General features: G+C 37.5%; 4 protein-coding genes across 7 annotated transcripts; 2 read left to right on the top strand and 2 right to left on the bottom strand.

The window, feature by feature from the left end:
* Positions 1-45582: 45582 nt before the first annotated feature.
* On the top strand, positions 45583-64531 carry cep126 (centrosomal protein 126). Of its 2 annotated transcripts, XM_048169384.1 has the most exons (12): positions 45592-46071; positions 46364-46483; positions 51178-51323; positions 51658-51772; positions 52622-52811; positions 56595-58578; positions 61555-61725; positions 62039-62160; positions 62446-62503; positions 63579-63755; positions 63938-64002; positions 64112-64531. In XM_048169384.1, exons 1-12 carry the CDS (start codon positions 46040-46042, stop codon positions 64196-64198), a joined length of 3267 nt encoding a protein of 1088 aa, XP_048025341.1. In that variant the 5' UTR covers positions 45592-46039; the 3' UTR covers positions 64199-64531. The 2 variants fall into 2 exon arrangements, with proteins under 2 accessions (XP_048025342.1, XP_048025341.1); XM_048169385.1 differs by lacking the exon at positions 61555-61725 and having other exon boundaries at positions 45583-46071.
* Positions 64532-75467: 10936 nt separating this feature from the next.
* On the top strand, positions 75468-117460 carry yap1 (Yes1 associated transcriptional regulator). Its single transcript, XM_048169404.1, is given in 9 exon segments — positions 75468-76001; positions 76003-76083; positions 78257-78492; positions 98646-98764; positions 101481-101594; positions 109436-109608; positions 111608-111741; positions 114530-114642; positions 114722-117460. Coding segments are annotated over 9 exon segments (1329 nt in total). The 5' UTR covers positions 75468-75881; the 3' UTR covers positions 114961-117460.
* Positions 117461-117564: 104 nt separating this feature from the next.
* tmem123 (transmembrane protein 123) lies at positions 117565-122121 on the bottom strand. 2 transcript variants are annotated; one of them, XM_048169408.1, is made up of 4 exons: positions 121603-122121; positions 120326-120520; positions 120069-120216; positions 117565-118020 (listed from the first exon to the last, which is right to left on the bottom strand). In XM_048169408.1, exons 1-4 carry the CDS (start codon positions 121661-121663, stop codon positions 117996-117998), a joined length of 429 nt encoding a protein of 142 aa, XP_048025365.1. In that variant the 5' UTR covers positions 121664-122121; the 3' UTR covers positions 117565-117995. The 2 variants fall into 2 exon arrangements, with proteins under 2 accessions (XP_048025365.1, XP_048025366.1); XM_048169409.1 differs by having other exon boundaries at positions 120326-120496.
* A 370-nt stretch (positions 122122-122491) lies between these two features.
* Positions 122492-129409, bottom strand: tbcb (tubulin folding cofactor B). Of its 2 annotated transcripts, none has more exons than XM_048169406.1 (7): positions 129209-129409; positions 128936-129089; positions 126187-126330; positions 125715-125811; positions 124987-125178; positions 123528-123600; positions 122492-123404 (listed from the first exon to the last, which is right to left on the bottom strand). In XM_048169406.1, exons 2-7 carry the CDS (start codon positions 129053-129055, stop codon positions 123290-123292), a joined length of 741 nt encoding a protein of 246 aa, XP_048025363.1. In that variant the 5' UTR covers positions 129056-129089; positions 129209-129409; the 3' UTR covers positions 122492-123289. The 2 variants fall into 2 exon arrangements, with proteins under 2 accessions (XP_048025363.1, XP_048025362.1); XM_048169405.1 differs by having other exon boundaries at positions 129219-129408.
* Between the last annotated feature and the right edge of the window lie 4792 nt (positions 129410-134201).

Here is a 134201-nt window from a genome sequence, read left to right as displayed (position 1 = left end):
GGTTATGCATAGTAAAACTAGGCGTCGTAAGCTCCATATATGGTGATTTCGGGGAGGAGACAGGGTGGAGATGCACGTACGCACAATCTTCCGCTGACTGGGATTTATAAAGGGATTTGTGCGCAGGATCTGGCGTACGCATGGTTTTATAAATCAGATTTTTTTTTTGTGCGTACGCAGAATCTAGCTTTTGTGCGTACGTACACTTTTAGGATGAAATCTACGCAAAGTTTTATAAATGAGGCCCCAGGTCTTTTCATGATCGGATAGTTGTCCAATCAGAGAAAATGCATGATCTGACCAGGTGTTAACAGGCCCTTAAAAAATGTGCATGTACATCTTCTGGGTCAAAACAGACCTAGATGCATTAGGAGGGTTAATGTATGAAGAATCAAGTTTTGAGAAACATAATAGATGGGGGGGGTTATGCACTGTAGGTCACAGCCTTACAGGTGCTCTCAACTTAATAATTAGGGCCTGAGCACTGATGGTGTGAGGACCCTATTGTAATTGCTCAGTCAATTATTCTTCTTCTCCGAAATGAATCGCATTTTTGAAGGCCTAAACATGCTCGAAAACTCAGGAAACTTTGCACACGTGTCAGAAGTGGTGAAAATTTACATCTGATATGGTTTCAGAATTAGGTGTGGCAAAATGACTCGATAGCGGCACTTAGAAAATTTAAATTAAGCGCCCTTCACGCTACGTTTCACGTACAAGCATGAAATTCGGTAGACAGATGTAACAGCCCAATACCTACAAAAAAGTCCCTGGATGCAAAATCTGAAAACCCAACAAGATGTGAGATCCTCCTAGAGCTTTTATCAGATCAACATCATATTTCGTCAGTCTAATCTAAAGGCCTTTGCAACGTTACATTGTGAAGATCTAGAGTTGTCGTTGAAGGGCGTGTCTGTGGCGGCCTGACAAAGTTTGATGTTTCGCCACATGAAAGACGAAGCTGTTGTAACTCAGGCATACAATGTCCGATCTGCCCCAAACTTCACATGTGTGATGAGTCCTGGCCTGAAGACATCTACATACCAATATTCAGTCATAGCGCCACCTGCTGGCAACAGGAAATGGCATGCTTTACACTGTAATTCACTCCCGGAAACACATTTAAATATGCCACGAAGTACCAAACATGTTAGAAACACGTTAAATCGTGCAACACTTGGCTAATTGCTAATGTAGGTGATTTACGCCACGAAACAGGAAGTTGGTGTAACTTAGGCATACAATGTTCGATCTGCTCCAAACTTCACATGTTTGATAATAGTCCTGACCTGAAGACATCTACATGCCAGTATTCAATTATAGTCAAAGTGCCGCCTGCTGGCGGCAAGAAGTGTGGTGTATCAAAATGACTTTGCCATATTTCTACTCTATTTATCTGCTTACGTGAATATCGCCCACTGTTCACAGTTTTCCAAAGGCCACCGGGTGGCGGTGAGCCCGAGTGCAAGGGCCCTTTTATCACTGCTTGCAGCTTTAATTCACTTTTGCATTTGAGTACAATTTGATTGTTGTTGTGGATGCATTTAGTGCAGTGTATCTTTCCTTTTTGTCTATATCTTTTACTTTTCATCTATGGCTACATTCAGATTGCAGGCAATCCAATTATTTTGCTCATATTCAGTCTTTTAGATTAGATAAGTTTTTTTCATAGTGTGAACAGCACAAATTTGGGCCACTTTTATATGTGGTCCTAAACAAGATACATTTCTGATGCTTTGCAATGTGACATCAGTCTGAACAGTCAAATCGGAATTCGTGCAACTTTTACGCCACTCTAGATCGACATTTGAGATTTCACATATTGGTAATTCTTTGGTCACTCAGTGAATATGGAAGACGGCTGCAAAGTTATTCTGAGGAGGAACAGTGAGCGGGTATACTATTGCTATATTATTAATAGTATTACGGTGACAGCTCTATACAAAACTTGAGGGAAAGTGTTCCTTCTCCACATGCTCGTCTGCACCCTCCTTATCACATGCGCATGGATTTGCTGGCTTCCACGACACATCACTTTATAAATGAACATGCAAATGCAGACTTCAGTGGCCTCCATGTTATTTCCTGGTGGCTGTGGCCTCTTTCAGAAGGATAATGCGCCCTGCTACAAAGTAAAAATGGTTCAGGAATGGTTTGAGGAGCACAACAACGAGTTTGAGGTGTTGACTTGGCCTCCAAATTCCCCAGATCTCAATCCAATCGAGCATCTGTGGGATGTGCTGAACAAACAAGTCCGATCCATGGAGGCTCCACCTCACAACTTACAGGACTTAAAGGATCTGCTGCTTGATCTTGGTGTCAGATACCACAGCACACCTTCAGGGGTCTAGAGGAGTCCATGCCTCAACGGGTCAGGGCTGTTTTGGCAGCAAAAACCAACACAATTTTAGGAAGGTGCTCATAATGTTATGATCGGTGTATAGCCTGTTTTAGTTTTTTCCACCTCATACTACAAACAAGGATTTTTAGGAATTTGAGGCTTTTTTGATTTGTTTAATGGCTTGAGCAGGGACTGATTGTTTGGATATTTTATTAATCATTGTGTCTAGTGGATCACTCGACCTATAGCGTAACTCTAAACTCGGTTCCATCGTTATGTTGTGTCTGTAATATGTATAAAATATATAAAGTGACTTCTAATTCAGTGAGGTAGTGTACATTTTATGTATAGTATACAAAAAAGTTGTACTTTCAAAGGTTTGTGTTTTTGTTTTTAGAATTATGAGAATCTATTGCTCATTTATGACTTTTATGCTCCTTTATAACTATTAGAGACAATGAAAAATATGTCAATAATTTGCATTAGTAAATGTGTAAACAGTAGTGATTAGCAGTCCTGCAGCTGACTCATAAAGGTTGCACAGTGACATTGCCTGTGGTTTAGTCAATATCAGAACAGATATTCTCACCCCAAAACAAACAAAAATATATTACACATTATTTATTCATCAGTGACTGTGTTTTTGTGATTGCTACTCATTTATGAACTTGAAAATAATTAATGTAAACTTATGCTAGCTAAAGTATTTGAACAAAATTATGTTTTGTTTTTATTAGTATTTTTGTAATATTCCTTCTCAGATATTTATAGGGTTTTTTTCCCTGTTAACTGTTTGGTAATTAAGTTCATTGACAAATGAACTCAATGAAATGAAATTTTATCTTGGAATTGATGTGGTCTGGCTTAACTGGACTGGTTCTTCTGTCAACGATAAGAAAGACAGATTACTGAGAGATTAAAGAGCTCTGAATCGAAGATCTGCAAAACCTAATTACTCGCTTAACAAATTAAATTACACATACAACTGGCAAACAAGATCACTAACAGATTTAAACACATGCTGATCGTATCATGGATGAATGTGAGAATTCACAGTTTGTTTGATATGCAGCACAGATTGTTTTATCAGCCTGTTTCAATGTTAAAAAACTGCAGCTAAGATCCCCACAGACTGTTCACTCACCATCTGAATTGTGTATGCATGCTTTTTTTTAGTTATGTCTGTGAAATTATTGCTAAGTACTTTTGGAAAGACAGAAATTCTCATTCTGCATTCATTTCCACCGATTCTACTTTATTGACTTTTCTGTATGATGATGACACTATGCAGTTATTTGAATTAGTATCTCATTGTGATATTATTGTGGTCAGTGTTGGGGAAAGTTACTTTTAAAAGTTATGCATTACAATATTGTGTTACTCCCTAAAAAAAGGTAACTAATTGTGTTAGTTACTTTTTATGGAAAGTATTGTGTTATATTACCTTTGCTTTACTTTTTCTCACCTGGGCTGGGATTGCTTATTTATTTTTTAATAACAAACAAAAAAGTTAAATTTTTTGGCAAATGTAAATGAATAAGTTTCAGATGGAAGGAAATGCAAATTCACGCCTGTATAGTAGAGAGCGCAGCTTAAACCTTTCAGCTGTGCATCCATTCTGGATTGAAAGTTCAACAGTAATAAAAACACAAATTTGATGTTTATCTAAAGACAATTTTGCTTATTGGTGTGATTGAACTGGATCATTGAAGGTCAGCAGCAAAGACATTGGTTAATAAAGTGAGATTAAATACATAAAGTACATTTGTGTAATTTAACTTATTTCATTATTGCAGGTTTGCATTTCACTGTTTTTATTCATTTTGAGGAATACTGAATGTTTTTGTGCAAGTGAGATGAGTAAATGCCTGCTCACCTTTAGTCTAGAACTACAATAACCATCATGTTCACACAGCTCACCTCTGCACTGACTCCAGATTTCTCTCAACATGGGGACAGGAGAGCTGTCAGTCAATAAACCATGTAACCTGTGTTACTTAATTGAAAAAGTAACTCAGATATTTTGTTGTAAATTTAAAAGTAATCAGAGTACTTTGATAGTTACTTGAAAATGTAGTCTAATTATGTAACTCACGTTACTTGTAATGCGCTACCCCAACTATTTTATATAAACCCGCCCCTGGATGACAGACAGAAAATGTGTCGTTCGGACTGTGTGTCAGCTATATTAAACAAGGTAAATCAAAATTAGCTTTGAGTATACTGGAAAGTGAGCTTTGCTTATAGAATTGGGCAAAACATAAATATTTTGCTTCCTCAGAGGTAATTTTTCAGGCCTGATGGTGCTAAGTAGAGCAACCACTGAACTAGAACTGAATGTTTTATTACAGTGATTGGAGCAGAAACGGGAAGATGCCGAACAACCTTGCAGAATTTTGAGCAGGTAAACTTTGGTAGCAACACAGCAGGCCAGACTTCTACAGCAATTCATGTTTTTATAGGCTGTAGCCCTAAAAAACTCTTGAGGAGAAAGAATCGTTATTTCAGACAGAAATTCTGAAAAATAAAGATTCCAAAGGGGGCTTTTTGAAGCGATGCCAAATAACCATTTTTGGTTGCCCAGTTCTTAAAAGAACCATATTTGTGAGGAACATTTTTTAAAATCTCAAGAACCTTTTTGTAGAATAAAAATTTTCATGGATGAAGGTTCTTCATGGAAGCATAGATGCCAGGAGTGGTGCAGTGATGTATTTTTGTAGGCCAAAACCCAGAAGTGAGTTAGAATTTTAGCACATCCAGAATGAAATGGGTTTTTGGTGAGCACAAGCTCAAGATATTTTAACGTTTTATTCTATGATATTAAATACATCAGTAACACCCTCTTGTGATTTTTTTTCCCCCCAAAACTTTTACTGTAAAAGGCGACTGATAACAAGTAACTAACTGGGACTACAAAGGTTGTTGGGGACATCTTGTAACTACACCATCTGGCTAAAATGTAATACGTTGTAAAACATTTTAACATTATAACATTAATATTACGATTGATTGATTTTAATGGATACTATATTTGCATAATTATTTGAATTCATTTTTACTTTTATTCAGCAAGGATGCATTAAATTGTTTAAAATTGACCGTAAAGTCATTTATTATGTTCTATATTTCTAATAGGCTATTTCTATTTCAATGCTGTTGCTGTTCTTGTGAAATGTCTATTCACCAAAGAATACTGAAAAAATAGTAATTCACAATATTGCTGATTTTACTGTATTTTTGTTCAAATAAATGCTGCCGACTTCAATCAGACATTAAAAAATTGTTAACACTTTACAAAAAGTTCTTGTCACATTAAATAAGAATGAGCAATACATTTGTTACGGTATTTATTCATCTTCGGTAATTTTTATATAACATTATATATATATATATATATATACAGCACAGTCCAAAAGTTTGGAACCACTAAGATTTTTAATGTTTTTAAAAGAAGTTTCGTCTGCTCACCAAGGCTACATTTATTTAATTAAAAATAAAGTAAAAAACAGTAATATTGTGAAATATTATTACAATTTAAAATAACTGTTTTCTATTTGAATATATTTCACAAAGTAATTTATTCCTGTGATGGCAAAGCTGAATTTTCAGCATCATTACTCCAGTCTTCAGTGTCACATGATCCTTCAGAAATCATTCTAATATGCTGATCTGCTGCTCAAGAAACATTTAATGTGTACAATTGTACAAAATATTTGTGTACAATATTTTTTTTCAGGATTATTTGATGAATAGAAAGTTCAAAAGAACAGTGTTTATCTGAAATCTAATCTTTTGTAACATTATAAATGTCTTTACTGCCACTTTTGATTGATTTAATGCATCCTTGCTGAATAAAAGTATTCATTTCTTTAAATTCTTTTCAAAAAAATAAAAATAAAAATTCTTACTGACCCCAAACTTTTGAACGGTAGTGTATAATGCTACAGAAGCTTTGTATTTCAGATAAATGCTGTTCTTTTGAACTTTCTATTCATCAAGGAATCCTGAAAAAAAAGTACACAACTGTTTTCAACATTGAAAATAATCATAAATGTTTATTGAGCAGCAAATCAGCATATTAGAATGATTTCTGAAGGATCATGTGACACTGAAGACTGGAGTAACGATGCTGAAAATTCAGCTTTGCATCACAGGAATAAATTACTTTGTCAAATATATTTAAATAGTACACAGTTATTTTAAATTGTAATAATATTTCACAATATTACTGTTTTTTACTGTATTTTTAATTAAATAAATGTAGCCTTGGTGAGCAGACGAAACTTCTTTTAAAAACATTAAAAATCTTAGTGGTTCCAAACTTTTGGACTGTACTGTATGTATATATATATATATATATATATATATATATATATATATATATATATATATAGTTTATATATTATATAAAAATATGAACATGCTGTAAATTCATACTACTGTTTATACAATTAAAATTAAACAATGATTATTATATGTAGATAAGTGCCCTTACTGTACGTCACAACATCCCATGCTGTGAAATGTGGCTTTGATTGTCTTGTTTCTCACCACACATCTGTGTGATGACTCTGCTGGAGTCTGTTTACATCAGTAAAATGATTTATAGAACGTCTCTTTCAGGATTCGTGGAATTCAAAAGGCTTGCGGAAAAACAATCTCTGTGTCTTGTACCTCTTTCTGTTTGTCAGGGTGGATTACTGAGCGGCAAGCAGTGAGCTGTGGTATGGAGAATGGAAAGTATGAGCTCCTAAAGTGAATACGACAGATCTATGAGAGAAAAATCTCATTTTTCACATCTGAGGAATATTGGCCCATTTAGGCCTTCAGTAGTGTGATGAACAAAACAGCAGCGGGTCTTTTCTTATCTTTTCTGTTATAGCCGTTCCCACTAGTAAAGGCTCAATCTGTTGCCACCTGTGAGCCTTTGTGATTAACACATCTTCTGCTAATACTAAGGTTCAAATGACGGCAGGCAACATCAGGTGTTGCTTTCCCATGAGACTGCGGTAATTATTATCTCATGTTGATGGGGATACAGTTGCGTAGCACAAAAAGTCATAACAACCTACTGCAGTACTTCCAATTCAATCAGTCGTTTTTGAATGGAAATATGTGGAACGGGTAATTCTTTTAACTGGAGTGTAGGGTATCACCATAATTTCAACTGAATGCACTGAATGCTTTTATTCAGATGAAACATGCTCTTGAATATTTATTTGGTAAAATCAGCATGGCTTGAAAAGTTGCCTGTCTTTTTATTATGCATTTCTGCAGCCCATAACTTCGACTCTCGAAAGGCCTGTTTTTAACAAGCTGAAGAATTGAGATTCATACGCCGTCACCACGGCACAGTGCAATGAAAGAGATTTCTCATTCTCTGTGCAAATGAAGTCACAATAAATGATCCGGCTTCCCGACAGGAACTTTCTTCAAACTTCGCAGAGATTCTCTGACACGCTCTCCAAACTCACTCCATTCCTCTCAGCCCACTCCCTCCTTGAAATTCAAACCTTTCTCAAACTGAATCGTATGAATTATTTACCTCAGATGACAGGACTGTGGGCTTCAAGCTCGGCTGATGACTTCTCGGCTCCGTCCGTTTCTAAACTGTATTTATTGTCATTACTGCTCTCATATTTCATTCTTCCTTAAATTAAACTGTCATCTGGGCCTCATATTTAACAGTTAACAAGAACAATTGCTGAATAAATTCTGGGGATTCTCAGAAATACATAACATATATATCTTTTGGTGTCATCTCTGTGTGGGATTAAAGGTGGCGTAGTATAGTAGAAGTTCAAGAGTGAGTCAAAAACAGCTCAAAGAGAAAGGCTTTCAGGAGTCAGATCTGAAGTCGCAGCTCAATTACAAAGAGCACCAGGAGTCAGAGTACTGATACCACAGCTTTTCAACTTTCAGCCAAGCCACGTTTGACTTTTGACATTGTATAACATCATGATAATAAACCTTATCCAGATCCGTTTATATACAAGTACTCCTTAACCCAGTTATTGTATGCGCACGTACACTCTGCTTGTTACACACACAGGGACGCGCAGCAGCACACAAACAGGCCAAATATTAAAAATAAAAGGATTATAATGTAAAAGATTATTATTGTGTGCATAAAGATAAAAATGCTTTGGTGGAATTCGGCTTGTCCCGTAGATCTTTTCCTTGCTAGAGAAGCGTTCAGTTTTTCTGCTTGCAAATTCCGCCATATAAATAGCGAATCCGCCATGGCCCGAGCACAACTGGCTTTTAAAGGGAATGGGAGATGAGACTTTGATTGGTTTCATTAAAACTAGCAAAAGTGGATTCGGACACAGCCTAAGTTCACTTGCCCCATGCGCTTTAGACCATGCGCTTAGATCATTAAAATAGGGCCCACAGACTGCAGCAGGTTATTAGGCTGCTGTCACTTTAAGAGAGGCACATGACTAGGATCAAAGTGTGAGTTACACAGTGGCCTTCAGGAGGATGGGGCAGGGGTGCACATATATCTACCATGTAAGAAATGAACGCAACTTTCATAGTAATTGATTGACAGATAAACTGTGCACTCTTATTTCAGTGTTGTTCAGGACATTTTCAGCAAACATTTTACTTCATACATTCAGATTATCAGCATTAAAGGTGCCCTAGAATTAAAAATTGAATTTATCTTGGCATAGTTAAATAACAAGAGTTCAGTACATGGAAATGACATACAGTGAGTCTCAAACTCCATTGTTTCCTCCTTCTTATATAAATCTCATTTGTTTAAAAGACCTCCGAAGAACAGGCGAATCTCAACATAACACCGACTGTTACGTAACAGTCGGGATCATTAATACGTACGCCCCCAATATTTGCATATGCCAGCCCATGTTCAAGGCATTAGACAAGGGCAGCCAGTATTAACGTCTGGATCTGTGCACAGCTGAATCATCAGACTAGGTAAGCAAGCAAGAACAATAGCAAAAAATGGCAGATGGAGCAATAATAACTGACATGATCCATGAAAACATGATATTTTTAGTGATATTGGATAGTCTTTCCAAATGTTTCGTTAGCATGTTGCTAATGTACTGTTAAATGTGGTTAAAGTTACCATTGTTTCTTATTGTATTCACGGAGACAAGAGCCGTCGTTATTTTCATTTTTAAACACTTGCAGTCTGTATAATGCACAAACACAACTTCATTCTTTATAAATCTCTCCAACAGTGTAGCATTAGCCGTTAGCCACGGATCACAGCCTCAAATTCATTCAGAATCAAATGTAAACATCCAAATAAATACAATACTCACATAATCCGACGCATGCATGCAGCATGCATGATGAACACTTTGGAAAGATCCATTTTGAGGGTTATATTAGCTGTGTGAACTTTGTTTATTCACTGTTTAAGGCAAGCGCGAGCTCCGTGGGCGGGGAGCGTGAGCATTTAAAGGGGCCGCAACCTGAATCGGCACATTTCTAATTATGCCCCAAAATAGGCAGTTAAAAAAATTAATTTAAAAAAATCTATGGGGTATTTTGAGCTGAAACTTCACAGACACATTCAGGGGACACCTTAGACTTATATTACATCTTGTAAAAAAACGTTCGATGGCACCTTTAAAGAAGGCAAATGTTATCATTCAACTGAACTTGTATATCGTTAGCCACATAGCATAATTGCCTAAGTCATTTTTTGGCCAAATTGTGATATCTGCCTTTGAAATACGATCTGGCCCATTATGCTATGAGGCTAACGATATGCATTTTAAACACATCATGTTTTTCGTCAATTAAATAAATTGGTACTGGTGCGCTGTCTGAGAATCAGCTTTCTGTGTGTAACTGAGGCCAGCTAATAAGAGTTGTGCGAGTAAATCTCACACCCCTGGAGGTTCGAATCCCGCTCGGAGCGGTGCGAGTAGTACTAAAGTAACTTTGCAACTTTTCATTTTAATTTTATGATCATTTATTTATTATCTTAAGAGCTTACTTAATGTAACATTAATAAAGTATTAAACACTGCTGTGGTGATGTTGTCTGCGCTCGAACAATGAACAAATTATATTTATTTATTTTTGCTATTACACTTTCATATAGGTTAACAGTCAGGATCACTTCAAAGGATTTCAGACAGACCATTACTGTAATAATGATGACTAAGAGCAGAGCAATACTTTATTCTCTAGTCTCCATTGTTCATGAAAGTTGTATGATATGCTTGATGGGGCATGAAATTCATGCAAGAGAGTCAAGAGAAATCAATGTCCTCCTCTCAACTTTCCCATGTGAGTCACAGAGGACTTTTATGCATTTTTAATTGACGACAGGGTTGGTCTGCCATCTAGACGGCATCTCCCAGTCCTCGGCATTTTGCGTGTCTGCATTGAGGACAGATGAGAAATATTAGCCAATAAAAAGTGAAATTTTGAAATCTCCATTAATCTTGTGACAGCTCTGTGATTTCTTTTCAAGAGTGAAATATGTGTGTTTAATGAAACATCATTTGGCATGCACAGTTTTCGGTGTGTTTTTGTGTTCACACACTGTCAGACTTTTTCCAGCACTCTCTTTTTGGATCTGTCAATGCTGGAGATTTGAAATATTGTGTGGCTTTGCTGAATCCTTGCAGGACTTTGACAGTTATTTTTTAAGTGAAGAGCTGAATTTTTTCCTCTGCAGATTCCAATGCTGGAAGCAACAGTTATTTTTGCCTTTTTCACTTTATCACTACAGCATCGCACCACTAATGACTGTTATTCTCAGAAGAACCTTAAAGGCATTTTCAAAGTAAACTTTCTCTATATCATCAACTGTTTTTATCTCTGGATTTCTCTCCACAGGGAAACATTTTTCCTCTTGAACATTAATTTAACCAAAGAGGAAAAGTGCTTTTAATGGAGTAATGTCTGCTGAAAATATATATATAAGCGCAATATATATATATATATATATATATATATATATATATATATATATATATATATATATATATATATATATATATATATATATATATACACCACCTTCCTAATATTGTGTTGGTCCCCCTTTTGCTGCCAAAACAGCCCTGACCCGTCAAGGCATGGACTCCTCTAGACCCCTGAAGGTGTGCTGTGGTATCTGACACCAAGATGTTAGCAGCAGATCCTTGAAGTCCTGTAAGTTGCGAGGTGGAGCCTCCATGGATCGGACTTGTTTGTTCAGCACATCCCACAGATGCTCGATTGGATTGAGATCTGGGGAATTTGGAGGTCAAGTCAACACCTCAAACTCTTTGTTGTGCTCCTCAAACCATTCCTGAACCACTTTTGCTTTGTGGCAGGAGCATTATCCTGCTGAAAGAGGACACAGCCACCAGGGAATACCGTTTCCATGAAAGAGTGTACATGGTCTGCAACAATGCTTAGGTAGGTGGTACGTGTCAAAGTAATATCCACATGGATGGCAGGACCTGAGGTTTCCCAGCAGAGCAGAATTGCCCAAAGCATCACACTGCCTCCGCTGCCTCCCACGTGCATCAATGAGCCTTGGCCGCCCATGACCCTGTCGCCAGTTCCCTTTTGACAGATACTGACCACTGCAGACTGGGAACACCCCACAAGAGCTGCAGTTTTGGAGATGCTCTGAGCATCTATATATATGTATGTGTGTGTGTGTGTGTGTGTGTGTGTGTATATATATATATATATATATATATATATATATATATATATATATATATATATATATATATATATATATATATATAGTTTATTAGTTCATCTAAATGAACCTCCTGAATGAACTGACATCAAACTGAATCAGACATCCCAGTGATTTATATGAGAGGGAAGACATTTTACATTTTAGAAGAGCTTATTACCTCAGCTCACTTAGCTGTAAAGCTGTTTGTGCAATAGAGTGTAACAAAACTAGCAATGTAGCAATCGTGTGAAAAAAAAAAAAAAAAGTAGCTCATTACTGGAAAAGCTACACAGTTTTGAAAACTGCAAAGCTACTGTCATGGTACTTTAAAATATAATTAAGTTAGTGACACCCCTACTTTTAGCGAGTTACTTCCTAACACTGAGTTGTTGTTGTTGTCTGAATAACTATATCTTTTGGATTTTTTCTCTTCACATAATATTTCCTTTTAATACAGTAGCTAGTAAAATATATGAGACAGTGTTATAATATATTTGATAATATATCTCTGAAAGTCATTGAAGTTTTAATGCACAAGGGAAGATATGCCTCTCCACAGAGCAGATGGCAGGTGAACATAATCTCCCACATACACCTGCTAAAGCTGAAGATTTTCAGCATGGGGTCATGGATCATGTTCAAGTTTACCATGCAGGGATAGTTGTGAAATTGAGTTAGCAGATGGACGTTTGGGAGTTTTCACAGCAAAAATCTGCATTATATACATTTATGACATGCAGTCAGACATTTATTGTGATAAATGTCAAACATTTAAACCCATCATTCAAAGGGACTAAATAAAAACTACAAAAATGACATAATCAATCAATCACAGTAACAGTTGTGCACCTGCAATCTAGTTTAACCAGGTGCTAAATGTGCTGAAATAGTCATTCTACATAATGTGAATCACTGTAATTGTCATTCTTTGTGGCATTAAACACTTAGGTTCATCATGTGTTTTAATTACAAAAGTATAAAAGCTTGTTTCTGCCCCTGCGACTTTTTATCTCACTTTTTTTCTTGGAATTGTGTGATATAAACTCGCAATTGTGTGCTATAAAGTCAGAATTGTGAGAGATAAACTCTGAGAAATAAGTTCTTTTTTTCCCCCCTCATTATTGGACTTTATAACTCGCAATTGCAAGTTTATTTCTCACAATTCTGAGAAAAGAAAAAAGAATTGCAAGAAAAAAAGTCAGAATTGCGAGTTTATATCCCACAATTCTGACTTTATAACTCACAATTCTAAAAAAAAAAAAAAAAAAAGTCAGAATTGTGAGAAAAAGTCACACTTATCTTTTTTTTATTCTGTGGCAGAAACGATCTTTCATATAAAGTCAGTGGTAAACTCTTTAAAAAAGAGATATTTATGTAAATTTTTATTAATTATGGCAACATTCAAATATTGTTATATCCATCAAATAATTCCAAAGAGATATAAGGTCTAGACCTGCACACTTTCAGCATTCTAAAGAAATAAACATTGAGACTGGCTCTATGGGTGATTCTGTAAGTAATTGCCTTTTTTTTTTACCACTATGAGCTTTCAGATAACAATGATGTTGAATATAAGATGAGGAGAAAAGAAGGAGAGGAAGACATCAAGGTTTAGAATCGCATTTCAGTCTCCAAGGTCGACACATCAACCCTTATCTAAAGCAACGGCTTGTACACAGAATGATCAGCAATTCAAAAAAGAGCTTCATTGAGTTTCCGAGAAAGCTGTCAGTGTGAGTCATTCAGCTCTATTAAGAGTTTAAAGAGATGTGAAGCAGAGACAGACACTTAAGAATCTGAAAATTACCACAACATTAAAGGGGTTGCTCACCAAAAAATTGAAAATGTCATTCCAACCTGTTCTTTGTCCACATAATGACAGTCAATATAGAGGGCAAAAAAAACAAACAAACATTGGAAACCATTGATTTCTATTGTGGACAGACAAATATCTTCTTTGGTGTGTCACAGAAGTTACACAGGTTTGGAACAACATGAGGGTGAATAAATGAATATTAGAATTTTCATTTTTGGGTGAACTATCATATTGTCATATTGCAAAGCTCCAAAGTCATATTGCAAAATTCCAAAAACCAATATAAAAGTGGTCTTTATTATATTACACATCTTTTGAAGTAGGGCTGCACAATATTGGAAAATAATGTGATATGTGATAACTTGTTAAATAATGTGATATTTGATATGTGATATGTTAATGTTTTAACTGTGTAAATTATATTTAAATATATTTTAAAAAACTGAAAATGATATAATCATGATTATTTTTGTTATTGTACTATATCTTTGTTATTAAAAATAAGAACTATATATATATATATATATATATATATATATATATATATATATATATATACTGTGTATTTATATTTATATATATATATATATATATATATATATATATACTGTGTATTTATATTTATATATATATATATATATATATATATATATATATATATATAGTTCTTATTTTAAATCACAGTAACAGTTGTGCACCTGCAATCTAGTTTAACCAGGTGCTAAATGTGCTGAAATAGTCATTCTACATAATGAGAATCACTGTAATTGTCATTCTTTGTGGCATTAAGCACTTAGGTTCATCATGTGTTTTAATTACAAAAGTATAAAAGCTTGTTTCTGCCCCTGCGACTTTTTATCTCACTTTTTTTCTTGGAATTGTGTGATATAAACTCGCAATTGTGTGCTATAAAGTCAGAATTGTGAGAGATAAACTCTGAGAAATAAGTTCTTTTTTTTTCCCCTCAGTATTGGACTTTATAACTCGCAATTGTGAGTTTATTTCTCACAATTCTGACTTTATAAGTCACAATTCTAAAAAAAAAAAAAAAAAAAAAAGAATTGTGAGAAAAAGTCACAATTATCTTTTTTTTTTATTCTGTGGCAGAAACGAAATATCTTTGTTATTAAAAAAAAGAACTATATATATATATATATATAGCTAAAACAAAGAAACAAATGAAATAAACAGTACTTTAAGTTTTTCAGGTAGGCCTACATTATTTCTGACTTGAATGCTGTTAAATAAACAAAACAGAAACTCTGCGCTTCCATGTTCGTCATGTGTCGTGTCTCTTCTGCCGCAAATCAGTGTGTACGGCCATCTGCCGAAAGCTAGTTATTATAGTTAATGAAGATATTTTTCTCACAAAAACTAATTGCTTTGTTTCAGTTCACTTTCATTTTGTTAATTGCTTAGCTTCAGAAGGCCTTTATTAACCCCCTTTCATTTTAACCAGAAAGCCTTTATTAACCCCCTAGATTATTTTTATGATGGATGGATGCATTTTTCAAAATCTCGCCCCCTATTTAGTACCATTATAAAGCTAGGAAGAGCCAGGGTATTTTTAAATATATCTCCGATTGTGTTTGTCTGAAAGAAGACCGTCATATACACCAAGAATGGCTTGAGGGTGAGTAAAGCTTGGGGTCATTTTCATTTTTGGGTGAACTATCCCTTTAAAGCTACAAAAATGATTCAGTCAAAAGCAGTGAGTGATTTTATCTTTGTCTTTTGTTGTTTGATTAACATTAATGACAAATAGCAGCAGGTATAATAGGCTGCTGTCACTTTAAGAGCTGCACAGATCCAATCTACCGTTTTCTTTTCAATTGTTTACGTTCACTTAAGACATGAGTGACTGTGTTTACTAGAATATTCGACAAGACGGCGATGTTGACATAATTTTGTGTGTATTTGGCCATATAACCTGCATAAGAGAACTGAATTCTGGATCACGCACTGTCTGAGAGATGGCTTTCTGTGCGTGCGAGTACCACATTGAGTTCTTTTCCACGGCTTATTGCGCTTAATAAAATTAAGGATATCACACATATGTAACGGTCACAGTGTCCAGTCTGTTCTCTGCTACCTGCGTTAACCCAAAAGGTTGACTTTTCTTAACTTTAAAATCATTCAGTTATAACAAGCCATTGCAACATATATATTTTCAATATTTCAATAGGCTAACTTTCATATATCATGCATCCCTATTCTGAAGTCATAGCTTTGTGTGACAAACAGACTGTTGTCTATCTGTGACCGAATATCCATTGTAAGGGGGGAATTGACTGTAATGTCAAGTCAGAAAATTGCAAAGCATCGGCCACAGCAGGTGCACACAGACAGGTCAAACAGTCAGTTGGTCACATTGAACAAATGCACTGTGTGAGCTTTTTACACATCAGCATGCAGTTTGAACCGGCCTTAAGCATCTTTTCTCTGAATTCCTCTTCTAAGCAAGTGGAAAGGAAAATATTTATGAAGCCAGCTCGCAGAATCAAGCATAGTCCGTAGAGGACTATATTTAAAGAGATGAAGCTGTTTCTCTCCGACTTCGCACTACTGTCTGTGGGTTAGATAGGCCGTGACATGTGTGTGCTTATGTTTTAAGAGGTTAAGGCTTGCACTGCCATTGGGTCCACAGGTAAAACATTATTATCAAGTGGATTAGAGAAGAACATGCTGTGGGTCAAAACACTGTGTCGGCCCCCAGGGATGTGAAACTTTACCTCAGGCAAAGCTGAAAGAAGATCTCAGACTCTGTTGGACCATACTGTTCCCCTACCCTAGGGTGATGGAAAATGTGCGGTTTCTTATCACAGAATGCAGAAATGTAATAACTAATGAGCTGGATTGGAAGCAGATTTAATTAATTATACAAAACACGTGAACGTATTAACATACAAATTAGAGCTAGAAGGCAGAATCCTTAATTCTAACATGGAGGCCTGTTTTAATAAGAAAAATCATTCTCATGTTTAAAGTGGCGAGCACATGCATTGGAACAGCACTTCAGAATATAGATTTTGTTATTTAGAGTTCAAAACTCATGAAGTTCATGGTCCTTAAAGGGTTAGTTCACTCAAAAATTAAAATTATCTCATTAATTACTCGCCCTCATGTCGTTCCACACCCGTAAGACCTTCATCATCTTCAGAACACAAATTAAGATATTTTTGATAAAACCAATGGCTCAATGAGACCTCCATTGACAGCAAGATTGTTTCCTTTTTCAATGCCCAGAAAGCTAATAAAATTTTTTTTAAAACAGTTCATGTAACTACAGTGGTTCAACCTTAAAGGAGATAGAGAGGATTTTTTCGTCGACTGAGAATCCAAAGACTGTTAGTGAGTTTTTGAAATGAGCACATGCGTAAGAACAGCCCCCCTCCTTCACAGCTCATTTCAAAGGAACGCCTCCCAAAACTCGTGCACGAGTATTGTGTTTACCACCGGCATTCGCTGTGTCGTGTTAGTGGATTCATTATGTAGGACTCACCGCAGGTAACTCATAATCTGCAGTTGTTACTCCTGTCTCCTGACAAAAACATTGCATGCGGTGCCTGTGGAGTGTGGAAAGTTACTGGAGAGCGCAGCTGCGCTCGTCTCTCACAAGGAACGTCACGGTGATTGACAAGCCAGAGGGCCAATCGTTTACGTGATGATCGCGTAAACGATTGGCTGATGTTTTTAAGGCCCTACCTCGTGAACGGATGATGTATATTAATATTATTCCTTTCAGTGCACCTAATAAATAGTCTCTTATCAGTTAGTAAAGACAGTTTCAAGTAATATTGCAAAAATGTATAAAACAAAACATCCTCTTTAGCACCTTTAATGTAAATGCAGCCCGCTGTGAACACCCTTGTAATTCGCTTTAACCTTTTCGAACTTTATGAATGATTATTTTAGGTTTAATAGGTGTGTGTAAACGAACTGGAAGCAAGCAGAGTAAAGTTCCGTTTCTTTCTAAAGCATGTAGCGCCATCTGCTGTTAAAAATTAAGCTCAGAATCGATTCGAGAGAGAATAACAATACATTCGGAAAATATCAGAATCATTCGAGATTCATTGTATCGCGAATCGATAATCAGTGTATCCTATCAGGAAGTGTGTATATGGCGATCTGTATAAAAATTGGCTATAATTTAATAAAATATTTGCATTTTATTATTATGTATAATTATAAAAAAATATTTAAAAAAAAAATTAATCATGTCCTAGAGTCATTTGTTTTGGGAATAGGACTACACTAATCATGTAGTTGAGTCACTAAAAAGAAGTGGTTCATATGAGTAATTTGTTGTGAATCAGACTACACTAGTCTGTTTTGAGTGCAGCCCGCAAGTAAAACTCAATAGAAAGATGTTTTCATTGATTAACATCCCTAATTTATTCTAAATAAGGCATTATGGTACAAGTAGTAAACAACACAATAGTAAGGTTAAAGTAAAAGTCACTTTCTTCACAAAGTGAACAGCATTTACATGGGCGTTTAACTATAGATTTACCGATACCCAAGTTTAAGGGTAACTCTGGTTCATCAATCAATAGCTCAGCTCCAGTCAGATCAGTGGGATTACTGGCAAGGGCAGTAATGATAACATAAAGTCTGAAAGGACTTTACACCGGTTGTGGTTCCCATGGTGACCATGAATGTACTTTGAGAGGTGAAATGGTGGGGTTTATTCGGTCTCCTGATTAGAGCATTTGTTTGAAAACGCAACAGGGGAAATTGTATGTTTTGATATACTTGTTATGCCTTACAGTATTTTTTTCTGGTAATGCTCTTTGGCTCTCACTTTCAGAGCATTCTGGGCCTGATTGATTGCACTCTGTAAACTATCTGAGAGAAGGAACAATTCACTCAATCAACGGATCTTAGAGATTGACAGTAGAATTTTAATAAGAGCACACAAAAGCTGTTTCTCTCATTCTTTTAAATTGGTATTCAGTGTACAGTTGCTACTTTATAAGCCTTAAAGTCATCCTTGTGATTATTTTACTCAATATCACCAAAACCTGTATGACTTTCTCTGTCATTGAATACAAAAAAAATAGGATTTTAAAGAATTGAACTTAAGAATTTAAGATTAAAAAATGATGCAATGCCAAGCATTATTAACTCTTTCCCCGCCAGAGTTTTTTTTTTTTTTTTAAGTTGCCAGCCACCGCCAGCATTTTTGTCATTTTCACAAAACTATCATGGCAATATTTTGTTTTATGAATATCTGAACATGCAATGTAACAAAAGAAAGAACAATCACATTTTTTTCAAAGACTACAATATGCAGAAGTAATGCTTTTATCACTTGTTTCTGTTTCTTTTTTTCATGTGTTTTGATCAGGAAATTCTGTACTCTTTCAGACGATGTGTAATAGCGCCCCCTACCGTATAACAGTGAAAACATGGAAAGCTAGAAAATTCCATCAATGGCGGGAAAAGAGTTAAAGTGGACTCTCCTAAAACTGTGAGGAACAGACCAAATTTATGTAATCATTCATAAGAAACTTTGAAATATAACCTAGCTTTACCTGTTACATTCATGAGAGTTCATTAGAGATGTAGTGATTCTTTTAGTCTTATCTTTTTAATGAATGATTCATTCACAACTTGGATATAGTGAAGTCATTTATAGCTAGGATGGCCATATCTATAACTCCAAAAAGAAGGACATTCAGCGAATCAATGATAAAAACTGAAAAATAATCCAAAACCAAAACTGTCAGAAATTTATATTTGCCTCCTTAAATTGATTTACAATGGCATTTTTTTTTGTTAATTTATTTATTATTATTTTCATTGCTTTAATAAGGGCAGCTTTTCTAACTTTTTAAAATGTATGCATCCACTTTTATGTAAATTCCTACATTTATTCAATAAATGTAATTATAATAACACTATAGAAAAATTGGGGGAATTATATAGAAGACACTATAGGGCTGTTACCAATCAAATGAAGTCAGTAGGCTATCAACAAAATCCATCTTTGCACTGCAGAAGTGGCACGGAAGCTGCATCTGAAGTGGCGTTTAGATGCATAGATGTTTACTCAGAGATGCCATGAATTCATTTACACTGCGGTTACAATTGCATAGATACTGTTAGTGTTATGAGATTGTTTTATATAAAATTAAATATGGAAACATGAAATGTTGGGAAAAATGAAAGTGTACTTTAAATATGAAAATAAAACTGCCAGTAGGTGTTTATTATTATTATTATTATTAATTATATACCATTGGACTGTCTGACCTTATACCAAACAGATGGCCATCCTATATGAACTTTTTTTTATGATACTTTTATGGTGTTTTTAAATTTTGAAAGCCCCATTCATAGTTGCATGGAAAAGAACAACAGTTCTTTTTTTCTTTTTTCTTTTTTTCTTTTTGGGCCTCTTGGGAGAGTCACAGGTGTTTGGAATGGCATCATGAAAATAAATGAAATTTTTTGGTTTTGGGTGAACTGTCCCTTTCTTCACTTCCCAAACTCTGAAGCAAGATATTACACCATTCGCAGTTTAAACTCAGCTTGTTATTGGAATAACAATTTTCCAACAAACAGCGTGAGCCAAACACGCTTTACTGATGCCCATCCACCCCCTTCCACATGGAACAGAACTTTCACAACACTGTCAAGGGAATTGCTTAGGAAAGGAAGGTTGCCGCAATTCTTTGATGCCGCAGCAGGATTCCATTAAAGATGTGCCGTATGAGACAATGACAGGCTTTCAGAACTGCACTTCACATTGGGGTAGTGTTGGCAAAAAACAAAGAGACAGAAGGAAAGAAGAGCGATAGAGTGAGGACTGCTAAAAAAGGGCATGTTTAATGAAGTCCCAAAACAAAAAGAGGTATACACACTCTCACACTCCAAAAGAGCATGTGTGATAAGTGCAGGCCTTTGTTTTTACAATTTTTCAGGGAAATGTCCAGCACAATCTGCACATACACGTTAATGATAATAATTCCTTTCATTTATATACCGCTTTTTTCACACTCAAAGCATTTTTGTTTAGCATCTACCTAGATGGTGCAATGCCAGACAAAGAGCATAAGAACGCCCTCCACACACCAACCAACAGTGAGAGGAGATGGAGACTGATTTAGGCAAACAGTGAATGTGTTGAATGTAAGGAGGTCATGATATTTTTAGTAGCCTGGACCCAAGTTCTGATCTGATAGACAATGGCTTTTTACATATAGTGTCTGCATCTTTATACTGGGGCACTGGACCCTATACTGTACAATAAGAAAATATTTTGTAGCAAAGTTAATTCAGCAGAAAAGATTTAGCACTTTCTAGTTAGTTTACCTAGTTAGTTTACCTTGTAAACCCTAACTCTCTAAATAATTCATTGGTTTGAGTAGGACAAACTTAAATTAAACTAATTAGTTCAATCAGATGAACTTTTATGAGTATTTAGCACTTTCTTTTTCTTTCAAATTCACAGAACTGACATAATTTAAATAAACTGAACTGTTTCATTGTTTTGAGTTTTATGAACTCATTTCTTTTCATTTAGATGAACTTAAGTTTAACTGAAACTGGGCTGGGATTTCAATTTCCCAGCATGCTTTGCCCATGGCACTCAAAAGGAAGAGTAAATGCTAAAATTAAGTGTTATATAATGTTTTTTGTGCAAGATTAATGTTAAATGGGAGATTTAGTAGTGATTAATGTTTTGCTATGCTAATTTAGAAGAGTTAATGTGGGTTTTTAGTAGGGCTGGGCGATATATCGCATGCGATTGTCACGCGCATTTCGTCAGTAAAGCCGGTTCCCTGATTACCGCGAAATCGCCGTCACCTGCTTTCAAATGGAGCGGCATTTAATAGACAGAACTGTAGATCACTGACAAGCCACGCAATATCACGTTCATTATCGCAGATGAATCGCCTTCAATAATGAACTCGCTGTGAACTCGCTCAGGGCGATTCTATGTTAAAACAGCAGTGTCTGTCAGCATTCATGGGCAGGGCCTGTAGCTAATGTGACATCACACTGCCAGGAACCTGCTAACGGCTTGTTCTGAGACTCATGGGGATTAAAAAAAAGGAGTGGGTGGATTTTTATCACTAGGGTGGTTGTGTACACCCACTGCCAACACACATGCAAAAGTGAATTTTGCATAATAGGTCCCCTTTAAAGGAAAGTCTACTTTGTACAACAGTTCAGTATGTTTCTTGTTTAAATGTTATTATAAGATTATTTTAGGTGCCATTGCATCAGATTTTCAGGTAAATGTTAATCTATAAAGTTCAGTCACTTTTGTTAATTTTCTTAGTTTTTTTTTTTTTTTTAAATGCATGCATTTGTATTGCAGCATATTGAATATTCAACTATGCTGAAACAATATGATGCTCTGATGAAAATTGTCATAAAGGTAAAAGTTACTGCATGTGGAATCCCTTCAGAGCACATTAAAAATGTAGCAAAGACTGTCAAAATAGCCTGGGAATGTTGAAGTACCTAGTCGAGCAAAAAATCTGGAGTATTAGCATGGACTACCTTGAAAACGCATCTTTTCCAAGGATGGATTGCTGATATATGTCGACATCTGTTACTATTTGTGGGAGACAGACATGCCTGCTCTGTCATTCAGTGTCAGTCAGCAGCATACTGAGATGAAAGTCTGTTGAGGCGTACAGTGGTTTAATCAGAGATTTGGGGTTTGATGTTGAAAGCAGAGGCCACTAATGGATTCAATAGATGTAGAGTCTCCAGAGAGAGAACTTTGAGCAGCAGGGATTACATGAAAAACCACCATCTTAGTTCAGTATAGCCATTAAAACCCACTCGTGATTGGGGCAACGCATGCATAGCAAGAAGTCAGAATCTCTTTGAGACTATTTTAGACCATAAAAGAAGAGAAATGTCTTTATCTTGATTGAAATACAGTATGTGTGCATTCAAATATAAAAATATGTTTCTGATCAATCCTTCTCTTGACTAAATATGAATGCATTTGTTGTGCATTCCAAAACAAACAATTGTGACTGCAGCTTGGGCATATAGCAAAAGAATAAAAATAAGAAAACACAAAAGGGAGTGTGTACTTTAAGACTTTAAATCTTGTTTGAACACTGAAAATCAATCCTATATTACCCAGAAGGATGCTGAAGGTAGACCAAACCAAAAAGTAAATAATACCAATTATTGCCAAAAAAAAAAATAGAAACCAAAAGAGATGTAAGGATTGGAAACCACTTCTCCAAAATAACCAGCCTCTATATGTGCTGCTTTATATTTGCCCCAAACTTTGATTCAAACATTATACAACGCAATGATAATTGCATTACTGTTTATCTTTGCTTGTAACATGGACATGTTTTGATATTGAATGTTTGTTGATATCAAGTATCTGTAGATAACAGTCTGTTTACTTATTGAGTTCAATAAGTCTTTTTTAATGCTTGTCCATATTTAATAACTTACACTTTAGGAACAATATTGGCAGTCTGTTTTTGTTCCACCAACAAGAATAGTTCCAAACAAACCACAGAACAATGAACCATTGTGCATTTCTGAGCTACACACAGTTGCCAACTACTTTCAACGGACAAGTCGAAAAGTCACTACATGTCACTAGATGGGGCTATGTGCTAATCAGCATATTCATGACATCACTGTGCCGTATTTGCATGAACAGGGCGGACGCAGAGAAAGGTGTGCCTGCGCCAGGAAAGCAAGACCTTAGGGTAGGGACACACCAAACGGACGCCAAACAACTAGCACTGATAAAAGCCGACTGTGTTGTCTCCTTGCGTCGCCTACGTTGGGGCAAAAAACCTGCACATGAACACACCGAGAGAACTACAGTCAACTGTCAGCCAGCATGCTGATCACTTTCTGTATTCCACTCGGCTCAAGTTAATATTAAACATTCGCCTCAGGTACATGACATAAAATTATAACAGCCTTCTTTCTGTTCCACCTTGACTTGTTTGCTCATTGTTTTGCTATTATTCTCGTGCTTCAACTAGTTTACTAAAAAACCCAATGGTATCCGATTAGAGCCAACGGTGCAGAACACAATAGGAAAACTTAGTCAGCCAACTATTAAAAGTGGTGTGTCAACGTGTGTCACAGGCTTTACTATCATTGGGTAGTGCTGGTAAGTCTCAGAAATTAAAAAAATCTTTAAATTTGTCACTTTTAAAAAAATTGCTAAAGGGTTCTGAAAAGTACAGCAACAAAATATCTAGCTACAAATTGATAAGTTGGCTACACGTGCTACATAGTTCCCAAATAAACCATGGTTTTATAGCAAATTGGTTGAGTGAATGATTCAGTGACTCACTCACAAAGTTTTATGTTTCGTTCTTGAATGAATTCGGAACCGCATACTTGTACACTACTCTTACTGTATTTTTCTGTGTTTTTTTCTTGGAAATACATCTAAAAAATGGGGTCGTCTTATAGACTTATTATATTGTCTATTACATTGGGTTGTCAATAATACACCCACAACAATAGGGAGCACTAAATATGCTGAAATACGGTGTGTCAGAGTGTAATGATAGAAGATGGCGAGCCCAAAAAGAAAGTCAAAGAAAAGCTTACCGCAGTCCTAAAAGCAGACACTTCGAAAAAACTGACAAGAAAGTGTGTCAGTACCTCTGCTTCCATAGGAATAAATTGAAAACGCTCATGCACCGTAAGAATGATTCGACGTAATGGATTAGCATTATGCCACAGAACAAGTCTTGCCCAGTGCTCGCCTTCCGACTTCAGGGAGAAACTGCTGTCTTTTCAGCGCTATGTGATTGGCCTAAGGAAAAAACATTCATATTCCCTAGATCAGATAATGTGGTAATGCAGATCAAACACCTGTGTTTTTTTTACATGCCAGCATCTGTCACTGTAAGCCTACATAAAAAAAGGTGAGAAATCAGTCAATGTGAAATCTAATGGAAATGAGAAGTACAGGTCATTTTTATGGCATGCCATAAAGTCTTAGTGTTTATTTCTGAATGTGATTGTTGGTACATTTTACCATAAAAATACTGTTATTTAAACCAACGGTTGGGTTTGATCATATTTGACCCAACCATGGGTTGAAACAACCCAGCATTTTTTTTAAATGTGCAGTATGCTGTTCCAAATTCAGCAAGTCTTTTCGAACGAATCAGTTGACTGAATATTTCTCTCTTTTCTCTGCACCCAGGGTGATTGGTTTAATGGTGAGTGCCAATACAGGGAGTGATGACATGAAACTGACACCTGCTCTGCTAGATTCGTGATTGTAAAGGGCATTTTCTCTTTCATGTCATACAGTATTGCAGGGAGATCTCCCTCCTACGTTGGGTACGTACAGAATGATGACACCATATTTGAAAAGCTCTTTGAATAAGGAACAATATGAAAAGGAATAAGAGATGAAGACTTAGCAAGGGTCCTGAAGAAACCTCTTAATAATTAGATCAAGGTAGATGCGGTTCAGCATCCCAGCTCCACTGGGGCAATGTGACCCCCACAATCAGTTATGAAAGTGATATGATGTGTACTGTTGATGTTAACATGACTTTGGAGGAGAAGAAGAGTGTGGCGAATGCAGCTCAGATACAGGAGACAGAGGTCAAAGGATAATGGATTTTGCAGATAATGACAGGTAAGGTGGGGGGGGGGGGATAAGCCTCTAGGTTTTAAAATCAGTATATAATGAAAACACTGAATTTAGCCATGTTTCATTCATTTAAAATACCATTTACATTTAACCTAGAGTTATTATATGAGCAGTCAGTGATTATACTGATTTTAAGTCTTACAAACCTCATTTTATATTGTAGTCCATAGATGCTTAAGTGCACATAACACTGTAACAATTTTTGACTGATCAGTGAATGATTTATTAAAATGATTAAAATCAGTAACTCAGACTTTTGGCTGATTTAAAAAAGGAATCAACTTATAAGAGTTCATATTATCGAATTATAATGGCAAGCTTAGAGTGATTTCTTTTGCCATATGGTAGAATGTTCTCAAAGATTTTTTTAAATAGGATCTATAATGCCCCTTTTACAAAATGTAATATAAGTCTCTGGTGTCCCCAGAATGTGTCTGTGAAGTTTCAGCTCAAAATACCCCACAGATCATTTATTATAGCTTGTCAAATTTGCCCCTATTTGGGTGTGAGCAAAAACACAACGTTTTTGTGTGTCTCTTTAAATGCAAATGAGCTGCTGCTCCCGCCTCTTTCCAGAAGAGGGCGGAGCTTTAACAGCTCACACTTCAGTTGCTCAACAACAACAAAGCTGGAGAATCTCACGCAGCCAAAATGAGGATTGTCAGTAACGGTGTTCAGCCTTACATTGTTCAAACCGGAGTCGACACTGATGGAGAGACTCAGGAAGAAGTTACAACTTTTAAAATGAAACGTTAACAGCTTTATTTCAATTCACAAAAACTATTTTTAATAGTTTTAGTTAACAATAGCAACACTGATCTGCGCTGAGCGTAGACTAGTAATAACAAACCCCAGTGGAGTCAGTATTTCATCCCTAGAAATCACTAATATTTTAGAACCCTCAGTGCCACCAATGTAAAAAAAAAATAAATAATAATAATAATCATTTTTCCAAATATTCCACAGTTCCAGCTGTTATTGGTGCAGGCTAAAGAAAAGCATAAGTGGTAGACCTCTAATGGGAAACACTTTGAAATGATCAAAGCTGTCTTGTAACATGTGATGTAATAAAGCAATAGACTTTTAAAAAATTAACTGGATGTGTTTTGCATCTTTAGAAATCAGCTTGAGATGCTAGTGTTGTGTTCGCGCCGGGTGTCATCTACTGAAAGACTGTTTTAATATTTGAGTCGAGAGCCTTAATGCTGAATGCATTCGTGATTATTTGCTCTTAGGAAGAACGGCATAAATATTGTTTCTTTCCCTATTAAAATTTCATCTTGGCATGTGGCTGATTAACAACTGTTGTTTCACCAAATGGTCCCCCGTTTACAATAGCTAAGTATTAATTTACCACAACAGCAGAGAATGTTTTATTCATTCAATAGAGAAACTGAACTGAACATAATGTGATCCTTGAGGTATAGATAATTAGTATTAAAATAAAATATCTGAAGTTACATACCCAGCATTTCAAACAACAGAAAGTGTTGTCCTTGTATGGTTCACTGCACAACAGTTGCACACAATAGTGAACTTGTCAGCTCCTGTTGCCATGGAAACAAACAAACACTGCAACAACTAAATCTGACTTGAGGAGGTTAACTCAGGATATAGAAAGCAGGAAAAACATAAGCATGTAGATCTTACACAACAGATGATATTTTACAGTACACATTTCTTTACAAATATTACCTGTTTACTGTGGTCCCCCGCTATTAGTCACTGTCCGCGCGGCTCTTTTATAAATGGTCAGGGATTGCTATAATCAGTGAAGTGGTCTAGTCCTTCCCAGAGTTATAATTTGTTTTCAGTCATACGTTGTTAAACTCATGCACATGCTCGTTCCCACCCAGATATGGGCCATTAGTCACCGCCACACGTTTCCCCTCATTGAGCGCAATAAGGTCACCTCTTATGTCAGAGTGTTACAGACAGAAGATGCTGAGAAGAGCAGCAAGGCTGAACATGAGCACAGACGAGAATCAGCACGGGCAGCTTCACACCACTCAGCCTCAAACACACCTCAGACACAGCATGCTGATTACACAGGACGAGTGATATATCACAGATATCACCCAGACTTCCACTTTCATAAAACACACGGGAACAGCTAACGCTAGCACAGGGGTCGGAAAACTTAGAAACGAGTGGCAGCTTTGGCACACACAAAAGGGATAAACATTGACACAAGAGGGGAAAAGTCAGATGTAATTGAATATATACAATAATGTTCTAAAAGTTTAGGGTCAAACCAGTAGTAATGCCTTTTAAATTGTGGAGTGAAATCAGGAGGGATGTGACATGGGTTCTCTTTGGCTGGTTGAAGACTGCGTTCTGGATCATCTGCATGGACTTAAAGGGTTAGTTCACCCAAAAATGAAAATTCTGTCAATAATTACTCACCCTCATGTTGTTCTACACCCGTAAGACTTTGTTCGTCTTCAGAACACAAATTAAGATATTTTTGATCAAATCCGATGGCTCAGTGAGGCCTCCATTGCCAGCAAGACAATTAAAGGTGCCATCGAACGTTTTTTTACAAGATGTAATATAAGTCTAAGGTGTCCCCTGAATGTGTCTGTGAAGTTTTAGCTCAAAATACCATAGATTTTTTTTAAATAATTTTTTTAACTGTCTATTTTGGGGCATAATTAGAAATGCGCCGATTCAGGTTGCGGCCCCTTTAAATGCTCACGCTCCCTGCCCACGGAGCTCGCGCTTGCCTTAAACAGTGCATAAACAAAGTTTACACAGCTAATGTAACCCTCAAAATGGATCTTTCCAAAGTGTTCATCATGCATGCTGCATGCATACATCGGATTATGTGAGTATTGTATTTATTTGGATGTTTACATTTGATTCTGAATAAGTTTGAGGCTGTGCTCCATGGCTAAAGCTAACATTACACACTGTTGGAGAGATTTATAAAGAATGAAGTTGTGTTTATGAATTATACAGACTGCAAATGTTTAATAATGAAAATAGTGACGGCTCTTGTCTCCGTGAATACAGTAAGAAACGATGGTAACTTTAACCACATTTAACAGTACATTAGCAACATGCTAACGAAACATTTAGAAAGACAATTCACAAATATCACTAAAAATATAATGTTATCATGGATCATGTCAGTTATTATTGCTCCATCTGCCATTTTTCGCTATTGTTCTTGCTTGCTTACCTAGTCTGATGATTCAGCTGTGCACAGATCCAGACGTTAATACTGCCTGCCCTTGTGTAATGCCTTGAACTTGGGCTGGTATATGCAAATATTGGGGGCGTGCATATTAATGATCCCGACTGTTACGTAACAGGTGTTATGTTGAGATTCGCCTGTTCTTCAGAGGTCTTTTAAACAAATGAGATTTATATAAGAAGAAGGAAACAATGGAGTTTGAGACTCACTGTATGTCATTTCCATGTACTGAACTCTTGTTATTTAACTATGCCACGGTAAATTCAATTTTTAATTCTAGGGCACCTTTAACACTTTCAATACCCAGAAAGCTACAAAAGACATATTTAAAACAGTTCATGTGACTACAATGTTATGAAGTGACGAGAATACTTCTTGTGCACCAAAAAGAAAGAGAATAATGACTTTATTCAACAATATCTAGTGATGGGCGATTTCAAAACACTGCTTCATGAAGCTTCGAAGCTTTACAAATTTTTTGTTTCGAATCAGTGGTTCGGGGTGTGTATCAAACTGCCAAAGTCACATGTTTTAAGTAAATGAAGCTTCATTATGTCATAAGTGTTTTGAAGTTTCAATGGTTCACCACTGGGGGCGTGACTTATAATGGGAGACTATAGTGACTTCACACTGGGGGCGTGACTTAGTGTGACATGTTGTACACACTTTGAAACCGCAGCGCATGAGCTTAGAATACTTTCAAAGTGTGCACAACATGTTTTTGCTGTTCTTGTTGCATTTACACAGCTTTAACCAGCAGATGTCCTCAGCATGCTATGTTTCGAGTGAATAGCTAGTGTAATCGATCTAATCTAACAGTGAATTAGCTGACGAGGTCAATATAGTAGTGGATAAAAACAACGCCTCACTGTAACTTCAAAGGAAGCGTCAAAACTAGCACTGGATACCTGATACCTGGCATATTATGATCTCATCTCTGTTAGTTATAATTCTCTCACCGTTTATTCCAAGGATATGACCGATTGTTTTCCATATATCCATTTTCTTTAAAGTATTCTTGAAAAAGGGGTTTGACTTCAGCGATTAACTTCTCCGCAATGTCAACTGCCAGGGCCGTTGTTGAAATATGGGTTGAAAAGCTCAGTCGGTCATCAAATACTACCCCACTTTCTTTGCTGTCTTGGTTGGCATAAGTATTGTGGACCCCAATTGCACAATGATATTGTGGTCAACTCACGGGTCTGCAGGAATTACAAGAAGCTCTGTCTTTGCATAAAATACATGGTTAGATCGAATTTTAAGAATGATAATCTGAGCCTTGATGATATATATATCACAATATTTATTCAAATCAAAGCCTAAATCCACTAATGAAGATGTTGAAAAATGTATCTGATGCTTTTTCTCCATGTAGCAACAAATATGTGGAATATTCCTCACTTTAAGCCACCAAAACCATAAATCTGACAAAAACTGATCTGTGCTGCAATGGGTTGTGCAAGTTAATGGATCTGGTGACCTGTGGGTCATGCTGTTTGGTTCAGTTGGGTAGCACCGCAGCACTCAGGGAAGCGCTAAAGCACTTCGGTCTCTTTTTTGTTGCTTTTTGTTTTCCAAACAACACTGTGTAAACGAAGGGATGGCACTTCATGTCAAAAAGGTTGCTGGCACTTGCACTGGTACAAAGAGAGCGTCTTTTCTTTTGGAATTAGCTATGATATGAACAATTATGGAGTCACAGTTTGTGTTGGGGTATATGAGTGTAAATAATCCAATTGCACAACATCACTGAGTTCAGTGCTGCAGTGGCAACAACAACAACAGAAAATGCCACTGAAAGAACAAATGGCCTGCAAAGATAAACATGGTGGCAATTAGCTCTGTAAACCAGTGTCATTCATTGTATGTAATAAAAATTAAGGGTCTTTGTTATGGATCATGTGTTATAATGTTACTATGGCAGTATTATTTCCATAAGATCCATCGAGTCCCATCGAAACAGAAAGAAAATGTTTAAAAGGACAAATATTTCATTTTTAACTCTCTCAGGATTGATTCAGTCTGAATAACCCACACAGCAGATTCCAGTTATTGCAATTAGTCTGCTGGGAGAATGTCTGCCTAGTGAACAGTAAAAGCTCCATGCAATATTTCTTCAAAAAGGCCAGTTGTTGTCAGGGAGAAATGTGTTTTATGCTTATACATCCAGCCTCAGTCAAAAAACTGATGCTCTTTTTAGTGTTAACCATAGTAACCAATCAGTATAAATACTGCAGTCTTTTAAAAACAGAGTATCCACACAGACCCTCTTTGGCCATCGAAATGATATTCATCCATGAGATCTTAGAGATGTAAGGATAGAAGGAAACACATCTAAAGACAAGCAGTTAATGACATACTTACAAAATGTGATCGTACAAGAATGGAGTTTATATATATTAAATATCTGCAGTATAGCTTATATCACAGTTGTGAAGTGCCTTATAATAGATAGGGGATGATTTTCGACAACTGAATTGGTGACACATATTGTACAGGCTATTGCTTTTTTTCTTATAATGTTGTCTATTTCCAGCATCATTGCGGAGGATGATCATCATCAGCTACACAGCCGGAGTTATCAAGGTATGAAAGTTATTTATAACATGGTCTGTCTGAATACTCAATTGATTGGCTGGAAGCTGGAAAATGTGCAATCAAACACAGGTAGTTTAAGTACTTTAAGAGAAGTCATTTCTCTAGGCAGCCATCTTTGAAACGCCTCTCGGGCATGCAAGTGCAGCTCCTATCTCTTTGAATGGGGAAACATCAAATTCTCCAAAGCTGTTCACCAAACTTTCGATTAAATTTCATATTTGAAATCACCATTGAAATCTGACAACAATTTTGTTTCTAAACGCTCGAATCATGACAAAAAAACAGCATTTTTAGGCTGGATCAAGCGTCTATAGGAAGCACGCATCTGACTGTTTCTATAGGAACCAGAGCTATAATTCAATCAAATAAATGTAACCTTACTGCACTACTTGATCTGTGTCTGATATAAAGCTGTCAGAATGCTAGATCTAACTAGCAGTGTTGGGGGTAACGCATTACAAGTAACTTGAGTTACGTAATCAGATTACTTTTTCAAGTAACTAGTAAAGTAACGCATTACTTTTTCAATTTACAACAAATATCTAAGTTACTTTTTCAAATAAGTAACGCAAGTTACTTTTTCACATTTATTGACTGACATGTTGTCCCCATGTTGAGAGAAATAAAGTGCAGAGATATTGTGTGCGCTGTGTAAGCATGATGGTTATTGTAGTTCTAGACTAAATGTGAACATGCATTTACTCATCTCACTTGCACGAAATCATTCAGTATTCCTCAAAATGAATAAAAACAGTGAAATGCAATCTCAGAATTTTTGCAAACCTGTAATAATTCACTATATTAAATTACACAAATATACTTTATGTATTTAATCTCAATTATTAACCAATGTCTTTGCTGCTGACCTTCAATATATCTAATTCAGCCATACTAATAAGCAGAAATACTTTAGATTAGATTTAGAAATAAGAACTAGAACTTCCTTCTCCTGTATCCTATTCTTCTTAAATCCAGAACGGCAGCACATCTGAAAGGTTTGTTTGAGCTGCGCCCTCTACTGTACAGGTGTAAATATGATTTTCCTTCAGCCTGAGGCTTATTGATTTCACTTTTGGTGTGAAAGGGCCTTTTTTGCCAAAAATAGAACTTTTTTGTTGTTATTAAAAAACAAACAAACAAGCAAGCCCAGCCCCGGTGAGAAAAAGTAACGCAAAAGTAAAGTAACGCATTTCTTTTCATAAAAAGTAACGAAGTAACGCAATTAGTTACTTTTTTAGGGAGTAACGCAATATTGTAATGCATTACTTTTAAAAGTAACTTTCCCCAACACTGCTAACTAGTGATTATCTAACCGTCATTTTAACCTTCCAGTCAAATTTAGCACTGCAAACATCAATGACAGCTTTAACTTGTCAATGCTGGCAAATGACTATGGTATATGCGGGATAAACCAGCTGTGCATTAAACAATTTGAATGCGTGGCATGGAGGCAAATTGCTCTGTGGACAAATCTTCTGATCTAATTCTACTGTATTTATGGGTTGATGGAACATGTTTTACATTTAACAGGTAAAAAATAATAATAATTATACTGGCTGTATAAACAACAAGCTATAGCCTAAGATTGTGAAATGCACAATACAGCCAGACGATGCATTAGCACACCTAAGAGGTTTTTCGTACAATTACTGTATTTGGCCACAGAAATGATTGTGGTGGTAATAAGCTGAGAGCTGGAGCTATTTGAAGGACACAGGCATGAAATGAAGAGTCTGTTGTGGCATACTGTGAAACACACAGTTGCCATAGGAGAGATCAACATCCAAAAGACAAAGACGCCCGACTGACTGATTGACTAAAATTGAGTGTTTAAGAGAAACAGAGAGACAGCATTTGTCATTCATATTACTGCCAGCACAGAAAAGAAAGAAAATAATAATAGCTAAAAAGTGCAGAAACACACTTTTAACAGCATAAAATTACACTGAAACCAAAAAATTCTAACCGCTGTGGGGTTTTGTTGGTCCAGTTGTTTTTGGTTGGAGCGGAGTGAATCAGCCTAAGTGTCATAAAAGAATGATACAGCAGATACAATTTTACCTTGCCCGTAAAAGTGACTCTGCTGGCTTTACAAAAAGAACTGGTAGGTGTGATTCAGAGTGACTAGTCATACAGATCCTTACAAACTTTATAACCCTTTTGCATTTACCACATTCTTCAAGTTCACAAAATAAACTAGAATCTGGACATATCTGTGAAGCAACTGCAAGTAGGCAGGTATATACACTCACCAGCCACTTTATTACCTAATCAACTGTTCGTTAATGCAAATATCTAATCAGCCAATCACATGGAAGCAACTTAAAGGGGCTCTATAATGCTCCTTTTACAAGATGTAATATAAGTCTCTGGTGTCCTCAGAATGTCTGTGAAGTTTCAGCTCAAAATACCCTACAGATCATTTATTATAGCTTGTCAAATTTGCCCCTATTTGGGTGTGTCCCTTTAAATGCAAATGAGCTGCTGCTCCCAGCCCACTTTCTAGAAGAGGGCGGAGCTTTAACAGCTCACGCTTCGGTTGCTCAACAACAACAATGCTGGAGAATCTCACGCAGCCAAAATGAGGATTGTTCAAACCGGAGTCGACACTGATGGAGAGACTCAGGAAGAAGTTACAACTTTTAGAATGAAACTGGACGTTTCTGAATGGTTAGTGGATAAATTTATGTAGTTGCTGTGGAGTTGATTCAACTCATCCACTAGCATGTGCCGTCATGTTAATCTTTTGTGCAAATCCAGTGTTGAATTGACCCTCGTTTGTGAAGCAGTCCGCCGTAAAATGAAGGCATGATAACAACACTCTACTACAACAACTCTTCCTCTTCTATAAAGCAGCCCAACATGGCCTCACCCCATTGTTACATGTTCTCAGTGGCATGGTTTTTGTAAATTTTAGGGATAGTGATGTCACTAGACTCAAATGGCCTCCACTCTGTCACCAGATCTCAATCCAGTGATCATGGATGTGCAGCTGACAAATCTGCAGCAACTGTGTGATGTTATCATGACAATATTGACCAAAATCACTTAGGAATGTTTCCAGCACCTTGCTGAATCTATCCAATGAAGAATTTAGGCAGTTCTGAAGGCAAAAGGAGGTACTAGGTACAAGGTGTACCTAATAAAGTACTGATGAGTGTGGCCTTCAGGTTCTACATTAATTATTCTGCCTCTCCAGGCTTCTTCAGTTGGTGACTTTGTAATGCTAATAAATGAAAGCTTTCAAAGATAAGACCATTACTCTCTGTACAAAATGCAGAAAGTTTTCCTCACGGCAATGTGAAGTTTTGAAGCTTTGACCAATATCATTGAGTGAAATTTCACTAGGAGACTCATTATTTCACCTCATCAGATTATCATATGCTGAAGCCCAGAAGGCAACTCTGCTTTCAGTGAAACAGTGTGTACCAACCATGCAGTTATTCACCTAAAGCATTTCTGTAATTGGCTAATTAAAAGATGAGGTTTTGTAATGGTATTGTCTCACAATCAGATTAGACTTTAAATAACAAACCTAGGAAATGTTCATTCTGAAGATGGGAAAAGAATTTCTGTATGGTGCTTTGTATGAAATGTAATAATGATCATTCCTTAGACTATTGATTTAAAGGGATAGTTCACCCAAAAGTGAAAGTTCTGTTATCATTTGTTCATGTCATTCCAAAGCTGTGTGACTTACACATGTATTTTGATTTTTTTTTGTTTTTTACATTTTATGTGTGAAAGTTGATGGGATCCAATGTTTTTTTATTATATAGACAGAAACATTTTTCAAAATACTGTGTTCCACAGAAGAAATTAAGTCATTCAGGTTTGGAACGGTATGACGGTGAGTAAATATTGACAAAAGTTGGGTGAACGATCCCTTTTAATGAGTGATGATGACTTTACATTTTGTATACTGCACCAATATTAAAGTTACCATGAAATCAAAATGGACAGTTATTATTTTTTAATGGAATATTGCAGTATTTATTATAAATTATTTATCCATGCACATCATTATTTTTTTATTCAAGTGCCATTCGTAATTTTCCCCCTCTCTTCTCTTCTCTGAAGTTTTTCGGCGTGAGGACGGGACAACCTGTCACTCACATGAAATCCACCAATGGCAAACCACAACCATCCAACCATCCAATCAATCCCCATGGAAAAAAAAATAAAGTCTCGCCCTACATTATTTCTGGTTCTAGATGCTATTTTACTTAGAGAAGAAAAGACTATTGCAGCTTCCGTTTCACGCTGACTTTAACTTACTGTATGTCTATTTTGTTCAGTAACCAGAGAATGGGGCTCGTTGTAAAAACAATTTGCTAATTTTGTGCCCCATTATTGTTTCACTATTTCAATTTTGCTGAAAAATCTTCCATTGTAACAACTTGCCCCATATAGTGTAACAAAATGCCCCATATTGGGGGCATGTTGTCACTAAAGGTCAACATGTGTTCAGCTGTATCTTTTTTCTTTTCTTCCTGGACATTAAAGGTTGAAATGTTCAATAGCTTTGTTGTGGCTAAGACTTCACATCTACAGAAATTGACTTTCAAAAATAAAGGGAAAAGTGTGACAAATCCCAGTCTCCACTATTTACTTCCAGATTATACCTTCTCAAAAATGGGGAGAAATTCAGTGCGTTTTGAACCGAGCATTGGGAGTACAGCACAATTTTGACCCCCTGCCAGATTATTACCCCCTAGTATTGGTATAGAAGTAGGCATGGGGGAGGGGTTAGGATTAGGGGTGGGGTTAAGATTAGGCAATCAGGTAGTGACTTCAAGGAGGGGGGTAATAATTTGGCATGGGGTCGAAATTCGGCACAACAGCACTTTTTTTTTTCCTACTGCAAGCACTGGAGAAATTCATCCTTTATAAACACAGTCCAATCGAAATCTGGTTATGTCGTCTTTTACTGAACAAAGAGAGGGCCAATCAATCCTAGACAATGCAGTTTGTGAGACACTTTTTGTGACACGTCAGCCACCCGTCTGGGAGAAATGATCACTCATGTTACCCTGAGGGCCACAATAAAAGGGAGGAAAGCTGGCTTTCACTGTCAGACTACTGAAGCACTTTCCTCCTCAGATGACAGTTCGACACAATTGTACTAGCAAAATATATCTGACCCCCATCTCTCCAGACAGACTGTCTTTCCCACACATACACACACATTTACCCACCCACGATTTTAGAACAAAAAAGGGACAACAGCGCCCTCTAGAGCAGAAACGGACACACAGCCATCAGTTAAGTGGCATTAATGGTGCATTAACGTCTCCTGCTGGAGGAAATGACACAGCATTACTTCAGTTTCAGACTCAGTTCAGTCCCTTAAGATGAAAGAGGGCCAGTATCTTAAGGGGTTTTGCCAGGTTTGTAATGCGTTAATGTGTGTTAATATCAGGATTGTATAAGAAGCTTTAATCCCTATGCGGTGTGGAAGAGCACTTCTGTGGCAGCATACATTTCACACCCTCAGTGTTTCATTGTGACTGTAAATCCGGATCAGAGAGGATGTCTCACAGTAACTGGATTACAGAGATCTGGATTACATTTGTCCTCCACATGCTTAGCCTGGGTTTATTATTTGCTTAGTACAAACAGGGGTTCAAGAGGGAAATAGAAGCTACAAGAACCTGGGAGCAAGTGTAAGTCGTATTAATTCATTTCAGATCCCTTGTAAACATCATCTTAACTGTGGCAACAAAGCAGATGGCTGATAAAAGATCACTAGTGTAAGATCAAATATTACAGAGGAACTTTTGTTTTACTCTTTGCAGCCATTCAAAATCTATCCATACTTTATTTGAAGATAGGCTTGTAAGTATGTTTCATAATCTAATGACAGACTATAACCAAAGTCACTTTAAGACAAGTCATTTCACTCGGTGGCCATCTTTGAAACGCCTCTCAGTCATGCTCCTATCTCTTTGAATGGGGAAACATCAAATTCTCCAAAGCTGTTCACCAAACTTTCGATTAAATTTCATATTTGAAATCACTAATGAAATCTGACAACAACTGTCTCATAAATTTTGTTTCTAAACGCTCGAATCATGACAAAAAAATGCATTTTTTTTAGGCTGGATCAAGCTATCGCGTGTCTAACTGTTTCTAGGAACCGGAGCTTCAAACGGCCGCTGCAGTGACGCGATGACTTTACCAATCAGTGATTGGTTCTTATTTAGAAGGCGGGACTTATGCTGCGTTCCAGGCAGGTTTTTGAGCCCCTAAGTCACGACTTTAAACAAAGTCCCTTTAAGACAAGTCATTTCACTCGGCGGCCATCTTTGAAACGCCTCTCGGGCATCCTGGGCATCATGCAATCTCTTTGAATGGGGAAACATCAAATTCTCCAAAACTGTTCGCCAACCTTATGATTAAATTTCATATTTGAAATCACCAATGAAATCTAATAACAACCGGCTCATAAATTTAGTTTCTAAATGCTCGAATCATGACAAAAAAAACAATTTTTCAGGCTGGATCAAGCTAATGCGCATGCGCAGACCTAAATGCGCGTCCCTTAGGAGGCGAGAGTCTGACTGTTTCTATAGAAACCGGTGATTCTAACGGCCGCTGAAGTGACGCGATGACTTTACCAGTCGGCGACTGGCTCTTATTTAGAAGGCGGGACTTATTCCGCCATATTGCGCGTTACACTTTCTCCCATTCAAAACAATACGAGTGACACGTCTTGTGTAATTCTATAGTCTTTGCTTTAAATCACGACTCACGACTTTGTAGCGTTCCAGGAAAGTCATGTCAAACTGCGTAAAAGTGTAAACAAACCAACATGGCGGACTGTACGGGGCTTATGCTCATATTTCTATCGCCAAAGGTGCTTACTACTTAATTATTAGAGGGAAACAGAGGAAAACGGCGCATAAGGCAAGAGAAGCTGTTATACCTTTTATTTTACCGTGCACTTGCATAAACACCGCATCCGTAGGGGCAGCCATTGTTGTTTCGCGGGCTATGTGACGTCAGAACCCGTAACTGGGAGTACATCGATCTAGTACGAGTTCACGGGTGGGAAGTCACGGCTTTGACTGCTGTTCCAGTGCACTTTCACAGGTAGAAGGTTGGGAAAACACGGGTTATTCCGCCATATTGTGAGTTGCACTTTCTCCCATTCATAAAAAATGCAAGTGCACCGTCTTTCTAGAAGTCTTTGCTGTAACTTTATAAAACAATAAAGTATTGTAAAGTTTGATTCTAAGCATGTTTTCAATTGTACTGTTTAGAAGAAAAATTCTAATGAATGAATGAATAGATAAGAGTATGAAATATAAGAAAACATTTAAATAAATGCTTATAGTAGTTCAAACTAATAATTTATAGGTAGTAAAGTCATTTTCAAAAGTAATATTCTAAATGAGTGAACAAGTTGATTTTATATCTCTGTTTATTAATTATCACAACACACTGGACAATTAAACAAACAGATAAACAACTACTTGCAGATTTTTTCAGTATTTTCCTTTAAAATGCTTCCTCTTATATTTATAAATTCAACATAATATTTTTTCTATTTATTTATTTTGTATTTATTTAATTTTTTAATTCACTCGGTTATCCTTTTTTCCCCCCTATGTTTTTGCATGTATGAATTGTATATTTAGAGATGCAGATGTTTAAACACAGGAACAGGATTCTGCTTCATACTGATAAATCTCAAGAGTTACAAGGGTCACTCACAGAAGGACAGTCGTGTGCGGATCCTTGACAGCTAGAGAGGCTGTGGTTCAAAAGAGGCTGTGTCATGCTGGAAGAACCATACCTGAACAGGTCGACACGGCTTGTCAGCTGCTTACATTAGCAGCCTAACATCTCAACCCAGCAGTTTCACTTCAGTTCACACTCTGCCGCAGCTGTGACAAGCAGGATGTGGACCCGCGATTCACAACTTCAGTTAAGTGACTTAAAGCAGTTAATGTGAGAAAAATCTTCAATTAGGCCTACAGAAGAACAAGTTTGACACTGCGGGTAAACGGGTGGAAAACTTAAAAGGACAGTTCACCCAAAAATGACAATTCTGTCATCATTTACTCACCCTCAGGTTGTTCCAAATGTATATGTATATGAATTTCTTTCTTCTGCTGAACAGAAAATAAGATATTTTGAAGGATACAGGAAAAAAATACTATGGAAGTCAATGGGACTCAACAACTGTTGGGTTACTAACATTCTTCAAAATATCTTCTTTTGTGTTCAGCAATTCATACAGGTTTGGAACTTGAGGGTGAGTAAATGATGACAGAATAATTTTCATTTTTGTGTGTACTATCCCTTTAATAACACGTGAACAAATCGTTCTTTTGAATGGCATCTTTTCAACGATTATTAATACAAAAACACAAACTATGATAAACATTATAATGTGCTTAGTGGTAGGGGAGAGTGGGGTAAGATGAGCCATTTTTTACTTATGTGGTCCTCAAGATAAGGGAAAATGAGGCAGAAGTACAATTAAAGTATTTAAAGTAATTTCAGGATGTTTCCTATCATTTTAAATGATCAGAATACATCTATGACAAAGGGTTCTAAAAATATGGCTTCTTATAAAAAATTTTTCCCGTGGCTCAATTTACCCCAGGTTAGGGGTAAGTTGAGCCGAGTCAGTAGGTGGGTGTAAACTGACCATCTCACTGAATCTGAATCAAACCCATGTGAAATTTTAAAGATAAAGTACCTATTTTAAAAACTAATTTAATAATCAAATTTTCTTTTGAAAATATTCTTTGTGAAAATATTTTACAAATATTTATTTTTTTTAAAGCTAAATTAAACAACATAAAACCAACCAAATGAAGTTGAAATTTCAGTATGCATTTCTGAAACAATATGTTGAACATCAAAGTTGTAACCTTCCCATAAACAGACTAAACAGACAGTTTGTTGAGTAAAATTAAATAAATACTAAATAAGAATGAATAAATGTCACCGAAACTAATAAACATTTTAGTCAAAAGGTTCTTGACATGGTAGTTTTTCTGCAATGTCGACCATGTTCGGCCATTAGAGACTACAGGTGGAAAGATATAAATGATTAAACATCCTCTGGTTCGTATCTGTCACGATCACGTCTGTTCCTGTCACATCCCGGACTACATTTCCCATGATCCTCCATTGCTTATCACCTGCACTCACTTCACAATCACTCCACACTAATCACCACACCCAGCTGCCACACATTACCTGGACTATAAAAGACTCATACACACACCACCTCACCGCGAAGTCTTGTTGCCTCTGTGTACAATTCCAAGCGTTTATCTTGTCTGCCTGTCTGTTTCCCGTCTACGATCCTGTGCCGCCTGTCCTGACCTTTGCCTTGTCTGCTGTTCTGTGAGTGATATCTGCCTGCCTCGACCTACTGCCTGTACCCTGACTACGATTTCGCCTGTTCCTTGCTGTACCTGTTTGCTGTAATCTGACCCCTGCCTGTACGACCACGCTCACATTTAATAAAGCTTGCATATGGATCTTACCATGACTCCCGCTGCGTTACAGAAGACTTCGCCAAACCTAGATCCAGCAGCTTCTGTGAGCATGTCCAGCCTCAGCATGGACCCAGCATGGTGTCTCGTCAGCCTGCGTCAAGGTAACAGTACTCTCGAGGCACATATCCAGAAATTTTTGGGGATTGCTAATTTATCTGATCTGCCGGACCACGCCCTCATTGACTTCTTTACCTATGGATTAAACGAACCATTAAAGAACTGCTTACTTACCAATGGTCCCCGAGGGTCGCTCATGGAATTTCTGGACTTTGCCCTGTTCACTGTCGGTTCACTTTTTACTGTGGGTATCGCAGAGGAATGCGACACCACGGTGAATCACGTCATGGCGGCCGCTAAAGAGAACACTCACAAAATGGCGGCCACCACAACAACATCACATCACGTCTCCGCTGATCTTCTAGAGCAACGCCACGTCTCCGCTGATCGCCCAGAGCAACGTCACGTCTCCGCTGATCGCCCAGAGCAACGTCGCGTCTCCGCTGATCGCCCAGAGCAACGTCACGTCTCCGCTGATCGCCCAGAGCAACGTCACGTCTCCGCTGATCACCCAGAGCAACGTCACGTCTCCGCTGATCGCCCAGAGCAACGTCACGTCTCCGCTGATCGCCCAGAGCCCGTTCCAGCCAGTGAATCCGTTCCCGAGCCCGCTCCAGCCAGTGAGTCCACTCCAGTCCAGCATGCTTTCCCTGTCAGTCCTGTGATGGCCAAGAGGGCTGTCTTCACTTTTTATGTCTTGGCTGTCATGCGTGCGTGGAGGATGTACTCGAGCTCTATGGACTTGGGAGCAGGAGCAGCCCGCTGTTGTCCCAGAGCAGCCCGCTGTTGTCCCAGAGCAGCCAGAGCAGCCCGCTGTTGTCCCAGAGCAGCCAGAGCAGCCCGCTGTTGTCCCAGAGCAGCCAGAGCAGCCCGCTGTTGTCCCAGAGCAGCCAGAGCAGCCCGCTGTTGTCCCAGAGCAGCCAGAGCAGCCCGCTGTTGTCCCAGAGCAGCCAGAGCAGCCCGCTGTTGTCCCAGAGCAGCCAGAGCAGCCCGCTGTTGTCCCAGAGCAGCCAGAGCAGCCCGCTGTTGTCCCAGAGCAGCCAGAGCAGCCCGCTGTTGTCCCAGAGCAGCCAGAGCAGCCCGCTGTTGTCCCAGAGCAGCCAGAGCAGCCCGCTGTTGTCCCAGAGCAGCCAGAGCAGCCCGCTGTTGTCCCAGAGCAGCCCGCTGTTGTCCCAGAGCAGCCCGCTGTTGTCCCAGAGCAACCCGCTGTTGTCCCAGAACGGCCTGCTGCCGTCTCAGAGCAGCCGTTTGCCCCGCTGGCCGCTCCGCTCTCAAGCCCGCCGGTCGCTACGCACTCAAGTTCGCCGCTTGCAACGCTCTCAAGTTCGCCGGTTGCAACGCACTCAAGTTCGCCGGTTGCAACGCACTCAAGTTCGCCGGTTGCAACGCACTCAAGTTCGCCGGTTGCAACGCACTCAAGTTCGCCGGCTGCAACGCACTCAAGTTCGCCGGTTGCAACGCACCTCAGCTCTCTGGATGCGATGGACAAGATGGCTGTTTCGCCAGTGCCTACGGGCAAGATGGCCGCCCCTTTGGTGTCAAGGAACATAGGGGGTGTTCCAGCCATCGAGTCCGCTCCAGAACCTGTGCTACTTGCCCTGCCAGCGCCCCACGAGCTCCTTGTCCACGAATCGACCATGGCCACCGTTGATTTCCCCAAGAACTTTTTTGGGGGGGGCCATATACCAGAGGGTGGGGAGCTTGTGGGTGGGGACCCTGCACGGCCGCAACCATCAGCGTGCTCCGAACTGCTAGGGCCGCCCATGGACTATAAACCCCTATGGCCATTAATGGACTTTGACCCGCCGTGGTCATCTTCGGACTCTGTCCTGCCGTGGCTGCCCAAGCCACCTGACCCGCCGTGGCTGCCCGAGGCTCCTGACCCGCCGTGGCTGCCCGAGGCTCCTGGACCTGCATTGGGGACCCCGTTCCTGTCTGCATGCAGGTCTCCAATGCACCCACCCTCCCTCCCTAGCTGTTCCTTTTATGCCGCGAGGACGCGCCTTCCGGGAGGGGGGCGTTATGTCACGATCACGTCTGTTCCTGTCACCTCCCGGACTACATTTCCCATGATCCTCCATTGCTTATCACCTGCACTCACTTCACAATCACTCCACACTAATCACCACACCCAGCTGCCACACATTACCTGGACTATAAAAGACTCATACACACACCACCTCACCGCGAAGTCTTGTTGCCTCTGTGTACAATTCCAAGCGTTTATCTTGTCTGCCTGTCTGTTTCCCGTCTACGATCCTGTGCCGCCTGTCCTGACCTTTGCCTTGTCTGCTGTTCTGTGAGTGATATCTGCCTGCCTCGACCTACTGCCTGTACCCTGACTACGATTTCGCCTGTTCCTTGCTGTACCTGTTTGCTGTAATCTGACCCCTGCCTGTACGACCACGCTCACATTTAATAAAGCTTGCATATGGATCTTACCATGACTCCCGCTGCGTTACAGTATCAGAGAAGGATTTGGTGTACTTGTACACTATTCCTAAAAAATAAACTCGAAAATAAAGATAAACTAAACCAGTTGTGTAATATTACATTGAAATGACACCGGTTTATACTTCAGATTTAAATTAAATGCATTGCCTTATGGTGGGGTAAGTTAAAACGCTGGCTCATTTGGCTCACTTTGCCCTATAGCTGCCGTTTTAGGAAAAGCTAGCTAGCTTACCAGTTCAGAATAATATTTAGCTAAATGACTTGCATGGTTTTTACATTGCTAAATCACCAATATGCATCATAAATATTTTTAGACCTAGACAAATTTGCTTTGATGAAACAGCCATTACATCTGTTATGTTAAAATTTTACTTTGACAAGCCAAAAAACATTTTTAAAGTAAATAAGCGACTTCCACTCCTCCCATGTGCTTCTCCTTTTCACAGTCTTGGCTGAAATTATGGGTGGTTCTAAAATATATGGTCACATGACAATAAAATGGTATGGTTGCCAAGATACAGGGGGTGGCTCATCTTACCCCACTCCCCCGTACAACGTTTTATCATGCCACGCGATGACGTAATTGCGTGACGACGCAAAGAATCACAACCGGTTCTTTTAAACGGACTGTTTGAGAGAACCGATTCACGTAAATGAGTTGAACTTCCCTTCATGTTGCCTTTGCATGCAAAATGTGGCACTTACTGACGAAACCTGTTGGAGATTCACATCCAGCAGGTGGCAGCAGTGTAGTGTATGGCAAGCCGTTTTAGCATTTAAACCTTTGCTCTGACTATCTATAAATATATTTAAATATAGTAACAATAGTATTTTGATGAGTGATAATTATAATTTGACTAGTCAGAATGACAATTAGAGATATCTGCAATTATAACTGCACTAGTAAGAAATCCGATTTGAGATATCTGTAATATATATTTTGACTAGTCAAAACTCCATTTAAGATATCTGTAATGATGTCATAAATATCTTTAAAAGACACGTCATTTATCCGCAAAGGTAATTAGAGATATCTCTAATTTAATCGCCACTAGTGCAAATTATAATTTGAGATATCTCTAACTGGGTTTTGTCTAGTCATAATCAAATTGGAGATATATTTAATTACAATTTCTACTAGTCAAAACTCATTTGTAGATATCTGAAAATATTTTCCAATGGAAGAATATGACTAGTCATAAAAGCATTGTAGATATCTATAATGTATATTACGACTAGTCAAATTAACATTGTAGATATCTTCAATGCATATTATGACAAGTCAAAATTGCAGAAGAGATATCTGGAACTGGAATTATGACTAGTCAAAACTGATTTATGACTAGTATGGGAAGGAGTATTTAAAGGTGCCATCGGATGTTTTTTTACAAGATGTAATATAAGTCTAAGGTGTCCCTGAATGTGTCTGTGAAGTTGCAGCTCAAAATACCTCATAGAATTTTTTTAATTAATTTTTTTAACTGCCTATTTTGAGGCATAATTAGAAATGCGCCAATTCAGGCTGTGGCCCCTTTAATTGCTCACGCTCTCCGCCCCCTCCCGAGCTCTCGACTCTATCATGGCATAAACAAAGTTCACACAGCTAATATAACCCTCAAAATGGATCTTTACAAAGTGTTCGTCATGCAGCATGTCTAATCGCATAAGTATGGTATTTATTTGGATGTTTACATTTGATTCTGAATGAGTTTGATAGTATGATCCGTGGCTAACGGCTAATGCTACACTGTTGGAGAGATTTATAAAGAATGAAGTTGTGTTTATGAATTATACAGACTGCAAGTGTTTAAAAATGAAAATAGTGACGGCTCTTGCCTCCGTGAATACAGTAAGAAACGATGGTAACTTTAACCACATGTAACAGTACATTAGCAACATGCTAACAAAACATTTAGAAAGACAATTTACAGATATCACTAAAAATATCATGTAATCATGGATCATGTCAGTTATTATCGCTCCATCTGCCATTTTTTGCTATTGTCCTTGCTTGCTTACCTAGTCTGATGATTCGGCTGTGCACAGATCCAGACGTTAATACTGGCTGCCCTTGTGTAATGCCTCGATCATGAGCTGGCATATGCAAATATTGGGGGTGTACATATTAATGATCCCGACTGTTCTTCGGAGGTCTTTTAAACAAATAAGATTTATATAAGGAGGAAACAATGGAGTTTGAGACTCACTGTATGTCATTTCCATGTACTGAACTCTTGTTATTCAACTATGCCGAGGTAAATTCAATTTTCAATTCGATGGCACCTTTAATGCTAAAACGGCTTGCCATAGTAGTGCGTCCACTTGGAGATCAGTCGCTTGTGATACACGTGACCACCGCGAGTTTGTGTCAGTTGTCAAGGAAGCGCGTCGATGGTTACCGACATGGCGTAACTGTTTCAGAGTTGCGAACGACGATAAAGTCTTACCTCTGCCTGCTTTAAATAATATACTCTGATAGATGAATCAAGTATCAAACTACAGGAAGTCATAAAGTCAGTTATTCTGCGCTGTATTTATCTGTCGCACTGGCTGGCCAGTCTTCACCTTATTACTCTCATTCTTCAGAGCACCAATATTTTACCAAAGCAGATCAATTCTGGTTTTGCCAGCTATGTTATTGCGCGGTCGTTCCGACATCAATAGGATGATGCTTTTGTTGTATGGATGAGAACTGTGGTGTGTTGAAACCTGTCATCATCAGCTTGTCATCCTGATATTCGGGATGCCAGTCCTGGAGGACACACTTTACTACTCGTATCCTTTTCCTTGTGTAAATTACCTGCGTAAATGTAAGGTGGTTGTTCTCTCATATTAATCGTGCATATATATATACACCAATTGGCAAGTATCTGGATTTGTTGCTTTCATATATTTATTAATAGTGTGTATATTGCATATTCTAGTATGTCAGACCTATGTTTAGATATTAGTTACATGTTTGTGTTTTCTTTTGTTGTTGTAACTTTTTCATTGTTATGTGCTGTACATATCATCAGATGCTGTTTTATTCTATAATTATACCTTCCTTGACTTTGCATCACATTAGAAACATTAGATCAGGTTTGCATGGAGAGACTGAAAATGAAAGAGAGGTGCTGGTACAAGAGCAGAGGTACTGTCGAGCTCGGGCTCGCAAGCTTTCCCTGGAGACAAATCGCAGACGAAAGTAAGTGTGTCAAAAATAAATCAGATATTACTTTGACTTACTGTGTAGAAAACCTTGAGTGATTATATATTTGGGAGATCGACTAATTTACATGAATGTTTTTCAGCATCCAGATCTTAATGTCTATAAGGGGAAAGTATGCTTTTAGATGCTGTAACATTTTGTTTTCTTTTAATCAAATTTTTGATTTTGCGATTTCATTTCAAATGTTCTGAAAATTAATCTTTGAACACATAAATTTGGCATCTAAAAATGTGATTTAAACAGTGGATATTTGGGTCCACTTTAGACATTCTACTAACTATAAGTAACTTTGCAACTACATGTCAACTAACTCTCATTAGTAGACTGTTAGGTTTTAGGGTTAGGTGTTAGGGTTAGAATAAGTTGACATGTAGTTGCGAAGGTAGCCTAATTATAGTGAGAAGAATGTCTGTTGGGAGCATCAAAATAAAGTGTTAGTAGATATTAAGCAGATGGTCTACTAATACTGTGATAATGAGAGTTAGTTGACATGTAGTTGCAAAGTTACTTAGTAAAATGTCTAAAGTGGACCATCGAAATAAAGTGCTACTGGGTATTTAAATGTCACAGCCAGGGCAGAACATTTAAGGTATTGTATTGAAGGGTTAGTTCACCCAAAAATGAAAATTATCCCATGATTTACTCACCCTCAAGCCATCCTATGTGTATATGACTATCTTCTTTCATATGAACACAATCAGAGATATATTTAAAAATATCCTTAGTCCTCCAAGGTTAATAAAGGTCTTCTGAAGTAAAGCGATGCGTTTTTGTAAGAAAAAATCCATATTTCCATTATAAATTCAAATAACTAGCTTCCGGCAGACGACCGTACACAGAATGCACAAGTCGATTTGGAAGAGTATCCTTTGACCTGATGCACAACTTAAAGGATTAGTCCACTTTTAAATACACTTTTCCTGATAAATTTACTCACCCCCATGTCATCCAAGATGTTCATGTCTTTCTTTCGTCAGTCGAAAAGAAATGAAGGTTTTTGAGGAAAACATTCCAGGATTATTCTCCTTACAGTGGATTTCAATGGCTACCAACAGGTTGAAGGTCAAAATTACAGTTTCAGTGCAGCTTCAAGGGCTTTAAACGATACCAGATGAGTAATAAGGGTCTTATCTAGCGAATCGATTGGTCATTTTCGAAAAAAAAATACAACTGTTTATGCTTTATAAACAAAATATCGCATTGAACGGACTTTCCGCTTCTGCATTCTTCATAACGCTTACGCTGAATGTTCTACGCCTTCCCTGTTCTATTTACGGAAAGAACGCGGCGCCAGTTTAGTTTTTTCCGTAAGTTGAATAGGGAAGGCGTAGGACATTCAGCGTAAGCGTTATGAAGAATGCGGAAGCGGAAAGTACGTTCAATGCGATATTTTGTTTATAAAGCATAAACAGTTGTATTTTTTTCGAAAATGACCGATCGATTCGCTAGATAAGACCCTTATTCCTCATCTGGTATCGTTTAAAGCCCTTGAAGCTGCACTGAAACTGTAATTTTGACCTTCAACCTGTTGGTAGCCATTGAAATCCACTGTAAGGAGAATAATCCTGGAATGTTTTCCTCAAAAACCTTCATTTCTTTTCGACTGACGAAAGAAAGACATGAACATCTTGGATGACATGGGGGTGAGTAAATTATCAGGAAAAGTGTATTTAAAAGTGGACTAATACTTTAATGAGGAGGTGCAGAGGATAGAGCAAAACAAATCACCGGTCACAGTTTATAAGTCTAAAAAGATCATTTTAAAAGAGAAATGTCGGAGGATTTCGATATATAAGAGAAAAGGAGCTTGAGTTTGTTGCACAGTCCTATTTGTTTGAACCACAATACATCCTGCGTCATACATTGCATCAGAGGATTACTCATTTGGCACAAATCGACTTGCACATTCTGCGTATGGTCGTCCACCAGAAGCTATTTATTTGTTTTAAATATGGATATTTTTACTTCAGTCTTTCTGGAGTCGTATGGATTACTTTTTTATGAATGGATGCATTATTTTTGTCTTCAAAATGCAGCCCCACATTCACAACCATTATAAACCTTGGAGGACTAAGGATATTTTTTAATTTATCTCTGATTGTGTTCATCTGAAAGAAGATAGTCATATACACCTCGGATGGCTTGAGGGTGAGTAAATCATGGGAAAATTTTTGTTTTTGGATGAACTATCCCTTTAACCTTTTTGTTTCCAATTGTCAGACTCCTATTTGCTAACATTCACACAAATAGCTTATTATTATTAAAATTATTATTAAAAACTCTTTTACTTAAAATCTCTTCTTAACTTAAAATCATGAAAACGTTTTATTTACTTCCTGTTGATGTCCTGATTATGCAGTTGAATTTTACCTATATGCAGTAAAAAGACCTATTTTTTACATTTTAGAGAAATATGCACAATTATAGCCATTAACACAAATTGAATAGATAATTTGATGTTTATGGAAGACATCTCCATTCTTTGCTGTCCATCCAAATTATAAATTTATAAGTATGTCAACTGCCCATTTATTTCCTAAAGCAGTGCAACATGTATATCAAATTGCACGGCCTTTATGGGCGTTTGTTATTAGATGAGGTGGCAATAACAAGAAAAAAAAAATAGCATCAGCATATTCACCAAGGAGGCAACTACGCTAAAAGACTGCCGGGTAAGTTGTTCCAGGGATCAGAAGCAATTCACAGCTGCTGAATTTGGTGTTGACAGTGAGTGTCAGATATACTAAGAACTGTCTCCATGCTGTTAATGACTCAGTCTGAGTGTTTGACCTGGTCAATCCGTGTGCACATTGAAAGTGAAGCTACCCTACAGGGCACAGATACTGTTATACAATCCTTTATTTGTCAGCCAGGATTTACCGGCTTGAAATAGAAGCTCTAAGAGCAAAGTAATGTTACTTTATAGAAGGCAGTTATGGTGAGGTAGATGAGTGCGTTCAGAGACACAGATCCCGAGCTATTTCTCTTGTGATTAATTAATTCCTGAAAGATAATGAGTATATTAAAGAATTTCATTGTAATGCATTACTAAGTAATTAATTTTCCCTGAAAAGTAATGTAAGGGATTACTCTTAATTTCTCTGTAATTTAATTACAGTAACTTCTGATGTAATTGGATTAAATTCTGTATAGACTACAGAACAAATCTATATAAAACAACAGTGGATTTAACTTCCAAATTTAAAGGATTAATTCACTTCAGAATTGAAATTTCCTGATAATTTACTCACCCCCATGTCATCCAAGATGTTTATGTCTTTGATTTTGGTTATGGTTTTTCTCTCTATAGTGGACTTCACTGGGGTTCAACGGGATGAAGGTCCAAATGTCAGTTTCAGTGCAGCTTCAAAGGGCTCTACACGATGCCAGATGAGGAATAAGGGTCTTATCTAGTGAAACGATTGGTCATTTACTAAAAAAAACTAAGAACAAAAAAATGTATATACTTTTTAACCACAAATGCTCATATTGCACTGCTCTGCGATGCGCCACGCATTACGTAATTACGTTGGAAAGGTCACGCGTGACGTAGTACTGCGGTAGGGCGAAAAACTCCATCTCATTTTCTCCTCCAACTTCAAAATCGTCCGACATCGTTGTTTTACCTTTTTTTGTAAAGGGTGTTTGACTTAGTCTTTGAACGTTCGCTTTGTAGACACTGGGTCAGGACTTCCGCCTACGTCACATGTGACCTTTCCAACGTGATTACGTAATGCGTGGCGCATCGCAGATCAGTGCAAGATGAGCATTTGTTGTTCAAAAGTTTTTTTTGTTTTGTTTTGTTTATTTAGAAAATGACCAATCGTTTCACTAGATAAGACTCTTATTCCTCGTCTGGGATCGTGTAGAACGCTTTGAAGCTGCAGTGAAACTGTAATTTTGACTTTCAACCCGTTGAACCCCAGTGAAGTCCACTATATGAGAAATAAAAGTTAATGCATTCAGTGACTTGTAAACACTAACATTTTTGTATTAAAATTAATTTTGATATTTTAAAGTTAAAAATATCAGGGTTATACAACTGTCCTGATATCATAATGATGAAAAAAATCCCGAATGAAATAAAACCTTATTAAGTAGTTTGACATAATCTTTTATTATAAGTTCTTTTTTATTATTATTATATCATAGATAGGACTGATGCAGACCCTCATGACTGTGTGTCAAGGTCAATAAGTCTCTTGAAATATTATTTTTAAAATATTTTTTAAAATAAAATAATTTGACCTTTTTATGTAAGTTCAGGTTGCTTAATTATGATGATTAAATGATTTTAGCTGCAATTCTGACAGACTGCAGCTCAGTGCTTCCGCATGTACTGGTTTCTGTGCCATTAACAAATTAATTTAGCTGAAATGCATCTGTTAGAGAAGGCTCGGGTTTCTGTTGACCCTGGAAAGTAAACGTCTGAGATAACGACAGCTTGTACAATGAGCTGATATTTTCAATTAGATTAAAGACTCATTTCCATTTAAGTCAAGTGGTACATTGGATATGCTGCACGCAGTTGCCAAAGTTCTCATCCATTCCTCTTAAAACAAATTAATAATGTCTTAAAGAGGACACTGTATGTGCAAAGCATTGTCTAACTGTCAGACGTCAGAAAAACCGCATATATTTTCTTACCGTTTGTCTCACACTCTCTCCAGGGCTCTAGAGGAGAGAAGGAAACAGTGGGATGTTCAGGAGCAGAGATTGAGGGAGAATATTCTACAGCAGCGGCATCAGAGGGTCCAGGATGCCACAGAGAACTTCCAAAGAGCTCACCTCTCTCCATCCCAAAGGAAAAGACCAGGTAGGTTCAGTGAAACAGATAGGCGCACATTAATTCATGTGTCTACAAGCACTCTTTCCCCTGGTTTCACAGACAAGATTAAAATGCATGTTTGAACTGTTTTAACTGGAAGCAACTTGCACTGACATATCTTAAAAAATGTCACTGCCATTGTTTTGTCTCATGATGCACACCAGTAATGTTTTTTTCTAAGGTACATTTATAAAAGTTGAACTAAGGTCTAATCCTGGCTTAATCCAAGCCTTGTCTGTGAAACCAGGCCTTTATCTCCCATTAGGTCAGAATGTGTTCACATCTCATCCACAATTTAAATGAAGTCATTTGTGTTCTGCAGCAGCCTTTAAGAGAACACCACCCAATCTTGATGAAGCGCTTCATCATATTCAAGGCAGTCCACCCTTATATACTCATCAATCTCAATTTTTGTCCAGTGCCTCCACTACTAGCAGGTACAACCTTGCTACCATGACAATATATCATTATTGGTTGATACATTAAGGTAATATTATCTAACAGCTTTCATGAATGAATTTTATTAAAGTAGGGCTGTCAAATGATTAATCGCGATTAATCGCATACAAAATAAAAGTTTGAGTTTGCCTAATATATGTGTGAGTACTGTGTATAATTATTGTGTATATATAAATACACACAAATTTATGTATATATTTAAGAGAAATTTGTTATTTATGTACAAAATATTTTTATAATAAAAATTATATAAAAATATAAATAAATACATATACTTGTAAGTATTTCTTAAATATATACATGATTGTGTTTGTATTTATATATACATAATAATTACACACAGTACTCACACATATATTAGGCAAACTCAAACTTTTATTTTGTATGCGATTAATCACGATTAATCATTTGACAGCCCTACATTAAAGTAATATTTCATCTTAAATATAATTTAAAAGCTAGCTTGAAAATAATTTCAGTTAGTTTTAAAATTAATAAAAAATAATTCAACGTCTCAGACACTTTAACAGATCAGTAGTTCAAGCACACTGAAATATAAATATGTCTGGTCATATATATGAATCAATGTTTCATGACATTTAAATGCATTTTAATATGTTAAGCATTATATAATGCAATATTGTTTATTCATCTTATTAATGAAATTTACCGAAATTTGGTCATTTCTTTTACAAATTCTAAATAAATAAATAAATAAATTGTATTGTTATTTAAAGTATTAATACTTTTGGTAGTACATTTTTTAAATGCTCTATACAACTATATATATATTACAATGCCTGCATTGAACCACTTGTTTGTTTCAGGAGCAGCACTTCTTCCCCAAAGCCTTCAGGGGGCGCTCGTCACCTACGTGCCTTATCTGTAGCTGAGGCCTACACCAAACTCCTGCAGGAGAGCAGCCTGACTAACTTCAGGAACAACCAGCCGTTCTTCCTCAATGAGCAGCAGGAGACACAGACTGTTCTGAAAGAAAAAGAGCAGGCCGATCCACAGGTTAATATACATACTCATATATATATATATATATATATATATATATATATATATATATATATATATATATATATATATAAAATAACTTTATTTATAATAAAATGTTTCTGATGATTATAGTTCATGAGAATAGTTTTTATGTAATTCCAAGGTTGAGGCTTTTTTGTAATTGTGATCAGCTTCACAGTGATTGACTGTGCCTGTGACTGTGTATGTTAAAAGAGGCCAAATTTGCTGGGGGGAGAAACAACAACATTGTAATTTTAGCCCAGGGCTCCTCTTGCCACAACACGCGGCAGCATCTTCTGAACAAACTGAGATGTTTTAAAGAGATGAGCTCATCCTGAGGCTTTCATCACACAAATGCATATTAAAACCACAGATACACATTCCCCTATCTCTATAACTCAAACAAGCATTCTTTCCCTCTCAGACAGTCAGTTATGTCTTCTTACACACACCAGCTGGAATGTTACCTGCACTGGCTTGTAGCCAACACATAATTTAATACATTGAACTGTGAACAGAGCAGGACACAGAAGGTAATAACCCTATTTATAGGATAGGCTTTAGGCTTAGGTTTTCTTGGAAAAGTGTTCCATTCTGTGCACAAATGTAGTCAGACTTATGGAATGCCCTTCATGGGAATGTCTGTGACCATCATGCTCTATCTGCCTTTGGTTTTCCTTCTGGGAATTCAGTAAGCTATTATATTTTAACATTTTTTTTTTTTTTGGTTAAGAAGATTTTAATGTTTGTATCCCAAAGATCCAAAAATACAGATCCTTTAGACTTCAATCCTCTTGCATAAATGTAGATCGTCCTTTTCTATATGGAAAAGTTCCAAAAGTAAAATATTATTAAATGTAACATATTTAAAATACTGTTACATTTAGAGCTACCCCCTAATAGTCGACTAACCGTTAGTCGTCAAGAAGAGGCTTAGTCAACCAAAATTGGTTGCAGAAACAAAGAAACAAAGGAAGTGGCGAAATCACGCAGTCTGTGATGGACAGACGCCAGGAAATCGAAACATGCGCCTATCATTCATCATGCATCGACCTCAAATATGGCTTATCACTTGAAACATGTTAATAGCAACTTTACAAGTCTGCTCGCTCTAACGTTAACCTAAATACAAACCCGATTCCAAAAAAGTTGGGACACTGTACAAATTGTGAATAAGAAAGGAATGCAATAATTTACAAATCTCATAAACTTATAGTTTATTCACAATAGAATATAGGTAAGATATCAAATGTCGAAAGTGAGACATTTTGAAATGTCATGCCAAATATTGGCTCATTTTGTATTTCATGAGAGCTACACATTCCAAAAAAGTTGGGACAGGTAGCAATAAGAGGCCGGAAAAGTTAAATGTGCATATAAGGAACAGCTGGAGGACCAATTTGCAACTTATTAGGTCAATTGGCAACATGATTGGGTATAAAAAGAGCCTCTCAGATTGGCAGTGTCTCACCAATTCCCCCAATGCTGCGGCGAAAAATAGTGGAGCAATATCAGAAAGGAGTTTCTCAGAGAAAAATTGCAAAGAGTTTGAAGTTATCATTATCTACAGTGCATAATATCATCCAAAGATTCAGAGAATCTGGAACAATCTCTGTGCGTAAGGGTCAAGGCTGGAAAACCATACTGGATGCCGTGATCTTCGGGCCCTTAGACGGCACTGCATCACATACAGGAATGCTACTGTAATGGAAATCACAACATGGGCTCAGGAATACTTCCAGAAAACATTGTCGGTGAACACAATCCACCGTGCCATTCGCCGCTGCCGGCTAAAACTCTATAGGTCAAAAAAGAAGCCATATCTAAACATGATCCAGAAGCGCAGGCGTTTTCTCTGGGCCAAGGCTTATTTAAAATGGACTGTGGCAAAGTGGAAAACTGTTCTGTGGTCAGACGAATCAAAATTTGAAGTTCTTTTTGGAAAACTGGGACGCCATGTCATCCGGACTAAAGAGGTCAAGGACAACCCAAGTTGTTATCAGCGCTCAGTTCAGAAGCCTGCATCTCTGATGGTATGGGGTTGCATGAGTGCGTGTGGCATGGGCAGCTTACACATCTGGAAAGGCACCATCAATGCTGAAAGGTATATCCAAGTTCTAGAACAACATATGCTCCCATCCAGACGTCGTCTCTTTCAGGGAAGACCTTGCATTTTCCAACATGACAATGCCAGACCACATACTGCATCAATTACAACATCATGGCTGCATAGAAGAAGGATCCGGGTACTGAAATGGCCAGCCTGCAGTCCAGATCTTTCACCCATAGAAAACATTTGGCGCATCATAAAGAGAAGATGCGACAAAGAAGACCTAAGACAGTTGAGCAACTAGAAGCCTGTATTAGACAAGAATGGGACAACATTCCTATTCCTAAACTTGAGCAACTTGTCTCCTCAGTCCCCAGACATTTGCAGACTGTTATAAAAAGAAGAGGGGATGCCACAAAGTGGTAAACATGGCCTTGTCCCAACTTTTTTGAGATGTGTTGATGCCATGAAATTTAAAATCAACTTATTTTTCCTTTAAAATTATATATTTTCTCAGTTTAAACATTTGATATGTCATCTATGATGTATTCTGAATAAAATATTGAAATTTGAAATTTCCACATCATTGCATTCTGTTTTTATTCACAATTTGTACAGTGTCCCAACTTTTTTGGAATCGGGTTTGTAAATGTGTGCCATTATTTGCCGCATATCCAAGTGTTTGTGTGGAGAGCGCGCTTACTGCATGACATGGTGGCGCCGGTGCGATCACATGCATTTAACTTAAAATACTCTGTCATTTTTGGTCATACAGATAAGAATAATCCAACATTCGAAACTTTAAATGATTTGCTTTTATTTCTGTAAACTCACAATAACAACAAAACGTTGTGCTTTTGTAAAATAATTAAAATAAACAGGATGTGCTTTCTGCCGTCTCGGTCTCAAGTGAACTTGGGCACGTCACAAAAATTAACCAAAACTCAGCATCACAGACATGAGAAATATATCTATGGAAAGCTTGAAATGTCTACTTTTAAATGAACCGATTCAAATCTAAAACAAAAATTCTCAGATTATGTAATCCGTATGAAACATGCATATAGGCGCATGCACTACTGCAGAGATAACTCCATCTCTGCAGCTGAAAACACTAGTTTATCAATAAATTATCCTTCTGTTTTTTCATGCCACATTCATAATCATTACATTTGCCGGTGTTCTGCTGCAAGCTTTATGTGTGCACTTGAACGCTGATTAGGCTATGTATTATATATAGGCGATTAAAATCTCATTACTATGATTTATATGGTTTATTAATATAAACGTACGATTAGTCGACAAAACGCTTAAATGAACGACTTGTCAACTAGAAAAATCTTTAGTCGAGGACAGCCCTAGTTAAATTATACTTTTATTAAGCAAGGATGCAATAATTTTTTCAAAAGTGACATTAAAGACATGTTACAAATAATATGTCTTTAATATGTCTTTAAATCTTTAATGTTACAAAAGATTTCTCTTTCAAATAAATGCTGTCTTTTTAAGTTTTTATTCATCAAAGAATTCTGAAAAAAATAAAGGTTCCACAAAAATATTAAGCAGCACAACTGTTTTCAACATTGATAATAAAAAGAAATGTTTCTTCAGCATATTGGAATGATTTGTATGTTTTATTTCCATCCCTCTGCAACATGCATGCAACATGATCTCCAAAAAGCACTCTGCCATAAGTGCTCTAATGTTTTTATATTGATTTTCAGGAGTATCTTGATACCCCACATAGTGAGACAGAGAGTCTGTCTAGTCTGGACAGCTTAGAGAATGGAGAACCTCAGAAGAGCCTTGACACTGCGTCGGTTTGTTGCTCCCAGCAGAGCTCCACCTGTGCCCAGTCTTTCTACCTCGCTGTGGATCCTTCTAAGCTCCAAGACCCCAAAAGTCTTCAATCAACATTGAAACAGTCCAACAACCCATGTTCACCATCTCACCCCTCCTCTTCCATAGCCAAGAGTTTCCTGGAGGAGATCTTAAACAAGGAAATCAAACTCAGTCCCAGCTCACACTCACCAAAGGATCATGAGTCAGCAGAGGAAGGCAGGAGTCTCCAGAATCTCACGCGAGAAAAATTTGATAACTCGAAGGACCAATCACAGAACTTCAACGCCCAGTCTACTCTTGGTTGCCAAAAAGAGATGACTCAGCAGGACTTAGCAGCTAATTCAGAGCGTATGATAACTCATGACAATGACAGGAGTGCTCAAGGGAACATTTTGAAAGACAAAAGATCTGTGGTTGCCCACTGCAGAATACAAACTGTGCCAGATACCACACCCCAGGAATTCTCAAGTCTGCCTAAAGACTTTAAGTCAGAATCCAAACAGCAGACAAGAACCCTGGAGGAGAAATATGCTAAACATGTTTCCGAAACACAGACGACTCTTCCAGCCAGCCGCAGTTCATTCAAAGCCTTTTCAAGCTCCACTGCCCATCTTAGCATAACTTATCAGACTGACCCGAGTTCCCTAAACATGCAACCAACAGAAACACTGAGTTCTTCACAGTTGCATAAACCCAATCCAGATGTAGATGATGCCACAGGCCTCAAGAGAGAATCCAAACCGCTGAGCATGGAGGAGAGTACAAGCATACATCCTTCAGATCCTAAAAACGAAACGGATGTCACCAAATTGGCAAAGGCCGGTATGTTGAAAAGCATCTGCACATCTGCAGACCCCGTGACCCACTCTGCCACTAACAACAATGTCAGATTCCTGAAAGGGATTCTTAAAAACCATTTAAAGTCCAAATCAGGAAATGTCAAATTCACTTACACCCCTGGCCATTTGCTTTTCACCAAAGAAGTGGCTATATTAATCCGGGACAGCGTGGAGCTGGCCAGGGCAAAACTCAGTGAGCCAGAGCAGAATAGGACTATTAAGAAGAAACTACGTTGGTTTGATGAGGTGGATGGTGTTGAGGGTGTGGACCAAGTGTTTAGAGACCCCAGCAGACGTGCTAACCTGCCTCAACAAACCCATAAACAGCTCTCGGCGGATCACTCAGACCATGTGAATTTACTCACAGGGGTATCAAAAAACATTTCCAGTAAAACCTCTGCTGGGCCCCAATCCTCTAGACAGGCGTGGGCAGAGGTAGGGCCCCAAGAAATCCGCACACAGGAGCATATCAGAGAGCCCACCTCTCAAAGACGAGCCCTCTGCATTGGGGGCTCACGGATTCCCCGGAGAGCACGCTCAGCCAGAGCCGGCCCGTGTCCCGTTACCTCCCGGGCCAGGAAGGGCACTGTCATCAGACCGCAATCTGCCAGGGAAGCGCAACATGTGGCCAAGACCCAGGGGAAGATTTTGGTGCCTCGGCCCCCTCCAAAACCTGAAGCTGTAGAGTGTGGCTTAGCTGAGTACATCTCCAAGGCATCCTGCTGTGATGATGCTGTACAAAGCAGAGCAGGTCTGCAGGATTTGTCCCTGTACAGAGATACTCCAGATAGCCAGACAATAGTTCATCGGCCTACCCTCAGAACAGATGCTATCTGTGTTCAAGCTCCACCTTACTGTACCTACACCCACGAGACAGGCATCTGTTCACTCTCCCCTCCTGATGCCCTTGCAGACAGTGCCAGGCGCAGGTGTGGAGAAAATGGGATCTGTTTGGACCGGACTCCAACAGATGAGGAGATCTCACTGCTGTGGCATGGAGTCCGAAATGCTCTCGCCAGCAAAGATGGTAAAGAAACCCCCACACTTAGTATTTCTCTCCTAACATATTTTTTATTTCAACTGAGTGGAATTAAAATCCTACTACACATCAGTGGATATTATATTAAAGGAATAGTTCACTTTAAAATGAAAATTACCCCAAGATTTACTCCATCATAAACATACTCCACACGGCTCGGGGGGGTTAATAAAGGCTTTCTGAAGTGAAGCAATGCGTTTGTGTACGAAAAATATCCATATTTAACAAGTTATAAAGTGAAATACATAGCTTCCGCCAGATCGCCTTCCGTATTGAACTTACGAAGAAAGTGAAATGCCTCTCACAGTTCAAAACGCTTACGCTATGGCTTCCTTATTCAACTGATGGCTTTTTTTCGTAAATTGGAATATGAAAGGCGTAGGACGTAGTGTAAGTGTTTTGAACTACGAGAGGCGTTACACTTTCTTGGTCAGTTTAAGATGGAAGACGGTCTGGTGGAAGCTAGATATTTTACTTTATAACTTGTTAAATATGGATATTTTTCTTATACAAACACATTGAAAAAGGCCTTTATTAACCCCCCAGAGCTGTGTGGAGAATGTTTATGAAGGATGGATGCACTTTCTTCAACTTCAAACTCGTTGGTCCCGTTCAAGCTTGGATGTGTCAGGATATTTATTAATATAACTCTGATTGTGTTCATCAGATAGAAGTCATATACACCTAGGATGGCTTGAGGATAAATCTTGGGGTAATTTTTATTTTTAAAGGTGCCCTCGAATGAAAAATTTAATTTATCTTGGCATAGTTAAATAACAAGAGTTCAGTACATGGAAATGACATACAGTGAGTCTCAAACTCCATTGTTTCCTCCTTCTTATATAAATCTCATTTGTTTAAAAGACCTCCGAAGAACAGGCGAATCTCAACATAACACCGACTGTTACGTAACAGTCGGGGTGTACGCCCCCAATATTTGCATATGCCAGCCCACGTTTCCAACATTATAAAAGGCATTAGACAAGGGCAGCCAGTATTAACGTCTGGATGTGCACAACCAAATCATCAGACTAGGTAAGCAAGCAAGAACAATAGCGAAAAATGGCAGATGGAGCAATAATAACTGACATGATCCATGATAACATGATATTTTTAGTGATATTTGTAAACTGTCTTTCTAAATGTTTCGTTAGCATGTTGCTAATGTACTGTTAAATGTGGTTAAAGTTACCATCGGTTATTACTGTATTCACGGAGACAAGAGAGCCGTCGCTATTTTCATTTTTAAACACTTGCAGTCTGTATAATGCATAAACACAACTCCATTCTTTATAAATCTCTCCAACAGTGTAGCATTACCCATTAGCCATGGAGCACTATCAAACTCATTCAAAATCAGAAGTAAACAATATAACAGTATACAATACTCACATAATCTGACACATGCATGACGAACACTTTGTAAAGATCCATTTTGAGGGTTATATTAGTTGTGTAAACTTTGTTAAGGCACTGTTTAAGGCAAGAGCGAGCTCTGTGGGTGGAGAGCACGGGATTTAAAGGGGCCGCAGCATAAAATCGGCACATTTATAATGATGCCCCAAAATAGCCAGTTAAAAAAATTATAAAAAAAAATCTATGAGGTATTTTGAGCTGAAACTTCACAGACACATTCAGGGAACACCTTAGACTTATATTACATCTTTTAAAAACATAATCTAGGGCACCTTTAAGTGAACTAATCCTTTAACCATATAAAACCTGACACAATCTTTTCTCTTTTTTTTTTAATATTGAAAATTAAACATTAAAAAAATACATGAAAATGTAGTGCAAATGTTTTTATAACAGTAGATAAATCAGGCTTTTATGGTAATTTATTGATCACAGTAAAATTGCTTTTAATTTAATTTAATTTACAAACTTTGAATCATAACTGAATTATTTAAAGTTTTTCTTTTTCTTTTGTTTTAGACCAAAAAACAGTATTTCACTGCCAAGATTGACTGCCAGTGCCTTTTTTTCTGACACCGTAAATAAATAAAAATATATATATATATATACATTATAGTATACATGATCATTTTATCTGAAGTAGGCAAAATATTTGAAAGGCATTAGAATGATAATTTAAATATATATACATCAAACACATGCTATTGGATACACACATTTTCAACAGTTTTTCTATAAATAATGTATGAAATTGTGCATACAGTAGATAGGTTTGTGTTCGTTCTGTTAATGGTGTAGAGGCATTGGTAGCCATAAATAATGAAATATTTAATATGTTGTGATTGGTTGTAATTGTGTCACATTGCACAGCATTTCCTCTTACAATGTGTGCTGACAAATTACTTTTTCGCATCATACTTGGTTAGAACATGGTTAGCAAGTTCCAGCCTAACTATTTATTGTTTCCCTATTTATTTATCTTCCCATTTTGCTTTTCATCTTTCCTTCAAATTTTTGGGAATGATGATTTACCTGCTGTGGAAAAAAGACACATTTTCAATAGGCAAGAAATGGCAAGAAACATTACAAAACTAACAGTCATGGAATCATCAGCTTCCCATGAACTTTCACTGCACCTTGTCATATAGTCAAATGAAGAGTCGATTGAAAGAACTGAGCTCCCTTTGTGTGTCGGCGAGTCCAGCAGCTTTGTTTGAGATTCTTGAGGGATGTTTTTCTAGAGTCTTTGGAAAAGGCTCTTTTTTTGGTGTTGGTCAGTTTTCTTTGGCCCTTTGCACAGCACTGCACCACTTGGGATTACTACTCTGTTGAAATGGATCCATTTAATGATGGACTTTTGTTCCTCAGGGGTCAATTATTTTTTATAACATCAGGAATCCTCTACATTTTGAGGACAGAGACCTCAAGAACTAGAGAAGTGACTTTCAAACTTTAGGACCTTTCAGTTGAACTGTCTTATAGTTCTTTCTCTTGTCTTTTGTGTGTGTGTGTGTGTGTGTGTGTCTCTCTCTCTCTGAATTGACTTAGGTGACCCTCAAAGTTTTCTTGCTCACAATGGCCCGTTGTCTTCTTCGCCTCAAGTCAGTGCCAGCCTGTCCCATGTTACCATCAATGGTGATAGTCTGATCAGTGGTGTCAAAGGAGCCTCAAGAATGGGTGGCTTTTTCTTGTCTTCCTCTAACAGCAAAGAGGCTATAGGTTTGTGTAATTAGGAGCCCTAATAATACATTTTATACATACAAATTACTTATAATAAGCTACATACAAAACCCTGCACAGTTGTCCCTGCTGGAAAAATATAAGTGAGAAAATGAATAAAGACATTTTCATTGCTTCACTAGAGTTGTTTAGACATTAAATCCACAGATCTGTGAGTCCATACATCAAGACATTATATTTCAGAGATTCATTGGTCATTATCTTTGAGAGGAAGTGGCCACTGATCACTGAAATGTGCTGCATGGATATGATATGAATGTGATTTTTAATCTGAGTTTCTTCTGTAAATCAGTCAAAAGTCCAATAAGAAGACAGGCTATGGAGAGTAACATGGTGAAGAATCGAGTTTCAGTAGAAAACGGCAGAAATCAAACTGCAGGAGCCACACAGAGAAAGCCCAGTTTTCCTTATCAGGTAAAAATGCACTTATTTTCAAATTACTGTCTTAGAAAGCAAGAACATTTAAATATATAAATAAATACAATTAATCCTAATTTAAATAATGCAAACTTGGAAATTTGCTAAGGCCCCCTAGTTTGAGAACCACTGATCTAGTTTTTGGTGTAAAGGACAAATGTAATGTTTACAATATACTTGCATACATTTTTGTTTATATTAACTACGTTGCTGTTGGCTTTTTGACATTTTTTTAATTGTTTGTTTTATTTTTTCAATAACTGTTTATTTGTGGTTTAACAGGTCACTGTGCCAAAAACTCAACACCCAAATAAAAATGGTCATGCAGCAGACAGTGAAGGTAATTTATAATGTGAAACAATATCTGATATCCTTCTTTAGAGATTTTCAACAGAGCAAGAACAAAAAAATGTAACATGTAAATCAGTTCGATCCCATGTACAAACATATATGAATCATTTAAAGTGCAGCACCAAAATAAAATAGCATCGTTATTTATTTACCCTCATGTCAAACTTTTATCCATGGGACACAGAAGACAGAAGTCATTTTATTAATACTATAATTATGTTTTTTATTCATTTATTTTTGGAGTTTGACAGCCCCTTGAATATGAACATGAGGGAAACCTTTGATTATGAAACATTATTACAATTTAAAATACCTGTTTTCTATTGTAATATATTTTAAAATATAAATTATTCCATTGATGGTAAAGCTGAATTTTCAGCATCATTACTCCAGTCTTCAGTGTCACATGATCCTTCAGAAATCATTCTAATATGCTGATTTGGTGCTCAAGAAACATTTCTGATTATTATCAATGTTGAAAACGTGTTTTGCTGCTTAATATTTTTGTGGAGGACATGATACGTTTTTTAGGATTCTTTGATGAAAAGAAAGTTCAAAAGAACAACATTTATTTGAAAGATAAATCTTTTGTAACATAATAAATGTATTTACTGTCACTTTTGATCAATTCAATTGATCCTTGATGAATGAAAGTATTAATTTCTTTCTTCTTAATGACCCCAAACTTAAGGATTTTTTTTCCGACAATCAAACTGCAATATAAAGCCAGATTATAACACCCTTAAAGCCCAAAGTATACTTCATTTTGTTTTTTGTGTACACTAGTGTACAAATGCGTCGCCTTTCAAAGTATACTCCATTTGATAGCGTGCGCGAATGCAGGCAGTCGACACATGCACTCTGGAAAGTTTCATCTTTGTGCTATTTTTCTCCAGAAGTTATGACGGGTTACAAAAATCGGGCAACATGCATAGTGTTTGGGTGACAAAATCTGCGTCACGCACACTATATGCAGACCCTCATGTACACATAAAAAACAAAGTATACTTTGAGGTAATACTGGTGAGTTTAAGTACTTAAAAAAAAATCTTTTTCTGTTACAGGCCCAGAGGTGTCAGACGCTGCTCATGAAGTTGTGGACTCTGCTCAGACCCATAAGTCCTGCAACGGTCCAGTTGGTCCCCAGAGCAAGAGAATACAGTCCCTCACAATCAGCGCTCTGTCACTAGAGGAGCAGAGGATCCTCCAGTCACTCGAGAGACTTAATCAACGTCTGCAATGTCAGTTTCATTTCAGATTTTGTACATTTAACTCAAATTTTTAAATTCAATGAACTCAAAATTTGAATGCAATCAGGTAACTTAATTTTTTTAAGTTAAACCAACAATTCTTTTTTACAGTGCGTGTATGTTGGCATGTGCATTAGCTCATATCTCCTGATCTCTTCTGCTTGATTTAACAGATGTGCAAGATACAGCTGGTGGCAACCCAGCAGTGAGCGGCATCTTTGCTTTAGGTCCTGCATTTGTGAGTATTGGCCATGTGTTGAGAGGAAGTGATCTGTTCCCCTGACGGCCTGACCTAATGTGACCTGCTCACAGCTCTTTCCCCTCTCTCTTTCTTCTCATCCCTGCAGAACCAGACCGGTGAGACTGTGGGCGTCACCATGCGTAGGCGAGGAGCTTCTGCTGACAATCGCACCCGAACGCAACAGCGTTACTGACTACACCTCCCATGATCCACCACTCCCTCAACTGCACTTTGAAAACCTTTAAACCTTACAAATGCGTGCTTCACGTAGCTGAGACACAATTAAATACTGTATTTGAGTGGTATTTAATTGTTTATCAGTTGCAATATGTGTAAAATATATATATTTTTTAATTACACAAATACTAAGTATTATGTGTAATTAGAAATATATATTTTATGCATTCATAATGCCTTCTGATTAGTTGATATTTATTTTTATATTGTATGTTATTAATGCACTGTATTTTTAATCTAAACAATCTTGACTCTTGGAGAAAAACATAAATTAATTTGAGAAAATTAATTAGTTTTGCTTTATTTCCACAAAAGGATAAAGGGCTTTCTGTGCAACTTGACCTCAGTCAAGTGTCAGTTAAGCATAAAATAGATACAGATTTACGTTGTATGTGTGGCATAATCATGACAGGTTTTTCTGGGTGTGTATTTTACGTTTGAGCATGTGTATGTGTGTGTCTATGGCCTGTGTGAATGATGTTTTGCGTTTGTGTAATCAGTGTATACACGCATGGGAAAGATTATCTAGGTGTGTGACAGTGACATTTGAGTGAATATTAATTACTCCAGTGTATTGGAGACTCACCGCACAGGCTTTACTGGATAACAAAGTCAAATCATGCTGTACTCTGTCCTGATGCTCTTGTGCCATCACCACCACCACCCTATAACTGTCAGCTTGTCAGGTAACCCCTCTGTACAAAGCTGTAGGGCCGGTTCACACAGAACGTGTTTTTGCTGTTAAAAACGCGAGGCGCTGGTCAATGGAACGGGAAAATAGCGCAAGGTCTAGAGATGTGTTTTATTAAACAATATGCACATGTTTTACTGCATTTGGAATGAGGACACTGTTTAAGACAGATCAAATATGTCTTTTTGGATGTAAATGCGATTCATCTATACCTTTTCTAACCCTTTTGGCTTGCCATATAAAGATGTCCATCCTGCACATGTTTACATTGAAAAACAATGGTAAAGTAGCACAGTGGAATGGAAAAATGCATTCTGTGTGAACAGACCCAATTCTACTATAATGTGCAATCAATTACTATATCTAGGAAAGATAAAAAAAATAATAGTACATATTTTTTGGTTACAAAGTATAAAATTAGCATAATTTGAAAAAACAAAAATCTGAATCTTTCTAGTGTTCCTCATGTTAACTAATGTTAATTAAGTAAATGTTAATATATGAAACCTTCATTTGATATGTAATCCTAGTCATAAAAAAAAAAAACAATTCTTAATTAAGAAAAGGTTAACAATTGTTTGTAGCTTCAGGAAGTGAAAGCTTCATGGAACCACCCAAAAAAAAAAAAAAATGTTAAAAAGGTTGGCTCTCATACATCTCTGAATGAATGATGATCACTTGAAGAAACAAAGTTCAATAGGTAAAAGGTTTTCCCACACAAAACTTACCTGTAAGGGAGGGTGCGCAGGAAAAGCCATCATGCAGAGATGTGCACACATAAAATTTGCCCTAAAAGCTTAATAGAGACCCAGTTACAATGTGATTTTGTAATCAGTTGCCATTCTGTGGCAGGTATAGCCGCTATGGAGGTTAGCAGAGTCTGCATGCATTTTGTTATGAATAGGACGGAATGGATGGTTAAAATATAAAGAAATACTGCAAGAGAATCTCTTTCAGTCTGCAAAAACAGCTTGGGAGTAAATTACCTAAATTATATAAATGTCTTTTACTGCTTTGTCAAGTTGACCTGAATGTTGTGGTAAGGTCACCGTGATTTTGCCAAGTAAGACATGTTCCTGGATCAACATATTTTGTTGATCCTGGAACAACATTCCAGTCTGAAAATATAGTCATAACCCTATTCCTACCCCTAATCCTACCCAACTTATCCCTAAAATCAGAGAGGAAAGATAGGTGAATAACACTGATGTAGAAACACCTAACCCTGGTTGCAAGCCTAAACTGAACATAAATGGTAAACTTGTCCCTCAAATCTGATTGGTTGATTGGAAATTTTGTTCCAGGATCAACAAAGATGTTGATCCAGGAACATGTTGGAACTTGGCAAAATCACAGTGGTTTGTATGGTCCACAGCATGAAGGTAAGATCTACTGATGTATGGATGAACCGCTCATTTTAAAATCTTCCAGGTCTACTGACATTTATTATGACATCGTCTTCAAACATTACAATGCTCATGATAACTAAGTAAATCCACTTCACCAGTTAATTAGTCTTCGACAGCGATGCCATAGAAATATACAGAGCTACCGCAAAAACGGAAGTTCAAACGCAAAATGCTGGTCAAGCCTGAAAATAAGCTTTTTAACACTTTTTTGAGAAGAAACAACATTTATTTCAAGTTTATTGCTGATTTGAAATATGTTATTTAATTGTGAGTTTGGCAAGCAGCTTTTGATGCCAGAAATAGTTGCCTGGAGGCCACCGAGTGAACAGACTTTCCTGGAAAGGGATTTGGCTAAACTGAACAACTGAACAAGCTATTGCAAAAGACTGAACCTGTTTTTGATGAAAAAGGTGACTTTTTAGTTAAAACTAAAACATGGAGGAATGTATAGTCCTGGAAATAGAATTGTACTTACAAAAAAAACATTTTTTTATTTTTATTTTATTTTTTTTTTTTATTTAATAGATGGACATGTGATTCAGAAACGTTTGCAAATCACTTTATGTTAAAGATCCATTTATCAGGCACTGTTAAAGTGGTATTAAGTGTGTCATCATCATTTATAAAAGAGAAAAAATTCTGATTGTTTAGTAATCAGTGTTGGGGAAAATTATTTAAAAAAATAATAGCCTTGTTGGCAACGTGTCGACATATAGCGCTTCGGGCGTCCCGAATTCAAGTCCCTGCACGTGGACCTTTCCCGTTCCCGTCCCCCTCTCTCTCTAACTTCGCTTCCAGTTTACTAACTGTCCGGTCATAATAAAAGGCAAAAACGGCAAAAATAATTCTTAAAAAAAAGTAGTGCATTACAATATTGCGTTACGTCTCAAAAAGTAACTAATTACTTTTTATGGAATGTAAAGTTACGTTACTTACTTTTGTGTTACTTTTTCTCACCCGGGCTGGGCTTGATTGTTAGTTTTTTAAAAATAAAAAAGTTATATTTTTGGCAAATGTAAGGGCCCTTTTACAGTAGAGGGTGCAAATGTTTATTTTTGTGAGGTTTGGTTAGTGATGGCTGAAATGCATCTTTACGCACAACTGCCAGCCTGCATGGAGAGCCTCTTGAGACTCCAGAGACACCAGCAGCTTCAAATACCTGTTTGCTGCTCAACACTGGCTTTTTTTTATAGCTGCCCTTTTTTTTGACAGGAACTTTCATTAATAAGCCTTTATCTGACCGAGTTCTGCTCTGCTCTAAATCACTCACAAATCTTATGATAATTCGATAATCTCCATTCAGTTTTCACACATTATTAGTTGTTTTCATGCCTTTTGCACAACATTGCACCATTTCATGCTTTTCATCTTCAGAAAGATCTTTCTTCCTCCCCATATTGCATGAGAACTGTGACTTGCTTAATAATGTGGAACAACCTCTACGTAGGGTTTCCATAGACCTGGCAAATTATTTTGTCTGAGATTGATACCAGTTATCTAAAAAGACATGGATAAATAAACAAACAAACATTTTCTTAGAAAAACTAAAATCTGAATCTGAAATCTTACTGATATGTCACTTGCATAATCATTTGGAACGCGGTGTATATTTGTATATTTAACATTATTCCATACACACTGTTTGGAAGTTAGTCGGCTGATACCAACAACAAACATCTAACCAATCAGCATTAGGGGGTGTATGACGGTCAACGAGAGAGAATTGAAGAGGGAGATTTGAAAATAAAATAAAAATGAAGAACGAGAGATGGGACACAATAAAAAGAGCTCAAAAGAATATCACTGGAATGAAGGTTTATGACTGGGCAAGCGCTTTAGGACCCACGTTTATATTAGAAAAGCTTTCCAGCACTGGAGAGAGCTAAGCGGGAAGGCCTGAAAACAGACGCGGATTCTGATTTGATTCCTTATCATATAAGTAACACTGGGTTTTGATTGTCTGGAGCTGCTGTGCTTTGTATTTACTTTGTATTTACTCTTGCGTACTGTACGTTCATTTTTTGTGCTTCTTAGTCGTTCATTCATCATCAGCGTTTTATTTTTCGTGAAGCATTTTGTTGTGCGTCAGTTGTGATACACAGACACCCACTCGCATTGCGTGTGTAACAGAGGCCAGATAGTGAGAGTTTTGCAGGTAAACCACTGCGCACTGACGACCGCTAGAAAACGACGTGCTTAGCGATAGTGTACTCGCCTCGCATGCCAGCCGCGATCGGGCCGGGGTTCGAGACCGACTCGGAAGCAGGGTGGTTAGGATTGGAGTGTGAGTTTTGGAGGCGGAGCAACGAAGAGATTGTTTGGGTTGATTTCAAATATCAACAGTGTTCAACAACGAATTGGAGAAATTATATACAGCACCTTTAATTACTGCAGGTTTGTGTAATATTCTGAGTTTGCATTTCTCTGTTTTTATTCATTTTGAGGAATACTGAATCTGTTTTTGTGCAAGTGAGATGAGTAAACGCATCCTCACATTTAGTCTAGAACTTCAATAACCATCATGTTCACACACAACACCTCTACACTTACTCTTGGTTTCTCTCAACATGGGGCAGGAGAGCTGTCAGTCAATATATGAGAAAACAAAGTAACTTGCGTTAGTCATTTGAAAAAGTATAACTGATATTTTGTTGTAAATTTCAAAGCAATGCGTTACTTTGCTTGTTAGTTGGAAAAGTAATCTGATTCTGTTACTACACTCTAAAAAATGCTGTGTTAAAAACAACCCAAGTTGGGTTGAAAATGGACAAACCCAGCAATTGGGTTGTTTTAACCCAGCGGTAGGGTTAAATGTTTGCCCAACCTGCTGGGAAGTTTTATTTAACTCAACTATTGTTTAAAAATTACTGTATTGCTTAATTAAAATGAACCCAAAGTATGTTGGAAATTAACATTTATTAATGTTCAATGAATAATTATTAAACAATAAACATTTATTAAATGGCTTATTAATAAATTTATATTAATAAACTATTAAACTATTAAATTTATATTAATAAAATATTAAAGCTTATTAATAAACATTCACCTTTTGTTTATTATTGTTGCCTCTAATTGCATCTGGTTTTTAATTTCCCAACTATTTTGGGTTCATTTTAAGCTATAGCCATATAGCAATTTTTAAACAATAGTTGGTTTAAATAAAACTACCCAGCAGGTTGGGCAAACTTTTAACCCAACCGCTGGGTTAAAACAACCCAATCGCTGGGTTTGTCCATTTTCAACCCAACTTGGGTTGTTTTTAACCCAGCATTTGCATTACCCCCAACACTGTTAGTAACAAATGTGACTTTTTTTTGGAAGAACCACCATTTTCAGTTTCTTTCGACAGAGCATGTTGGTTGATGTATTATGCAAACAACTGTCAATTTTCCAATTGAATGATTAACTTGGTACCAGGCTTACAGGAAAATGCTTACTTAACCACTCATGCAAAAGAGAAAGAAAAAACACCCATATAACTTCATGCTATATGCACAGTTTAAGATTCGTCTGCGTTCAGCGCTGTTCATGCTGTCAGGTCTTTCTGAGAAGGGCGCAGTCTCTTCTCCGGTCAGCTTGCCTTGGCTTGTTGCGCGGGTGGAGGAGGTCCCTGCACCTTTGAAGAATTTGGCAGAGATTGCCTTCCCTCTTTGAAATGTGACAAATTGAAATGTATTGCAAGAACACACTTGCTGAACAGGTTTTCTACTCATTGTGCCGTGTCTGTGCTAGTGTGTAAAGGGCAGTTTCTCACCTAAATTTCTCTTTCCACTTGACAGGGGGAGGTTTTCCTTTGCTGATGGATTTGGTGTGTTTATGTTTATATGTTTCCATTTTACATTCAAACAGTTTTTCTCCTCATATCACACTTTCTTTAAGTGCAAATGTTGTTTGAGAAGTCTATTTAAAACACATTTTGCAATTTCATTATCTTGTCATGAACCTGTATTTGTTGTTCTCCTTTTCACAAACATATGAATCATTAACTACATTTCTAAAAGAGACAAGTAAACCAAAAACAAAACCGTTTATTACTCTGGGTGTGGTTCATTACTAAAAATTCTAAAATGACTTAATACATAATCTACATAAGTTTTTGACGCAAACATTCTGACCCTAGAGTTGCTCAGATATTGCTGCATGCATGAGCTCCATTATTCTGAACTCCTTTATTTTACATTTGTGTGAAGTGAAACATGCAACTGAAAGGGCATGGCAATTTCCTTGTCTTTATTATAATAGGATCAGTCAGCTCTTGACAGATGTTCATGTTATGCAACAAAACATTGTAATTAAACCATCACAGACATAGGCTGGAGATTAAGAGATAACTGCAGTTCTAGACATACAGAAGAAGAATAGCAAACCGACCGTACTGATGTCCACATTAACACTCTACATTTAGAAATAAATACATGAGTAATGGAGCTTATAAAAAGAGATGTCGCAACAGTATGCAGCCTACTCGCTTATGCCTTAAAAGTTAACACATTAAAAATATGTACACATTAAAATGCAAAAATGATTCAAATTAATAAGTTATTAAATCAATGGTTGTTTAAGGTTGGTAATTATCCATGTAAAAAGTGTCCAAGAAAATGTGTTATTTTGTTATTGTCACAATAATTTATTTTCATTTCATTAAATAATACTAAACTTGATTAAGTTCATGATGATAAAAATACTTTAATTTCTTTTAATTAGATCATCTCCACTGTCATTGGCCTATAGAGGGCGCACACACACTCCCATTTTCATCCAGATGCTATCTATCTATCTATCTATCTATCTATCTATCTATCTATCTATCTATCTATCTATCTATCTATCTATCTATCTCTCTCTCTATCTATCTATCTATCTATCTATCCAACTATCTATCTATCTATCTATCTATCTATCTATCTATCTCTCTCTCTATCTATCTATCTATCTATCATCAGTCTGTCTGTCTGTCTGTCTCTATCTATCTATCTATCTATCTATCTATCTATCTATCTATCTATCTATCTATCTATCTTATGTCAAAAACAATTAATTCATGCTTCAAAACCAATGTTAATGTGTCAGTAAATTGGCCAATGTCACCAAAATAAAAAGTGTTTTTGTCATTGTGTGAGCCATGCTGCAAAATGTTTAGATGTTTTACCATGGAAAAAATTGTTATTTGCAAATTTCATTTTTTTTTTTCTACTTTTCTGTTGACACTGACTGCTTTCTATACTATACAGGAATGTTTTGTCTAGCTGAATGAGCTTATTAGATACGGATTTCAACAGCAGGTAAACATTTACTGGGAAAAGTCAATACTGTAGTATGCAAAAAGAAACATTTGTATTTTATACAGCACATATATTTTTGTAGAAATGTGTTACATGTAAACTGAAAATTCACAGTTGCTTGTTCATTTTTGCACACTCTCGACATTTAATGCATTTCTACAAAGATAAATACTGTATGAATACAAAAATGTATTCATACAGTACCGCTATAGCTGTTGCTGTTTAGTGTTGTGATGTTCCTCCATGTTTAAAAATGGTAAAATGGTTGTGCTGCATGGCCAAACTCTATATATATATGCTTTTAAACTTGATTGGTTAATTGGTAAGATTGTGATTCCTCTTTCATTACAATGGCAGGCCACTTGCCAATTTAGCAGACATTACAAACATTGTAAGTCAGACATTTATGGTATATAGTCATGCATGGCTGACAGATTTTGATCATTGAATGGATCATTTTGCATGTGATGGCTCACATGCAAGAATATTTAGAAGTTGTGAAGAGTTTCACTGAGAATCAGCTCATCGGTTTTCATCAACAAGCCACATGCATTTAGTTATTGAGCAAACTGCAGACAATCTTACTCTTTTGCACACGTGCCAAAACAAATGCTATTTGCTTAAATCAATAAGAAATTCAAATCTGTTGTGAAAGAAACTTATTGTTTTGAGAGAAAAAATAGGGATGTGCTATGTATTGGCAACCATATCGGTATCAGCCGATATATGTTCATTTTTAATGTTATCGTTATCGGCCCAATAAGAAAATTTGACCGTTATGTTAAAGCCGATAAATAATGGATTATTTCCTTCAGCTGAGGCACTGTCCGCCACAATGGTTTTGAATTGCTTGAAATATGATTGGAATCACTTCAAAAAGGAAAATACAGTTAAGTACAGCACAAGTCTGTCATATAGGCTACATAAAATTATAATTGTGTGCTTTGGGACATGGCTTTTAATGGTGAAACTTTTGTCTTTGTAATCAGACTCTCAAAAATTATATAAAAAATTGGATTTAGATTTATCGGGCAAAATATCGGTTATCGGCTTTCAAATATAAAGAATCATCGGTATTGGCCAAAATTTTCATATCGGTGCATCCCTAGAAAAAAATTCTCATTCAAGAATTGAGCCAAAGCAATTGAGAAAAACTGTGGAGCCTACAGTTTTACAATCCTAAAACTACTGACAAACAGTTTTGTTCAATAACACTTGTGTTTCTTGCGTAATACTGATGTCAACAATTGTCACAGGCTTGAAGATGTTGGGATATGTTGACTAAATGATGGAGTTACCCTCAGGACAGCTAGGTGGGTGGTCTCCCCCTGCAGGGCAGGGCAGGGCAGCCCCCCGAACAAACCTCAAATACTGCCTCGGTCATTTCAGGATTTTTTTACCACTCTTTAATGTGGATCTTGTATGCAGAGGATAATCAAATTGAGGCAGCAACATATTTTCATTAAACAAATTCATTTCATCAAGCAACTAATTTGGAGTATCACAACAGTTACAGTGTGATACAATGATGCAAACGTTCAAACACTGTGATAAAGAGACTGTATGCTTTGCACTGAAACACAAAATAACTTAACATTGTGAGGGAGAATTTTGTTGAAACATCAGTAACTTTTTTCTTCTATCTGTCTAAAGATTTGATATACTGTTTCTAAATCTGTCTACCAATTAAAGAAGAAGAAATCTACTATTTATCACAAAACTGTGTACATTAATGTCAAGTACAAAGAGTGCTGTTTTTACAAACAACTGTAATATTTTAGAGAAAACATGGACATTTTAAATTTTACGATTGAATAAATTATAGTAATCAAATGGTAACAAGTAATTGTTATAGGTCATCCACACACATCACACTCTTATTTCATTTTTAGCATTTTAATTCAAAATGGCAAACATATAGAAAATGTTTTAGTTCAAAACAGCAAAAAAAAAGGAAAAATTATAAAAGATTAAAATATAATTGTAAAACAGAAGAAAAGCTTATACACTTAAGTAAGTTACCTGGTTGCCGTAAAATTTTGAGTTCATTGAAATTAAAAATGTGAGTTAATACAATGAAGGTGATTGGTTTAATCAACAGAAACTCAAAATATTATGTTATCTGATTCTGAACCACTTTAATTATTGAAGTTGATTTGACAAAAGAGAAAATGTTATAACAAATCATGAAAATAAAGTTTTACAGTGTAACCTTAAAGGTTTTGAGTTTCCCATCATGGGATCATTTAATTAATTTAGTTTTAATTTATTTTTTATTTTAATTCAATTTTATGACTTAAACAGCTCATAAACATATAGCACTAAAAAACTTTTATTATGCAATCATTCAAGACATTTTTTCATGCCTTTTTGGCATTAAGCGTTCTTCAAAATTAAGTCAAATCTAAACTAAACCCTTGAAAACTTTTTTTTTCTAAGAGTGTAACAGACTTTTAACATATAGATCACAGTTCAAATTATATTTTTTCCTCAAAATAGTTTTTTCGAGTTCTGTAAATCCACACTGAACACAGAGTCAGTCAGAAGTGATTAGAATAGTGATTTCATATCAATTATAAATGATGGTGTTACAACTCCCTGATCTCCCCTACTTTCAGCTCACTAGAGTTTAATGCGGAGATAATTCAGAGCAGAATCTAAATGACGAGGGAATGACAAAAACCACACACATAATGTGGTTAATTATATATGGCTTGCAGAGACTGTTCATGTTAGGGCTGGATATTGGTTGGCTGGTTAAAAAAGAAAAGTACAAAGTAACTTTTTTAATCCATTCATCATGCTCTTACAGTTCCCGCAGGGGATTAAAAGGGGTTCATAATCAGTCACTCAATGTTAAATGTATGGGAAAAGAGCTGGGCTCAGTCTTGACAAAATGATTTCTCAATGGAACGGGAAAGCTCATTTACATAACAATTATGGGAACTGCATGGAACTACTTTTCTGCGGCTTTCTACATAATGAAAGACAATTTATTTCTTTATTCATAAGGAAGCGAGTGCTTGAACTTCGCTGGTGTATTTTTGTATAATGAGATTTATTCCATGGTGAGTGACACTTCGTGGCGGAGCTTAAATATGAATAAAAAATTGTGACACCCCCAAAAAACACAGCCTTGAATGAGCACTTTATTATAAAAGAAGAAACTTGCTGTGTCATGATGATTTTTTATCATTATTATTATAAGCCTATTTGGTGATACACAAGAAAATATTTGTGACCCTGAAACACAAAAACAGTCATAAGTTGCATGGGTATATTTGTAGCAATAGCCAAAAAAAAATTTATCGATTTTTCTTTTATACCAAAAAACATTAGGATATTAAGTAAAGATCATGTTCCATGAAGATATTTTGTACATTTCCTACCATAAATATATCAAAATGTATTTTTGTGAGTGGATATGCATTGTTAAGGACTTCGTTTGAACAACTTTTCTCAATATTTTGATTTTTTTTTTTTGCACCCTCAAATTCCAGATTTTCAAATAGTTGTATCTCGGCCAAAAATTGTCCATACATCAATGGGAAGCTTATTTATTCATCTTTCAGATGATGTATAAATCTCAATTTTAAAAAATTGACCCTTATGACTGTGTCACATTTATAAAAATGTATTAGCATGAAACGAACGATAATATAGTTATATAAAACTTTAACAGATATATAAGTACTTTATGAATCATTTTTAAAATACTGACATATGGACTAAACACATGGGCCCCCACACAGAAAGAAATCGTGTTGCTTTAAAGGCCCTTGCTTAAGCCCCGCCCCTCTGAGTCAGCGGTCACATGACTCATAAAGTTTGATGTCCTGCCCAAACTTTCAGAAGTTGAGAGAAGAAAAAAAGTTAGTTAGGTTAGTGAGAGGGCTGTGATTTTCAATGCGCAGGACAGTCACTACCAATGTCTGCGTTAGAAGAGCCGTAAACCTTTAGGAAAGTCACACGAACAGCGCCTTGAAAGAGTTCAGACACTTTATAACAAGTTTAAAGGATAAAGTTCAGTAGATATGCTTGTTTCCACATTTATTGGGGTGTTTCTGGGAAGAAGAAAAACACTGCGCTGCCTACTTTTTTCCGCAAGGCTTGGATAATTAATAAAGTGGACGGACAGAAAACGGCTTTGGGCTGTTTGGATCTATTTTTTTCGGCATTTTATGGTTGCAGTCAACTTGTCTGTTTACACTATTTCAGTCGGATAGAAAGAAGAGCTACATTTTATTTGGAGTCATGGATCCGAGCCAGCACAACCCTCCTGCCGGCCATCAGATCGTCCATGTTCGGGGAGACTCCGAGACCGATCTGGAGGCTCTTTTTAACGCTGTGATGAACCCGAAAAACACCATCGTCCCCCCCTTCCGTGCCGATGAGGATGAGAAAGCTGCCAGACTCATTCTTCAAGCCGCCAGAGCCAAAGTCCCACTCCAGACAAGTAAGACCACCCCCACAGAAACCACAAACTATTTCCACAAACTTTTCCTGCGGCTGACAGGCGCGCGGGGCCCCTGCAGTTTCACGCGACTTCAGTTCGACGCTTCATTATTAGTTTGTCGCAATTAACACTAGAAGAATAGATTTTTTTTTTTTATCTACTGATAATAGGCTATATGACAGTTATGGTCAAAGTAAAAAAAAAAAAAAAGACACGTCAATCATAATTTATTACAATTATTTATAATAAAAATAAACAACAGAGCACATAAAAGCTATTCTTGTCAAGTGTAAACTTATCCACTGGAAGAATAGCTAAACTTAAAGTTATCGCTACTACAACAAACCTGAAACATAGTTAGCTTGATCTATGTTTATTAAAAAAAAAAAAAAAATTAGGCTAGACCCAGTGCTAGGCTATTTGAAGTTGGTACCATTTTGGCTGTACAGTCATGGTAATAACATCTTACTTTGTGAATTAATTAATTGTGTTCGTATTAGGCTTAAATGTCTTGACCAACAGTGCAAAGTCATTGTCAAACGATAATATGTAACTCCATTTTAGTAAATATTACAATTCACCCAAGGTTATTTTTGTTGTGTTTTATATAAATCATTCCCTTACTGTTTTACAGAGGGAAACCTCCGTATCTAAAACGATTCAGAGATGTTGGAATGATTCAGACTGAATCGCAAAACGATTCAGACCATTTGCTAACCTTAAAAAATAGATTTGACCTGTTCATTGAAAAGAACCGACTCAAAAGAGTGATTCATTTGCGATTCATCCATCGCTAGTTGTGATTCTAAACAGCCGAGACTAGTGTTCATTACAATTAAATCACTGAGCTTTACATTAATCGCCTTATCTTTCGATGAAACATTTTGTCTTGTGAACTTTTTGCATTTTACGTAATAATGGCGATATATAAACGGTTTTATAGTTCATAGTTTAGTTTAATAAACCATGATTTATAGATATTTAGTTTCCAGCTCTTGTGTCACGAGGAAAGATACTTAAATCGGTCGGTTATCGTTTGAAGCTTAGTAAAAAAAAAGGTTTTACAAAAACGAGTTGACAACAAAAGTAATCGAGTTTTCTCGATCTTGGAATCACATCTCGCGCATGCGCACACGTCGAGTTGTGCTGAAAAGTTGCCCCAGGACAGCCTGTTTCCTAGTTAGCTCCTCCTAAAGTCTGCAGTGTAGGCCACATCCGTTTCTTAACCTTTTGTTATTGTAAAATAAGCTGATAAAACTAATGAAAGCAACACTCAGCTATGATTCAAGAGGACAGCAGTGCCCTTGTGCAAAAACTGTATCAGTTGTTTTTTCCATGTTTGGTATTTTTAAAGAAACATGTTTTGTTGTTATTATCATAGTTTGACTTTCTCTTTATTCACTGGAACTGACTTATTTCCCATATTTTTCCAACCCCCCCATGGTTTGAAAGTTTATTTTAAATCAATTTATTTAAACATCTTAGCAAATAAAATGTGTTATTAATGTATTTACATTATATTTTATACTCTGGATAAAAACGTCCACATGCATCACTGAGCTCATTAACAATTTCACTGCAGTGAACAATGTTGGCAAACAACTGATTTTTATTTTTCTCATGTTTTCTTTAAAAAGTTATAGGCTAGTTGAGCAGAGTTATTAGTTAAAGTTACAAAGAATGTTTACAGTAACAAATTTACATACGGAGGACTTTTTGTTCAAAAGTAAAGGAAGCAAGATTCATAAGGAACAATGCTTTAATGATTACCTAGATTAATCATGATTAATGAATGTATTTGTTATGTAATGTCATGCTGTTATCATTTCAGCGGAAGTCTTAAGAGGAAAATATTTTTAGTATAATGTCCTTCTCAATGAACGGTGCATATTGGAGTTACATCAGTTAAGAGGCTTTGCTGTACATTTGTGTGGGTGTACATGTGTACATGCTCTTGGTGTGTATGTATATATATATATATATATATATATATATATATATATGTATATATGTATATATATATATATATATGTGTGACTTCAAAATTGGCGTTTTGAATATTTAGGTTTAGACCCAAGTCTCTTCCCTTTTTAGGAGACTTATTGCTTGTAAGCCTTTTTGCTTTCAAGCTAATCCTAATCTAAACGTCTTCTAATCCTCTATCCCTCTACAGGCCAGCACAGATGCAGGTACCGCCGGTACCCTCACGCCCCAGCACGTCAGGGCACACTCCTCACCTGCCTCCCTGCAGCTGGGTGCTGTTTCCCCTGGCAATCTGAGCAGCATGGGTCCAGCAAACGCCCCACCTCAGCACCTCCGCCAGTCCTCGTACGAGATACCCGATGATGTGCCACTGCCCCCAGGTTGGGAGATGGCCAAGACCCCTTCGGGACAGAGATACTTCTTAAAGTGAGTTGCCATGCTTGGCGTATATGTTTTATGTCTTTTGAATTGGTAAGGCATTGTTGTCCTTTAGATTGGGGGAAAGAGATTACATTAAATATGGTAAATGAAAGCTCAACCATACTTGACTGACATGTGAGAACAAACTTGCGGTTCTTGCGGAAGCCTAAACATGCTGGCGTGACACGTGAGAATGAACCTCACTGGTTCTTGTGCAACATGCAAACATGCTTGAGTTTCCATTTACCAAATTTGAGTGTTCAATGTACGTTCACTGATCAATGTTTATATTTTTGGGTGAACTTCCCCTTTCGGTTTGCCGTGCTACCAGTCATTTTAAAAGTGGAACACTTGCTACATGTATTTAAGGCTCTGTTTACACCTGGTATTAAGATGCGTTTTGGTCGATCGGATCACGAGTAGACGAGGGAGACCCATTCCCGTTTACACCTGTTATTTTAATCTGTTATCTTTTGTCCACTTTCAACCACTGATTTCTTCGAGGGGAGGGTCTATGGGTGGGTAAACGTATGGGCTTTTTCACATCTTTCAATCTTATAGATGAAATAAACTCACACAGATTGGAGACGTATGGAGAGCAGCAGCTTTCTGACAGCCGTAAGACCACGGCGAACTTGTTAGAAATCAGGAATGGCGAGAGAACATTGTGCTTGGTATGTTTTTTGTCTTCGAACCAAACTTGGGTCTTCAGTCGACAACGTTTAAATCCTGTCTTGCTAGAGCGCTTCCTATAATGTTGACGCATTAAGTCAGTAGACGGTCTTTTGTGGCTGTTCAAACACATTCGACCTCATGAGTGTTTACACTATGAAAGCAATCCAGACGAATGCGTTTTCGACTACCTCTGGAAAGTGGAGAAGCTCAAAACGTTTTAGACCCTGTTTACACCTGTATTTAGCATCATCCACTTGTGATCCATCGGCCAAAACGCTTCTCATGAACCTTAGTGGACAAAAAGTTATTCAATGTTGTTTGAACAAAAGAAAATGATAAATAAGAAAATGTCTCCTTTTGTAAATATGCAGATGAAAGCTCATTTTTGATCAAAACTCCCAATAAGGAATCTTTTTTTCCAGCTGGTTTATAGTTTTTACTACAGTGTGTTAGCCTGTATGCCAAGGTTTCCTGCTCTGTGTGTGTGGGTACTTAGAGCTTTTGCGGATTGGGTTTCAGAGGGGAACAAAGACCCAGTGTAGCAGCGTAGAACGAGTGGAGGACGGGCCGGCCTGGTAAACTCATCTGCCTGGCCGCAGAAGCCTGTCCACAAGAACAGATTTAAGGAGTACATTGTGTCTTTTTGATATGTCCTATTCAAGTTCTTGTTATTTTTTTTAATAGCTGCTATATTAGGACCGAATTTTAGAATACAAAGTTTCTGGGATGTCTGGAACTGTGACCCTCTGACCAATAGCTTCTAGACAAACATGATTAGTCTCCAATTTACTATGATAAAACTGAGAGCTTTTAAAACCAGATGTTTAGAAGAGGAACATCTGGAGAACATCTGCTTCATTTGGACCAGATCTCCAGGAATTGTGCAAAAGGGGGTTGAGGGACAGGAAGGGGAAAACGCCATTTTTGTAGACTGCTCACAAGACCAAAGCTTATGTTTTGGAAATGTCGCAACTGCTAATGCATCCAACAATGAGGACGACTAATCCATAAGACTTGGCTCCAAATTTAGTCTGGTAGTTCTCTCTCCTCCTTAACGGAAAAATAAAGCATGTTTTTAGCAAACATTGAGACATGCTCACTGGTACCTTTTTGAGTGGTCTGTGAACGAGCACTGTTTGAGCTTCACCCTGTCTCTGCCACTGCTAAAATGCACACATGATGCATCTTCTTGTCTGTACAACCCCCTGCTTTTTAAAATCTCTTTGTTTGGAGTTTTGGAGAAATGCAGGCTCATTTTATTCACCGTTTTATTGTTGTTGACTCTAGCTTTGTTCGTGGATAACTTTCCCACAGGAAGTTTGTCAGCAATTCCTCATTTTTGTAGTGTCACCCCTAATGCAAGGAGCCAAAAGAAAAAGTCAGATGTCTTTGAGCGTCATGAGTTTTGTTTCTAAGACCGTGTGTCAGATTAAAAGTAGTCCAACTTAAAATGGGTCTCGAGACCCTGGCGTTTGTCCAAGAACAAATCTGATTCAGGTCAGGTGAATCTGAAACCTATTTTTTGAGTATCATGAGCATTGTTTCTAAGACAGTGTGTCAAGTTAAAAATAGTCCAACATAAAATGTCTCGCAGGGGGCGTTTTGTTCCATTGCTTAGTTTGTACATCTTATGTAAACTCCTAAGAACGAGTCTGATTAAGGTCAGATGAATCTGAAACCTGCCTAATTATACAGTGCTTCCTTTAAACCAACTATCTGAGATTTGTGGATCCCTGTTACATTAGCTATATTTCCATCCACCTATTTATATGCACATTTTGGGATATTGCATAAAAAAAACACTGGATGAAAATGCCTAGATGTGCATAACATCAAAAAGCACATACATACAGTATGTGCTCAATTTAGGCGGATTTTTTTTTAAACTATGCGATGGAAACACATTTACCAAATAATTCCTACTATGCGCAACAAAAAACTCCCATGATCCCAACAGTGGATGTGAATGGATAACTGGACTAACCTGTGGACCAATCGCATCACAGCATCTCAAATGTTGGTTTGATCATTCTGAAATGCCTGAACCGAAGTCTGCACTGTAAAAAAAAAATCCAGAACTTTACCGTAAAAAATACAGTAGCAACGTAAAAAAAATCTGTTAAATTTACGGTAAAATAACGTATTTCATTAACTGATATAATGTTAATTTACCAACCTAATGAAGTACTAATATCTGTTTTGTACCTTTATAATACACTGACAGTCACCAAACATAGTGGTGATAAGAGTCACATGATTAATCAAAGTTCATCACAAGCAGATTTTCCACAAGCTGAGAAGGACAACACTAACATATAGAAGGTGCACACAGTGTCATTCACACACACACTAAACATCATGGTAACATGCATGAAATTTTAAAAATGCAATAAACATTAATTTAACAACATTAGATGTAACATAAAACCCTAATGTACGTAACTGATTAGAAAAAAAGAGCCACAGTGGCTTCCCTTAAACTTGAAGCAACTTCAATTTTTATTATAGATATTTTGTGTCAGTTTCCCAGGAAGTGACGATTTTGTTCTCTTGAACACGGGATGGAAACGCTGCATTATTCGCAAATGCTTTATACGAAATTCCATAAGTTAAATTCGCAACTTTGGATGGAAACACGGATGGATAATATACATTTTACGTATCTGCAAAATACAGATTAATTTAGCAAATGCATAAAATGTTGAATAATTCTGATTCTTTGTGACTCATTGCACATTAAGTGTTTGATTGACGTGAAGTGATTGAATGTAGAATCACTGGAGGCTTCAGGAAGCTCTTCCTGGAAAACAGAAACAAACTCCTATTTATAATCAGGACCTCTTCAGATGAGGGCTGGTGACAGGGCTGTGGGCCAACCTGTTTGAATCTATAACAAGCTCACATTACTTTCAGGTGACCACTACTGTTCTGCACATACACGACCCTCACGCAGGCCAGAGATTTCATTAGAGAGCGTATATTTTACCATTCATTTCATTTGCAGATAAGCAGATGGCTGTGTGTGAAGCATCCCGATGACTCTCTCGTTCAGCCACATGTGAGTCACACATCTAAGGGAAGTCTGACAAGCAGCCTGGTTTCCGTTTCAGCATGAATGAAAGTGCAGTTTGTGAATCCGCTCAGTAGAGATAAAGCAGAGAGAGAGAGCATGAGCGGGTTGCTTTATTAATCCAGTGACACTCATGTGACCCGGTCAGATATAGACAAACAAACAAGACTAAGAGACTCTGAACACACAGTAAAAGATCTATTGCATTAAAGCTAGTTAGATTTTAGCTGTGAACGGTTACACTGTAACCTTTTTGTCCTTCTATATTTAGTTCAGCCTTTGCTCAGGCCTCAGTGGTGTCCTGTGACACTTTGATAGCGGGACGAAAATGACAGGAAGCACAAAGCTATCAGAAGTCATAATCAACCTGCAACACCCAGTCATTTCACCGCTGCCTCAAAAGCCCAGGATTATAGGGAACAAGTTCTGTGGCGCTTCCAGATGTTTGTTGTTGAGCTTCCTGAGAATTCAAAAAAGTAGTACTGTTTTTTTTTTTGTTTTTTTTTCTGGGAAACAAGTCACTATAATATAAAGGACCAGTAACTAAAACTAAATGTTTACAAACATAAAAATCTATAAACATGTATTTTAGTTCCCCTCACTCCACAACAAATCCTTTATTGAACTCTATTTAGAACAGGAAAAAAAAAAAAAAGTTTAAAGGGGTTGTTGATTCATTTTAACTTTTTTTTAACTGTAGTTAGTGTGTAATGTTGCTGTTTGGGCATAAACAACATCTGCAAAGTTACGACGCTCAAAGTTCAATGCAAAATGAGATATTTTCTATTAAAGAATTTGCTGTTTAAGGTTTACAACAAATAGCTGGTAGAGACTACAACGAGCTTCTTCCCAGGTTAGTGACATCACAAACCCTACAATTTACATAAACCCCACCCCCGAGAACACGCAACAAAGGGGGTGGGGCCATGTTGGGCTGCTTTAGAGAAGAGGAAGTGTTGTTGTAGTAGAGTGTTGTGAGAATGTTTACGCCGAACTGCTTCACAAACGAGGGTCTATTCAATGCTGGATTTGCACAAAAGATTAACATGACGACACATGCTAGTCGATGAGTTGAATCAACTCCACAGCAACAACATAAATTTATCCATTAACCATTCACAAATGTCCAGTTGCAAAGTTGTAACTTCTTCCCAAGTCTCTCCATCAGTGTCGACTCCGGTTTGAACAATGTAAGGCTGAACACCGTTACTGACAATCCTCATTTTGACTGCGTGAGATTCTCCGGCTTTGTTGTTGTTGAGCAACCAAAGCACAAGCTGTTAAAGCTCCGCCCTCTTCTGGAAAGTGGGCCGGGAGAAGCAGCAGCTCATTTGCATTTAAAGGGACACACACAAAAACAGCGTGTTTTTGCTCACACCCAAATAGGTGGAAATTTGACAAGCTATAATAAATGATCTGTGGGGTATTTTGAGCTGAAACTTCACAGACACATTCTGGGGACACCAGAGACTTATATTACATCTTGTAAAAGGAGCATTATAGAGCCCCTTTAATCTTCTGGCAAATTATAACATTAAGATATTCACGGATCATTATTTACAATTTATGAATCTGCTAAATACAGCATAATATGTTAAATAATTTGGATTCTTTGCAACTCTCGTGGGATATTGAAAGTGTAGACTGAATCTAGAATTACTGGAGGTTAAAAAGTTGTAGCATAGTCTTTCTTTTTTCTTTGAGGTTGGTCTCCATCTCCTGTTTTTCCCTCTTGTCTTCCTGCTTTCATTATTAACCCTGTGGAAGACAGAAGTGGGAAAGGTCAACATGATGTGTTGACCTCTTCTCTCTTTCCCTTTTTCTCCAACAGTTTACTGTGAGCTTTCATTTATAATAGACTCGGACCGTGGGGAAGGGGGGCTCAGGGCGGTTGAGGGTCATCTTGTTTAGTTCTCGCCTGCCTGTTTTTTGGGACCCCAGGAGGAGGGGGGGGCTAAGTTCACAGGGCACTAACACTGAGACCAGGGTCATAAACTAATGAAGGATTCTAATTTGGAGAATGTGGTCAAATAGAGAGGCTAATCAGTGTTTCCGTTGTCTTATTAAAGCCAGGAATCAGAGGGGGGTTTCAGCCCATGGGAGGGCGGCCCTAGCCGAGAAGGGCCCTCAGGGATGTGGACCCCAGCTATCACGGGGATTAGACCCTCTGATGGGAACCACCGTTACCCCTCCACCCGCTTTAAAACATGCTGCTTTCAATTACTATACAAAGGTGTGTCTCAGTCGTTCCTGAGGGCAAATGTTGTACATATATGCATTTAGACTGTAGCGATTGTTGCAAACGTCTTTCTTGTTTAGATATGTAGCGGAATATGCCGGATAAGGTGAATTTTGAAAAGATTTACCATTTGTGTGAGGAGTTAAAGGACGTGACCCATCATTAGAGTGTGAGGGGACCTGGTGGTGATAGTAAATGTGTGGTGTTAAGTGATTTAATGAGCGCTGTTTGGTTTTTGCAACTTACTCTACCACGGTGTGGCCTCAAGGTCCGTAAACTAAAAAATGGCCCCCTTGTTTCCTTCCTGCTGTCTGCTCCCACCATGTGTGTTTGTTTGTTTGTTTGGGAAGGAGGTGAACATGATTGGACAAACTGGAAAAACACAAGGACACATGATGGCAGGGCTTCCCTTGAATGTATATCATTATTACTCATGGTTGGTAGCTGTAATGTGCAAAATCGCATGTATACACAGTTGGAGATGCACAATATATCATTATCATTTTGGTTACTGGATGATATTAGAGGTTGTAGTTATTGAATATTTCATTGTGCATGCTCAGTACCTTTATTTTTACATTTAGATTACCTTTGCTGTCATCGAACACTCAATTTTTAAAAGCACTTATATATGAAAACACTGTTAAAATGTAGCAAATCTCTGAATTATCATCGATTTTCATACATTATGGTTTTGTGATGACTAAATTCACTTGATTGATTTAAGTTTTAGTTTTTGTTTATTCTGACAAATTTGTATGTAATTTTAATATTGGCCATAACACGAAAATCCTTACCGACTTATTGGTATACAAAAATATTAATTATTAAAATATTAATATAATATTGACTGCACTGACACGACATCAGTGTTTTCTGCAGAACTGTCACTAAATAAAAAAATAAAAAAAGTAATTGTGACTTTTTCTCTCACAATTCTGACATTTTTCCTGCAATTGCAAGATTTAAACTTTAAACAATATTGCAATATTGACTTTTTATCATGCAATTCTGACTTTATAACACAATTGTGAGTTTATGTCTCAATTCTGAGAGTTATAAAGTCAGAATTGCATGATATAAACTCGCAACTGCATCTTATAAAGTCAGAATTGTGAGATATAAACTCGCAATATGACATTTTTCTCAGAATTGTGAATTTATATCTCGCAATTCCGACTTTATAACTTGCAATTGTGAGTTTATATCTTGTGATTCTCATAAAGTTTTTTTTTTAAGAAAGCTTGTGTATTATGAGCAGGCGACAGGCACACAGGCTTTTGTCCTAGCTTTAGCAGTACCGTAGTAAAATGTGTGCTTCTGGAAGCGTTACATGTCCAGACACACACTGCTAGCTTAGACAGTCTTTGTTATTGAGTGCTGCAGTCTTCTGGGGTGGCCTGTTTTCTTTTGGATTTTCCTCAGACACTCAAACTCCATTTTCTCTGGCCAGTTGGGAAAATATTTGCTTTTCTGCCTGTTCCCCCCTTTCTCTGAAAGGAGGTATAGGCTAAATTCACATCCGTCTCAATTTCGAAACAGTTCACTGGGGTGTTACGGGCAAAATATAGACGTGACAGGACTGTGAGGAGTTTTGTGTTCATGTGATTTTTAACTTTATCTTCCGCCACTCCTGTCTGTGTTTAAATGCGCTCATCGGGAGGCTCGGTGTGAATCACGCCGTGTTGAATTGCACCCTCGTATGTGTGAGTTTGTAGCAGGCATGTTGTGTACTGCTTTTGGCCGTCTCTTTGATGGCTAACGGTTTAGCCATCTGGGACAGGCCTCTCTTCCTAGCTCCATTTGTAGCACATTTGTGTGGAGGACGGGTGAAGGGAGTGAAAGTTTGCGATTGCAAATGTGATCAACATCACAGGGAGAGGCTGTCCTTCCCACAAACCCAGACCACAATCATACTTTTGTTTCATGCATGATCAAGGCCTTTTTTTAGGCCTATCTCCTAGAATTGGCTGTGTGGTGGTAGAAATGTGTGAGATTTTGTTACAATGTTAATACATAGTACTGCTGTAGATATCAGTGGACAAGACTGCTTAATGTTGTTTTGATGTGAGAGCAACAAAGAAATACAATACAGTGCCTCAAACGAGTCATGATGAGGATGAATTTGTGAGGTGGTTGTTGGGCACAATGTGAAGGCTGAAGTTTGGTTGGTGGTTTCTAAGCAACGATGCAACTTGTGTATTAATATAGAACTTAAATGATTCTGTTCAACATGTTTTTATCAACTATTACGTGACTCAGAATTCAGAGTCTGAACAATCCATTTTAAAATGACAGTTTTGCAATTTTGAGCCTTTTGTGCTTAATTCAGCTGTTACATTTAGTAATAATTGAATCATTTTGGTTTATAAATAAATGAGATGAAGTATGCTCCCTAATTTTAGATATTAAAATCACAGTATTACACATAATTAATTAGATTCTCCAGAAATAGTCATTGCCACATGGTTTTTAATGTGTAAAACATTTTTGTTAACACTTTGAAATATGATTAACACATTTTATGTTTATTAAAATATCTACACTACCATTCAAAGGATTGAAGTCAGTAAGTTTTTGTTTGGGGAAAAAAAAAAAAAAAAAAACTTTTTTATTCAGCAAGGATGCATTAAATTGATCAAAAGTGATGGTAAAAACATTTATAACGTTACTAAAGATTTCTTTTTCAAATCAGTGCTGATTTTTTTTTTTTTTTTTTTTTTTTTTTTTTTTTCATCAAAAATCATGAAAAAAGTATCACGGTTTCCACAAAAATATCAAGCAGCACAACTGTTTTCAACATTGATAATAATTATAATAATAAGAAATGTTTCTTGAAACAAATTGGCATATTAGAATGATTTCTGAAGGTCATGTGACACTGAAGGACTGGAGTAATGATGCTGAAAATTCAGCTTTGATCACATTAATGAATTACATTTTAAAATGTATTAGTTATTCTACATTACATTGTAATATTAAAGCAAATAGTTATTTTAAACTGTAATATTTCACAATATGTGATCAAAGAAGAGACTTACTATTAAAAAACTCATGGTAATGCATACTGTAATATTTATTGTTATTGTGATTACTCTTACATAACATAATCTTATACGTAATATACAGTATTTTGGTCATACATCCCTTATTTTTGTTTTAAATTCTCATGTTTAAGCCTAAATTGACTTCTGAACTCATTGTACTCTAAGTCATGTGAACAGCAGACTCATTTAGATACTGCTTTAAGTCATTTGATAGATTACAGTGTCCTCGTTTTTATAATGTTTAGTTTCCCAGGTCAGAGTGGACTCATTTCTCAGCTCATCTAGTGTGAAGCATTTACTCTGAGCAAATGTGTGTTTGTCAAGCTTGGTCTTTATTGACCACACACAAACAAGCCTCTTTCCTGTTGAAGTGTCATCTCTGTGTGTGTGTGTGTGTGTGTGTGTGTGTGTGTGTGTGTGTGTGTGTGTGTGTGTGTGTGTGTGTGTGTGTGTGTGTGTGTGTGTGTGTGTGTGTGTGTGTGTGTGTGTGTGTGTGTGTGTGTGTGTGTGTGTGTGTGTGTGTGTGTGTGTGTGTGTGTGTGTGTGTGTGTGTGTACATATAGAAGGCAGAGTTAGCCAGACCAGTGTTTACCCAGTCCTGATGTAACACCTTTGCCCCAGACATCAATGCTCCTACTGTCACTGCGGAACAAACTGCCTCAAGAAGAACCCCTGCCTATGTATTCAGACCAGCGGCTCGGTCAAAACACTCTTTACATTTACCAAACAGTGCAGCGATTCAGTTTTGCACTGTTTTGGTTCTTGGTTTCTCATTAGAAGTTAATGGTATATCATTTCTTTAATGCACACAAAGGACAAAGAATATTCAGTTCTTTAGATGTTAAAAGTATAGCTTGCCTACAATTGTTTGAGAACTTCCTAACCTTTACCCAAGTTTCGCTCTAGCATCTCTCTCTCTGTTAACTCGCTGCTTTGTCCGCTGGCCCCTGTGATATGAGCCCTCCTTCAAAGAGGAACTTAAATCCGGCCAGAGGTCAGCAGGTCGCTCAATAATCTCTCCTGATGATGTCCTGCTGACGGAAGCCGAGTCACTCATCCACCCGTCCTGATGCACGCTCGCTCGCTCAGCCGCGAGGGAGAAACGGAGAGCTGACTGAGGTCTGATGTCCTCTTTCTGTTCTGACTAGCAGCATTCAGTCATTCATAATGGTTGCCTCTCTGTGGCCTCATTAGAGACTGTGTGTTATGCTAAGCTAATGTACAGAGTCTTTGTGAGGATCTGACACTGTTGTAGTTTAGAAGTACTAAATTATTTTAGTGATAGATTATCTTTTGTAATTATGTATCGACCCTATTCACAAAAAAACAAATAATCATTGACCACTAGTTTTAAAGAATATTCATGTAAAATACAACGGAAGCTTTATCGACAGCAACCTGTTGATTACCACCGAAGTTAAAGGGTTAGTTCACCCAAAAATTAAAATTCTGTCATTAATTACTCACCCTCATGTCGTTCTACACCCGTAAGACCTTCGTTCATCTTCAGAACACAAATTAAGATATTTTAGTTGAAATCCGATAGCTCCGTGCGGCCTCCATAGGGAGCAATGGACACTTCCTCTCTCAAGATCCATAAAGGTACTAAAAACATATTTAAATCAGTTCATGTGTGAGTACAGTGGTTTCAATATTAATATGATAAAGCGACGAGAATATTTTTGGTGTGCCAAAAAAAACTAAATAACGACTTATTTAGTGATGGCCGATTTCAAAACACTGCTTCAGGAAGCATCGGAGCACAAATGAATCAGCGTATTGAATCATGATTCAGATCGCGTGTCAAACTGCCAACGGCTGAAATCACGTGACTTTGGCGCTCCGAACAGCGGATTCGATACACTGATTCATCTGTGCTCTGAAGCTTCCTGAAGCAGTGTTTTGAAATCGTCCATCACTAAATAAGTCGTTATTTAGTTTTTTTTTTGGCGCTCCAAAAATATTCTCGTCACTTTATAATATTAATATTGAGCCACTGTACTCACATGAACCGATTTAAATATGTTTTTAGTACCTTTATGGATCTTGAGAGAGGAAGTGTCATTGCTCCCTATGGAGGCCTCACGGAGCTATCGGATTTCAACTAAAATATCTTAATTTGTGTTCTGAAAATGAATGAAGGTCTTACGGGTGTAGAACGGCATGAGGGTAAGTAATAAATGATAGAATTTTCATTTTTGGGTGAACTAACCCTTTAATCTCAATTTGTCCATCAAATTGAAAAATGAACAAAAATTATGAACATCTACAATTAGTAAAAAATTTTAAAAACATGAAATATTACACCATTTTGAAAATATAACCATTATACATGTTGCTAGTGTAACTGATAATTGGATAAACAGATTGCAGTTAATGTAAACACTTTTCCATTAATTTTTATGAACTCAGGAAATCAAAAATCATAAACAGATGCTGTTTATATACTCTAAAAATTACGTGTTGGCTCAACAACAAAAAAATTAACGCAATAGTTTGCACTTTTTTATTTACGTTCAACCAACAAGCTGCTTTGAGTTAAAGGAACTTAATAATTTGTAGCATAAACACAAATTTTTAAGTTGATGACTCAAAAAAAATTGAGTCTACCAGAATTGTAGCCCTGGAACCAATTAATCTTATCTATTTCAGTTCAAATCAGCACTAACATAACTTATTTAGTATGTATATTTAATGAACAAGTAAGATATTAGGATGAATTCAGGTTGATTGGGACACTTTTTCCAAGTTATGTCAATGGCAAAAGGTGTCCTACTTGTGACTGGCATTAGCGCAGTCATTGCTTATAGAGTCAATAGTGTTTACCTTCATGTATCTTCAGCACAATGGTAACCACAAAAACTTCAGCATTACAGAAACTCTTTAAAATGTCAAACATAAAAGCATTAAACACTAACAGGTCTTTCCCTTCACTAAAAACAAATAAATTAACACTTAATTTCAAACATTTATTCTCCTTATCCAGTCCTTTGCAAAGCATGCTGGGAAGTAGAAATTCACTGCCTAATTTCCGAAGTTATCAAGACAATTTCATTAAGTTACTACAACCTAATTTATAAAAAAAAATCTAATGCAGATTAAATTACAGACGATATTAAGTTGATGTAATTATTATGTCAACAGAACTCAAAAAAACTCACGTTTGCCACTTAAAAAAAATAAATTAGAATTTTTAACTTGCAACCTTGCATCTATTTAAGTTGTGGTAACCCTGAATTACTTTTTAGAGTGCTTAAGTTGTGTTTTATCTAAAATATATGCCTTCACCAGTGAATTCTCCTGTGAAAAGTAAGTAGAATGCAAATTTTGGATGCAGACAGAGAATAGGGAATGCAGTCTTGGCCCTTTTCACTATTGTGAAAACAGCTCATCCAGTATACGCTCCCATATTTTTAGGTCAAATATTTGTTATTTCTTAGGCAAAGTGGAAAACACGCAGTGCTGGCAAAGTTGAGTGCAACTGTGAGAAGCATTCATTGCTGCACCTCAAGCTCTGCTGTGTTATAAATAACTGCAGCACAATAAACAGGGCCCTGATAATTGGGCCATCAATCATGTTGAGCGCTTGGGTGGGTCTCGGCCTAGTGCCGTGAGCTCGCTAACCTCCCCTCTCCACCTACCACCACCACCACCTCCTCCAGCGCTCTCTGGTTTCATGAGCAGTGATAACAGCTGGAGAGGAAATTAGGAAGTGAGCTTCTATAGAGCACTGTCTCCTTTAGTGTCATGGAGTGATTCCTGTGTGGTCATGGCTCAATGTGATTTGAGTGCCAGAATCCCTCCTCCACTCTCCTTGTCTTTTGGCTATAAAGCAAAAGCCTGGTCCCAGAATTGTAGACCTTTCTTTGTCTGTTTGTCATTCCCCCAGTCTGTCTTTTCAGTGCTTAGTCTGGGATGGAAGTAGTGCTCCAGAAAGAAGGTTGCAGTCGTCTGGCTGAAGCTGATGTTTGAAGCTCTGGAGGGTGTTTGTGGGGGTCTCTTGAGCGGACGTCTATCCTGTCTATGCTTTTGTCTCCATCTCTAGGCCCATAATCCTCAATAACGCCTCTCAGCTGGTGGCCCTCAGCGATCTGTAATGGCCTAGAGCAGTAGCCGTGACTGCGATGATGTTTTCCTGTGGGAGTGTGGGATACCGTTGCCATAGGTGTTAGTTTGTTGGTGTGAATGTGCAGTCGGCCTCATTAAACTGCACTGATGAGTTATCTGAAGTGGTTATTTATTGATTGCTGTTAGCTAGGTAAAGTTAAGTTGAAGGTACTGATGCAATTTATTATGATTATCAGATAATTTGTGAAATTGGAGTAATTTGTGAAAATTCAGGTCATTATAATTTCATTATAATGGACTTTTTTCCCAGGTCATGATAATTACATTATAACGAACCAAAATTTTGTCAAACAAAAAAATCCATTACACATTGTCAGTATCGTAGAGATTAGGGTTGTCGAAAGTACCGGTACTTTGGTACCAAGTTGATATTGGTGAACTTCTTCGCCCAATTGCGTGGATTCCTATTGGAATGGCTGTGGCTCGTGAAATTTCGCGGAGCAACAATAAATGGGGTCCTTGATTATGATTTCACTTTTTTAACTTTAGTTAGTGTGTAATGTTGCTGTTTGAGCATAAACAACATCTGCAAAGTTACGACGCTCAAAGTTCAATGCAAAGGGAGATATTTTCTTTTACAGAAATCAACAAACAGCTGGTAGAGACTACAACAAGATTCTTCCTGGGTTGTTGACATCACAAACCCCAAATTTACATAAACCCCGCCCCTGAGAACACGCAACAAAGGGGGTGGGGCCATGTTGGGCTGCTTTAGAGAAGAGGAAGAGTTGTTGTTGTAGTAGGGTGTTGTTGCCATTTTACGTCGGACTGCTTCACAAACGAGGGTCAATTCAACGCTGGATTTGCACAAAAGATTAACATGACGGCACATGCTAGTCGATGAGTTGAATCAACTACATAAATTTATCCTCTAACCATTCAGAAACGTCCAGTTTCATTCTAAAAGTTGTAACTTCTTCCTGAGTCTCTCCATCAGTGTCGACTCCGGTTTGAACAATGTAAGGCTGAACACCGTTACTGACAATCCTCATTTTGCCTGCGTGAGATTCTCCAGCTTTGTTGTTGTTGAGCAACCGAAGCGTGAGCTGTTAAAGCTCCGCCCTCTTCTGGAAAGCAGGCCGGGTGCAGCAGCTCATTTGCATTTAAAGGGACACACACAAAACGGTGTGTATTTGCTCACACCCACAAACGGACAAATTTGACAAGAGATAATAAATGATCTGTGGGGTATTTTGAGCTGAAACTTCACAGATACATTCTGGGGACAATCTCATATCTTGTGAAAAGGGGCATAATAGGTCCCCTTTAATGCTTCAATTCATACATGCATGTTGGCATTACGAATAAATGACTCGAAGTATTATATGCATATATAGTTCACCATTATTGTTACTCTTGGCTGCTTTTTGACTGTCCTCCCATTTTCCCGGTACTTTCCAGCTGAGTAAAGGGAAGCCAGTCTGCCTCATTTGTGTTCGTGTGTGCTGAAAGTGCAAAGAGAACATTGCATGAGCAGACGTTCGAGGGTGACGCAATGCTAGGGCTCTGACCCAGACTGGATTGTGTGCTTTTGACTACAAAAACACATTTGCCCTGTTCCAAAAGCTAGTTAGTTGCCTACAGAGAGCAGCATCACAGACCTGAAGTCTGTTCCAGAAGGTAGGCAACTTAATTATACTGCTTTCTAAGAGATCCTTTCACCAAGAAGGCAATGAATAGTTATTATTTTTAATTGCACTACTATTCAAAAGTGTAGGGTCAGTACATCATTTGTGAGTCTCCCATACAGAGCGCAGTTTTTGCGTTTTGTAGATTTGCTCACCATGTAGAACGGTCCAAATCAGTCACTTATGAGGTTCTGTGATTGTTAGGATGTTGCATAAGGAGGAAGTAGGCAGCGAGTCATCTCGCTAGATTTTAGAACGAAGTTAAACTTTTTGCAGATTTTTGCATATGAAGCATTGTCGTTGCAACTAATCATCTAGTCATTTGTGTTGGTTGCAGTCGATAGTTCTCGGTCTGGATTATTTTGCCACTGAATTAAACATAAGCGTCTGTGTTTTGCATGGAAAAGGCACCATGTGGGCAGAGCGTCCAGGGCTAATAAAGCTCACCTGTGTGAGTGCGCCTGCGTCTGCCCTTGCTGAAACCCAAGAGATCTTCATACTCGACATCCTGTGCTCCAATTAAAATTAACTCTCACCGCCTCTCCCTCCCTCACTCCCCCTGTGTCTCTGTCATAGTTTCCAGCAGCAATAGGAGGGGGAGGATTGGGGTGACATAAAGTGTAACAGGACCACAGCAATCCACACAGCCAATGGAGTTCTGAGGGATTGCTTCCGCGCTCGTTTTTTCCTCCTCCTTTTCCTCCTCTGTGGCCTTTTCTTTTTGTTTGACGGTCATTTGGCCCTCCCCCGTGACCCTCCTGAAGAGGCCCCTGTTCCTCGTCTGCCGCGGCCTGGGCTGTTTTCACGGAGTGTGTGTGTGTGTGGGTTGGGGGTAGGGTGGCTTACTGGTAGGTGGGTGGGAGAGGGGCAGTTTTTGGCAGTTCCTTTGATCAGTAAAGCATAAACAAGAGGGAGCTTAGAGAAGAGGGGGTGGTGAAGTGCTGAGTCAGTCTCTCTCTTTCTCTCTCTCCTCTTTTTGTTATTCTTGCTCCCTCCCTTTCTCATAAGGCAGTGATGGCGGAATAGTGACTAATTAGTGGCGAAGAGAAAGTGACGGCAGGAAAAAATGGTCACAGGACTGTTTATGATGGGAAAGGGTCTTGCCAATTTTGTATTGCAAACAAAACCGGTCGGAAAGTTGCAAAATTCATTTATCCACAAGGTCAAACTCTGAAGTTTTTGTTTTTCTCTGCGGTCTCTCTTCCAGGAGGCTAGTGGTCAGCCGTCAATCTATCAAGACTATTGGCCAAACAATATGGGTTTTTCAAAAGCTGATGCCAATATCAATAGTTCAGGGTAGCCGTTGGTCAATATAATGGTAATTTGTAATATTGTAAATATATTAAAGGGTTAGTTCACCCCCCAAAAAATTCTGTCATTAATTACTCATCCTCATGTCATTCCAAACCCGCAAGACCTTCGTTTATCTTCGGAACACAAATTATATTTTTGATGAGATTTTTTTTATTTCCCATAGAAAGTTACCAGATTTTTCAGGATCCAGAAAAGTAGTAAAGATTTGTTAAAATAGTCAACGTGACTACAGTGGTTCAAGAATGACAGGTTAGAGATTAAATTGTTAAATAAAGTGGCTATTTTTTGTTTTGTTTTTGCACACAGAAAGTATTCTTGTCACTTCATAACATTAAGGTTGAACCACCGTAGTCACGTTGACTATTTTAACTATGTCTTTACTACTTCCCAGGACCTTGAATGTGGTAATTGCATTGCTTTCTATAAGAAATTAAAAAAAAATCTCTTGGATTTCATCAAAAATATCTTAATTTTTGTTCTGAAGATGAACAAAGGTCTTACGGTTTTTGAACAACATGAGGGTAAGTAATTGATGACAGAAATGTTATTTTTGGGTGAACTGACCCTTTTAATGCTAGTATATTATAAATATATTAATGCCTATGTTTTATAAATATACATTACTTTTCAAAGGTTTGGGGTCAGAATTTTTTTTTTTTTTTTTTTTTTTTTTTTTAGAAATTAAAAATGCATTTAATTCAAAAGTAACAGTAAAGACATTTATAATGTTAAAATAGATTTCTTTTTCAAATAAGTTTTTTTTTTTTTAAAGACAAATCATTTTGAAATGTATCACTATGTTAAGGTGCCAATGTGTTTACTATGAAAACAGCTATAAGATTGCAGTTTAAAATACTGATTGATGACTCTGTTATAATTATATCATTCAATTATATTATGTCAGTGGTGTACATAAATTTCCTTAAAATTAAATGCATTTTTTCATAATGTTTATGTAAAATTCACAAAAAAAACAAAAAAATTCATTTATTGACAAGGCTGTCAAGAGATTTAGGAGGCAGCAAAACTTGAATATTGCATATACCAATAATCTTGAATATTGGTCTATCACTAGTCAAAATACCCAAGGAAAAGTTCATTGCATGCAAATCTCACGTTTTCAGTGACAAAACCTGTCTTAAATAGGCAAAGAGAGCAGATCTGGGGGGGGGGGAAGAGGAACAAGTGAATAGCATTTAGGGTTTTGGGTCGAAGCTTGGTCTGAGCTTTTGTCCAGCAGGTGAAAGCTTTGTAAAACTGGCGCCAGATTGTTAAAGAGCCTGACACTTCAGTGTGTTGGAACAGGCAGCGAGAGAAAGAAACCTCCTGGGAGGAGACCCATGACTGACCCTGCCTGAATGTACAGGCCCTCGCCTGAGAGAGAGAGAGAGGGCGGGAGAGCGAGGGGCCTTTTCCTGTGTTAGCTCTACATCTTAATCGAGCAGCAAGCCCCAACAAAGCCATCATTAGAAATGCCTCAAACTGTTGCAGCCCTTGTTCATTAGCGTTTCACAACCACCTGATGTTGCATAAAACTGCTTCTTTCAGTAGTGTTTTCTTACAGCGATATTTTGAGTTAAAACTTAAGCGTATAATCCGCACTGGCTGTAGTTTCATAGACTTGACAGAACTTGCGTCACCTCCAAGCGTGGGTTTTTTGAACCGCCCACCCCATCCCAAACACTGCTCGTAAATTGCGTGCGTGTGCCTTCAGGACACCAAAACCATTTTCTTGGAAGACTTCATTTGTTTAAAAGAAAATGTAAAGATTAGCAGCTACTGTTAAGGAAGGAAAAGGGTTGTCAGGTTTGATCTCTAGGAAATTGTGAGATTAGATCATGTGAAATGTACTGTGATAGCGAGCTAGAAAACATACCAGTGTTGAAACTTCAGAATTAAAGTTTCCTGAAAATGTACTCATCCCCATGTCATTCAAGATATTTGTCTTTCTTTCTTCAGTTGAAAAGTAATCATGGTTTTTCTGGGAAAACAATCCAGGATTTTTCTCCATATAGTGGACTTCACTGGGGTCCAAATTGGAGTTTTAATGCAGCTTCTAAGGGCTCTACATGATCCCAGACAAGGAATAAGAGTCTTATCTAGCGATATTTTTTCTAAAAAAAAATAAAAATGTATTATATATCGCCTACGTCACGCATGACCTTTCCAATGTGATAACGTAGTGCGTGGTGCATCGCAGAACAGTGCAAGACGAGCGTTTGTGGTTAAAAAATATATACATTTTAATTTTATTTTTTTACAAAAATTGCAGATTGTTTTGCTAGATAAGACCCTTATTCCTCGTCTGGGATCGTGTAGAGCCCTTTGAAGCTGCATTGAAACTGTAATTTGGACCTTCAACCCGTTGAACCCCAGTGAAGTCCACTATATGGAGAAAAATCCTGGAATGTTTTCCTCAAAAATCTTAATGTCTTTTCAACTGAAGAAAGAAAGACAATAAACATCTGGATGACATGGGGGTGAGTAAATTATCAGGAAATTTTCATTCTGAAGAAGTAAACTAATATCCTTTAAAATTATCTGTTTCTTTTGGTTGTTTCAATAAGTATTCAAGTTGAGATCGAGGCCAAAAAGCCCTCTGTTTTCCAGCATAGACTGCTTAACCTTTAAGTGATTAACTGCAGTGAAAGAGAAAGCAGCACTGCTCTCCCTGCCACCCTGCTGTCTGAAGATCTGAATAAACACAGGAGTGTAGGTTTAGATTCAGTGAGTCTCTCCTTTTAGGCTTGTTGATTTGTTTTCCAGTAACCGTGTTATTCATCACTGACCTTACACAGTAATCAGTGACTTCATGCACAGATGACACCGGTTCAGTCCACTGCATGCAGGCAAATCACATGTAAACAGGGTCAAAGTTCATTCGGCGTCCTACAGTTATCCACACCCCCTCTTCCACAGTAATACATCAGCAGATCTGACACAAGAGTGGGTGGCAATTGTAAAGTTTATGAAATGGACTTTCATAAGAGCCTATTTTTAGCAGACAGGGCAGTTGAAAAGATTGGGAATTTCATTGCTAACAGGACAGACCATCATTTACACTTGCTTGCAGGAGGCTTCGGAGATGTTTGGGTCTTGCTCGCTTTTGCTTATACAGATTAAAGGGCTGAGATGCTGTCCAAAGGGATCGGTGTCCAGGTGTTTACAAAGATCTTGTAAAAGTTCCACTTCCCGGGAGTTTTATCTGAGCACTCATATTGGATCAAATAAACCAATGTGGGATATATAACAGTTGTTTAATTGGTAGTACACTGCCCTTGCCTTTGATTCCCATAGATGTGTGCATTGTTTAGACATAGACTGTATTTTAAAACCTGGGGTGCTGCCTACCTAGACAACATTTTTGGGCATCATTGAATTGATTGTTCTAACGTGCCTGTGCACTAAAAAAAAATATTCAGTTTTTCATAGAAAGCAATAAAAAAGCAATGACATATGAATAGAAATTTTACTTTAACACTACTTAAACATTTCAATAGTTACTTTAACATTTCACAGAATGTACAAATACTAAGTCCATATGTGAAATAATCTACTTTTAATTGGATTTAATGTAGCTAAACTTATTATATTATTATTTTCTATTTATTGGTGGAAGAGGTCAAAAATGTGCACATATATTTATTATATTATATTATATTATATTATTATTTAATATGATATAGATTGTATTAATATAAAGTATTATAATATATTTATAATAATTTAATTATATTTATAATTTAATAATTTACTTTTTACATTTAAAATTTTTTTTTTTAAAATAATACATTATATATTGACAGAAAAGAGGTAAAAATAACATTAAAAAACCTTGTTCTGCAGCCTTGAACAAGAGCAAATGTAATCACTTACAGAAATATTATAATATTAGTTATTAATATTTAAATATATAATTGCATGTATCCCAAATTTAAAATTGGTAGTTTTGTTTTGCCCCAATATGTCCATCCAAACAGGCAGCTCAGTAGGATTTAGAACGCAGCCACAATAGTTGTTTGATAGTCCTTTTTATGTATGTCTCTGTCTCCTTATAGCCATCATGACCAGACGACCACCTGGCAGGACCCACGTAAGGCCCTCCTTCAGATGAACCAGGCCGCCCCGGCCAGCCCAGTGCCTGTGCAGCAACAGAACATCATGAACCCTGCCTCAGGTCAGCAGCTCCAGACACTCATCTCATATTAAAAACTACACTCTCGGTCCCAGCATTCTCATGCTAATTCTACGGGTGTAGCAGTTCTCTGTTTACATCCCACCCAACCCCACCTCTACCTCAGCAAACGTAGAACCCTTATCAGGGCAGACAAATGCAAATGAATGCATGTGAATGGCAGTTGACGTTAAGGTAGACATGTCTGGTTGGAGTGACAATAGTGACCAGGGTGTTCAGCCCTGGAGTCAGCTTGTGGGAAGTTGGTAGCACTTTATTTTACAGTCCTGTTCCCATATACACACTATGTACTTATTATAGTAATTACGATATCTAGATACTAACCCTGAATCAACCCCTAAACCTAACCTTAACCCATGTAGTTACCTTATATTTCCCAGTACTTTCTTAGGTAAGTACACTGTAAGTGCATGTAGTGTAAAATAAAGTGCAACCGGGAGGTTCAACAGGTGTTTTAAGGCATTCCCCTCAGACTTTAATGACATTCTTTGGATTACAAACTACGATACATTGTTTGGTCCTGGAAACTATAGAGTACAACAGTGCCTTTTTTTTATCAGCCTTGGTTCTGAAAGTATTATTCCCATTCATTTTTCTGAAATGGAAATAAGCCAGCTATGAGGTGAATTGCAACAGTATAAACTTTGATATATAAAGATTATTTGAAAATCAAATTGCATGTCGCAGTCCTATAATTGGTGGGGATTTCTTTGCAGTATCATAGTTTAAACATGATTATTTAAAAAACTAATTTGAAATAATGCGGACTGATGGCTTCAACAAAAGCATATACCATCAGTTACCAACCTCGTAGCTCACACTTTAAGAGTTATTGTTAAAAATTAATTCCCCTATGGAGAAAATGAATGGGATTTTTACTTCCTGAACCTGACTGTTGCACTACATGGTAGTCTTATCATTTCCTTATCTGTCATGCTTATATGTAATCCCTCCAGTTCTACTCACACCGCTTGACTGGGATTCGAACCGGTAGGGATGCTCCGATCAGGATTTTTGCAGCCGATACCGACTCCCGATTTCTTGTCATCGTGATCCGATCATTCAAGCTTTATATAGGCTAAGTGAAATGTAAGCTCTCTGTTGACTGTCACTGTTGACTTTTTTTCAGATAAAGTGATACCACAGAAGTTGCCTCGGTTATATTATTTACAGTAATGTTGTAATTGTTTTTTTAATTGAGAATCAAATAAGTAAGGACTTTGTACGCGCAGGTCGCACATGCGCATTTAATTTTTTTTGCAGTAATTAGTTTATCCACAAGGTGGCAACCATGCCCTGGGGGCGTCGATTCACAAGGTAGTCGAAGAAAACCTGTTTAAACAGAACAGAGCGGAACACATGCAAGCTACAGCGACAGTGGAGGCCCTTATAGACAGATTGTGCAAAGAGGTTAGAAAGTACCCTTCATGAAAGATCACAAATATATCTACATGAGTTATAACTCGTGGCGAGAGACTGCTTTAAAACTGTGCATTCGTTGAACGCCTGTGTACGTGTACGAGTCAAGTGAAGTATACTTTACAAGGCTGTGCATTCGACTGTGCACATACGCTAGCGAATGCATAAAAAACAAAGTATACCCAGGGCTTTAGGATACTTTGGCTTATTAAAGAGCCTACTACTAGTCTGGCAGCAAGGGACGGTCTTTTATCGGTAAACCGTTCATTCAACTAATACCCACTGGTGCCACTTTACAAGGCTCAATCGACGAGCAGCTCGTCAACTGGGTAACGCTAGAGCTGATTTTTCACTTCATAGAGATCAATGGCATTGATTCAACGCATTGAACAGCGCTGATGTCAGACATGGGAAATCCCCTTAAACATTGAAAGGATACTACGACAAAGATATCGCTTTCATCTTCTAACAACTGATGGCAAACTGATTTTTTTTTTTTCACGAATATATGACTTGACCTGAAGAAGGACAGACGCAGGTAATCACACATGCTCTTTTTCCCTGTCGCTGTCTGCTCTATATATATGTGTGTGTGACGTATGCGTGTGTGTGAGTGGAGGAGCTGCCTGAGCCCCGCCTCAGACACAGAGAGCAGATGACAGAGATGAATCAGGTTCGTTGTATTAAATCCTTCAGCCAATGTTCCTCCACGTGATATTTCTTTAGAACATGACAGGTGACTGCGGCGCTAAAGTTTGACGTCATCACGTGTTTTACGTCATCAAGTTGGGATCGGTTCGTGGTATCGGCCAAAATTAGTGACTACCGATCGGAGCATCCTTAGTTTCCAGCATGGGAGGCGGGCGCGCTAACATGGACGCTAAAGGGGAGTGAGGTTTACTCACACAACTCTAACTAGCTGGCCTCCATTACATATAGATGAATATGAATCTCCACCCACAAAAAGCTCAGAAGATTTATGCAAAGAAATCGAGCACCTGCTATTCATAAAATTCTGCTATTGGAAACTGAAACCACCAAATCAGACAGATAAGGGATGTGCAATCAAAGTCCAGGCAAGTCAGTTCACTCAGCAGCCATCTTGGCAATATATTTCCTATGTAGGCAGTAGCTCATGTGCTATTTACTTGAATGAAGAACGTTAATACTGGGGAAAATGTGGAATGAAAAATGTGGATTGTGGCCAAGCAAATTACTAACAAACGAATTTCAGTTAGTACTGGATAATTGACTGTACACCCTGACTGTTCTCTCTCAGGACCTCTTCCTGAAGGCTGGGAGCAAGCTATTACCTCAGAAGGAGAGATCTACTACATCAATCACAAAAACAAAACCACCTCTTGGCTGGACCCACGACTCGACCCGCGTTACGGTGAGCTTTAAATCCTAAAATTTATAATAATCAAAATAATCAGTTGTGCTTTTGATTGAACATTGGTCTCTTATCATGCCGCTCTTGTCGCCATTTTATAAAAGAATAAGTAGTGATGCATTGAAATTTCAGCAACCGAAAATAATCAGCAAAAATTAGTACTTCCTCAATGACATGTTGTGCAAACAACATAGATAAGCTACAACAGATAAACACGTCAGCAGTGTGGGACGGATGTGACCAAAAATGAAACTAAAACAGCAAAATGTTAAATTTGTTTAGCTAAAATATCAAGAGGCAGCTTGTTGCAGAAGAACTCTACTATTGCAGTTCTATCACCTGTAAACAAATCTCAGCATGCTGAGTTCATTCACCCAATTACCCAAAGTTAATTACTGAAACATTATTTTTAGTTTCGGTTTTCGGTTCAGTGACGACAAAATAAGATAGGGGGTGTTAGGCGTTCAAAGTCCTGTGGTAAAATCACTGTAACTTATTGCTTTATTATTATGCTGATTACAGGCCGAGCGTAGATGACTACTCTCTGACAATGTGTGTGTATGAAAGTGAGTGAGAGTGTGTATGTGTTTTTGTGGCACACTATTCAGAGTATTCCTGCTTCCTGTGACTCACATTGAGGTTAGCCAAAACTGCTCCACACTCAGGAGTCTGCTATGTGATCCCTTTTACTCACACACAAACACACACACTCGCAAACTAGTTCAAACTGCATCTGATTATGTCGTTCCCTAAACCCCCCGTTACGCATCCATAATCCATATGCAGAGGCGAAACATATCTAAGCAGTGGAGTAGTCACATTAATCTAATCATCTGTTTTTGCTGTCAAGATAAATGGTTCACCGAAAGGTTGTCAGACTAAGATGTTTGTCCTTTTTCTACCCCTTTCAGTCCCTCTCTTTAATCTCTTTCTATGAGCACGGAAGGGTCACAAAGAGATGAAGGCTTCTACTTATGTCACTTTGAGTTACTCACGCTTGAGGTGCTTTCGCTTCATCCCAAAGGAGTTTTCCCCTGGGATACTATCTCACTATCTCCTTCATGTATGAACAAGCATGTTTTTGCCTTATTTTTGACCCAAATCCTCAGCTACAAAACAGGTTTTTGTGTTCAAACGTACACCAAACCTGTAAGTGGTCGTGGGTAAAGTGGTAAAAAGTCTGTGAAGGGTTGGGTCAGGCAGTAGAGAGAGAGAGAGAGAGAGAGAGCAAGAACCAAAGACAAAAAGGGAGGGGGGTCGGCTATGGTGGGTGAAGCCCTTTGAAGATTTATAAGTGTTCGGCGGACAAGCCTGGTGGGCCCCTGAATTACAGACGTAATGTGAGGGGGAGAACGGCGAGAGGGGTAGACACGGTTAACTCATTCCTTGCCGCAAGTGTAGAAAGTTTGGGCGTTCCCGTGCGGTTTTCGTATAGCTGCTTGCGTCTGCAAATTTTTATAACCTTTGTGTTTTCATTCCTCGACTCCTCTCATTGAGGTCGCTGAACTGCAGACGTTTGGACGAGCGTTTTCCCACCGGCTCCAAAAGGGCGACGCTTCTTCTTGCACCGGTTGAACCTCGAATAACGATTATATATGTTGCTAACTTGACATGTCCCGTCTGGGTCTCCGCTCGCCATTGGAGACACTTGGGTAATTTGAGCAGGGAGTAGAGTTGGATTGTACTCCTTTAACGGAGAACTAAAGTCTGGCCATTCTCTCTTTCTGTCTAACCCCCCTTCCCACCCCGCGTGAGGCCCAGCGCAGGCAGAACTGTTCTCAGCTGCACATCTAGATGGACTTGAGACGGTGCCAGGCCTCTCGATGCTGCAGCTCTGCTCCTAATCTGTTCCAGACCTTTTCAGTCAAAGAGACCCAATGTTAGAGAGAGAGAGAAAGAGGAAGGGGGCAGGCCCTGAGAGAGGGAAAAGAAAGGGAGGAATAGGAGAAAAAGACCACAGGATAAACTTGTGCCTCCTTCCTAAGAGGTCTGTTCTGAGAGTCTAACGTGGGACTTTATGATGTATTTCACGCTTCATCTAGACTGTTGACTTAAAAACACCACAAAGACCAACTGGAGCCTTCAGTTATCGGTCATGTGCTGCGGGCCGCTTGGATTATCATAGTACTTCAGTGCAGGAGTTGGCACCTTGTTGGCAAGTGCAGAGTGATGTCACACTCTTGTGAAGCACTCATCTTTTCCAGAGCTTTGCGCTGACACACACACTCATGCACGGTTGCATAAACACTTCACGACTCCCAAGACGCTCGCCTTATTGGGAAACGGGATGACGAATGTGCTATCGGTGGTTCATGTTTAAAGATGACAGTCTCTGGAGTTTTTTTTCTGAAGTAAATGTGAGTGGTGCTTCCCTTGCAAAACTTACCGCCACGCTGCTTAGAGATTTTGCTAGCAAGTTCTGGGTTGTTGTTTGCTACCCCAAGTCAATATAGTCCAGCCCCCTTTACACCTGGCGTTCATTCAGATAGTATCTTGATATGTTTACACCTCTGCCATGATGTAATCACTGTAATTACTAGATTACAACACTGGACATTCTACTCTGAGCTGTTCACATCCTCTGACCCGAAATTATGCGTTTCTGTAGTAACACTATAAACAGCAAAATGTATTTGTTTCATTTGATTAAAGGGGTCCTTGATTGTGATTTTATTTTTTAACTTTAGTTAGTGTGTAATGTTGCTGTTAGAACATGAACAATGTCTGCAAAGTTACGAAGCTCAAAGTTCAATGCAAAGGGAGATATTTTCTTTTACAGAAATTGCTTTTTAAGGACTCCAACAAATGGCTGGTAGGGACTACAATGAGCTTCCCAGTTTGGTGACATCACAAACCCCAAAATTTACATAAACCCCGCCCCGGAGAACACGCAACAAAGGATTTGAGGCCATGTTGGGCTGCTTTAGAGAAGAGGAAGAGTTGTTGTAGTAGAGTGTTGTTATCATGCCGTCATTTTACACCGGACTGCTTCACAAACGAGGGTCAATTCAACACTGGATTTGCACAAAAGATTAACATGACGGCACGTGCTAGTGGATGAGTTGAATCAACTCCACAGCAACTACATAAATTTATCCACTAACCATTCAGAAACGTCCAGTTTCATTCTAAAAGTTGTAACTTCTTCCTGAGTCTCTCCATCAGTGTCGACTCCGGTTTGAACAATGTAAGGCTGAACACCGTTACTGACAATCCTCATTTTGGCTGCGTGAGATTCTCCAGCTTTGTTGTTGTTGAGCAACCAAAGCGTGAGCTGTTAAAGCTCCGCCCTCTTCTGGAAAGTGGGCCGGGAGAAGCAGCTCATTTGCATTTAAAGGGACACACGCAAAAAAGGCGTGTTTTTGCTCACACCCAAATAGGGGCAAATTTGACAAGTGATAATAAATGATCTGTGGGGTATTTTGAGCTGAAACTTCACAGATACATTACATCTTGTGAAAAGAGGTATAGTAGGTCCCCTTTAATCAAAACACACAATACAGCAAGTAACAATAATTATGCAAATCCCCTTATTAATAAACAAACTGTATAGTTAGCGGGACATAAGATAGTTATTCAACTCTGTGCCAGATGCAATAAACTCTTATCATATGCTTTTTATTATTTTAAGATTATTATTGCAGTATAAACGATACTGTGTTATCGTAATTATGAAATGTTACAAAATAACTGCATTTTAGTGCTGAAGTCATTGCCATTTTGAAAAATTCCGCATCATGTTGCAGTGGTCAGGTGGTACAAGTCAGAGATTTCAGAAAATGTAATGGTTTTAATTAAGAGTTCTACGAGGACGGAAAAGCTTTTTACAAGTCGGAATCTCATGATTACAGTAATTCCAACATGGCATGGACACATCAGTGTGATCTAAGTTTCTCTTTCTGGAGAAAGAAATGAGAGAAAAGGGATTCCAAGTGTGATCTAGTGAAATGATTCAATAAATGATCAGGATCGAGTCGAGTGAGCGTATTGTGACAATGCAGTTTCTGTAAAAAGAAAAAGCCAAGAACCTGCAAGACGGCACTTTTATGACTCAATTATTTGCAGCATAACTGCATTGCGTATTACTTACATAGCTTAGTGTGAATAACGGAAACACATTTGCATTTCTGACTGCAGTAATCACTAATAATAACTGTGAAAGTCAAAGCCTTGATGTATAAATATACCACCTGCTGTTTCCACTTGTAAGTGATACGGCTGCCATCTTGCTTTCAACTGGTTTCCTACTACACACTAGTCACAGCTGAATTTCCTCACGCTGACTTCCGGCAGCTCACAGCTTGCTTTTGTGTGGCCCGCTGAGGTTTGTGTGTGATGGGATATAGAGAGGCTTTTCTTCTGGACACAGATTTACTCTTTCCTTTTTCTCCTCGGCCTACGCGCTTATCTCTTAACTCGAAACGCAACTTGAGCATGGCTTTTATACAACAAACCTGTTAAATCGACAGCCAGCAAATATTTACAAAGGCTTCAAAGGTCGTGCCGCTGCGTTTCCTGACGTTTCCCAACACCCCTCCAGTCTCACCTGGAAAGGACAGGGGAGATGCTATTGGCTCGGCTTTGCGAGACGGCCTGATAAAGACTGTTATTGCTGGATGATCGTGTTTCAGAGCCAGCGTGGAAAAGATGGGCAAACTACGTCAATCTGAGCTTTTATCTCTTTTTATTTGTGTTCCTCTGGCACGTTTCCTCCTCTTGTTAGTTCAGAAGAGAACACGTTCGTGGCACGAACCTGCAAATCTGCTGCGCTTATGCAACACTGAGTCATTCTGCCACATGGATAAGACTTGTTTGTGTGTTCTTGTCATCTTCATGCTGTGGTAGGAGTTTCCCAAGCGAGAAACGAGTACAGACTAGTCAGGGAAATCCAGACCTGAGAATCAAGAGTTTTTTTGTTGTGTTCCCATTCACAGACGCAACAAATCTGGCTGCCGCATATCAGCCTGTATTAACTGGTCACTCCTGCCCTGAGATCAGCCATTACTTCTCCACCAGAGCCGTCATTCGGCTTCAATAGACCCCTATCTATGCGAGATAAGAGTCTTAAAAGAGAAACAAACACACGCACATACATACACGCTCCCCCACTAGCACTCATACACATTCCCACACACTCTTCCACGCCTCGGGCAGTGTGGGGGATGGTGGTTGCGGTGTGTGTGTGTGAGGCGTGGTGAGTCTCTGATCTGATTCCCATGGTGCGAGGAGAGTGGAGATTCATTCAGGCCTGAGGTAGTGTAAACACACTCTGATTGAATGGTGATGAGGATAAGCGGGGAAGACGGGGCTCCCTCGCGCATAACAACGCCAGCACCATCACGGCTTTGTTGTCGCTGGTGGCCCCAGTGCATAAGTAAACAGCCATTTTCATTGGTCCAATTACTGTAACACCCCACCTCCTATGGTCCAAAACATTTGTTTCTGTGTTTGCGTCTGTGGCGATACACATTGCTCTATTCACTTGCATTGATGGGCCTTTTTTAATGCCCTGTATCAGTTGCATGTTTTTTTTTTTCTTAATATACAATGTGTATGAATGGCCAAAATGGAAATTATTATATGAAATCTGAATATTTATTTATATAGTCATACTTGGATTTATAATGACGATATAAATATATAATGACATATTTAGTTATATAAATCTGAATATGTACAGTTATAGGTCTGAATATGGAAAATGTAAATCTGAATATATAGATACAAATCTGAATATATAAATGTAAATTGTAAATGTATAGATTTTAATCTGAATATATGGCCATTAGTCTGAAAATGATAAATAACTCACTAAATGATTTCAGATTTATAACTGCATGTTTAGATTTATAAATAAATATTCAGATTTGCATTTACCAATTGAGAATTATAACTTTATATTTAACATCTACATTCAGTTTGTATATAAATATTTCCCATTTTGCCCTTCATGAGTGTATGTATACACACATGATAAAAGTCCTAGATGCTAATTTGTCAATAATATGGCATTTCAGTAGTGCTTATATACATAATATAGTAACACTATAATGCCATAAATGCCAATTTTACATACATGTTGACTGTATTTTCTAGTGGAACATTAAGTCCTCATTTACTCACCCTAGTGTTGTTCTAATGCCGTATGCCCTTCTTTCTTTTCCACAAAAGGAGAAATCTAAAAAAAAAAAAAAAAGTCTTGCTTGTCCATATAATGGCAGTGAATAGCGACCAGCATCAAGCTTAAAAAAAAACCCACAAAAGTATCACAAAATGGTCCCATGCGACACGTGCCATATATTCAAAGTGTTCTTGGGGTATACAATAGGGTTTGGTGAAAAACAAACCAAAATTTATTTGTATTATTTAATGAAAATCCTAAACCTTGGCATTTGACTTTTGTGTATTCATGCATCTTTTAGCATCACCGTTCAATCCGATTTGCCCAAAAAAGAGACACAAGTTGTGGGAAAACAAGGTTAATAAAAATCACCAAAAAGTATCAGTGTACTTTCTTCACTGAGTCGAATCTCTTGACCAGAACTCCGGTTGTCAGGTGGATGTGATTTGTTTTGTTTTTTGCGACAACCAGAATACATCAAATATATTCACCTTAGAGAAGAAAGTACATTTATTGTATTTAATGTCTTAAAGGTGCCCTAGAATCAAAAATTGAATTTACCTTGGCATAGTTGAATAACAAGAGTTCAGTACATGGAAATGACATACAGTGAGTCTCAAACACCATTGTTTCCTCCTCCTTGTGTAAATCTCATTTGTCATGTAACAGTCGGGATCATTAATATGTACGCCCCCAATATTTGCATATGCCAGCCCATGTTCAAGGCATTAGACAAGGGCAGCCAGTATTAACGTCTGGATCTGTGCACAGCTGAATCATCAGACTAGGTAAGCAAGCAAGAACAATAGCAAAAAATGGCAGATGGAGCGATAATAACTGACATGATCCATGATAACATGATATTTTTAGTGATATTTGTAAATTGTCTTTCTAAATGTTTCGTTAGCATGTTGCTAGCATGTACTGTTAAATGTGGTTAAAGTTACCATCGTTTCTTACTGTATTCACGGAGACAAGTCATTATTTTCATTTTTTAAACACTTGCAGTCTGTATAATTCATAAACACAACTTCATTCTTTATAAATCTCTCCAACAGTGTGTAATGTTAGCTTTAGCCACAAAGCACAGCCTCAAACTCATTCAGAATCAAATGGAAACATCCAAATAAATACTATACTCACATAATCAGATGCATGCATGCAGTATGCATGACGAACATCTTGTAAAGATCCATTTGAGGGTTATATTAGCTGTGTGAACTTTGTAAATGCATTGTATCATAGTCGAGAGCTTGGGGGGCAGGGAGTGCGAGATTTAAAGGGGCCGCAGCCTGAATCGGTGCATAGTTAATAATGCCTCAAAATAGGCAGTTAAAAAAATTAATAAAAAAAAATCTATGGGGTATTTTGAGCTGAAACTTCAAAGACACATTCAGGAGACACCTTAGACTTATATTACATCTTGTGAAAACTCGTTCTAGGGCACCTTTAAAGTTTTGATTTCTCACAACGTGTGCTGTTTTCGGGCGAGTCAGAATGAACTGTGGCACTAATAGTGTCTCATGAACGTGTAGCCGTGCACAGAAGACAAACGGCCAAGGTCAGGATTTTCGCTGAAAATGGCATTAGAACAACACCAGAGCGAGAAAGTGATGACTTGATGTTTATTTTAGGGTGAACTATCCCTTTAATGCTTACTTTTTATTGCCAATAACAGAACGAACAAAGCCTCTTAAAATAATTCATTTTGTGTCCTCAGCTATGAACCAGCAGCGAATTTCCCAGAGTGCTCCAGTGAAGCAAGGCTCCCAGTTGCCCTCCAGCCCGCAGAGTGGAGTAATGGGTGGAAACAACCAGATCAGGCTGCAGCAGATCCAGATGGAGAAAGAGAGACTGAGGATCAAACAAGAGCTCCTTCGCCAGAGACCCCAGGTCAGACGCGCACCTGTCAGAACATTCTGTCCTCACATGCTAGACGGGCACACAGTGTTCTGCTGCCGAAATGGGCCTGATCTTATGTTGCGTATTTTTGTTTGTAATGTACCGTGTCGTTTAAATTGTGCTGGTTGTTTTGACAGACCTTGACTATTGGCATAATTTGCAACTCATTCATGCATCTGAAAAACATGTAAAACAACCCGCCATGCACACTTTGTTTCTTTACATATAGTGTAGCGTGTGTATATCTGAAGTCGCTGTATAGATGGCATATATGTTTTTTGAGTGAGTAAATGAGAGGTTGGAGAGGAGGAGGAGGAGGTTTTGCTCAGCTGCCCCTGCTTTGGAATGTAAACACGGTGTTGACTCAGTGCTGCAGACCCCCCTGCTGGAAAACTAAATAAACAGAGATCTTCAGGGATGATCTTACAGGCTATGGCTAGAAGCAGCTCACTTTAAAGACTAATAAAGATAGGCCTTCAAATACACTTAAAGGCATTGATGTTATTGCTGGAAATCCTATAATGAATCGCTCACCCATGATATTGCATGTTTTTCAAATGAAGTGAAAATGTGAAATTGTATTCCAAATCTGTTTTACTTCTAAATTATAACATGTTTCTTATTAAAAAGATATTCAACAAGATAAAATATAAAATTTTAGTTATAAAAATAAAAATATCAAAAATAAATAAAAATACAAAAAATAAAAATATCCTACAAATTAATTTTAGACTTACAGAATGCTTTGTAAGTGTTTCAAATTTTATAACCCACCTGCATTTTAATATCGCTATTTAAATGATAGCAGTTAATGCATTAATAAATATTAAAACTAAAAGTAAATAATAATTCATAAATAAATAAATAATAAATACATTGAAAAATACACTAAAATAAACAGATGAAATTAACTAAAAACTATTATAAAAATAAAATTATAAAATAATTTTTTAATGAATTAATTTTATAAATTATATTATAAAATAATTATAAAATTATATTGTAGTTATAAAAATAAAAATATCAAAAATAAAGAAAATAAATAAAAATACAAAAAATAAAATTATCCTCAAATTAATTTTAGATTTACAGAATGCTTTGTAATTGTTTCAAATTTTATAACCCACCTGCATCGATTTTTAATAATGCTATTTAAATGATAGCAGTTAATGCATTAAAAAATATTAAAACTAAAAATAAATAATAATTAATAAATAGTAAATAAATAAATTGAAAAATACACTAAAATAAACAGATAAAATAACTAAAAACTAAATTTAAAACTATAATAAAGCAAAAAAAGAAAGATTTCTTTTGTATAATGTGATAAATGAGTCATTCTCCATAAGATGAGTAAAGTCAATAGGGTCAGTGTGGATGTCATGTTGACCTCTCTGTGGTGACGGCTTCTTGAGTTATCCTTTAATCAGCAAAAGTTGTGAAAGTATTTAAGTTTCAATTAGTCATAGGAAGTCTGTAATAAAAAACAAAGATCTGACCCGTCCACCGTACCCTAAATGATGTGCAATAAACCCACACCTTCGCGTGAGTCTCTGCAAACCACCCGTTTGAGCTGAGGCTGTAAAAAAACGAGGATGTTGACAGACAATCTTGCGCAATCCATTGACAAATGATAACCAGATTTGTAACTCATGACTTGTTGGATGGGAAAGGCTATTATTTAACACAAGAGGGTGATACAGGAAACTAAGTGAAACTTGTAAGTTAAGTTTGTTGGGTTTTTTTCCTTTCCCACACCTCACTCACTGTTTTGTGTACGTGCTTTGAAAGCAAAACCAGTATAGTTTGTTCTGTCCTTTTTCTTCGGTTGAAAAATGCATCCGCTCTCATCTCTGTACTTGGAGCAATTCCAAAGCAAATGGTTAATATCATCTTCCGTTAAGCTTCCGTTCCTGCAAACCCAGTCTGCTCACTTTGTGAATTTCACACTTTGACACTTATTCCGTTTTGTGTGTGTTTGTGCGTACAGGAGCTCGCCCTGAGAAACCAGCTTCCAACCAGCATGGAGCAGGATGGCGGCACTCAAAACCCTGTGTCCTCACCCGGCATGGGCCAAGACGCCCGTAACATGACCACCAACAGCTCTGACCCTTTCTTGAACAGGTAATGCATGCAGAACACATGAAACTCACTTTCGAGTTTGCACATGGTTGTAGTTACCAGTTAAAAGGCACATAAATCCTATCCCACAAAAGCTGCTCTTTTTGCTTGAATGCCACTCATTGGTGACCCCTAATGGAGAAGCTGTTGAAAGCAGTCGATATTAAGCTGCTTTTGCAGGAAATTACGCCCTCCAGTGGCGGTCGAGCACAGTAATCTCTCCTCCTACATGAGAGCAGATAAGGGATTGATGTGAATAGCAAGGCGGCCCGTGAGAACATGTGGTCTCGGTCTTGGACAAGGCCGTCCCCCCCTCCCACTTCTGCTGCGCTCACAAAGAGCTCATTCATCCAGCAACTCTCATGCACTGAAGCCACATTTCATTCTCTTAATTAGGAGAAACTTGCTGTATTTTCCTTCACTGTTGCATGTCCTCTGCCCTCTCTTTATTTGAGGACTCTGTGCTGAACTGCTATTTATAGAGAGCTTTTCTCAGACCACCAGCAAAACAACACCTTTTACAATGACTCTCGACGGCAGTTCAAAGCAGGCCACTGCGAGTAATACAAGCAGAAACTCTTGCAGCAATTAGTAGCAGAATGAGCAGTCATTATTAGCAATTATTCTGGATAAATGTGCAGAAGTTAAGAGGCAATGGCTACAAAAGCTTTGTAAATCAGGAATATTTATATACTTTTTATATACTACTAATGGAAGTGGATTAAACAAATCAAAGCTTTCTTGTGTTTTAGCTTATGCAAAGTCTCCACTTGCTCTGCACACTCTCATTCTCTCAATAATATTGCGATTCTCTGTGTACTGAGATTCAAAACTCTTTTACTTAGTAAAAATGAGTTTGGTCTTTTTGCAAACTTTTTCCCTCAGTCTTCTGTGCTTTGCACTGTTATATTCTTAGCTTGTTCAGAGTTTGTGGTCAAATGTGTGTTGATCTAATCCCACAGTATATTTGGCTTTTCATAGACTTGTTCTTTGTGGTGGTCAAATTATTTCCCCCCAAAAAAGTGAACGTGAAAAATGTGACAGAAAAATATTGTTTCTTGCCATGAGATTATTTATATAGGTGTGAGGCAAAATACCATAAATAATAATAAAAAAGTTTTAATATATGTGCAATAGAAATCATGAAAAATGGCACACACGTTTATATACACTGTATAAAACTTTGGGGTTGGTAAGGTTTTTTTGTTGTTTTTTTAAAGAAGTTTTTTTTTTTTTTTTTACAGAAATTCAGTAAAAAATTATATTCTGAAATATTATTACAATTTAAAATAACTGTTTTCTATTTATATATATTTTAAAAGCTAATTTATTCCTGTGATCAAAGCTGAATGTTCAGCATCGTTACTCCAGTCTTCAGTGTCACATGATCCTTCAGAAATCATTCTAATATGCTGATTTGTTGCTCAAACATTTATTATTAACATTATGTGCAGACAATTTACTATTTCATTCCCTTGATTTGATAAAAAGTGTGCACAATTTACTATTTCGTTCCCTCGATTTGATAAAAAGTGCGCACGATTTACTATTTTGTTCCCTCGATTTGATAAATAGTGCGCACAATTTACTATTTCGTTCCCTCGATTTGATAAAAAGTGCGCACGATTTACTATTTTGTTCCCTCGATTTGATAAATAGTGCGCACAATTTACTATTTTGTTCCCTTGATTTGATAAAAAGTGTGCACAATTTACTATTTCATTCCCTTGATTTGATAAAAAGTGTGCACGATTTACTATTTTGTTCCCTCGATTTGATAAATAGTGCGCACAATTTACTATTTCGTTCCCTCGATTTGATAAAAAGTGTGCACGATTTACTATTTTGTTCCCTCGATTTGATAAATAGTGCGCACAATTTACTATTTCGTTCCCTCGATTTGATAAATAGTGCGCACGATTTACTATTTCGTTCCCTCGATTTGATAAAAAGTGCGCACGATTTACTATTTCGTTCCCTCAATTTGATAAAAAGTGCGCACGATTTACTATTTCGTTCCCTCGATTTGATAAATAGTGCACACAATTTACTATTTCGTTCCCTCGATTTAATGAAAGTGCGCACAATTTACTATTTCGTTCCCTCGATTTAATGAAAGTGCTCACGATTTACTATTTCGTTCCCTCGATTTAATGAAAGTGCGCACGATTTACTATTTCGTTCCCTCGATTTGATAAATAGTTCACACAATTTACTATTTCGTTCCCTCGATTTAATGAAAGTGCGCACAATTTACTATTTCGTTCCCTCGATTTGATAAAAGTGCGCACGATTTACTATTTCGTTCCCTCGATTTGATAAAAAGTGCGCACAATTTACTATTTCGTTCCCTCGATTTGATAAATAGTGCGCACAATTTACTATTTCGTTCCCTCGATTTGATAAATAGTGCGCACAATTTACTATTTCGTTCCCTCGATTTGATTAAAGTGCGCACAATTTACTATTTCGTTCCCTCGATTTGATAAAAGTGCGCACAATTTACTATTTCGTTCCCTCGATTTGATAAAAGTGCACACAATTTACTATTTCGTTCCCTCGATTTGATAAAACTTCTTTGATGAAAAGAACATTCAAAAGAACAGCATTTATATTAAATAGAAATCTTTGCTGTATAAACACATTCATTTCTTTCAAAATAAATCTTATTGTCCCCAATCTTTTTGAGCAGTAGTGTAACTGTACAATTTACATATGTACATGATTTGTATTCATCTAAGCAAGCTTTCAAATCCATGTGACCTGTCATTAATGGTGTTTTTCTGTGCAGTGGGACATATCACTCCAGAGACGAGAGCACAGACAGCGGCCTGAGCATGAGCAGTTACAGCGTCCCCCGCACTCCAGACGACTTCCTCAACAGTGTGGACGAGATGGAGACAGGTACATCACAAGAAGAATAATCAGAATGAAACCCACACATGATATCGTCAGATTTTTAAGTCAAATGTCTCGCTCCCAGGCGATACCCTCGGCCCCAGCTCCATGGCCACACAGCCCAGCCGTTTCCCCGACTACCTAGACGCCATCCCGGGCACAGATGTGGACCTGGGCACCCTGGAGGGGGAGAGCATGGCGGTGGAGGGCGAGGAGCTGATGCCCAGCCTGCAGGAAGCCCTGAGCTCCGACATCCTCAACGACATGGAGTCTGTGCTGGCAGCTACCAAGATCGACAAGGAGAACTTTCTAACCTGGCTATAGACTAGCGCCTGAATCCAGCACTACGCCTTCTCTTCCAACATGCTGAACTGCTGCCTAATCCAATCTGTGAAGGATGTGTAGATGCTTCGAGTTGAGAAAAGAAAAGACATTTCACCCTCCTGGACATGAAACTTATCTTATCTTCCATTCACTACGTTTGGCCGAATTGGTTTTAAAAGCTGAGGTATTTTAACCTTTGGTCCTTTTGTGCTTCTTTTATGTCTTTTTTCCATGTCTGCATCCTCAAGGCTGGCCCATGAACAGACAAGTATTCACAAGTACCCGATTCTCTTTCACGGCTGTCCTATATGACGGCCCATCAGCGTTAAAGTATGTGAATTTGTGTGCGCAAAGTGAACTCCTCGCTGGGCGAACGGGCCCGATGGGCTCGGGTGTTCCCCGAGAGTGAGCGATAAAGACAGATGAACCCCTAAATCAACCTCCTGTGACTGCAGCTCCTGTCTCAGAACATCCCTGATCTCAGCTCAGCGACAATTGACTGTTTTTCCCTCATACGGTAATGAGCCTGAGAAACCAAAAAAGCGACGAGGAGGTCGTCTGTACGTGTTTTTTGATGGGATTGGGATTGAAAGGTTAAAATTGAAAGGTTTCGACGTGTGGCTTTGGTTAAACAAACCCTGCTGCTTGGCTGTGCCAGCATATCACACTAGAAACCGTGTAATCAAGTGCCTTCGGACAAAAAAATCCTGTCGTTTTTACACTAGAGATCATAGATCAAATTTGAAAACGTGCTTTTACTTACTCGCTTCATTAATCAAAGTATATTTCTTTCAAAGGTTTTATAAAAAATATTATGTTGGGAATTAGGGTTTGATCTTTTTTTTTTTTCTTTCCTCTAAAGAACCCTAGCCTCTTTGTGTGTTAGTTTTATTTAAGCCTGATTTTGTTTCTTGACGTTTATGGCATTCATTTGTGATCAAAGAACAAATCTGATCTGTTTTTGCTCTCGTTTTTAACGGATTTATACAGAACAACAACTGAAATGATTCACAGATAACACTGACTAGATGGACGCTGTCGTTCACGATCAATCTGAGGGGGGATCGTTTGGTTTTGTTACCGATATCTATTTTTATCTTACGATTTTAGTATCTCAGTTGATATGTTCCTGCTTGCTTGCTTGTGTTAGTGAAAATATCTCATCCAAAAGCAAGGAAGAAAATATCAAGGGCACTTTGATCAATAGACAGACATCTCTGATATGAGCTCCAGTAGAGTCTGTGCCAGTTATGTTGATGCTGTTTGGTGCTGAGATGGATATCGGGCCAGAAGTGGAAGGTTCTGATACGTTTAGATGGCTAGATGAGCATGTCTCGAGGGTTAGTGCTGTAGATTAGCCGTTAGCTTGGATTTGACTTGGTAAATGTGGATATGAATGATAGAGTAGACTGTAATGGAAACAATCAGTTATCGTTTCTGTCAGGATTTCTTCGACGAGGCTTCCAAAGACTTTTTATTTTTATTTTTGGTAATTCTTTTCTCTTAATGGACGACAAAAAATAATTTATCATACTTTTATGTACACGCAAAACATAAGCTAATGGTCTAATTGATTAGTGAGGAGATTTCTAATGAAGCAAGATTTGACAGGCCCTCAAATGCTGGTTGTGAAGTCAGTACTAAAGACACATTAGGCAGGTTACCTAGGTTTACATGATTTCACTATAGAAGAACACTACATTATAAATTTAATGCAGATTCTTTGCATTCAGTAATATACTCTGAATATGTCCTCTTGTTTACAATATGGTTATTTTTACACTACATAACTGTAGCTCAATAACTGGCCCAAACACTAATTGTGTTTTGTACTGATTTTTTTTTTTTTTTTTTTAAAGGCGACTTTTTTTTAGTATAATCTTCTGTTGTCTGTTTGGGTGAATGTACCGCTAAGGTCTGTAACTCAATTGCCTCAGTAAGCAAAAATTTTATGGTCAAATTTTATGATCAAAAACATGGTAATGAAAGTTAAAGTTTTAGAGAAAATAAAAGTGGAGAGAAAAAAAGACAAGATAAGAGAAATATCTATTTTTGCAAACATAGTATTGATGGCAGACTCTAGTGTGGTAAAACAGTGTTGGAGAGAGCAATGCAACAAAATGTTTTATGAATTGTGGGTACAGTTATGGTATTGCACGTTTATAGAACATTGACTAAAATGTGTATGTCACTTAAACATGATTTTATGCTTGCTTAGTGTGCAACTGTTCAGAATATATAGTAACTGTTTACTTTTTTTGTAGTGGTAGTACTAATCACACAAGTTAATGGATTGGTATTTAGATTTCTTTAAATGCACCCAGAATGAATTTATATCCATTTATTATGATCTAATGTTTTTTTTTTCTGTTTTTTTTTTTTTTTTTTTTTTTTTTAATCAATGTATGTGCATGTACCTTAGAACCTTAAGTTCTGTTACATTATATCTTCTTTACATATTACTTTAAAATTGGCCTGGAATAAAGTATATACTTTGGTAGATACTGTCTTTTATCGGATACTTGTGACGTTTCATGCATTATGAGCAAACAATATTATTAGACATTTATTGTGAATTGTGTGAGGAAAATGTACAACACAGCATTAGACTAAACCACTTTATTGGATCATTTTCACTACTGTACATGAAACTATCAATACATTTCAAATATACTATAGGAAAACCAACTTTTATTCTAAAATGACATAAAGTTTAAAAAAAAATGTCCCTGAACACTGAAAAGATAGTCAAAATAGTTTCTCTCATAAAGACTTTTACAGGTTCATATTTTACACACTAGTATAGATAGTAAGTACAAGAAAAATCACTGAAAATACATTTGAGTTCAAATATTCATTAATAAAATGTAAAAACTGCTAAAACAGCTGCTAAAAGAGGTCAACCTATTTAAGATTCAAATAAAGGTATCAAACACATCATACACGGTTTCATATGCATATTAACCATGTTAAGGTAAAAACTTTCTCTTCAGATCATGATGTGTTTTGGTCTGTATTTCCTCAGCGGCTCCATTTTAAATGATGGCATCATGTTCCTCACTGAATGACATGAAATATATAGTTGCAAGGTTACATTATTACAAACATATGAACATATATAAAACATGGCCTGTGTAATACATAATTGAGAAGTAGTAGGTACATGATTTATAAACTCATCACATCATATGTCTGGATATCCTCATGTTTTTTTAAACGAGCAATTATGTAAATGTAAAAACACTGCAAAAAACAAAAGGTGTGTTCGGCTTCGGCTCTGTGTGTATCGGAGATGAAGCAGAATAGATGCAATATTTGTCAAATGTCAGAATAAACCACACATCATCAGCATGTTTCATGAGGCTATGCAGAGTTGTAGACAGACGTCAGTCACCGAGTGCCACAAACAAACAGCAGCCAACTTTTCAGCTCCTCCCCAACCAAAACGAGTTTTTGCTGCGTTCACGCCATGTCGGAACAGTGATTACAAAATAGCAACCCGTGAAGTTCTACCCGCTCCAGTTCACGTCCTCAGACTCGGATTTATGTGTTTCTAGCTTATGTCAACATTATCAACGGCAACATGAATCTGTAGCAGTCTGTAAGAGTAAGTTGTTTACGTTCATTATTGTAATGTTATGTGCTTTGAGACATGAGGTAGGGTAAGCAATAGCTAGCAAAGGCTAGCAATAGCAAACTAGCTTTGAAAACATGAGATTGCACCTTCCTTCAGAGTAAGCGTCGATCGATATGTTTTTCAGGGCCGATACCGATTATTACAGATCAAGTAGACCGATAACCGATATTTTAAACTAATATATATATATGTCTGGTGTAAAAATGAAAATTAAAGGTGCTAAATAGGATGTTTTGTTTTATACATTTTTGCGCGATCATCGCGTAAACGATTGGCCCTCTGGCTTGTCAATCACTGCCGTGACGTTCCTTGTGAGAGACGAGCGCGGCTGCGCTCTCCAGTAACTTTCCACACTCCACAGGCGCCGCATGCAATGTTTTTGTCAGGAGACAGGAGTAACAACTGCAGATTATGAGTTACCTGCGGTGAGTCCGACATAATGAATCCACTAACACGACACAGCGAATGCCGGTGGTAAACACTCATGTTCCAATACTCGTGCACAAGTTTTGGGAGGCGTTCCCTCGAAATGAGCTGTGAAGGAGGGGGGCTGTTCTTACGCATGCGCTCATTTCAAAAACTCACTAACAGTCTTTGGTTTCTCAGTCGACGAAAAGATCCTCTTTAGCACCTTTAATGTCAAAATTAAGAATAACAAGGGCTCTGACAAAAACTTGCTTTAAATGCTTTTAAACAAATCTTTAATTCTAAGAACTGTTAATAATAACATTAATATTAATAATATTAATAATAACATTAAATGTGCAGGGAGCACCCAGCAGCATTCTGTAAACATTTTGTAAAACTTGAAGTAAACAACAAGGAACAAATGAGTTCCGACAGAGGTGGCTGCATCAGAGCCAAATAGCACATTGCAAAATTAAATTATTTTATCGGCAAATCGGTTTTGAAAATGACCGATACTGATAACCATAATGCTTAATATCGGCGCCGATAAACGGTCGACCCCTACTTCAGAGCTCTCTCTCCAAAGCCACACCTCCTCCGAAACACATGAACACACACAGAGCAGAGTCTGCAAAGCATCACGAGACGAGAGACCGTGTTAAATTACCTCGTCTCAAAGCACATATTACAAAAATAAATGAATGTAAACAGCTCACAGAGCTTTGACTTGTACCACCTGACTGCTGCAGATTAATTTCGGCGTTGATAGTGTCACTGGTTGCCATCTCGTAATTATGGTTACAATGTGGCGTGAACGCAGCATAAGCTCATTGTTTTGGTTCAGGAGGAACTGTAAAAGGCGGCTGCTGTTTGTGGTGCTCTGTGACTGACGTCTGTCTACAACTCTGCATAGCCTTACAGAACGCACTGATGACGTGTGATGTCTGCGTGAGCAGGGTGTGCGGAGGTATGGAAATACATATGTTGACAGGCAGGTAGGACATCCTATCATTGAATTTAGACAGTCAAACACACCTCAAGAAAGTGCTCTGATGATACTCACATGGCTCTGTAACGCACCTCCCGTTGAGAGCAGGCCAACCTGTAGCCCAGAGTGACGGCTAGAATGATGATAAAGGCCAGCATCATACCGCCAATGAAACTACCCGCATGGAACCGAGGACCTGCTGTCGGGATACTAGGAGGAACGCCTGTTAAATATAAGTTTTAATTTGTAAAATATAAACTTGACTCTTTAATGCAGGAAACCACATGTGATGAAAAAAGTGCAACAAATCAATGTAGGAAGTCAGACTGTACATGTAGATGCAGAAATCAGATGTTTGCTCTTTGTTGTGAAGAGCTCAGTGTTCACAGATGGTTTAGTTGGGGTGATTGGTTCAGATTTGGGAGGTAATGTTGAATAGTTAGACATGTTTGATCCACTCACTGTCTCTCTTTCAGCTGGATGAGCCTGGACATCTCTCATGTCTGCATATGGAAAATGTAATGGGTCTGAATGGCGATCAACACACAGATCAGCATTTTATTGGTTCTTATTGAAATAAAAGCCACTAACAGAGTACTTTTATGGTGTTGTGTAAGATTTTGCTGCAATAGCCCACATCTGGTCCACAACTATGTGAATTTTGCAATTTCTTGTTTTCATTGAAAACTTGAGTAAGATGGTGTGATTTAAGAGATTCATATGGTGTACTACTTCAAGAATAACTAATAGTCGGTTGTTGACAGTCAAATTGTCTCTAACCATAGTGAGCTGTCTACCTAGACCAGCAGTCCTCAACCGGGGGTCCTCCAGATAACTTGAAATGAATTAAAATTAAGATGAACTAATCATTTCTGTTTTCCTGGACAGAACCTATGGGATGGTGCGCATGCACGGTCAACACAAAATGAACAAATCACTCTCTGAGACAACTCATTATTTCCGAATCATTTTAAAGATTAGTTAAAAATGAACTGATCGACCCATCACTAATATGAGTGTCACGTTGTCCCACCCTTGTTCCAGTAGAGAAGAGGGAGGGGAAGTTATTTTGATTAAAGATTTGATTGAAGGCACCATGAATCATTTGTAATAAATTCTGCAACATTCTAAAAAAAAATAAGAATTGAAAATTATGATTTCATTGTGACTAAAGGTTAGATAAATAATAAAAGATGTGATGAGATATGGCTGGGGCATGTTTCTATAGCCTACGGTTGTGGGTCTTGTGGCTTATTGCTAGGGCGTTGTTAGGCAGTAACTAAGTTATTTCTCTAAATATTCCATCTCTGACCCTTTTAAAAGCCATATAAATATTTTAAAGCAATATCTGAGGGAAATGCGCGGAAGAATAATGAGGAGCTTAATGGTTATCTTTGCAAGTACAACAAAAAAAACTGACAGATTCACTTTAAGCCTGCATAATCTCGGAGTCTGCTGTCTAGTAGGTAGGCATCTCGCTCAGTTTTGAGACAGAACCAAAATGTTCTGTGTACACGTATACACAATGGAAGCTTTCGCAATTTCCGTTCTATAGCGCGGTTCTTATGCAAGTTCTTATAAACAAAATAAACAATTGAGAAACACTTACCCGACGACAAAACCAGACAGGATTTAATGAGGATTAAAGTTAAACACAAACAGGAATTCATTGTCTTTACCAATAAACTAAAGTCCAACAGTCTCACTCCAAACGAGTCATGACGAGCGAAAAAAAAAATCTCAGTTCTCTGAGTCTGGCTCCGCGTTGACGTCTTTCAGAGAAAGGCGTTATATATAACTCATAGTTTACGTTAGAGTTTAATATCCAGCGACTGAAACTGTCAACTAGGTGGTGTTTTCTGGAGGTTTGGTCTGCAGATGTGTCGGTGTTTGTGCTGTAAAACAGCCCACCGCTGCTGGAGATCTCAGGATTGTTGTCAAGCTGATGCTTGTTTGAAAGTTCTTAAAGTAATAATGTGCAAGCAAGCATGACAGTGATTTGAAAATCTTTTTATTTCATTTCTGCAAACCATCAAAAAAAAATAATATTAATACAATACCAAAAATAAGTGAAATTCCATGAATGATAAATTCTTACTTCATTTTGAAACTTTTTTTTTCCCCTCAGGAAGCAAGACTTCATATTTTAAATCATTTTGCTTCTCAAGTAAATGCATCTTGATTTAAGAATGTTTAGACATTTAAAAATCAAGACAAAAACATGAACGGAGAAAGAGATGCTAGCAGTTTTCTAGCATGTCTTTCTCCAACAATCAATGTTTGTGTCTAGTCTAGTGTCCAACATTTCTACTTTAAACTCTGCATTGATTTGTTAAAGTAGTGTAGCTACTGGCATTCATATGAAACCAATCACTTCATGTGGACCAAAAATCACCAACCTATCAAGATTTTAGGGCTGTACTACAGTGTTTTTCAGTGCAACATGTCCCACAATGCATATTAAGGCAGTTTCAGAAAAAAGACAATTTGGGCATATGTCTGCAGGATGTCCAAAATTGGTACATTGATTTATTTGAAACATACAGAGATTTTGCTAATCACAGAATTCCATAAAAACAAGGCTTTTCTGTTAAATGTGAATTTGACATGCATCAAAAAGCTGACATGCCAATTTTCACAAAAAAAAGGCAAGAATTCTTGTCACATTTCTGTAATTTACACTGAAAATACAGAACCATGGAAAACCGAGGCCACAGAATTCTATATTATACAACTCATTTGTGAGCTAATCACTAAAGTGCCTAGGAATGAGGGACCGAGACCCTAAATACAGTCATGACGATGTGAATGTCGAAGGCTGCAGAAAAAGGAGGAATGAGACATTTATACGATACAGTGTGTACAGAATTGCAAAAACGTGAAGAACATTTTCTTTTGTGGTTAGTTGGTTTAGTTTGAAGTAAAATGATTCGGCCTGGGCTCAAATTAGCTGCAGAACTTTGGAATTCAATAACGAACATTCAACATGCAAGCGAACGCTTTTAGAGCTCAACTAGATTTTTTTTTTTACTCTGACCTCGACTGATGTTCTCACTTTTACCTTTCTAGTTACTTCCAGTCGCCAGGGCACAGATGCGTTTAAGATCATTTCTGGAGTTTGCCTGCAGGAAATTAAAGTAGAATTTTCGCTGATCTCTTCCAGACCAGCATAAAACAAAATGATCTGCATTGACGACAAAACCTTCAACTGCAGCAATGTCTCACTGCATGGAGTCAAACGACTTGAAGAAAGAGGATCTTTCTTCAGATGCTTCGGACTGCTCATCAGGCAAGTCTTACATCTCATCCAAACCATAGTCCTCTTCAGGGAAGTCTCCCACAGTTACTGAAAGCGGCTTCACGAAGGCGCCATATTTTGGCTCACATTGAAAGTAACGTTTCCCATTGACGCTAAATCAAGATAAACATGAAGCATCAGTTAGACTTTCTCATAAGGTTCAAGAAAGGGTCACATTAGTCATTTTCTGAGGCATGCTGGTCTTATAAACATAAATAACTTGTGCAAGCACCAACCTGCCGTCATGCTTCCCAAGCGGCTCATCATATTTCACACCAATCCAGTGGCCTGGCTTGAAATCTGCCGTACCTGAAAACAAGAAAAGCATTGCAATAAACAGGCATGTGATCAGCTAAAGACAAAATAGAAGGAAAACCTGCTTTTATCCCCATTCAATAGGACTATACAACAATAATTATTATTACTACTATTACTACTTTTGTTATTCAAAATATCTTTTTTTATTATTTAAATGATAAAAGTAAATCAAATCAAGTAGAGAAATGCATACTATTACCATACCACTATTGTAGTGTAAAATATGCTATTATGTTATATTTAAAAAATATTAATTATACAGAAATTATTAAATTATACAAGAAAAAATTATCAATTGCTTTCAAACATTAAACCATAGCTCTTTTAATTTGGCAGAAAACCGCTGGGAGTCACCATGAAATCAAAATGGACAATTATTGTTTTTTTTAAGGAATTTTACAGCATTCCTCTCTCTTCTGATGAAGAGTTTACTGGCATGAGGGCAGGACAACCTGTCACTCACATGAGATCAACCAATAGCAAACCACAACCATCCAATCAGTTTCTGATGGATAAAATCAAGTCACACCTTACAATTTTTCTAGTTTCACTTGGATATATACATCACAATGACGAAGAAAAGACTATCGCAACTTCCGTTTCATATCATCTTTAAAGTTTCTCTTTCTAAATTTTATACATTTCTCCAAGACACTGAAAACACTGATTCATGACTCAAACGCACAGTTAATCAGACTATATATTTATTAAAGGGGCTCTGTAATGCCCTTTTTCACAAAATGTAATCTGGTGTTCCCAGAATGTGTCTATGAAGTTTCAGTTCAAAATACCCCACAGATCATTTATTATAGCTTGTCAAATTTGCCCCTATTTGGGTGTGAGCAAAAACATGTCGTTTTTGAGTGTGTCCCTTTAAATGCAAATGAGCTGCTGCTCCCGGCCACTTTCCAGAAGAGGGCGGAGCTTTAACAGCTCACACTTCGGTTGCTCAACAACAACAAAGCTGGAGAATCTCACGCAGCCAAAATGAGGATTGACAGTAACGGTGTTCAGCCTTACATTGTTCAAACCGGAGTCGACACTGATGGAGAGACTCAGGAAAAGTTACAACTTTTAGAATGAAACTGGACGTTTCTGAATGGTTAGTGGATAAATTTATGTAGTTGCTGTGGAGTTGATTCAACTCATCCACTAGCATGTGTCGTCATGTTAATCTTTTGTGCAAATCCAGCATTGAATGACCCTCGTTTGTGAAGCAGCTCTGCAAAAAATGACGGCATGATAACAACACTCTACTACAACAACTCTTCCTCTTCTCTAAAGCAGCCCAACATGGCCTCACCCCCTTTGTTGTGTGTTCCCAGCCCCTTGAGCCCTGGTCTGAGAAGTGTGATATGAAAATGATGGGAAGCTTACCCACGAACATAACGGTGCCAATCTTGGTGGGTTGCCCAGGAACCTCAACTTTACAGCGGTTTCCAACAGCGATGGCTTCAGCCGCTGCCTTCTCTTCCTCTTCTTTCTTAGCAAGAGCCTCTTCCTGTTTGGCCCTGTTTTCCTCATTAAAACGACCTAACTTCATATTCTTCTTGAAGCTCCGTATCGAATCTGACATGTATGAAAATTGAAATGTTAAATATTTGCTTTTCTAACATATTTTAGAGAACAGACATTACATTAAGGGTAAAGGCACTTAAAATGTGTGTGATCCACATTTCTCAATGGCTTTAGGCTACTTAATTTTATTGGAAATCTATATTTAATACCTTAAAGTAATGAAACACTCGAACAAAATATACAAACGAAAATATATCAGAATTACATCACGCATATATGTTAGAAACATTTAAAGGAATCTTTTTTTCTAAAAGCATGTTATTGAGGCAATTGTGAATGATTCATATATGTCTGCTTAAACCTGCCCCTTTCCTACAGTCGACTGCAGTCTCGCATTTAGTCGATCTGCTTCAATACAATCAGCAAGGCACTAACCTATATGTTTCACTGAGATGTACGTTACAATGTGGAAAAAAGATGACACTACATCATGAATGACTATTTGAGCAGTCGCTGTAAGTTGCCATACATTTAAATCACTCATCAAATGTGTCACAGGCAGAACTTTGATGCCATGTTTAGATTACCTGCCCTTTTTTCATAGGCATCATCAGAGATCTCAAATTTCTCCACCTTTGACAAATCAGTGAACTCTCCGCTTTTCGCACCACTGAGGTCTGTCACCTGCACATAGTAAAAGAATTCCATTTTTATTAATACCATCAAAATAGTTTCAAAAGGTCCAGAACAGGACAGTTCTGAAGCTTTAAAGGTGATGATACATGAGGCAACTTTATGAGCAATGTTAAAAAGCGATGTTGCTTAGGCACTTTCCCCATTGAAATGGGCAACAAATTTCGATCTAAAGTATCCAGATAGAAATATGTTGCCAGTTCTCAATGGGAAAGTGCCCAAGCAACATCGCTCAGCAACAAGCTCAAAAAGTTGCCCTGTGTATCATCACCTCTAAGAATCATCATCTCGCATCACTTCTACACATTCTGATTTGGTCACTCGCTTTCTGTGTAGATGGGGTGTCAGAAAGGAGTCGATACTCACATGTATTCTGCAGTCATCATCCACATGATAGGAGCCGAGCAGGGCTTCGTTGTTGTCTAGTTTCTGTAAGAACTTGTCTGACGTGCTGAATAGATCAAGATCCATACAGGCAGCTGGGGTGCCCACAATCAGCTCCAGTTTACTCTGTAAAACAAATACAGTTAAAAAAAATGTTAAAGGGGTGGTTGATAATGATTTCAATTTTTTTACTTTAGTTAGTGTGTAATGTTATGATGCTCAAAGTTCAATGCAAAGGGAGATATTTTCTTTCACAGAAGTCGCTTTTTAAGGAATACAACAAACAGCTTGTTGGGACTACAATAAGCTTCTTCCCGGGTTTTAACACAAATCAAGTTTGGTTAGAATACACTAAAGCATTGCAGAGATAAAGTGCATGCCAAAATGGACATAAGGCTATGTCAAATTTGTTTGCACATTACTCAAGAACAGTTTAAAAATTTTGCCCATTTTGGTGTGTTGTTCGTACCATTTGTTCTCGCGTTAAAAGAGAATGGTTTGACGAATTGATTTGAATTCCATGTTGTTGTTGTTTTGTCAGCAAGGTCTTAGGATGATCTGATTCAATTTTGCAAATGTTTAGGAGTTCGAAAAAGTAGGTTTTTAAAGAAAATCAAAATGGCGGACATGGCGGTCAGCTGACTATGGCAAAATTGGTATCTATGTTCTCAGCATGACCCAAGGAATCTATTGTTTCATTACAACAGGCAAAATTAATCAAAAGCCATTAGCATTTTTTGAAATTTTATTTTGAAACTTTTTGAGTACCTTTAGGACATTATGCTGATGACACGAACCAAGTTTCGTAACAATACGCTAATGAATTCGTAAAATATAGCATTTTATGTCAAAATTCAAAATGGCTAGTATGGGAAAATTGGGTATTGTTTGACTCGGCATGCTATACCAAATCTAAAGAGACCTTTTTTGGTTGTTTTTTTTGGGCTAAATCGTTCTGAAGTTATAAGGAAAAATAGCCATTTTTCATATCTCCTGACCACTAGGTGGCACTGTGCAGATACCCTCAGGTCATGGCTGTCATAACACAAACCAAGTTTGGATAGAATACTCTAAAGCATTGCAGAGATATAGCCTTATGTCCATTTTGGTGTGCACTTTGTCAAATTTGTTTGTGCGTTATTCAAGAACGGTTTAACGAATAAACTTGATTTCCATGTTTGTTTGTTTTTCGCCATGGTCTGAAGATGATCTGAGACAATTTTGGTGAAAATCGGACGAACCGTGCAGGACGAGCTTGAAAAATGACAGAAAATGACGTAGGGTGACATGGTGCAATCGAATCATCTTGAGCCAAGGAATCAGAGAAAAAAAGAATTTTGTTTCTAACCCTTAAAAGCTGAAATCACATAACTTTAGCGCTCCAAACAGCTGATTCGACACGTTGATTCATAACGCTTCAAAGCTTCATGAAGCAGTGTTTTGAAATCGGCCATCACTATATAAGTCGTTATTTTTTATTTTTTTTGGAACACCAAAAATATTCTCGTCGCTTTATAATATTAAAATTGAACCACTGTACTCACATGAACTGATTTAAATATGTTTTTAGTAGATTAAAGGTACAATATGTAATAATTTTGTCCGCTAGAGGTCGCTAGAAGCCTATTCAAAACAAAGGCATAGCCTGATGACGACAAGTTTTAAAGCAGAATCTTGGGACATGTGGTCTCCACCTCAACAGACAGTGCAAAAGAATAGGGATAGAACTCGGATACAAATCGTGTTCATGGATGAGGTCATTTAGTATGAAGCAGAGCAGGAGCGAGTGTTGTGGGAGCTGAACGAGGCCGCTGGAGCGATTGATCAACACACGCCTCACGAGCAGCAGAACTTTTATTATGACACAGTCGCTGGCGCCGCTTCCGCTTCTCCGGTCATGAGTATGAGGTAACACAGCTCTGTTTATTATATTAGATACATTTGAGTGTGTTGAAAATTATGTTATAACGTTACTCTGAGCGTTCGCTCGGTGGCTGCTGTGAGACACTGTTGCACACTGCAGTAAGATAGATCGATTTTAGAATATCATATTAAATATTGAATGGCTTGTGTTGATAAACGGCATGGAATTAATTTTAAAATGTATTGTATAATGGAGAAAATGATGTATTACTGTTAATACAAATAATTATGTCTATTAGAACATACAATATATTAAAGCATCTTTGGTGTTTCCATGGTTTCTACAAAATAGAACCAGAAACCGAGGATAACGCGGGTATGATGCAATTGACAGGCGACTCCTCACACGTCCCGGAGCCTTGCTTAAAATTGCAATTTTCTCATGATTTACAAATAGTTGGAAACATTTGGGATATTTTAAGTACTCAAGTGAACAAAATATATAACACTGGCCTAGTGGATATTTTACTGCAAAAATATTACATATTGCACCTTTAATGAATCTTGAGAGAGGAAATGTCATTGCTGGCTATGCAGGCCTCACTGAGTCATCAGATTTCATCAAAAATATCTCAATTTGTGTTTCGAAGATTAACAAAAGTCTTACGGGTGTGGAACGACATGAGGGTGAGTAATTAATGACAAAATTTTCATTTTTGGGTGAACTAACCCTTTAACTCAAATAGACATTTTTGAGAAAGCAAAGCTTCACAGGTCCTGTATTCTGCATTAATCAATTTCAGATGTGATATCTGACATATTTCTACTTGAGGCTAATACGTATCACACATGATCTGCACTGCCGCACCTTGAACTCTGCGATCGTTATTCCTCGGTTGAATCTCCGGTTGACCTCGAAGGAGCTGACGGTGCTGGTCACCCGCACGGACACGGTCGGGTTGGTGATGACTGTCACACTCCCGTCCATCTTCAAAGTCTCTGATGCTGCTAGTGTGGTCGAGCTGAAAATCAAATGCAGTGTTTGGTATTCATGCAGCAAAATACAGATCTTGTCATCATGGCTCCACTGAAAGTTTAATATTTACTATCACGCTGGTTGCTATGGCTAGCCAGTATTTACATTCACTCACGTGACAAGATCTTCGCTTTATTCGCTGCTTCAGTCAGCTTCGGATATCATCCGATACAATATTTTAAGGCCTGTATTCAGAAATCAAACCCTAAAAACGAATATCTACTTTGTTTTAGCGCTTATGAAAATATCTTCCGTCACAGACCACACCGCTGGATGATTCTGGAAGATTCTGCCCACCCATATTTACCTTTGAGCCAATACAAAATCGACAATTGGGCGGGATCTTGAATTCAACCAATAGTAATCTGTTATGAGTCTTTCAGTGGGAGGGGCTAACGTACTCTGTCGAATCGGGCTGCTCAGTGATTATCCAATCACTGTTTGTTTTGTTGAAGCAGACCGCTCCCGAAACTGCCTGAACAACACATACGCCTGCAGTACCAATGTCTTCCACACGATGCCCCTAGAGCTCCAGAAACGCCTCAAAAGGACGACATCCGTCAGCGAAATCATCCAGATTTTATAACCTATGACAAATAAAATGCTTTTGTAACTGGTAAAATAAATGCTAGGCTACTAGTTTGGGATATATAGGTAGGCTACTAGTTAGAAACGAGTGCCTTATAAATATGTTCGACTAAAACTGTGCTAGCCTAACTAATAGTTTCTATTAAAGGATTAGTTCACTTTCAAATTAAAATTTCCTGATAATTTACTCACCCCCATGTCATCCAAGATGTTCATGTCTTTCTTTCTTCAGTCGAAAAGAAATTAAGGTTTTTGATGAAAACATTCCAGGATTTTTCTCCATATAGTGGACTTCAATGGAGCCCAAACGGTTGAAGGTCAAAATTACAGTTTCAGTGCAGCTTCAAATCATTCTACACGATCCCAGACGAGGAATAAGGGTCTTATCTAGAGAAACCATCGCTCATTTTCTAAAAAAATAAATAAAAATTATATACGTTTTAACCATAGATGCTCGTCTTCAACTAGCTCTCTTCTTCTTCTCTATTTGAATTCCAGCAGTGTAGACACTGCTAAGTGTATTACTGCCCTCCTCAGGTCCAAGTTTGAACTAAATTGTCATATACAATACGCTAGTGCAAGTATATAACAATTAGTTCAAAGTTTGACCTGTGGAGGGCAGTAATACACTTAGCAGTGTCTACACTGCTGGAGAGCTAGTTCAAAATGAGCATTTATGGTTAAAACGCATATAATTTATTTATTTATTTTTTTAGAAAATGAGTGATGGTTTCTCTAGATAAGACCCTTATTTCTCATCTGGGATCGCTATAAACTGTAATTTTGACCTTCAACCGTTTGGGCTCCATTGAAGTCCACTATATGGAGAAAAATCCTGGAATGTTTTCATCAAAAACCTTAATTTCTTTTTGACTGAAAAAAGAAAGACATGAACATCTTGGATGACATGGGGGTGAGTAAATTATCAGGAAATTTTAATTTGAAAGTGAACTAATCCTTTAATGGACCTGAGCTAACATGAACTACAATAAACTGTTGTATTTTTATTAATAAAAAGAATTATATATACTGGAACAAATATATTTCTCATTGTTAGTCACTCAAAAAAATTATACGTTGGATTTACTTAACTTTTTTTATGTCAACAGGTTCCACATAACTGCATTTAATTAACAATATTTATTTCAGTAAACATAAGTTAATTATATAAGGCCAATTCAATGGCATTTAGTTGAATCAGGTTAACATTCTTAATTTGTCCAAAATTAAAAATAAGTTTAATTATCCTAAAATTAATATCAAACAAAAATTAAAATAAGTATCCAGTTTATTTAGTGAACGCATTCAAGAACAAATTTCACAACTTTTACAATAGTTAGAATAATACTTTAACAAAATCTGTACTCTGTAAAGACTTTTATTGTTAGATTTCATCCAAAAAACAACAGTTTTTGTAACATCCATGACATGCCAAACAATAGTTATTTTTTATTATTAAAGCAACTTTAATTGTTGTTAGCAGGTCCTCAGCCCAAGCACAAGCTCACCACTTCATCACAATGGTAACCCAAAAACTATTAACATAACAGGAACTTTTAAATACCAACATAACAGAACAGTAAACATTAAAAAGTCTCTCCATTTTCTCATCTTGCTAAAAACTGCTTAAAATAACACTTTATTTCAACATTTACTCTCCCAGATCAGCCCCTTTGCAAAGCATGATGGGGAAGTGAAAGTCCTGTTTGATTAACTCCTGGTTGAGTTTACTTGATTGAAACATGTTATTTTGAATATGAAACATCAAGTTAAGTCAAAAAGTAATTGTTTCCAGTCAATTTAACATGAGGCAATTAAATTTAAACAAGAAACCTAATACAATGGTGTTGAATCAAAATAAGTTTGTTAAATAAAGTGAACAGCATCAAAAAAAAAAAATCATTTTTATGAGTATACTAATGTTAGCTAATTGGACTTTATTTCAAATAACCAAACTTTCCATTTTTTAAAATACCTTCAGAGCTGATATACAAAAGTTGTATATAGTTGTGTTTATTCAAATATATAAGACATGATACCCTGAAAAGCAAGGCAAATCTATAATTGTATCTCCGCAGTGGCAAATAAAGTGATTCGGAAAACTACTACTCATTTGCCGAGGTCTTTTCTGCAAAACATGACTGGCTGTGTTGAAAGGCAAGTGCGCACAGGCAGAAGATCAAAGGCTGAGGGGTTCTGGGCTGAGAGGATAGAAAGTTAGGATGGGGGTGACAGACTACAGCCTGAAAACAAAGTTTACATTCTTGCTAAGGGATGATATGGAGGTACAGAGCTGTGCTTCATCTCATTCTGTCCTTCTGCTTCCAGGTGTGCGTGTCCTGTTTCACATTTAAACCCTTACTCTCCCTGTCCATCCAGCATGCAAAGTTCCAAAACACACACACACACACACGTTTGAGGACACTGCATAGACTTGCATTGATTTTATATCAGGTTAATGATATTTTCTATGGCCTAACCCGACCCTTACCCCTAAACCTACCTATCACAGAAATATGTGCAAAACCTAGATTTAAATAAAAACATGTTTGGCTGATTTTATAAGCCTTTTAAACTATCAAGGACCAGTAAAATGTCCTCACTAGTCAGCTGTCATAATAAAAGTGAAGACATTAAAACTGACCTGTGTCATAGTCAGTTTTATATATTTATCTTCTGATTCTTTTATTGTTGTTTTATTTATTTTATATTGATACTAAGGTCAAACTATATGCTTTATTTTACATTCTGAACCTTTTATAGTTGTTTTCGAATAATTGTATATTGATATTGTATTATTTGATTTTATGCTTGTGAAGCACTTTGAGTTGCATTTTATGAAAAGTGCTATACAAATAAATGTTTATTATTATTTGACCCTCGCAAGTCAAACCTGCACACACACACACACACACACATATATATACACTCCACACACTCCATATTCCATGTTTTATAGGGACATTCCATAAACATAATGATTTTTATAGTACAAACTGTATATTTTATCCCCTACCGCTCAACCTACTCATTACAGAACACTTTCTGCATTATACATTTTCAAAAAAAACATCACTTAGTATCATTTACAAGCTGTTTTTCCTCATGGGGACCAAAAGATTTACCCACAAGGACAAGGATTTCAGATATTGCCATCTTAGTGGACATTTTGTCCCCACACTATAAAAAAATATTGTTGGTTTAAAGGGTTAGTTCACCTAAAAATGACATTTCTGTCATTAATCACTCACCCTCATGTCATTTCAAACCCGTAAGACCTTCATTCATCTTCAAAACACAAATTAAGATATTTTTGATGAAATCTGAGGGTATCTGATCCACACATAGGCAGCAAAGTCATTGCACTTTTTGAGGTTCAGAAAGGTACTAAAGACATCGTTAAAACCATCAATGTGACTACAGTGGTTCAACCTTAATGTTATGAAGCGACGAGAATACGTTTTGTGCAAAAAAAACAAACAAAAAAATAACGACTTTATTCAACAAATTCGTTTGTCCCCCGTCAAGCTGCTATGCTATTTTCGTTGCAGAGCTTCAGTGTTTACGTCCAAACTGTGGCTCAGTATTGGCCGGCTCTGGTCATGTGAGCAGACGCATGCGTTCAGACATAAACACTGAAGCTCTGCAATGAAAATAGCATAGCAGTATGACAGGGGACAGAAGAATTTGTTGAATAAAGTTATTTTTGTTTTGTTTTTTGCACAAAAAGTATTCTCGTTGACGGTTTTAACGATGTCTTTAGTACCTTTCTGGACCTCAAAAGGTGCAATGACGTTGCTGCCTATGTGTGGATCAGATACCCTCGGATTTCATCAAAAATATTTTAATTTGTGTTCTGAAGGTCTTACGGGTTTGAGAAGACATGAAGGTGAATAATTAATGACAGAAATTTAGTTTAGTTACAATGAAGGAGATTGGTTTAACAAATAGAAACTCAAAATATTATGTTATCTGAACCACATTATTTATCTAGGTTGATTTGACAAAAGAAAAAAAGTTGTGATAACTAATCATGAAAATGATTTTTACAGTGCATAACACACACACACACACACACACACACACACACACACACACATACAGTGTTGGTTGTTGTTGGACATCTCACAACATCTGTTGTCTCTGTGACTTTTCCGACTGACACACTCAACCAAAGTAATCATACTGTCCTTGAAATATCAAAGTTTAGGTTAATAAAAAGACTTGATTAAACTTCTAATGATCCATGGGTTCAGTTTTCCTGAATAAGCATGAACAGCCTTCTGTATAGATATATAGATAGATAGACTCTAAAAAAATGCTGGGTTAAAAACAAACCAAGTTGGGCTGAAAATGGACAAACCAGTGATTGGGTTGTTTTAACCCAGCAGTTGGGTTAAATGCTTGACCAACATGCTGGGTAGTTTTATTTAACTCAACTATTGTTTAAAAATGACTGTATTGCTTGCTTAAAATGAACCCAAAGTATGTTGGAAATTAACATTAAAAT

The sequence above is a fragment of the Megalobrama amblycephala genome, linkage group LG19 (genome assembly GCF_018812025.1).
Source record: "Megalobrama amblycephala isolate DHTTF-2021 linkage group LG19, ASM1881202v1, whole genome shotgun sequence".
NCBI lineage: Eukaryota > Metazoa > Chordata > Actinopteri > Cypriniformes > Xenocyprididae > Megalobrama > Megalobrama amblycephala.
Note: the sequence above shows the minus strand (reverse complement) of the source record. Positions and strands in the feature narration are given on the sequence as shown.

Coding starts and splice junctions, on each gene's coding strand:
- tmem123 (XM_048169408.1), bottom strand. CDS start 121,663: ATGAATTCCTGTTTGTGTTTAACTTTAATCCTCATTAAATCCTGTCTG. Junction 120,521..121,602: donor CTGTCTGGTTTTGTCGTCGG/GTAAGTGTTTCT, acceptor ATCGCCATTCAG/ACCCATTACATTTTCCATAT. Junction 120,217..120,325: donor TCTGATTTCTGCATCTACAT/GTACAGTCTGAC, acceptor TATATTTAACAG/GCGTTCCTCCTAGTATCCCG.
- cep126 (XM_048169384.1), top strand. CDS start 46,040: ATGCCAGTCCTGGAGGACACACTTTACTACTC. Junction 52,812..56,594: donor AAGAGCAGGCCGATCCACAG/GTTAATATACAT, acceptor ATTGATTTTCAG/GAGTATCTTGATACCCCACA. Junction 63,756..63,937: donor ACTTAATCAACGTCTGCAAT/GTCAGTTTCATT, acceptor TTGATTTAACAG/ATGTGCAAGATACAGCTGGT.
- tbcb (XM_048169406.1), bottom strand. CDS start 129,055: ATGGACGGGAGTGTGACAGTCATCACCAACCCGACCGTGTCCGTGCGG. Junction 125,179..125,714: donor TGCCTATGAAAAAAGGGCAG/GTAATCTAAACA, acceptor CATACATGTCAG/ATTCGATACGGAGCTTCAAG. Junction 123,601..124,986: donor TGGCACCGTTATGTTCGTGG/GTAAGCTTCCCA, acceptor TCTTGTTTTCAG/GTACGGCAGATTTCAAGCCA.